Genomic DNA, 144,179 nt, shown 5'->3' with positions numbered 1-144,179 from the left:
TTGTCTGTCGACAGAATGAATTGAGATAGTCGACAAATGATTCCTTTATGCCTCAAGCCAATATTTGGAGATTATTTTGAAATTTAATTCTTTATTTTTCCAATCTCCTAAATCATGAACAACACACACACATTAATATATATATATTGGAAAATGCTTTGACTAACCTCTTGAAACTTTGAGATCCAAAATGGATTTTTATCAAAATAATTTACTCAAAAATTATACTTTGAAATTGATTTTGTTTTAGTTTTATAGAAGATCTTTAAATTTTGAAATCAAGATCTTTTCTATGTTTTGTCATTATCAAAACTATGATCACAAGAGTAAAATAAGAATCTCCCCGTTTTTGATAATGACAAAACAATGTTGTTTAAAAAAAGTCAATTTCTTATAAAAGTACTATATGTTCTCCCCTTTTTTCCATAATAAAAAAGATAACATGAATAAAGTGGATTTAAGTCATGAAGGATCTAGGGAAAGAAAAACTCCCCCTTAAACTCACAAGTCAATGAATTGGATTGAAAAATTCTTACCTTAACCCCTTTGATCATGGGACTCCCCCTTAAAAGGACTTCCAAAAGAATATTAGGAAAAAATTCATAAGACCTATTGTAAGCATTACCAGAAACTGAAATAACATATCATTCAGGGCTTTATTGAACTTGAAAAACTTACAAACATGAAGTATTCAAAATGTACCATTAAGATCACAAGAGTAAAATGAGATACCATACACCAAGATAAAGATTTATACATGCCAAACATTTAAGGTGTTCAAAAATATAAGTCAAGTACAAGTTTCAAAATGTGTGATACAATTGAGTTCAAGTGTCTTGAGAAAAGGATGATGATGGAGGAGAAGTAGCAGATGGAAGAGATGAGGATGACGTTGAAGGAGGAAATTGTGTCAACATAATCTACATGAGCCGAGACATTTGGAATGCCAACTCCTGCTGTTGGTTATGAATCTCCTCTTGACGTTAATGAATCTTCCTTAGATCCCCTTGAATTTCCTCTCTAAAGATTGAAAAATCAGACTTCATTTCAACATGACCATGAACTATCAAATCTCCACGAATAGGTGATGTAGAAGGAGGAGTAGAGGAAGATGGAATGTCAGAAGTGGGGATGATTGGACGGGGATTTTTTCAGCTTTTCTCTTCTTTCCACTTCGAACCCAAGTGCCTTCTTAACACTGAAATCATATTCTCAAAGCGTTGTTTCAATTTATGTGTTGGGATGGATTGAGGTAAACCTTTCTTGCATTCTCAAGATTTCCAACCTCTGAATCTAGAAGCTCACTCAATGCCATTCCATAGAGCAGAGTTCTATTCTTGCCACTAAATGATTTGATCATCTGATTTATCAATGATATGCATAAGTTTGGTCTCTTTCTAGCTATAATGCATTACATCAACCATAGATCTAACTTAGTCACGAAGGAATAACTTCCATTTCTTGGAACCAACATTTGGCAGCAAATCAAGTATAGAATCCTTGTGTTCAAATTCATTCTAGATGTGTCCCTAATGCGTGTCTCAATAGTGTCATCTTCAAATACTTCTTGACACACCTTAACACAATCTTGAGTCCATGAGGTGTAGCTTTTACCATGTAACGAAATTCCCTAATGGTTATGAAGTAAAATAGTGTTAACCTTAAAATAAGTTGTACCAATATTTGTCTTGAACCTTTCATTCGATTTTCGTTTGTTGAAGGAATTACTAGAATTTGAATAAAAAGCCCTAACTACATCTTCATATATGCTTCCATGTATTATTAAGAAATTCCACCAACCAAATTCTTTGAATGTTCAATGAAAGGAATATAAACTAGGGTTCTAAAATGCTGATGGTCGCTCGATATATATAAAGATCAAGCAAATCGGTTGACATATTCAATAAAATTGACACTGTCTATCGATGGATGAAAGGCATTATGTTGACAGATTAGCTTTTGTATCACTTATAAATGTTGACAATTTGATTACGATCTGTCGGTTGTTTTGATGCTTTGGCCTTTGAAAAATTATATATACCCAAAAAAATTTTCAACACATATCTCATCAATCATTCAAGTATGATGAAATAAGATTTTTCAAGCAGCATTCATCATGTCATAATCAATCCTAATTCACTTCTAAAATATTCAAATTTTTCTCTATCTAGTGGTTTTGTGAATATATCGGCTACTTGATGATGTGTATCAATGTACTCCAAGCTTATATCCCTTTTTTGAACATGATCCTGAATAAAATGATGTTTAACTTCAATATGTTTGGTTCTCGCATGAAACACTGGATTTTTGGTTAAAGCTATAGCACTAGTATTGTCACATTTGATTGGAATATTTTGAAGTTTTATATCATAGTCTTCTAGCTGGTGTTTCATCCATAAAACTTGTGCACAATAACTTCTAGCTACAACATATTCTACTTCAATGGAAGAGAGTGCAACAGTGTTTTATTTCCTACTAGACCATGACACCAAAGAATTTCCTAGAAATTGACATGATCCACTAGTTCTTTTTCTATCCATGTTGCAATCATCATAATCAGCATTAGTATATGCTATGAGATCAAAGACATTTGATTTAGGGTAAAACAATTATAGATTTGAAGATCCCTTGAGATACCTAAAGATTCTCTTAATAGCCTTAAAGTGGAATTCTTTAGGATTGGATTGCTATCTAGCACATAGACAAACACTAAACATAATGTCTGGCTTACTAGCTATCGAATAAAGCAATGATCCAATCATACTTCTATAAAACTTGTTATCCACCATTTAACCTAACCCATCCTTGTCTAGATATGATAAACCACCCATAGAAGTGGCTATAGGTTTACAAACTTGAACATTAAATTTCTTAAGAAGATCCTTTATATACTTTTGTTGAGATATGTAAATACCTTCATCTTCTTTCCTAATTTGTAATCCTAGAAAATATTTTACTTCTCTCATCATGCTCGTGTTAAATTCTCCTTGCATTAAATTTGCAAATTTATCACATAGGGATTTGTTAGTTGAACCAAAGATTATATCATCTACATAGATTTGAACTAGTAAAATATCTTTTTCATAAGATTGGATAAATAAAGTTGTATCTATTTGACCTCCTTTGAAGCCTTTTTCCAAGAGAAATTTACTAAGCCTCTCATATCATGCCCTAGGGGCTTGCTTAAGTCCAAATAATGCCTTATTAAGTTTGTAAACATGGTCTCCATACTTTCTATTTTCAAAACTGGGAGGTTGTTCCACATACACCTCCTCATTTATGTATCCATTTAAGAATGCGCTTTTAACATCCATTTGATAAATTTTAAAGTTTTTATGGCATGAAAATACCAACAACATTCTTATAGCTTCTAGCCTAGCAACTGGGGCATAAGTTTCATCATAATTTATCCCCTCTTTTTGGCTATATCCTTGAGCTACTAATCTTTCCTTATTCCTTATTACAATGCCATTTTCATCCATTTTGTTTCTAAATACCCATTTAGTTCCTATAGTTCGATAGTCATTAGTCCTTGGAACTAATTTCCATACTTCACTTCTTTCGAGTTGATTTAATTCCTCTTGCATAGCCATAATCCAATTTTTATCATCCAATACTTCTTTGATGTTTTTAGGTTCAATTTGTGACAAAAAGGCATCATATTGACATTAATTTCTAATAGATGACCTTGTTCTAATTCCCTTAGATGGATCTCCTAATATCTCATTTCCTTTGACATAATTTCTTTGTCTTGGAAAAGTTGGTTCTTTTTCTTCATGATACTCATATTCTTCCTCTAATGGGTCATTTTCTAATGTATTTGATTCCTTTTGATCTAACAAAAGTCTTTTCATGTTTGAGTAAGTTCATTTTCACAATCATCTTTGGGATTAGGAACATCAACTTTCATGTCATCAATTATAACTTGAATTGTTTCTTCTACAACTAGAGTTCTTTTATTGAATACCCTATAACTTTTACTTTGAGAAGAGTATCCTAAGAAAATACCTTCATCACTCTTAACATCAAATTTTTCTAAAGAATCTTTCCTGTTGTTTGAAATGTAGCAAATGCTACAAAAAATGTGAAAGTGACCAATGTTTGGTTTCCTACCTTTATATAGTTCATAAGGAGTTTTCTTTAGAATAGGTCTTATGGAAACTTGGTTTAGAACATGTTATGAAATGTTTACGGCTTCCGCCCAAAAGTATTTTGGAAGATTTTTATCACAAAGTATGGTCCTAATCATTTCTTGAAGAGATTTATTTTTTTCTTTTTACAACCCTATTTTGTTGAGGTGTTCTAGTGCAATAGACTGTGTGATCTATACCATTTTCCTCACTTCTAATTTTGGCAATACAAAACCCTTTTTCTTTATGAACCTTTTTGCAAAAAGTTTCAAATAACTTAAAGGTTTCATCTTTGGATGCAAGAAAGATCACCCAAGTAAACCTAGAGTAGTCGTCAACAATAACTAACACATTGTTTTCCTCCTAAGCTCAATGTTCTCATTGGTCCAAATAAATCTAAATGAAGAACCATTATAGGTTTAGATGTGAATACTTCATTTATAGGCTTAAATTATACACTAATTTGTTTTCCTTTCATACAAGTGCCACAAACATGATCTCTTTCATATTTCAATTTTGGCAAACCATTTACAAGATCATGTTTCACTAATTTGTTAATTAGATTCATACTAGCATGCCATAGTCTATTATGCCACAGCCAAGTATTTTGAGAAATATTGATTACAAAACAATTTTCTAACCTAGATGAAAAGGAGTCTAGAAATTTAAGATAGACATTGCCTACTCTATTTCCTTTTAATTTCACTTCATTAGTCCTAGAGCAACTAACTTCACAAGAATTTGCATCAAAATAAACTTTATAATTCATGTCACATAGTTAACTAATGCTAATAAAATTGTGTTTAAAACCATCAACTAGAAACACATTATCTAGCACAAGATTTTCAAATGAAATTGAACCCATACCAATAACCTTACCTTGGGAGTTATCACCATAATATACATTACCTCCTTCCTTAAGGTTAACATTGTTGAGAAGCTGTTGATCTCCCGTCATGTGCTTTGAGCACCCATTATCAAGAAACCATTTTCTTGTTGAATCATTTGACACCATAACAACCTGCCAAGAGGCCAATCATGTTGTTCCCTTTGGTGGCCAAATCTTCTTGGGTCCATTCAAGTTAGTGAAAATTTCATTCTTTGGAACCCAAGTTTGTTTAAACCTATGAGGATAATTTCTTATGAAACACTTGTTAAATAAGTGTCCAACTCTACCATAATAATGACATGAGACTCTTCCTTTTGGTTTGAAGAATGGTTTCTTTTGAATGAATTTTTGATTTGATGCCCTTATAAAAACAATTTTGTTTTAACCAGATTTACATGGATCAAATCCAATACCTTTTTTCTCTCCAAAATTCCTTTGTGCACCCAAAATCATTTCCAATTTCTTTTTTCCTTCAACTAATTTTTCTAAAGACTCTTTCCTATCTTTATTTTCCTTAAGAAGATTTTCTTTTTCGTCAAACAAAACATTTTTCTCATTTATTAAGGATTCCTTTTCAGATATCAATGTTTCAATCTCACTTTCTAATAAGCTTGTTTTCTTCCTTAAATCATTATTTGTCACATTCATTTGTTCACACTCACTCAATAATTCATTGAATGCTTCATGTAGTTCTTCAAAAGTAAAATTAGAAATTGAACTAGAAGGTTGAGAAGTTACCTCATCTTCAAGATTGGCCATGAAACAAACATTTGCAACTTCATCCTCTTGTGATTTGTCACTTGAGGATAGTTTTCCTTCACTCCATATAGCTAAGGCCTTCTTCTTCATCTTCTTTTCTTTACAACCCATCTTCTTTAATAAAGGACACTCGGTCCTTATATGACCTAACTTTTTGCACTCAAAATATTGAATCTCGTTAGAAGGGTTAGCTTCCTTATCTTTCCTAAAGTTTCTTCTTTGGTTGAATCTACCATGTTTCATGAATTTTTTAAATTTTCTAGCTAATAGAGCAAAATCATCATCTTCACTATCTTGTGAATCTTTATTCTCATTTTCCACTTTAAATACAACATTCTTATTTTTCTTTGACTCATCTTCATCATTTCTTTTCATCACGAATTCATGAGTCATTAGAGAGCCTAATAGATTTTTAAATGGAAGATTATCTAGATCCTTTGCTTTCGTTATAGTAGTAACTTTTGGATCCCAAGACCTAGGTAGACTCCTCAAAATTTTTCTTACCTTTTCACCATTGGTATAGATTTTTCCTAGAGATTCTAAGGTAGAGACTATATTATTGAATCTAGTATACATATCCTTAATAGTTTCATTTTCTTTCATATAGAATAATTCATAATCATGAATAAGTAAATTAATTCTCATTTCCTTTACTTGATTTGTACCTTCCTAAGTTACCTCTAGTTTGTCCCAAATCTCTATAGCAGTCTTTCATGTTGATATCCGATTGAACTCCTCAGGGAAAAGTGCACAAATCAAAGTGTTCATTGCCTTTGCATTTGTCTCCATATTCATTCATTCTTCAGCTGTCCACTTCTCCATGTTTTCCATATCAGCCAAAGTGACTCCTTTCTTAATTACTTACATAAGGCTTGTGTCCTGCATAAGATAGATGTGCATTCTTGCTTTCTAATAATTAAAGTTAGTACCATCAAAATAAGGTGGACGTGTAGTGCTTTGACCTTCATGTTGAGAAGAGCTAGCAAAGTGTGCCATTGTGTGGATCTTGTCCCTAGGTGATTAAACGTAAACAAAAATGGTGGGAACCTTTTTTGATACCAATTGATAGAATGGAAGTGATATGGCACACACCAAAAGGGGGGGTGAATTGGGTTATTTGTTATAATGGCTTGCAAAACTTGAGAAATATGAAATCTTATTTAATGAAAGATTAATATGTGAAACAATTGAGAAATGGATGGATGCTTGAAAATGAAAAGAAATTAAAGAGCATAAGCACACAAGAACACCAAGAATTATAGTGATTTGGCTTAACAAAGCCGAGTCCACTACCTTATCTCCCCACTAAAGATTTTAAAATGAATCCACTAAACCCTCTACTTGAACCAAGTAGGTCCTCTAGTTCAAAGACTATGTATTACAACCTCCTACACATAATGTGGGCCCTTTATCTCTTGCTAGGAAATTCAATAGAAATTTAAAAGAGAGATTCCAAGAGTTTTACCTCTTAGTTACAAGTTCTCTTAATAAAATATAGGGCTTTGAAATGATAGAACAATGAATACAACAAAAGCCTTACTAATGAAAATGAAAGAATACAAATTTAAGCACAATAAAAGCTCTTGATCACTTGGTAGTTGAACAATGAGTTCTTCTAAGAGCTTTAAATGAGCCACCAGTCCTCTATTTATAGTTGATGGAGAGTAGAGACAAAAACAGACCATTGGTGGTGGTTAAGAGTACATTTAATGCTCCAAAAACTAGCCTTTATGAGTTTCTGCAAAATAAATTGTCAACAGAAAGAATGAGTTAGTCAACAGATTCAAGCTAATATACAAAAGGTAGTCGATAGATTGCTAGTCATTTGTTAATAGATGCATGAAATACTTTTGCATGCATTCTATCTGTCGATAAAAGCCTTGGCTTAGTTGACAGATTGAGACAAAGATTGAAAAAGTTCAAGGAGAAAGCTTAATGTCTATTGACAAATGCTTGCTTATCTGTCGACAGAATGAATTGAGATAGTCGACAGATGCTTGCTTTGTGCCTCAAGCTAATATTTGGAGATTATTTTGAAATTTAATTCTTTATTTTTCCAATCTCCTAAATCTTGAACAACATATATATATATATATTGGAAAATGCTTTGACTAACCTCTTGAAACTTTGAGATCCAAAATAGATTTTTATCAAAATAATTTACTTGGAAATTATACTTTGAAATTGATTTTGTTTTAGTTGCATAGATGATCTTTGAATTTTGAAATCAAGATCTTTACTACATTTTGTCGTTATCAAAACTATGATCACAAGAGTAAAATAACAACAAGATTCTCTAGTAACGAGATTTCTTAAATGTTCATGGTCCTTAGATTATTCAGATGGGGACTCTGATTAATCGATTACAAACTAACACATACTTTACTACCTTGATTAGTATGAGATACTAATGGTTAAGGGTGATGAGTCACAAACCTCGTATCATGTGATGCTAATAGTAAACTCGTGGGTGGTTGCTAGAGAACAATGCATTGAATGTGACACCGATGACTAATCATATGGCATGGTGGATAATGATCTTGTCATCAAGTTGCAATTGTGTAATTAATCCTTTTATTTGAAGTGACACAATTGTCTTGTATATTGGTGTGTGAGATTTGCTGATGCATCGAACCATCCAATTACGAGGTGGGACGTTCATTTATGTGGTCTCATATCACTAGTGCATGGAGGTAGGTGCTCACGGATAGGATCAGTCACCTTCATTAAGTTTGGGAGAATGTCCTATGTGGTTTATCGTTAGTGTGACGAGAAAATCCTTAGTTAAGGTAGCATGATTAATTAGGAAAGAATTTTCTGAGGTGTCATCTAGTCTTACTGATGAGATCGAACACATAATTATTGAGTTTGTGAGTTTATTGTATCATAACTCTCACTCAGTTGGGATGTTTGGTGGAGGAAGAATTGTATTACACAGTAATTGACTATTAGGTAGCTAAAAGCCAATGTAAAATCTAGTCGGATCCAAAACATGAACTCTAGACAAACTATAAAAAATCATTGGGACGTAACCCTTCATAGCGACGCGCTACACTACCTGCGTGTAGTGTCAAGTGAGCTAAGGTCGCTACATCGGGGCCCGGATGTAGTGACAAATGAGCAAGGGTCCACGTATTTACTTAGACGGATGTGGGTAAAGAAGCTAGTCCAAAATCAAAACCAAAATCAAAATCAAAATCAAAAACAAATTCAAAGTCAAGGCCAAAACCAAAATCATAGATTAAGGATTGGGTCATGGAACATAAGAACATTAACAGGCAAAGCTATGGAAGTGGTAGATGTGATGATTAGGAGAAAGATTAATATTATGTGCCTTTAAGAGACGAGATGGGTAAAGAAAAAAGCAAAAATTTTATCAGAAACTAGATGTAAAATATGGTCCACAGGAAATGATTGAGCAAAAAATGGAGTGGGGATTATTATGGATAAAAGCTTAGTAGATGAGGTAGTGGATGTAAAGAGAATATTCGATAGGATTATTATGGTGAAGGTTGGTTTAGGAAGAATGACTATGAATATCTTTAGTACATATGCACCACAAACGTGGTTAGGTGAGGAGATAAAAACAATATTCTGGGAGGACCTAGAGAGACTCATACAAATGTTACCAAGATGAATGAAAATGATTATAGGAGGTGACTTAAATGGTCACGTGGGTAAAGACGAAAACGACTATAGAGAGGTACATGGAGGGTATGGATTCAAGGAAATTAATAATGAGGGTAAGTCTATTCTAGATTTTGTTATGGCATATGGGCTCATCATAACCAATACTAGGTTCAAAAAACAGGATGAACACTTAATCACATAAAAATGTCACATTAAGCACCCAAATAGATTACTTCCTCATGAGACAAGAGGATCGGTTATGTTGTAGGGATTGTAAGGTGATACCGGGGGAGTGTTTGACTACTCAACATAGACTTTTGGTACTTGACGTCTAAGTAAGAAATTGGAAGAGAAAAAATCACATAAAACAAAATCCAAGAATTAGGTGGTGGGATTTAAAACGGGAGAAACAACTAATCTTCTAAGAAAAATTAATGGGTAGAAGGGAATGAAATGGAAAAGGATAGGCAAACCAAATGTGGAGAAAAATGGCTACCGCCCTAAGAAGCCCGACAAAGGTAGTCCTTAGAGAGACAAATGGAAGAGCCCCAAACCTTAAGGACTCTTGGTGGTGGAATGAAAAGGTACAATTGAAAATTAGAAATAAAAAAACTTTCTATAAGGTTGTATATAAATGCAACAATGAAGAAAACCTAAAAAATTATAAAGAAGCAAAAAAGACAGCAAAAATAGCTATTAGTGAAGCAAAGTCAAAAGCATATGAGAATCTATATAAACGACTTGATACAAAACATGGAGAAAAAGATATATATAAATTAGCTAAAGCAAGAGAAAGAAAAACAAGGGATCTAAACCAAGTGAAATGCATAAAAGATGAAAACCAAAATGTATTAGTGAATGAGGGAGCGATTAAGGAGAGATGGAATGAGTATTTCACAAAATTATTCAATGATGGTGGGGACATAAGAGTTAGGTTGGGACATCTCAGTGACTTCAAAGGGAACGTGAGCTATACATTTTATCGACGCATATGTTCAAATGAAATAAGGTAAGCATTAAAAAAGATGAAAAATCATAAGGCGATGGGACCGGATAATATACTAATAGAAGCATGGAAACACATGGGAAAAGAGGGCATCTCCTAGCTAACGAAATCATTTAACGCGATCCTTAAATGAAAAAAAATGCCAGATGAGTGGAGAAAGAATACTTTGGTTCCTATATATAAGAACAAAGGAGATGTTCAAAACTGTGAAAATTACAGAGGAATTAAGTTAATGAGCCATACCATGAAACTCTAGGAGAGAGTAATAGAGCAAAGGCTTAGAAAAGAAACAAATGTCTCAGAAAATCAGTTTGGTTTCATACTTGGTAGGTCAACAATAGAAGCTATATACCTACTGAGGCGCCTAATGGAAAGGTATCGGGATCAGTAGAAGGACCTGCATATGGTGTTTATAGATCTAGAAAATGCCTATGATAGGGTCCCTAGAGAAGTATTATGGAGGGTTTTAGAGAAGAAATGAGTCCAAATAGCCTATATATAAGCCCTTAAGGACATTATCACGGTGCAGAGACAAGAGTCAGAACATGCGAAGAGGATACTAAACCATTTCAAATCACAATGGGACTGCATCAAGGTTCTGTACTAAGTCCATACTTATTTGCTTTAGTAATGGATGAACTCACTAAACACATTCAGATAAAGGTGCCATGGTGTATTCTATTTGCAGATGACATAGTGTTGGTAGATGAGACAAAAGAGGGAGTGAACATTAAGCTTGAGTTGTGGAGAAACAATTTAGAATCTAAGGGATTTAAATTAAGTAGAAGGAAAACAAAATATATGAAATGTAAATTTAGAAATAATGCAAGAGTGGAGAATGTTATAATAAAATTGGAAGACCAAATCTTACAAAGAAAATACCATTTTTGATATTTGGGATCAGTGATTCAAAAAGATGGAGACATTCACGACGATGTCACGTATAGAATTAAGGCAGATTAGCTAAAGTGGAGAAATGCATCAGAGATGTTATGTGATGGTAAAATCCCATTAAAACTGAAAGGAAAATTCTATAGGACAACTATAAGACCAGTCTTGTTGTATGGCTCAGAATGTTGGGCAGTCAAATACTAGCATGAGCAAAAGACGAGCGTAGTAGAGATGAGAATGCTAAGATGGATGTGCGACCATACAAGAAAAGATAAAATTAGAAATGAGGTTATTCGTAATAAGGTAGGAGTAGTGCCAATCGAGGAGAAGATGAGAGAGACTATACTAAGATGGTTTGGTCATGTGAGAAAGAGACCAAGAGACGTTCATGTGAGGAGAGTTGATGAAATGGTGGAATTAGTCAAAAAAGAGGTAGAGGCAGACTCAAGAAGACTTTGGGAGAGACATTAAAGTTTGATATGAAGTGTATGGTCCTAAATGAAGATATGACAAAAAATAAAAATACATGGAAGTCTAGAATTCATGTAGCCAACCCCACATAATGGGATGGATATGTTGTTGTTGTTTACCTTATATGTTGTGGCCATTGCTAGGCACTACCCAAGGCCTTTCAAAACATCTCGAGAACATGGAGAGGCTCTTGAGATGGGTTGAAGTGTTCAACTGACATCAAAAGGGTTTGACGATATCTAATTTCTATTAGTTAGTGAACCTAAAAAGTCACACACCATATAGTGTAGCGTTTGATATCAAAACTATGCACCTATTGTGTTCTCAACATCAGTAATAGTTAATGATGAGTTAAAATATGTCATTAAGTGTTAATGACATGGTTCATTAAATGTTAATGAACCAATTACAGCTAAATGTGGGACAACGTAACATGTAGGTCAAAATTGTCAACTGCTTTATAAACGGTCGATTGGTTTCCCTATAAGGGGGAATGGTTGATAATTTAAGGAGATAGTTGACCATTTTTCCAAAGAGTTGGGAAATAGTCAATAGCTCGAATGAAACAATTGACCTTTTTTTTTCCTCAACTCAGGTTAGTGGCTTACACATGTCGCTTTGGTGGTTATCTTTGGGTGACATGTGGAGGCCGCTTGAGGCTTCAATTTGAGGTAGAAATCGATAAATATAAGAAGGGATTGAGAAGTGAATTAGAGAGAGTGGTCTCCTTCCTCTTATCTTGCTCTATTCTTCTCTACTTCTGCTCTTTCTTTGCTTCTTGCTACAAGTAGCTCAATCATTAAGCTGGAAGATTCTAGACAGTCTGGAAGAGATAGATGAGTACAAGTGACTCAATGTCCTCAGATTAGCATGGGACCAGGACTACGAGTTGATACCGAAAATTTTGTTAGGTGTGGATGAACTACACCCCCCACAATCTAAGAAGAATTCGATCTTAGTGTAGAAATAGTTTGTACACCTTCTTGACATTAGGCTTTTAGGTACGCTCTTTGTTGTATTGCATATAATGTAATATCGTGTTGCTTAAATATCTAAGCTGCGTATGGTATGTGTAAGCTTTTGTAGTGCATCTCTAATGTAAAATTTTTAAATTTCATATATTACCATATGACTATTCCAATAGAGATGAACAAGACTTCTTTAGGAATGCTCCTAAAGACATGGATTTTGCTGAGCGACTAATAATTGAGGTATTAGTTTTATTTTTCCATTAAAGTCTTACTTTTTTATTATGAATGTTGACTTTGATTTTAATTTCTAATATTTTTGTTGTTCATTTGTAGGGCATTCAAAGGATGGTGCTTGTAAATGCAAATAATTGTGCTCATCTGGCACAAGCTCAAACTGAAGCTTCAAAGTGACTTGACGAAGTCAAGAAATGGCAACAAGAACACGAACGTCTCCAAAGCCAAATCCACATTCTTGAAACTTCCTAAGACCTAGTTCACAGCCTTGAAGTGGAAATAAGCGATTTAAAAATAAAGAATGCCTCATTGCAAGGAAAATATAAGAGAATAAGGTACATAAATGAAGAATAACAAAGGGTGATAGAGGCGATCCAAACTTCCAATGCTTCTTTGGTTTAAGAACACAACCAAATAATAGAAGAGTTAAAATTAGCTCGTGCTCAAGGCGATTATTTTCAAGGAAGAGTGCATGAGGCTAAATGTGCATTGGTGAGGATGGACATGAAAAGAATATTCTTAGAGGTCGTGAAGTAGTATTGGTTTTCTAAGAATTTCTATAAGAGGAAGAAAGCATATGCTAACATGTTCATGAAGTATGGATTCTACTAAGCCGTAGCTTGTCAGAATTGAAGTGTCACAAGGAGTCGTTCCCCAAGTTGGTTTACACTGACAAAGTCCCTATGATGAAGGTTCTAGATTGGAAACAATATGACTTGATTATAACACTTCAAATGGATCTCAATTCAGACTTCTACATCAAAAGTTATGGACAAAATAGTACAAGGTGCACAGAGATTCCGTTGTAAAGGTTTCGAAATATAAGGTGTATGTTTCGAACTAAAACTTTTTTGTTTTGGATGTTTCGAAATATAAAAGGCATGTTTCAAAATATACATGGCATGTTTCAAAATACAAAGGGTATGTTTCGAAATATAGGTTTTTGTTTGGCTATTTTGAAATTTTTAGCTCGAAGAGTTGTCTAAACTCACACGAAACCGAAAACCTATGAATGACAAACTCCCAAAACACCTACAACATTCCTTTAAATCCTACATGAGACCACCTTGTTCTCTATCCTGAAAACTCAAGTCGTTAGATGGATTATGTGGAGAATTAATGGAAACATTATATTTATTGTTATTTTGCGGAAAAGAAAATAAATTGTAAGTGAATTAGCATATGTGGATATCCAAAGTTGTGTATGTTGATAAGTTGAAGAGTTAAACCCTTTTGGCCCAATTTGGGTTGGGCTAATGGATTTGGACTTGGGCCCATGTGTATAATAATGTGGATTGATAAAAGAAAAGGGAAAAAGGAAATGAAAAAGGGGAAATTACCTAAATAGGGTAAGATATTTTAGTTTTTGTGTGTGCGTGTGTGCAAATGAGGGCAAATGTGGAAGCAAAGAAAAGAGAGTGATGGGAGCAATTGGGGGGGCAGACGTGCATGCCATGCCCCTCTCATTTCTTGCCTCCTTCTTCCTTCTTCTTCTTATCTTCTTCCTCCTCCTCCCAGCTCTCTCTGCTTTCTCGTTTCTTCATCTCTATTTTCTTCTTCTTGATTTCCTTCTTCTTCTCTTCTTGATAGTCTAGAAGCTCAAAGGAGTGGGGGGTTTTGCAGCTGGTTCCTTATTCTCTTCTTTCTTCTCATAGGCAAGCAACTCTAAGGCAAGTTCTTCTCTTTGGTTCAAGCTTCAAAGGTAAGTTCCTACCCTTCTTTTTTTTTCAAACAAGCCTTCAATATCTATCTCTTCTAAATGATGGCTAAAATGTCTCTTTTGTATTAATGACATGGGTTTGTTCTTGTTGTAACCTTAAAAAACTATTTTTGTCATTAATGGGTTTTTCTTTCAACTTCTTGAATTTTTATGAATTTTTCTTAAGATGTCATTGAGTCTCATTAAAAGTCTCCATGGGTTTATTTCATCCCATTTTCATTCAAGCAATGGAAAATTGGGGGTTAGGAAACCTCAGGAAACATACCTTGGGCTTTTGGGTGTGTTTGTCATTTTTTAGCTCCATTGTAACTTCGATCAACTGAAGTTGTTGCTTCGGTCGATCTAGGTCGTCCAACAGCTTGTGGGTATCTTCCGTCAAGGGTTCGATTGACCTAAAATCATGGGTTAGATTTCTACCCATCTTCGGTCAACCTAAGTTGGATTTCGGTTGACCGAAACTCAAGAGTCATCTTTTTACCCAACCTCCGTCGACCTAAGTTAGATTTCGGTTGATTGAAGCTTGAAAAGTCGCATTCTATCCAATTTCGGTCCACCTAAGTTAGTTGTTTCAGCCTTCGATCAGATCGGGCACCTTGTACTCTTTTGGGTATAACTTTTTGTGTAGATGTTTCTTTGGGAACCGTTTGTTGCGGTGTAAACTAAACTTGATAGGCTTCATTTTGGTATAGAAATTGGATTATTCGGACAAATATTTATCCTATATATTCCCTATGAAATACCCATTTGGAATTTGGGATTTTTGTTTCAATCCAACGACACTCCAGTTTATAGAACATAACTTCTTGTGGTGTTATCCAAATTGAGATCCTCTTTGTGTGCCATAATCCAGACTTCATAAGCTTTGTTTTGGCATAATTCTTAGCATAATTGGTTATGTTTTGGGGTCATAGTAGCCCTGCCAATCTTGGCTTAGAATATGGAATTCTTTTATTTTGGGTGGTCCGCCTTGCTTCGATTTTTGGGAGATAAATACCCTAATTTGGCTCATAATTGGGGTATGATGAGGGTCATCGATGGATTAAGTGATAATGCTTCTAAATGTAATTCATTGGGAGATTAGAAGAGTTTTCTTGAGCATTATTGACACATTTTACTTTCACCGGCTAAGTAGGGCTTGTTCTCCCTACATTTCTTTGTGGAATGATGTTATACCCTAATGGAATAGGTTCCAAATGGTTAGTATTGGGTTGGTTGTGTAACTTTGCTTGTGGCTGCATTACATTGCATTGTGTTACTATATTGCTTCGCACTTTGATGTTGGGCGATGGGTTGCATTCATTGGGGGGTCATATTTTCTATGTGTTGGGAGCATGAATAGGTGGTGGAATTTTAATATTGTGCTTGTTATTACCTAATTTTCACTATTTATTTCCAATTTAAGGAAATTGTGTACCATGAGACATATAAACAAGTTATGAATTTGTTATTCAAGTTGTAAAATTTTTGTTTGAAGTTGATTTTTTTTTTTATTTGGGTAAATAATTAACTCTATTTAAAATATTTATTCCCTAACTTTAGGTTCGATCCAAACCACTTTTTGTGCTAAAACTCTAAACACCTACCTTAACTTTATTATTTTATTTTTTTGATGTTACTATGTTAAAAGGTAAAATGTGAATTTTGGAAAGCCTTTGGTAAAACTATGGTTATTGAAAGAAAAAGAATTCTGAATTCCCAAATTATAATGCACTTGGAGAAGCAAGGTGATATAGGTAGGCATCATCTTTAGATGTGAGTTGGAGGCTTGTGATCAAAGCCTTATACTTTGTTGCATTAAACTCAAATTGCAGGTAGTAGTTATTCTCTTGATCCTCCAGTCTTATTAAAATTATTCGTACTCTTCTACCTTGAGCGTTCAAAGCTCCATCTACATATAACTTCCACTTTTTCTACTCTTGAGGGGCATTGACCTCTTCCCTCGACTCTATACCTCAGGGCCTTATAAAATCTTATATGAAGTCAACCAAGATTTGGTCATTTACTGTTAGTTGAGGTTTAAATTGAATGTTAAATTCCCCCAACTTGATGGGCTAACTAAGAAGGTGACTTTGTAGTTTGGTTTTTGCAAGATCTTTTTGGGAAGGGGAGGGGGGGTGGATGGTCACTACCATGACAATATGCTCTTGGAAATAATGTAGTAATTTCCTTATAGTAATCATTAAGTCAATGCCAACTTATCCATGATCATGTATTGGGTTTTCGCATCTTTAAAAGACAAACCCATATAATACATGACCTTTTATTCCTTTGTCTTTTCTGTTACCAGTATGACACTAGTCACATGTGGGCTAATCACCAAGTATAGCATAAGAATGCCATTTGTTGTAGTTTAGTTAGTGTTTTATTCCTTTGTCTCTTCTTTTACTAGTATGACACTAGCCGTATGTGGGTTAATCACTAAGTATAGTGTAAAACATTGTTAGCTTAAGATGGGGTGAATTAAGCTTTTTCATCCTTTTTTTTAAAAAAAAAAGGAACTTAAAGCAGTAAGTAATAATAAATTGAAAGAATGCAACACATAGGATATATAGTGGTTCAATTATGCCTACTCCACTACCTTAGCTTCTCATCAAGAATTTTATCCAACCAACTTATTTGGGTAGCTTTTAAAACAAACTCAATTACAAACCTTTACAAATAATGGATTTTTCAAGCAGGATCAGCCACAACCAATGCCTTTTACTAATATCAGGCTTAACCTTTATAAGATCACAATAAAATGTGAATGGGAGATACAAAAAAAGGTACATGTTGTACAAGATTTACAAACAGTTCTCTTGGTTTTACAAAGAGAGAAAGATTGAAAGATATAAGCTTGATTGCTCTCTCTTTTTCTTTTAGATGTTAATGGTAGAGCACTTGTTGAAGGCTTTTTGAATGCTTGAGATATCATAATTTCAACAACACTATTCTTTTTCTTCAAGCTTTAGCTCCATTTTATAGTGTTATGTTCTTTAATGCTTCTGATGAGCTATCCATCAAAGAGAGAGAATTTTTTTGTCTTAACTGCCATTTTTTCTTTTTGTCTCTACAACATCTCAAATTTTAGTTAGAACATCAAAATCTATGTGCAATTTGTTTAAGTAGCATTTAATGTTCTGAAAATTAAAGACATTTTGCATTTAATGCTCTATAAGGACTATATTTTTCAAATTTTATCAAGTATTACTCTAGTATAAAGTAGGGTTTAATCGACTAAGTTTAATCTTTACTTGAGTACAGATATTTATTAATCAATTATTTCTATGACTTGATTACAAACTACCTTTCACTCAATTAAATTTTGTATACATAAAATTTCAATACATACTCGATTAGAAAGCTATATTTACTCAAGTACACTAAGATTTTTACTCAATTAATAATTTTAGTACTCGATTAAATTAATGGTCCAAAGACTTGGGATATTTCTAATAGATATCTACTCGATTATTAAGATAAATCACTTGAGCATCCATGAATCATTACTCAATTACAAAAACTAAATATTGGATTATCTTTGCTTCTCCAAAAACTTGAACTATCTACTCGAATACAAAAGCCTATTTAGTCGAGTACATTTGATCCTTACTCAAATACACTAAGATTTGTAATCGATTATCTATTACACAACTTATGCTTGCTCGATTACAAACATGATACACTCGATTAAATTTTCATACCTTAATTGAAATTAATTCAAGGCTTATCTAGTAAAAGCATTACTCGAGTAACATAGATTTTTACTCAAATACTGAATTACTCAATTACATGAAGCATTTTACTTGATTAAAAGAAACAATATTCTGACTTAATTAGAGATATTATTTCATTGCTCAATTAATATAGAATGATATTTGATTGAAAACTTAACTTACTCGATTAATATATATTTCTTACTTGATTATTTTTACAACCATTCTTTAACATTAACACATTGTTTTGGTCATCATCACTTAAAAGAATTTCCTATTTTCTCATCAAATCAAAACTTTAATAACTTAATAGATTACTCAACATATAGCATAAGAATGTCATTGTTGTAGTTTAGTTAGTGTTGCATCCAAGAAAATGGGCCAAAGCACAAGAAAGGAAGCCCAAAAGGATGAAGCCCGAAGGGTCACTAGGAGGCCTTCCTAAGAAAGCAGTCTCCGAGAGACCTTCCAAGGGTATCTTAGGTGACTCAGGGTAACCCTCCAAGGGCCTTTTTTTCAGTTGGCCCCAAGTGTTGTTCCTTTGAAGATCTCATTCAACTCACCCTAAGGAAATCCCTTTAAAGCCCCAATGTCCCTTCTCAAAATCCTTTATTGATGCTATCAGGAAACCATTATGGGAGCTTTCCTTGGGTCACTTGGTCTCGAAAGCCATTATTGGTAGCGAGAGAACCTTTCGGGAGCCTTTTAAGACCTTTAAACATGGTCTCTAGGGGACTATTCAAGTCATGAAACTACAAGAATGTGTCAAACTTACTGTTAATGTTGTTCCTAATGCTAGATTTGGATGACATTTAGTGAGCTTGTAACTGAACACATTTATTGTGTCTTTATATATATTAATAAAAGGCAGGTTTTCAACATACATGAGCTCTCTAGTTTACAACATAAATGAATTCTTAGATATTCTATTTGAGAATCTTATTATCGAGGCATTGAGACTGTGTGATAGGATTCTCTGGTAACAGGATCTCTTAAATTATTCCTAGTCCTTAGATTCTTTGGATGGAGATTCTGATTAGTTGAGTATGGACTAGCACAGGGATTACTACCTCATTCAATATGAGTTACTGATGGGAGGGTGGTGTGTCACACGTCATATGACATGGGGATGCCGCTAGTAGACCTGTGGATGGTTGTTAGGGAACAACCAGCCAAATATGATGACGATTACTGACCACATGGCATGGTGGATAATAGTTAGGTCGTCAAGTTGCGATGGTGTGTTGATCCTTAGACTTGAACCAACATGGTTGTTTTATGTGTTGATGTACGGGATTTGCTAATAAGTCGAACTGTAACGCCCCGTCTTCCCAGAACGTGCATTACCTCGAGATTTCGGGAATATTTTTTTTTTTTTCAACATCATACACACAACATAAGTCTCTCGATATACATACCCTTATTATAATCATTTCCTGACAATCCCGATTATACTCGCTCAGCATATCAAAATTTAAAAATTAACAGACTAAGACAGGTACTATCAATCACATCAACGGAAGCAAGATCGAAACCTCAATGATATATAACCGATAAATTTCTTTTACAGATAAATAACAAAATCGATGTTTCACATGAAAATATCAAAATATTACATGACCTCTGAACATCGTAATCATAGACAAAGACCTATGAAACTAAACATATCAGCTACATCTCGACGACATCCTTTCCCTTGGCGCCACTGCTTTCACCTGGAACGTTTGAATCTTCTAGGGACATAGTCCAAATTAGATGCTGAATCATCTAAGTGAGAGTTTAAAAACATTTTTATGAATATATGTAAAATCATATATAAAATCCACAAATCCTGACATACCCCAGCCTAAGAGAAACCCCCATAGCACTTAGCCCTAACCGGGGAAAATGCAATCTCTCTAAAGGCGACACGACCACACCGACCCATTGGAAAACCAATCTTGCTTAAGAGGGACAATCTCGACATATGAACCCGGGAACCACCCCATTGTCATTGTTAGGCATTACGCTCCTACTCAAAAGCATTCTGAAACCCAACATAACCCTAGCCCCAGGAGTATCACATTAGCACTATCCTCGAAATCAACGACACCTCGGTATTAATGCTATTTCTCAAAGGAACCTGGAGTGGTGTCCACTCTCAGCCCCGCCACTTGAGCCAACAACCGGGGTGGTGTCCACTCTCAGTCCCGCCACTTGAGTACCGTATGGTGAAGTCCGTCTCAGCCCCGTCCCAAGTGGGTCACATAGCATTAATTCTCGGCACGCGTCCCAAGTGCTATCACTCAAGGGCCACGTCACAGGTTTACAACCCACGTCCCACATGGGCAACACATAACATGCTAATGCCGAAAATCATAACATGCATGACATAAAATCAACATCTCAATGTATGCAATTTACCATACAAAATTTAATGTGGATTGAACAACTCACAGTAAACCATTCACATGCCATAAACCAAACCATAGGGATGAACACTCACCTTTAAACGCAACTCAATTTTCTCGAAAAGCGTGATATGCCTCGATTTACGTGCCCACCTCGAACTCCGCACGAGTCACTTCACCTTAAGCTGCAAGGCACCCTAATCATCATATTTATCCAACAATTATCAAAATATAATTTTCTCCTTAATTTCCTCACATTTTCCTATTTTTTTCTCCCATTTTTCCTCACTAATAATCCAAAATAAATATCCACAAACCTTTTTCACCAAATATTTTTGCACAACACTTCCTAAAATAATTTTTCAGGAATAATACAAAAAAAATTGGAAAATAAATCACCTGCACGCACCCCCACGTGCCTAGGCGCGTCTCTGCAAGTGAAGATAGCGCGTGCACTACACGCGCATCGTCTTCTCCGGCGAGCAGCTCGCCGGCAAGCGCCAGAATCCTTCCCCGATCACACCTCCAAAAAGCCCTCTTCAAGTCGATCACGGGGGTACCCTTGGGTGCCCCAACCAACCACCGGAGAGCCTCCAAATCGAGCAAAATCAAACCCGCCCCGACCACTGCGCCCGACTTTCCGGCAACCCTCGAACACCCTTCAAACACACTCCAAAATGCTTCAAAATCTCTAGAAACGCTCATCTTGCCTCAAGGATCAAAAGCCCCTTATTAGGTTCCCTCGATTTTCCCTAAAACCCGAGAAATTTAATGCTTCAAAATCGGCCAAAACCCTTTGCTATTTATACGCCAAAATCGACCCCCACGTGGCCAATCACCGACCTTAGCTTCTCCCATATGCCTCCTAGACCATCCTTGGCCATGTCCTAACAAAGCTAGGCTGCCAATGTCAGGGCCCGCTCCTGGTTTACCCGCTAGTATAGGAAATCCAAGAGGAGGTCCGTTTAAAATGGATACAGATACAACATCATTTAACATTTTACCAAAAATTATTTTCATTCCCATATTTGGTCACTAACAATAGGAGCCAAAATAAACATTATACATCATTCTTTACATCATAGACTCAGGTTTACAACCCATACATTTTTAAAATTAAAGGGCATCAATGCTTTAAATTCAAAAAGAAACGCTTTAATCATGCCCTCAATCTACACCCATGGATCTTCGAGGTTAGGACATCTTTGTACATATCTAACTGGAGCTCGCCCCCAAAACTACCTTCTTCTTTTCCTAGAATGACAAAAGAAGCAAGGATGAGCCACAAGACTCAGCAGGCATATAGCAAAGGGAGACATCAATAGGATAACATATGAAGGCATGGGCAATTCAGAGCCAAGGAAAAATCACTATCCCAACAAGTAAAACTCACTTGAATCAATGCCTTCAACGCTCAACAACATCATCTCCCAAAAATTTATAATTCATTACATTTCATAAAAACACTTTTTTTTTTTTTTTTTGAAGTGAGCCCTAAGGGTCGACAAGCGAATAAACCAACGAAAACTGGATGTGACCAGACTTCCCTGAACATCATTCATATCATGCCACATATGGGCACACACCAGCCCCAAAAGCATAGATGACACACAATCAAAGCCATATGGTTATATCACATGTTATCCAATCATAACATCAATGCATGGATGCACACATAATGCACACTTATGGTCTTTGGGGCCCACATAGGAAAATACACATAATGGCGCCCAAGACCCTGTATACAAACCTGTTGTAGCCAATGACAGGCTACCAAAATAAAAATGTGAGCCCAAGGCTCTCATCTCATACCCATCAATATCATCTTCATGTACCACATCACTCATAATCTCATCAAGGTCACAAGCTGCTGTGAGCCTCCACCCACATTCTTACACATCACAAGATCCAGCTGCTGTGGGCCTCCACCCACAGTCTCACGCATCACAAGATCTAGCTGTTGTGGGCCTCCACCCACACTCTTATGCATCACAAGACCAACTATTGTGGGCCTCCACCTATAGTCTTACGCATCACAGGATCTAACTGTTGTGAGCCTCCACCCACAGTCTTACGCACCACCAACATAAGCCAATTTCCACCACCAACACCCCTACGCACAAAGGAACCATGCAATGCAACATATAAGGAATGCAATGGCTCTTATGCATATGTTCGCCTAGCATACACAAGTTAGCACTCATAGACCAATCGAGTCATGCTAAGCACAATGCCATGCAACACAATCACATACAATGCTATAATAAATGGCATTCACACATCCTCACTTTGATTTCCCATTAGAGCTCTTGGCTCTTCCACACATTTCACATTGATTAAGGGCATTTATTTATATAACGATAATCATGCATCAAGCATGAGTTACTTGGACATGCCAACCAAGAACACTTCTTATAAATTGCCTAAAGGATTATCATCATGCTTCCTCATGCAACTCAATTACATTATTATCTTATGAACCCCATGAATACACATATGGGTGTTTTCAACCATATTTTATCATTATAGGGGATTGAGGGATATCAAAGGAAGCATTTTAAAACATTTTACATTAGCTATTTTACTTGAGTTGGATTAAGAAAAGCATTAACCCATTCAAATCATAACTAAAATATATTATATTGCATATCAAATCTAAGCCCTCGAAGTCTAGTTTATGATGCTTCAAACGGATCGCAAATCCAAGTTCTACATCAAAAGTTATGACCGAAAAAGCGAAACATGTGCGGAGTAGTCAAAGCTGCGGCCGAGTTGATTCGGCGGAAATCCGAGTCGACTTGACCACCTGGCCAAGTCAACTTGGCCGAGAATGCCCGAAAAAAGGCCTAAAATCCCCCCAAAACACTCAAAATACACACCAAACACTCCAAAACTTCCATTCTAGCTTCCTAACCCATCAAAGTCATTCCTTGAAGGAAAAATGGGGTGATCAAACCCCAACGAAACCATCAACAAGACCCAACAAAGACTCGACACAACTCGAGATTTAAATGAAAAATGAAGGTAATATCTTCCCTCAATATGACAAAATCATTTTAACATCAAAGGATGCAATACCAAGATATATTTTTTACAATACAACCAAAAGCAATAAAGAACTTGCACAACATGGGAAAAATAGTGCAAGTGGAACTTGCCTTTAATGGAGAAAATCCAAGAAGAAGAGTACACCCAGCTGCAACTTCTCTTCAAGCTTCAATGGACATTAAAAAGGAAGGAGAAGAAAGAAGAAAAATGAGAAGAAGAAGAAGGAGAAAGAGAGGGCAACGAGAGAGAGATTACAAATGAAGGAAGAAAGGAAACAAAATGAAAAAAAGCAAGGAATGGGAGGGGAATGGCATGCACGCCCATTACCTAATCCCCTCAACCCCTTCTCCCTTCTCTTTCCAAGATTACCCCTCACCCTTCACTCACAACATATAAAAATCCAAGCCCATTTTTTACTTTTTCCATTTCTATTTTTCTTTCCCATTTTCTTTATTCAATCCCATTATGAAATTCCCTAATTACCCTCACCTTTTTCAATAAGGCAAGGGTCATTCGGTCAGTTTTTATTTTACATTTTCTTTCTCATTTTCTTTTAATCCACATATTACACAAAATATATATATATAATTCTATTTATTTAAAAACAACCATTATGCACATGGGTCTAAGCCCAAATCAATAGCCCAATACATTCTTAGGCCCAATGGGCATTCTTTCAACTTGGGACCCAACCCATTCCATTTTAATTCAATTAAACATATCACAATACACATGGGCTTAGGCTCAATTAAATAAAATGATCCACTTCTATTTTAGGCCCATGGGTTTTCTCTAAACCCATCACTTCCATTGGCCTTAAACACTTGTCCCAAGCCCACTTCCATTTAATTTAAACACATCATAAAACATGTGGCTTAGGCCCAATCAAATCCTTTCCATTTAATTAAAACACAACCCAATCCATTAATTTAAATACATACATTCATTTACATACATTTGCCACATAAAATACTTCTCACATTTAATTTAATAGGGATAAAATTCCCAATGTTCATAAATAAAATATTAATAATTCCTAGACCCACTAACGGGCCATTACAGCCAAATCTCTGGATTTTTCGGCCAAAAATCGCGGCCAGATCTGCCATGCTTTGGCAGATTTTTGAAAATTATATTTTGGCCCCCTTGAAACTTTCTTTTGCATTTTGGCCCTTATTCTCAAGCCCTTCAATTATCCAACTATCCCACTAAGCCCCATAAGATCTAAACTCTTCATTCCACCCTCGAAAACAACGAAAAACCATCGTTTCGACCTCCCTCGACCAAAATCAATAAATTACACTTATGCCTGAATCTTCGTTTTGACCCCAAACCTCTTTATTTCTTCCTGAAACTACTGAAGGGTTGTTCCTTGTGAAAAACCAAAGCTCCCCCAAGCTTCTGTTGACTTCTCGGAAGTTGTCTATAACAATTCGGTATTACAGCCTAATTGGCGACTACATTTTAGTTGTACCGAAAACTGTTGCCGATCTCATTTCTTTCAATGCCATAATTCTTTTCTTAGGACGCTTGTTACTGATGTACCATTTCCTGAATGTATCTAAGCCCCGGGGTACCTCCTCCAGTCGATTCGACGATTTATCTTACTATTAAACCCATTTTTCGGTATTTTAAACTTACCCAAATTACGAGGTGACCTTACATAGATATGGGGTATTACACGAACCATCTAATTGAGAGGTGGGAACGTTCATCTATGTGGTATATGGAGACAAGTGTTGGGGATAGGATTCATCACCCTCATCAGTATTTAATGGGGTGAAAGTCCTATGTGATCCACTGTTAGTGTGACAGGACAGTCTCTGGTCAAGGCAGATTGAATATCAAGAAAAGCATTTCCTGAGGTGTCATCTCCTCACATTGACGAGGTCAAACACCTAGTTATTGAGTTTGTGAGTTTATCACTCCATGGCTCTTGGTCAGTCAGGATGTTAGGTGATGGAATGATTATAGCATATGATAATCATCAACCATAATAAGTTCACTTAAAGTGAAACTTCACTGCCACCTATACTATCTTGAGTCACAGCTAGGCGCTTCTCAGGAACCCTCAGCTTGTCATCTGGATATCGAGAAATTCTGGTGATGGGTCAAGGTGTTGACCGGTACCAAAATGAGTTTTGGTTCTATCTGATTACTAGCAGGTAGTAAATTTAGAAAGTCACCACCTATAATGTTGCGTTTGGTATGGATATCGTGCATCTGATGTGTCTCAGACATCATTAATAGTTAATGATGGTTTGGACATGTCATTACGTGTTAATGACAACAGTTTATTGATAGTTAATGAGCTAGTAGTTCATAAAATCAATTGTTTGTTTAAGCTGTTGGCTACTGTGCGAGTTGACTTCCTATAACTGAAAGTTGACTCTCCTAAATCTATAGTCGACCTGAACGTCGACTCTCATAAAGCTATAGTTGAACTGAAAGTCAACTTCCCTGAAGTTAAAGTTAACTCTCACACCATCTCAGCCAATTTTAAGTGCAGGACACGTGGCACGAAATCGAGGGGCTGGTGAGGGTGACTGGGTAGAATGTTGAAGACATGAAATTAAAGAAGAAGCATAGGCAATTTTCACTACTTGTTCTGCCTCTATTATTTTCTCCTTTTGTTTTCTTTTGTTTATGCTTTTGATTAATTTCAGGTGTGTGATTATCACGTGGAGAAATTGAGACACCGAGTGCTAGTGATATAGGGAACTTCTATGTCTAGCAAGGGAAGAGGTGACTGGAACTGTACCAAACAACGTACTAGATGTGGACAAACTAGGACCTCTACAGCTTGAGCTGGATACGGTCTCAGTACAAAAACTGGTTATGTACTTCATCCTTACATCGGATTGTAGGTATGTGCTTATTTATATTCATGTGATGAATATGTGTGTTTCTTAAATGCCTCAAATGCGTATGGTTTGTGTATGATTAATTTTGCTTTGTGTATTTGTTACGTGCAATTTTTTTAATTTTACCCATACCACCATACAGGATTTCATTCACTTACCTCCAATGTCTTTTCCTGGAAATCTAGAAGAGATAATTCTGAGAGATGTGGATGCTCTTCCACCTGTCTATTTCACTCTCTATAAATAGGAAGTAATCCCTCCGATCAATGATGATTAATTAAAACTATCCATATACTATTCTTACATTTTTACTTAGTGAGACTAACTTAAGCAATGGAGGGTCAGTATAGGAGTCACCCTGCACCTTTAATTATTTTTGTTTTGCAAATCTCCTGAAGACTAAAAGCTCAAGATGGATACTTTGCTGCAATTATAAAATTATTATTGTATCTAGGAAACAATAATTGGAGGCAACAATAATTGGTGTCATTTGTGGAAAAAGATAGAAAAGTCAAAATAGAAACAATGGCTCGAACAAGAAATGTTAATAGCCTACAAATTCAAAAGGGAAAAAAAAAGTCCAATTCCCCTCGAATCGACTGAGACCCTGAGAGACCCTCACAATTAGTCTCCTGAGGACACTGTTTCTCGGGGCCTATCAAAGGCATTGGAGATTCTCACAACTAGTCTCCCATGGACCTTTGGGGTAACTCCTCCAATAGTGCCCCTTATTGATTGTAAGGCCCTATGCAAACAACACGAGGAGATGGCTAGACTATTGTAGACTATCATACCTCACATCGCTATACCTTAACCTTGAAGAACTTTGTCCCATCCCCTGTAACTTTCTCGGGGTTAAGGAAGGAAACATTCCTTTAGGAGGTCACATATTTAGAAGAACATCAAGAGACTCTCTCACCCATATGACCGGCTCACCCACGGGAGTCAAAAGAAAGGTGAACCCCCTTGCACACTACGGGCTAACAAAGAATAATTTTGAAAGGAAAAATATCTAGAAATTGTTGAAAGTGAAACTATTGATAGAGGTCAACTCCATCCAAGAATTCCACTTATGAGGGTATAAGAAATTGATAACATCTTAACATTTAGTGAAAGAGAAACAACTAATATGAAGAGATTCAAGGTTAAAAAAGGTTAATGCTTGTGCAGGAAAACTAGCTAAGAAGAAGAATTCCTTTTTCTTTGGAAATAATGGAGAAATCACTACCTAAGAAATTTAAGATGCCTCAATTAACCACATATTTAGCGAAAGGAGACCCACACAATCACATTCAAAGTTATAAATCACTTATGTTACTACATGGATGGGAGAATGCAATCATGTGTTGAGCCTTTCCTTCGACTTTAACAGATCATGCTCATGCCTGGTTCAATGCCCTTGCTAAAGGATCCATCTCCTCCTCTGATCAATTAAGGGTCGAGTTCATCAAGTCCTTTATCTTCAACTATCAAAGGAAGAAGGATACCACTTATCTCCTAAATGTTAGGAAAAGCAATAAATAGACACTTTGGTAATATATGGATTGATTTTGAAATGCAACCCTAGAGATGCATGATTTGCTAGTAGGAATGGAAGTTGTTGCTATGTTGCAATGTATGTGTTTAATCCCTCTACAAGAATCACATTCCCTTTATCAACTAATGACACTGGAAAACTTATTCCTACTAGCTAAAGTAATGCGAATGGTTAGAGGAAATGAAGAAAGAGACAAAAAGATGAGAGAAAATAAGTCGAATGAAGAGATTGACTGAAGGCACGAGAAGCTCAAAAAACCAAATGGCTCCAAACATCTGATAGGGCAAATTCTAGTGGATAGCGATAGTCCTCATATACTGGAATTGCTTTGAACAAATGAATACCTCCCATGAGTAACTGAAGAAAGTGTCTTCTCCATTACATAGTTTCATGGGGAGGTAGTACTAATGGCTAAAGCAATATAATTTTCGTATTGCTTTAGGGATAGATCCCCAAAGCATGACTCCCCAAGCCAACTTCATAGGGGTAAGAACTTCTTCAACTGCCTATAACATTACAATACCGACCACTCTTGAATGACATGAGAGTGGTTGTTTCTTCATGTTATCTCCTGATAAAGTTCCCACGCCATATGAAGTAGGACAAGTTCGTGGAGATTGAAAGAAGGCAAGAAATTGTTATATTTCCTCTACTAAGGGGGATGAGGAAGGAAGAAACGTTAACCATCATTGAGCAAGACATACATAAGCCTCAACCTATGGAGAAGTCAAAGGCTATCCAACTGAAAGAAGATGATCTAAAAAAGATTGTCTATGTGGGAACCCAACTACTAGAAGGGACTAAGAAAGAAATTATAGAATGTCTTAGAGCCAATATAGATATATTCACATAGACATCATCTAATATGCTAGGAATCATCCTAGATGTGATTTCTCACTACTTGAATGTGGACCCATGAATAAACTACTAAGCAGAAAATAAGGTATATAGCTCCTAAAAAGTAGTGGGTGCTAGAAGAGGAAATTAATAAATTGCTTGAAGTTGGCTTTATTCGAGAAGTATGTTACCTCGAGTGGTTAACAAATGTAGTGATGATTAAGAAAGCCAACAATAAGTGGAGAGTCTGTGTAGATTTCATCTATCTTAAAAAGCATACCCGAAAGATTCATATCCTCTTCCTCATATCAATAGGCTAGTGGGTGAAACATCAATATTTGATCTTATGAGCTTTCTAAACACATTCTCGGGGTACCATCAAATTATGATGCATCCACTTGACTAAGAATAAACATCCTTTATCATAGAAAAAGGTTTGCATTGCTATTGGATCATGCCATTTGGACTTAAGAAAGTAGGGGTAACATATCAGTAGATAGTAAATAAAGTTTTTAAAGACTTGCTTGGCAGTGTAATAGAGGGCTATGTAGATATGATTGTTAAGAGTCAAAAAACTAAGTCTAATATTGGTTATTCAAGTATTCAAGGTACTCAGAGAGTATAACATGAGATTATCCCTCAAACTATTTGTTTAGAGTATAATCTGGGAAATTTATGAGATTTATGATAACTCAAGGGAAATTGAGGCTAATCTGGAAAAATTCAAGCTATACTGGATATGGCACCCCCAACCACAGTAAACGAAGTTCAGCAGTTGACATGAAGGATAGCAACCTTGAGTGTTTTTTTTCTTAAAGTCAACAAAATGAAGCCTTCCATTCCTCCAAACTTTAAAGGTAGGTAAGGGTTTTGAATGAATTGATTAATGCCAAAAAGCCTTTGACGCATTAAAAAGAGTATTTAAAAAAGGTTCCACTCTTGACTAGGCTTAAGACTGGGGAGTCGTTATTCCTATACTTAGGAGTGAGTGACAAGGCTATAAGTGTTGTCCTATTGAGAAATGAAGGCCATATAGATCAACATGCATACATCAGAAAAGTCCTACATGGAGTGGAGAGCCAATATCCCCACATGGATAAGGTTGCCTTAACATTAGTAACAACCTCTAAAAAATTGAGAATTTACTTCCAAGCGCACTCCATCACAGTCTTGACCGATCAACCACTTTAACAAATATTACAAAAGTTTGAAGTTCAAGGCGGCTTACCAAGTGCTTGATAAAGCTTGGAAAATATGATGTTCAGTTCCAACCCAGGCGGGCGATTAAGGGACAAGCATTAGTATTCTTCATTGTGGAGTGTGCACATAGTAATGAACTATTAGAGTTGGAATAACCAAGGTGGACACTATTTGTTGATGGGGCCTCAAGTTCACAAGTGAATAGGGTTGGAGTAGTCCTAATCTCTTCCAAAGGAGAGGTCATAGAATATTCCCTATGGTTTGCCTTCCCAAGTTCGAATAACATTGTTGAGTATAAGGCACTTATTGCTGGAATGAACTTGGCTTTGAAACTTGAAGCAACTCGACTAATGGCCCATAGTGATTCACAATTAGTGGTTTAGCAGTTCCACTGACAATATGAAGCCAGTGAGGTAATCATGTGCCAGTATTTACAAAAGGTACAAGCATTAACCCAACTATTTCAGGACTTTCAATTGTTATAAATCAATAGGTCATTAAATAACCATGCAAACGCACTATCCAAGTTAGCATCAACAAAAGAAATAAGAGTTGCAGTTTAGCATCGATCAATGCCTAATCAGAGCTAAAATAACTACAACCTCAAACCAAAGTTGGACTTAAACTAATTACTACATGTTGCTTGTACTAAAGGCAAGTTATGATGCATGGTGGAATTTGTGGTGACCACCTATATGTTAATTAAGCCCTAGCAAGTGTTGTACTTGTCTTAACAATTTTAATCTTAGGTTGTATGCCTTAATAAATTTTTCATTTTCAAGCTTGACATCTCATATTGTTCAAAGGATAATAAATTTCATTAATTCCACGAGAGACGACAACCCTAGATCATTTGGTTACCAAATCTACATATCCATTTCTCTTAGAATCCCCTTTTGTGTATTCAATTTCTTGATAAACAAAGCACACCAAAAGAAGATTCTACAATAAGAGTATATGTCAAAAATAGCATCATACACACAAGACAAAGGATTTTACGTGGTTCCCCCAAATATGCCTATGTCCATAGTCTTGCTAAAGGGCTCTTTTTTATTATTTGCAAGGTGCTATAATTACACATAGAGGCTATAACGCCCTATTTTTCCCAAGCCTGCGTTAACATGGAATTTCATGGATATTTTTTTTTTCTCAACATACACTTAACCTAAATTAAATTCCAACAATCCCATTCTACCTTCTCAGCATATTAAACTTAAAATGAATAAATTAAGATAGGTATATCATCACATTAGCGGAAGCAAGATCGAAACCTCAAATTCACATAACCAAATTCACTTTATTCATAACGTAGAAATCGAACCATCGTTTGACATGACATCTTCAAAAAAAAAATACATAGAGACTCATCTCTCAACAACAACTACTAAACACCTCAAACATAGAAAAAATATATGTTAAAGATCACCAATGTAAATGACGACTACATCTCGATAACCCCTTTTCTTTTAGCACCATTGCTTTCACCTGGAATATTTGAATATTCCAGAGACATAGTCCAAATTAAATATTGAATCATCTAAGTGAGAGTTCAAAATATTTTCTTGAATAAATGTAAGACCATGAAACAAACCGACATATTCCAACATGTCCTAGCCCAAGAGAATCCAACACAATGCTTAACCCATACCCCAAGGAAAGAGCAATCTCTCTAAAGGCAACGCAGCCACATCGACACATTGGCATAACACAATCCTAACTTAAGAAGGCACTAAAAAAAAATCGGTATTTAGCGGCGGTTTTTTAACCGTCGCTAAGTAATTTAGCGGCGATTTTGAAAACAGCCGCCAAGTCAGCCATCGCGGAGCATTTAGCGGTGATTTTCAGCAACTGCTGGAATAACCACCACTAATTATATTTTTTGCGGCGGTTTTAAAAATCGCCGCAAAATAAGTGATTTAGCGACAGTTTCTATAATATTTAGCAGCGGTTTCGAAACCGCCGCAAAAAATTTTAAAAAAATTAAATTTTTAATTTTAGCGGCGGTTTCAAAATCGCCGCTAAAATTAAAAATTTTATTTTTTAATTACCCCCGCAGGCCAGCCCAGACCGCACCCGGCCGCCCGACTCGCGCCATGTGGCGATGCTGGAAATTAAATCCCAGCACCTTCCCCCTCCCCAAGTTTCAAACCCAACACCCTTAGTGCGCGCGCGCATGCGTGCACGCGAACCACTTGAATTGCGAAACACTCCTTAACATATATGGACATATATATATTATATACTAATCTAACAACTAATTTTCAAAATTATATTTTATATTTTTAATATATATTAAAAATATTTATTAATTGATTAATTTTTAAAAGAATAATAGAATAAATTAAAATAAATTAATTGAGTTAAATTAAATAAATTAATTGATTAAAAATAAAAAAGAAAATTTTATATATGTTTAAAAAATTATTAAAATTTTATATATTAAAATTTTGTTAAATTTATTTTTAAGATTTTATATTTATTTTTATTAATTTAATTTTTAATAATTTTGTTAAGCAAAATTTATTTTTTTAATGAAAATAATGAATTTTAATATTTAATATTTTTATTTAATTTTAATTTTAAATTATTTAATTTTTTGAATTTAGCGACGATTTTTCAAAAACTGTCGCTAAATTTAATTTTTTTTGAATTTTACAGAGGTTTTTGAAAATCGCCGCAAATCTTATTTTATTTTTAATTTTGAATTTTTTTTTAATTTAGCCGCTAAATTTAATTTTTTAATGAATTTGCGGCAGTTTTTGAAAATCGCCGCAAATATTATTTTATTTTTAATTTTTAATTATTTAATTTTTTGAATTTAGCATCGGTTTCTCAAAAATCGCCACGAAATTGAATTTAATTTTTTAATTATTTAATTATTTTTTAAATTTAGTGACGGTTTTTTGGAAATCGCCGCAAAGTTAAATGTTTTACTAAATTTTGCTGCGGTTTTATGAAACTGATGCAAAATTTTGAAAAAATCGCTGCAAAATATCATGTTTTGCAGCGATTTTTAAAATCGCCGCAAAAAAGCCGCCGCAAAAAATCAATTTTTTTGTAGTGAGGGCAACATCAACGTATCTCTCCAACATCTCAAGAACAATCGTTACCACTCCTGATACTGAAGAGTCAACATCAACGCAGGAACCCGACTCACCACAATTACGTCAGAGATTACGTTACCACTCAAAAGCATCACGGAGACACTACCCATGTCCAACACATATGCTAATGCCATAACCACAACATATAATGATGCATTACATAAAGCGACATTTCAATGCATGTTTTTCAATACACTCGAAAATAAACAATTTGGATAAACCATCCACATGAAAATAACCATTCACATCCCAAAACCATTGCATGAAACAAAATCAAGTATAGGGTCGAATCACCCAAAATAAACCAAGTTTTGATAGTAGAACCACTCACAGTAAACCAAGTTTTTAGATTAGAACACTCATCTTAATTTCGCTTTTCGAATTCCTCGAAGAACGTGCTGATCTTAAAAGTCATGCAAATCTCCAAATTCTATAGCAAAATTTCCTAATGATCAATAAATATCCAACAAAATCAATATTTCTGATTTTCCTAAATTTTTTCATAATTTTCTTAATTTTTCTCTATTTTCTCCTATTTTTCATAAACCTTATTTTATCAGAAAAATATCTCCTCAAGTTTTTTCCCAAATTTTTCTCCACAATAATTCATAAAATAATATTCCTAATTCCTTGGAATTTTTTCACATTTTTCTCATATTTTTCCTCTATTTTTCATAATTTCTTTTTTCCTCAAAAATTACAAAATAAATCATTCCTCCAAAATTTTCCTCCACCAAAATCCACAAAATAATTTTTCAATTTTTTCAGAATTTTATGGATTTTTTTCTGGAATTTTATTCTATTTTTTTCTTCTTTTCTTTTTTTTTCCTTTTCTTTTTATTTTCTTATCTTCTTTGGTTGTCTTCTCCAGCAACGCCGACTGGTGAGATCTCTAATGGCTGATCTGATGACACCCCCACGAAACTCTCATTGAATCAGTCCTAGGTCACTGTAACGACCAGATAAGGGGGTCTGGAATATTTTGACATTTTTGAATTATTTTTATATGTGGTGTATTTTGGGCGTGGATAATATAAATGTTTAGAATGTTTAATGTGTTGCAAGAGTTAAAATGAATAAATTGTGTGTGTGAAGGTTTAAGTAAATTCAAGTGAGTAGAATTGAAAATTTAAAGTAAGAGAGTTGTTAAAAAGTCAAAGGCCAAGTGGTTGAAAATTCAAATGTGAAAAAGTCCACAATTGTGGGCTTGAAATTGGAAGGAAATAGGTTGCCGATTGGGGGTCTCGTACGTGTGTATATATATATTTATTTTTCATTTATTTAAATGAGGAAAAAGAGAAGAAGGGACAAGGTGAGCATTTGTATTATGGTGGGAGGACAAAATGGAAATGAGGGGATATTATAAAAGAGAAGAGAGAGAGTAAGCCCATTCACTCTTCTTTCCCTCTCATTTCTTTCTTCTTCTTTCTCTCTTCTCTCCCAATCTCTTCTTCTTCATCTTGGAGCTTCAAGAGTGGGTTTGGTAGTCAAGATTAAGAGCTTTTGGTGGAGTTTTTGAGGCTCAACATCTCTTTCTTTAAAGGATCTTCCATTTGAGCAAGGCAAGTTCTCCCTATCTTCTTCTTAAATGGAAAGTTTCCAATTGGAACTCTTGTTGAGATGAATCTCAGTCTTTTACTTTCATTGGAATCCATGGAACATCCATCTTTGGGTAAAAATCAGAAAAAAAAAAAAAAAAAAAAAAAAAAAAAAAAAAAAAAAAACTACCTTTTGAAAGTGGGTTTGTTTGTATGTAAATCTAGTTGATCATGTCTCGTGTCGTTTTCCAAAATTTTGGGTTCACCATGCATATCATCTAAACGGGGAATTCATTCTTCCCTATTTTTTTGTAAGGAATGGTGTATTTGTTGATAGGGTGAAGTAGCATGCAAGGATTGGTGTATCTTGCATGTATTTTTGGTGTTCATATGTTAATTCATGTGTTTGGGGGTCCAATTGTTGATAAAAAGGGTTGATTTAGTTAATAGAAGGCTTTCGAGCATTCTATTATTCGACAGTTGCCCTAAACTGTTGACAAAATGGGTGAAAAATCTTTTGCTAGTCAACAATTGTTTCCCCATCTGTCGACAGTTTGGTCTTTGACAGGCCGTACACCCTCCACTATTTTGGGCATAACTTTTTGTAGAAAGATCAAAATTGTGAACCGTTTGTTTTGTTGTAAACTAGACTTGATAAGCTTTATTTTGGTATAAGTTTCAGATAATTTATCCAAGATTTGTGTTGTCTAACCTTGATTTCAAAGCAGATATAGTTATTTTCAACCAATATTTGGGAGTTTGTTGAGGTGCTTATTCATGGGGAACCTTGGGATGAAATGAATGTATCAAATCATGTTAGAGAGGGATTCTATCATGGAAATATCTTTGACTAAGATGGGGGTAACAATGTTTTGTGAATGCATTTTCCCTATGATCGGTAGTAAGGGTGCATAGTACATGGTGGCATACACGTGTGCATTCTAAACTATTTTATATGGAATTAAATGTGCATGTGAATAAAGGATATCCTTATAATACCAGCAAGTTTACGCTTGTCCGTGGGGGCTTAGGCCCATAATGCCGCCTGGTGTTAAACCAGTGTGTGGTTGGATGACAATCCACAAGAGTATGGAATGCCGTCTGGTTCAAACCAGAGCATGGGTGGACGAAGATCCACATCAGTTATGCATCTTGCATGGGCTTACATATACATTTACATAGAGTATGGCATCGGGCATGATGATTAATAAGTAGCCATGGTGAAAACTTCTCAACCTAATCTTATTTATCCTGTTTCCATTGTTAGTCCCTCGTGGTAAGGGAGTTTCTTATGTTTGCGATTGAGATTTCATGTTTTTCTTATCTTGATTCAATATTCATTATGCCTTTATTTGTTATATGAACTTGCTGAGCCTTGTGGCTCATATTGCTTCTTTGCGTCATTCCAAATAAAGGCAAGGGAAAGGCAAAGAAGGGTGGTGAGTTTAGCTATGCTTGAGCGGGTGTAGATATGTGTACAGAGTCACTCTAAGCCTGTGGTCCTTAGGGGTTGTTTTGAGGGTGAAGGGCTAAAAGTTGTATTTGATGTATTTTATTTTTGTACCCTTCTCATTATTTTGTTATGTATGGGTTGATGTGCCCGCTTAAAAGATTGTTGTAATGTTTCATTATTATGTAAACTTCTTTTGAGATGGAAATGAAGTGGGTATTTTAAGGGTTTTTGTTCTTTCGGTGCCTTCTTATGGTGACCCTTTCGCGAACCTTCTATGCTAGTGGAAGTTCCAAGAGACAGGCCGTTATAGTCACCCCTTAGATGCTCGAAAAATCAACCGAAAATTCTCTAAATTGAGCAAAATCAATTCGGCTCCAGCGAGATGCGCATTTTCCAGCAAGGCTTCAATACCCCTTCAAATGAACTCCAAACTACCTCAAAATTTAAAAAAATGCTCTCCAAGACCTCTAGAGTAAAATCCCTCTATCAAACCTCTCAAAAACTCATCAAAACTTGAGCCATATGATACTTTAAATTCGGCTGAAACCATTGCCTATTTATAGGCAAAATCCTTCCTTTAGCAAATCACAGGCCTTATCTTTACCCACACACCTCCTAAACCATGCTTAGCCATGCCTTAACAAGAGATGGTTGTCCTATTGTCGTATTTTCTGACCCATGAGCTGTCAGATCTGTCATGCCTTGTGTAGAAGTTTCAAAAATTACACTTCAACCCTTTTGAAAATTTCTTTTGTATTTTGGCCCTCTCCTTGAAGCCCTTGAGTTATCCAACAATTCCATTAAGTCCCACAAGTTCTAAAACCTTCATTTCATCCCCGAAGATTCAAAAAAACCATCATTTCGACCTCCTCGACCAAAATTAATAAATTACACCTAGGCCCAAATATACGTAAGATCGTGTTTTGACCAAAAATCATTTTGTTTCTTCCTGAAACCACTTAAGGGTTTCTCATTATGCTAAATATGATCCTTCTCATGGTTTTGTTGACTTCTCAAAAATCCCTTACGATCATTTAGTTTCTCAACCTGAATCATAGTTATACCAAAAATCGTCTTCAATCTGATTTCTTTTGGCATCATAAATCTTGTCTCAAGACACCTGTCACTGAAATACCCTTCTCTTTAGACATCTAAGCTCCAAGGTACTCCCTACAGTCAATTCGGTGACTTATTTTTACTATCAAGCTAATTTTCGATATTTTAATCTCACTTAAATTACGTGGCAACCTTATGTCGAAGCAGGGTATTACAGAGGCATTCTCATACATCTAGAGGGAAATACAATTTCAAATGATTTGTGTTCTAGGTTTTGCCAATATCATTGCCTTGAAAAGTTTGTAAGATACATGTATTTGGCCTGATCGTTTCTCGAATGCAATATAGACTTTCCTAATTTTTTCATAATTTACCTTCATCATGGAGGGCATTTGTAATAGTTGTTTTCTTGACAACTAGATCTCCATTTTTAGATGGCCTTATTTTTTATCCAGGAATAGTAGTAGCTAGCAATCCTTCTATGAAAAGCAACTAATTGGGTGACTACTTTATCTCTTTGTTCTTGAATAAGATCCAGGTTCATTCGTAGGGACTCGAAATTGGCATCGTCAACAAAGGTATTCACCCGAGGAGACCCACTCCAATTTCCACAAGTATCAAAGCTTCCTTTTTATAAACCAAATTAAATGGAGTTTCACCATTCAACACTCTGCTTGTTGTCTAGTAGGCCCATAGAATAAATGATAATTCATCTGTCTAATCTACTTTTTCATTTTCCAAATGAGTTTTCAATCCATGTAAAATCGTCAAATCACTAATCTCTACTTGGCCATTTGCCTTAGGATATGCTATTGAGATTATTTGCAACTGTAGCTCCAAATTATCACAAAAATTTTGACAAGTTTCGCAGTCAAACTACTTGTCGTGATTGGTATTAATGATCTTGAAAACTCTAAATCTGCATACAATGTCCTTCCAGACTATGGATTCCACTTTTTTCTCAATGATTATAGCTAAGGCTTCAACTTTTACCCACTTTGTGAAATAATCTATAGCCACCAAGAGTAATTTTCTTTGGCCACCAACTTGTGTAAAATGTCCCAGGATATCCAATCCCCGTTGGGCAAAATGAATAGGTTGAATGATGATTTGAAGTTTTGATCTCTAACATTTATTGCATTTTCGAACTTTTATTAGGTTATCATGTTGTAAAATTGGCTAGAAGAATCCTACTCGTAACACCATAGTTGCTAAGGCCCTTGACCTTAGGTGTTCACCACAAATTCCACCTTATATCAATTATGATGCATGAAAAGGAAATTCATCCACCTGCTTATGTGACCAGATATACTATAAAAGGTTTAAGGGTTCTCAAATCTCAAGTAACAGCCATACACAACCATACCTCATGGTGTTTAAGGAAGAGACATGGCAAGCTTATTCGAAAAGGATAAACTTTAAATGATGGAATTGTGAAAAAAGAAATATGCAAGATGGTACATTGATATTTGAGCTGCAACTCTATCAAGAACACTAGAAAACCATAACTATATTATTGGTACATCAAGGGTTACATTTTGGGTTACACACATGTGCACAAATGACAAAAATATCCCTCTCACTTCACTGCCTCACAGCCTTAGGTGATGGGTAGTTTAGTCATGTGTCTCACCGTCTTCCCTCATCGTTTTAGATGAAGAATATTTTTATTATTTTACATGTATTGTGTAACCCAAATGATACCAATAGCATTTTCCAACTTATATCTCCAACATTCTTTTCTTGTCCTACAAGTGTATCAAAATTCTAAAATTTTATATAAAATAAAAAGTACATTAAAATTTAAACAAACTACTGAAATTAGTTCAAACAAGAATTATTGTAGTAATTTTTAAAAAAATTATTAATGGTTATCAGTTTTTAAAAGACAAAACTAACCAAATACAATCGTACACACTTTCATAGAAAAATTTAAAAAAAATAGAAAAACGATGCAAAGACAGAAGGGCAACCCCGAAAAGTAAAGACAAAACCACCTGACCAGCAACCTGCAACTATTTTCCCGTGTCCTAAAACGTTTAGCCTGATGATTTGTAGGGCTTTAACCCTGGGTTAGAGGGGGCCCTTCCAGAAATTCTCGACGGCCAGGGATGAACCCAGGCCGAAGAGGGGGTTTGGAAATAGTTTTCAACCAGCAATTGACGCGCCTCGGTTAGTACCTCACAAGCTGCGTCATTGCCCCAAGCGCAAAGATGATTTGCTATTTGCCTCATCCGTATTTTTATACAAAACGCTAGCCATGGAAACTCCGCCCGAGAGATCGATGTGGGATCACTGAGATGATATTAAGCTGGTCTTTCCGTGGATCTCCCGGTGTTCTGCAGCGTTTCAGCGAGGGCATTGACGTTAATAATGTCTACTAATTAAAGCTCACCAGCTGCGAGCACATTGGGTTTTATTCCTCTCTCAAGTCTCGTCATAAAATAAATTATTGCCCAGTTTTGTATTGTGGAAAGGCTGTATACGGCCTGTTTGGCATCCAGCGCTTTTAAAACCCAACCATCACTTTTCAGTAGCACTTAGCAGCCATCACTTAAACGCAACCAGGACCTATTTCCGTTTATTGCCCCACCCAATTAAACGCTTTGCCTAAAAAGAACTCCGTTTAACCTATGAACGGAAACACACATATGCTGCATGGAAACAACAAAAGGAAAAGCGAATCAGATCTAAGTATAAGGACCATATGGTGAATTAAAACTAGTATTGCCGGGACCAAACCCCAAAAGGGAAAGCCCTTAAAAAATTGGCGTATGCCGCTATGTGCGGCGAGCACACGGTATTCTTTAGTAAAAGGCGAAAGAATAGTTCGCTCTGTGCTCACCGCGCGGCTGCATGATTAATTGCTTCTCTTCAGGATTATTTTATAGTAACACTGATTGCTTGTGTGTTCCAAAATAATCCAGTGTGGGACAAAACTAACTATATTAGATTGCCCCGTATGTTAGCACAGCTGAGTAGGAAGACCACCTCTGTGTTCACCCTGCGGCCTTTTGTGTGTTCCAAAAAAGATTTAACTCTTCCTTCTCCATTCTAAGATGAATGGCTTAGCACCCCCATTACTCAAGTGCCCTCATAATTTAGGATTTTAAAGTATTAATTTTTTGGGAGAAAAATCGTTAAATGAATAACCTGTTGGTTTATTTAGAAATTTGGATGGTAGTGTAATTACCAAATTTTGTAAAACATTTGTTGAATTAATTTTCAAAGAAAATTCCTTAAAAAAGAAATTAATTGATGATTATTCAAAATTTCAGTGTATTAGTGCGATTATTAATAAATTTTGATACTTGAGTGATTTGAGAAAATAATTCTTTTGGAAAATAAATTTTAGAATTATTTCCTAAGTAAAGATAGTAAAAATTAAGTCTAAAGATAAATTTGATTGATAATCAAATAATAGTTCCCATTACAAAATCGTGAGACTTGAAGATTTATTTGATTTAATGGTTAAATGGTAAGTTAAATTAGGATTGGATATAATAGCATATTTAACCAATGTAATAGTTAAATAAATAAACACATTGTTACGAAATTAGATTCACAATCAAATCAATCAACTACACACGAAAACAGAATTTATGTGGAAAACCTAAATCGAAAAAAATCACATATAGAAAGAACAAAATATCACTAACCAAATATTGATAATATAAAAGTGATATAGCTGCAACTAATTTCAAAATATTGGACACATATTTATAGATCTAAAATCATCTATAGGTGAACACAGGAAATCATATCTTAATCGAAAGATATGCATGAGAATATTCCTATAGATGTAATACATTTCATATAAAATCGAATTTGATAACATCATAATCATAGTGAAATTTGAAGTCATAATCACAGTCAAATTGGGCATCACAATCTCAGTCAAATTTGAATTCCAAGTCACAATTGTAACAAACTCTACCTTGACACAAAATTCAAATATAAAATTATCCAAAATTCTTTTTTTCAACAAAATCACAGATAATTAATCTTCTAATAAAAACAAAAAATGCACCATAAGAAATATCACTCAAATCCACACAAAGTTCACTGGAGTAGATATCTTTAGTCGCACTTAAAGCATAGCCAGAGATTAGTCTCAACATATCTTTGTTGATCATAATTACTCCGCATTTATCAATATAAATCCCTCTTGATAACTCCACCTTCATATAAATCCATTCGTCCAAAATTGCACTTATCTTAACTTGTCATTGCGAGAATCAAATATTCTAATCCAATAATGGAATATCATACTTCAAGGTAGCCAATATGAAGATCAAATAACCCCAAATAATATCAAGTGGTCCATAAACAAAAGTCCAATTGAAAATGAACTAAAATACCGGATCTTGGCCAAATCTGGACATAAAAATATAACTGGATCGGTTAATCTGGCTGGCTCGATCTAAAGCGAGTTGGATCCTAGTGAGTTGGGCCGACCAAGATTTGGGCTAGATCTGGGTGTGTTAAAACCTTGAAGCTTGAAGTTTCCTGCACTGGGGGAAACCCAATCGGCAATGACAGCTGTGTTAACGGACAGCAAGCAGCAAGGAAGGTCGATAGTCTACAGTAGAGGAGCAAGGCGACGAAGGCTGGCCGACGATTGATAGTGGAAGAGAGAGTAAATCAACAACAAGAAGCTTGATAGTGACTGACAATGTTCCAATTGACGAAGGCGCGAATGGCGAAGGGCAAACGACTGATAAGGTGGAGGAAGATGATTGGATCTGAAGCAACGGTGAGGGAAAGGGCGGTCGATATATGGTAAAGGCGGGGTCGTTAGTGACAGAGGAGGAGAAGAACATGAGGCGGCAGTGGGGGTTAAACGTGCTGGGTAACCTGAAACCAGCTAATGCAGATAATGATGCAAATCTAATGGCTGAGATCTACCAAATATTGATGGTTTGTCAATTGCTTTTATATCAATTTGTTACAAAATTAGATCGAAACAAACCATAATCAAATCAATCAACCACACACGAACATAGAATTTATGTGAAAAACCTAAATCAGAAAAAACTATGGGTAGAAAGAACAAAATATCACTAACCAAATATTGGTAATACAAACGTAATATAGTTGCAACTAATTCTAGAATATTGGACGCTTATTTATAGAATTAAAGTCTCTGTTAAATATTAATTTTGATATGAAAGACTTAGGATCTGCTAAGAAAATTCTAGGGATGATAGTAGAAAGAAATAGAAGTAAAAACAAACTGAAAATACACCAGAATGATTACTTGCTTAAAACTGTTCAAAAATTTGGCACGATTTGGTGTAAATCTGTTAATGTTCCCTTAGCTGGACACTTTATCTTGTCTAAAACTCAGTGTCCATCATCTGAATCAGAAACTCTTAAAATGGAAAACATACCATACGCCAATGTGATTGGAACCATAATGTACTCAATGATAAGCACTAGGTCAAACCTAGCATAATCAATATCCCTACTAAGTAGGTTTATGTCTAATCCTGGAAAAGTTCATTGGGAAGCCTTAAAATATGTGCTAAAATATATTAATGGTTCATTAAATATTGGTTTAAATTTTGAGAAAATAGGTGATACTCTTGACCTAGTGGGATATATAGACTCAGATTTTGTAGGGGATAAAGACTCCCGTAAGTCCACCACAACATTCTTTTTCACCTTGGGTGGTAACTGCATTAGTTGGAAGTCTGAGCTGTAGCCTTTTGTTGCTTTGTCTTCCACTGAGGCAGAGTATGTGGCTGTTATCGATGCTTTCAAGGAAGCCATCTGGCTTCAAGGTCTCTTACGGGAAATCAATTTACTATAAGGTAAGGTCAAGGTATATTTCTATAGCCAGAGTGCTATTCATTTATGTAAAAATTCTATTTATCATGTTTCAACGTTCAAAATTGGTCGACCCTGATTCGTCGGCCCGCACTGATAGGATAAACACGAATGCTAAGAGAAGAAACAAATAGCACAAATAACAAGTAATACGCAAGAGAGTTTTTACGTGGTTCAGCCAAAATGATGCCTACTCCATAACTGTTATCTGATAATTTTGGCAGAGTAACAGTATGCAATCAATCATGCTTGTACAATGGTTTTTTGACCCCTATTTATAGAGTGGGGTGTTCACAATTTTGATGACTCCTAAATATAAAAGGATAATATCACAGAAATAATTCGTCCTTATCAGCTCCACAAAACTGAGAATAGATTCTGCATTATCTAGGATGTGGTTTGCTCCAGCTAAGGTAGGTAAGCCTTGCCTCCGGTTATTACGAGGTTTTTTTATCCTGCGAGCTGATCAGATTGGCCAGCAAGCTAAAGGCCTTACTGGGAGCTCGCTTACTTTCGCTGTCAGAGCTCGGGTTTCAACAACCTGCGATCTTGCTCAGGTGTCCTCGGCCTTAGGCCCATTGGACTTTGGGAGGTTGGGCCAGTTTGTTTGGCAAAGTCTGGTCCATAAGAGGTAGTTCAAAAATTACCCATAACACTAGCCCCCAGCTCGTGATGTGATCTTCAGAGCGCGAGCTGATGTATGTTAATCGGTCTGGGCTACACGAACTGTCGGCCCACCTTCCAGACTTCTGCCCAATCATTTCAAATAGCGCCACTTTATGCCGCACGTCTTGTTTGAGGTGCATTTAATGCGCACGTTCCCCGTAACCGCTTAATCATTATACTCGTTAGACCCATGACTTTAGGTGTTGTTGTTAGATTTAGGGCAGTTCGCCAGTCTCTTAATCCAATGGTGGAATTACCCAACCTATATAAGTGCGAGGGAATTTTTGTCCCTCTCACTATGTCATTTTAAAATGTCTCTTGCTCCTGCAACCTTCTTCTTCTTTCTAACTCTGAGATTCCATTGCAGTCTGTTCTGAAGCTTCTTCACCTTTCACTATTGCATTTCTACCAAGTCTTGACTTTCACCTTCGGTATTCATAACCATCAATTTGAAATTGTAAGTTTTTTCTCAACTTTCTAACTTGCTTTATCATTGCTCCCATTCTTTCTGTCGACTTTCCTTCCACGCCTCATCTTTCGGTGATGGTTGTGTACTTGTTGTGTACCTTTGGGGCATTAAGTGATGCATCGTCTAGCCTTCGGGTGTTGACCTTAGGATTAGCATTTATCTATTTTAGGGGCTTAATAGGCTCTTAGACTTAGCCCCCTCTGTCTTAGGAAAAACCCTATTGCGAAGCGCGCAACCTAATAGATAGGAAGTGTTCTTAGGAACTTGGGTTCATGAGGACTGGTCTGCTCTCAGCGACTTGACTCTTCTTTTTTATTTTTTCCTTTTCATCATAGATGTCTACATCAGGTCATAAGCGATGCAACCACAAGGTAGAAGACGATGAAACCTCTAGCTCTTCGGAGCACAGCGGAGGGACATTGGCGCGGACTGCGTAGGATGTGGTCTCGTCTGATGCAAAGGTCACTAAAAAAGTTCCTCAGCGTGTCAATCCCGTAATCGCCCAACGAGCTTTCAAAGAACGAGTAACTCCTAAGGTCTTCAAGCGCTATCCTTCGAAGTTGACGATCAACGAGCTGAGGTCATGCACTTCGAAGTACCGCCTACCCTGCGGCAGCCGTGTAATGGTGCCTTTTCCTGGTGACCACGCAGCCTTTCCTCCCATAAGGTTTGTAGCCGTTAACCCCCAACACTTAGTATTCAGAGTTAGGTTTCCAATCTAACCTTATCTCATAGACATCCTCAACGACCTGAAACTTATGCCTTTCCAGTTGACCCCGAACTCTTACGCCCAACTGACCTTTCTAGCCATACTCTTCAAAAAGAATAAACTTCCTCTTCCATCACCTAAAATCCTCAGGTACCTTTATTGTTTCAAAGGTACCAAGGACAGGCTGTACTATATGGAAGCTCATTCCTCTGATTGTAAGAAGCTCTTGCCTCAAGGGAAGGCTAAGGGTAAGTCTAATGTAGGAGACTATAAGTCTCAATGGTTTTACATTTCCTGCTTCTTACTCCACAATCTTAATAATCTCAGCTTTATCCTTGTACTGAGTAAGTAGACCTTCAGCTCGCACTTGTAACAATGATTTATTTGTTATCATTTCTTATTTATGAATCTCTCTTCTATTTTGTAGACATTGCTGGTTTGAAACCTGAGCTGACCATCTTTGAGGCACAAGGACTTCAAGCTGCTTCACAAGTGAAAACAGATGCACATGACTCCGAGCTTATCGACGCGTTAGTCCACGACTTCCAGCTTGCCCCACCTCTAGGTTGCAAAGACATCAGGGAGGAGGATATCGGAGTTCGGGGTCAAAAGGAAGTGAAGTCTGCTTTTGATGTGGTCGACTTTGAAGAGAGTCCGATCAGGGAAAGTAGAGCTCGCCAAGAGACCGACGTTGGAACCTTACCGAGGTCATCAGAGATGGTGAAGCTTTAGCTCCAGAGGACCGGTCACTCCGCGAGTTCAAGCTCACCCACTATTGTTCCTTCAACCTCTTCTCCTGCTAACATCCAGAGGGTGGAACTTCTCTCCAAGGTGGCTAGTGAGAGTCACAGCCTCATCGCTCTGCCTGATCCTGACCCTATAACAACTGTCATGACTTTGTCAGAGCCTACTCCTGCTGATGCCTCTTCGCAGCATGAGGCGATTGTGGCTGCAGCAAGGCGTGGAAAGTCCATAATTTGCAAGGAGGCTTCTACTGCTAGGAGCAAAAGGAAAGCACCTCCCACCTCGCATGCCACACAACAAGCCCAGATAGACAAAAGGAATAAGGCAGTTGCTTCTACCAAGCTGAACATGTTTGAGGTTGCGACCGGGGGAACATACTTTGGCCCACTCCTTGACAACTTAGGCGGGGTCCTTGGTAACTCTACCAAGGCTCTGGATAAGAAGGAGGTGTCAGGTGATGTGCTCTCCAACTACATCGCTTGTCACAGCCTTTTGGTAAGAATCTTCGCTCGACTTTGTATATCTTGTTTATCCATTTCTCATGTGCTGACCTCTCAAGTTTTATAGGCTTCCTTGGGCGTCTTCAAACAAAAAGAGGAGAGAGCCCGAGCAGCCAAGGAAAAAGAGCAGCTCAAGGCCGTCATCGAGGTGCTCAGGACGGACAAGAAGAAGCTAGAAAGCAGCTTAGCCTTCCTAACCACCGAGTCCTAGAAAGCCCGGAACAGGGCCGATGGCTTGGAAGACCAAGTGAGGGAGGCTGAGAGAGCTAAGAAGGAGGTTGAAGACGAATTAGCTTGTGAGAAGAGAGCTTATGATTCAGCCTTCTCCCAAGCCACTTCGAAGCTTAAAAAGGCTGAAGATGATCTGGTCAACATACGAGGTGAACTAGAGCTGGCACGCTAGTGAGCTAACGCTGCATTTGGGGAAGCTGAGGCAGTGAGGTGGGAGGTCGAGCAAACAAAAGCTGACATTGAAGCTCGAATTATCAAAGAACACGAGAAGATTAAGTCCAACACTTGCAGTGCCTTTCTCTTCACTTATGGCAGAAGCATCCTGAGCTTGACTTTTCTTTCTTCGGAGAGGAAGAGTTGGAGGAGGTGAGGAAATACGTTGCTAAAGCCCCAAGTAAGGAAGTCGTCGATGCCTCGCCCGTGCTTCATCAAGCCAAGACCGACCTCCCTTTCAAGACCAAAATATCTTTTAGCTCGTCTATCGGGCCAGTAGCTCGGTCACAATCTATAACGCCCCATTTTTTCAAATACATAACAACATGAAATATAAGAAGACATCACCTATGGGCGTTATTGGAAACCCTTAATCAATAGAAGTATTGGATCGAACCTGCAAGCTTAACCAAAGCTAAATAAAGGGGTTTCCACTAGATTTCCTTTGCAAGTTCAAGAAGTGCATACGACCTTCAATACTCCATAAAACACAACACATCACAACAAGTACAACTGTAGGACACCCACACACACACCCTTTACAACCTTGAGTGTTTTAGTTGCTATTACAATACCTCACTTGGTTATAAGGGTACATAATGAAATAAAAGCTAAAGCTAATTACAAAACCCAAAGCCAGCTCAGTACCACCTCTTTGCCTTTGCTCGTACTGGAACCTAGAATACCTGGTACTTCCAATATACTTTGAACGGTGAATGTTCCAGGGGTATAAAACACCCGAGTTAGATAATGATATCTAAGTGAGTGGTACAGGGAAAGAAACTATGCATGCAAGAGCAATATATAGCTTTGCCAAGAGATATGCAGAAATAAGAACCAAATCTCCCAAGATCACGGCTCATAGCAAGAGCACGAGATCCCCTATGATATCCCAACAACTAGCCACAAATACAAATACCGAGATACATATAAAATAGGCAAAATTTGCTCAAAAGAAATATGAGATGTAACCTCTCGACCCCCTTACACAAGCACAAGATATCCTCCTTACTTGTCATGCATGAACCCCTCGGCTCCCTTACACAAGCTCGAGGTAACCCCCTTACACAGGCCCACATGGTCAGCCCCCGTGGTAGTTCACACATGACAAGCCACCAACTAGCCACAACCACCAAATGACAAAATGTATGACAAAGCAGAAGGAATATGATCACAAGCCACGCACGAAAGCTGTCATGGTTAAACTCGATGTAACAAAGTAGAAAATATATGCTCGAAACAAAGGGAACATAAGATGTAAGCAACAAACCATCCACAAATGAAACCAAGAGTGATCAAGAGGAAGCAAGAAGCATGCACAAGAACCACTCACCTTGACTAATCACCTTAGGAAGCACGGTTTACAACGAGCGGGATGGGTTTTATGACTGCTTAACACAAACTTCGAGAAAGACTCTAAAACTCCGGCAAGGCCCGTTCCCCCTCGATTCTCCACTGATTTTCTTCCTTCTTTTTGCAAGATTCTCTCCCTTTTCTCAATAACAAGACCCTTCTCTTTGTTTCCCTCAATTTGGAAGAGATTCTCCTCTAGAATGTTTGAAATGATTTGTGGTTAACTTAGGCCCCTATTTATGGACTTTTCTAACCAACCACATGTCGCCACCTCAAGGGTCATCGTGAGTCCTTAACTTAGCTTCCAAGTAGTCCAATGGTTGCTTGCCATGTGTTCTTGAAGATAAGGTTTGGAGACTTTATCAAATTTGGAGACTAGGTAGTTTTTATGGCCAATCACGCGATGCCACCTCAGGGGGTCATTATGAGCCATCATGTGATCTTATCTTTTCTTCCAAATAACCAATGGAAGCTTTCCACATGTCTCTAGCTTGGAGACTAAGCAAAAGACTTGGAGAAGACTTAGAAAAGACTTGGAAAAGACTTAGTAAAGACTTAAAGAAGACTTGGAGAAGACTTACTTTAACAAAGACTTGGAGTTGGACTTTACCCAAAACTACATTTGATTTGAGTTTGAAATCCAATATATTTTGAAGCGATATTTTAAGGTTTCAACAAACGACGCTTCAGCCTGAACTTTTCACGTAACTACACTTAGACCCTTGTAACTTGGTCCCCGGGCCATTTTTAAATTGCACTTTTTAGTCCCTGGAAAATAAATAAATTACACTTAACACCCTAAAATTTTAGATAAATTAAACTTTTACCCGACTTTAATATTTACGATTTTGCCACTGATTTAGAAATTGAACCTTTGTCTCAAGGCTTTTATAATCCCTTGAAATGACCTATTTCCTCAAGTATTAGAACCTAATAACCTTAGGTATCACCTCATATTTGAGTTCGAAAATCTGGGGTATTACACAATCCACCTCGCATGGATCCAAGTCGTGACTGACTCCATTTTCACTAATAACAGGTGGCCTCCCTCTTGAGACAACATTGACCTTCTTTCCTTTGAGCCCCATTTTCAATGCATCTTCATAGTATTGTCTCGCTGAGTATTGCCCGCCTCTTATGCACCCCGTTCCATTTGGAATTGGGAATTTGATTGCTAGAGCTCTGGTCGAGGCGATCATATTTAGATCGTTCATTGCGGGCCTCCGCATGACGACGTTATATGCCAAGGGGCAGTTGATGATCAAGAAATTCGCCATCACGGAAGATTGGCCATCTGAATCTCCAACTGTGAGTGGGAGTCTAATACACCCCATTGGAATCACCGTGTGTCCAGTAAAACCATAAAGCGGTTCTAGGGATGCTATTAGCTAATCCAACCCCAAGCCCATCTGGTCGAAACATCCCCTGTAAATCACATTCACTAACCTGCCTAAGTCTACCATAACTCGCCGCACTTCAACGTTGCCAATTTGAGCTCCAACCACAAGAGCGTTGTTATGAGGCCAATGCATGTCTCTATTATCTTCTTCCGTAAAGATGATGTTGTGAAGGACAATCTTGGCCTTTTTGGACGGTTCCTCCTATCCACTGTATGAGGTGAGCAGCAGGTGACCAGCCTCCCACATGTAACGTTCATGCGACCTGTTAGATGTTCCTACAATATGAGGCCCACCATGAATAGTGAAGATAGTTCTTACCGCAGGTGCCTACTCTTACTCGGAAGCTTGACGAGGCTTTGGTTGAGTCGGCTGTTGGGATTGCTAATCTCCTGGTCGGACCACATAATCACACAAGCAACCTCTCGTGATCAATTCCTCAATTGCGTCCTTAAATACCCAGCACTCGGAGGTGTTGTGTGTAACATCCCGTATCGAGCGATGGGAAGAACCGGAACAACTTACCCTGATGGGCCTACACGAACTTCTCAGGGGGGTCACCCATCCCTGGATTACCCCAGGTCAAGCACGCTTAACTTGGGAGTTCTTTGCCAACATTCAGCCCAAAAGGTATCCAGCTGGTGTTGTTTCCTTTCTTACACTATCCTCGATATATACTAACTTCTCTGGGCTCTCGGGGTATTACATTCTCCCCCCCTTAAGCACATGACGTCCTCGTCATGCGACCTTACAACCGGTCCCAGATCTCCCCCCTTGCATGGCCGATGTGGGATTCGCCTAAGGTGCCTACACGCACCCCCCCATAGAGGCCTACACACACCCTCCTCGAGACTCAGGCGAGGACTCAGCCTCCTCGTTGAGGTTTGTCCCACCATCGCGCTCAGAGGCTCGGGGGTCGGCTCTGATACCACCTGTAATATCCCGTATTGAGCGATGGGAAGAATCGGAACAACTTACCCTGATGAGCCTACACGAACTTCCCAGGGGGGTCACCCATCCCTGGATTACCCCAGGTCAAGCACGCTTAACTTGGGAGTTCTTTGCCAACATTCAGCCCAAAAGGTATCCAGCTGGTGTTGTTTTCTTTCTTACACTATCCTCGATATATACTAACTTCTCTAGGCTCTCAGGGTATTACATTGTGCCCCGCCTCGTTGTGGTAAATGCATAACTTATCCTTGTTCCTGAATCTGTTAGGAGTTCTTATGGGATTAGGCCTCCTAAAATCCTCCTTGTTCTTCTCAGCAGCGAAAATCCTATCCTGTGTGTCAGACAAGATACTGTAGTTCTCATAACGACCTCGGCGTGGAGGTCGCTCGCCTACTTACTCGCTTTGTGCTTTCTTAGCGACCTAATCATTAGGATTTTTTACCCCTGGCCTCCTTTATCGTTGTCACCATTGCCCTGTTTCTTGTTCTTGTTAGTGCTTCCAACTCCATCCTTTTGGTTACGGGCTTCTTCGAGCCAAAAGTTTCCTCCCATCTAATCTCCTTCGCAGCCCGTTCGTAGAACTCACCCAACTCCCTTACAGGGGACGTATATATGCTCTCATAGAGTTTCCCATCTTTTCAAAGCCCCGCAGATATCGTAGTCAGAATACTTTCGTCTGATGGGTTCTCCACATTATTGACCTCGTGCCTGAACCTCTCTATGTAATCCTTCAAGGATTCGTTGAATCACTGGAAAACTGTAGCAAGGTGACATGGTGGAGCGAGCTCCCTCCAAAGAAATCTGTATTGGTTGATGAACCTCCTTTGACACTCCTCCCAGCTACAGATACTACGAGGATAAAGACTTCTTAACCACGTCCGAGGTATGTCCCCCAAGGTCGCGGGGAATACTCGGCATTTCACTAACGAGCTAGAGGTCTGCAAGTCCATTTAGACGTTGAAAGCATCCAGATGGTCATATGGGTTGTCATCTCCATTGTACTGAGGGATGTTGGGGACCTTGAATTTGCGAAGGAGAGGCTCTAATTCAATTTTCCTGAAGAACGGGGTTCTCTCATCGCGGTCTCCCCTCCGATCATGTGCTTCATGTCGCGCCTCTAATTGTTGGACCATTTGCAGTAATTCCTCCACGGTTGAGCTTTTGATCCACAGATCGTCCGGGGGGAGATCGCCTCTCCCATCCGCTACCTCGCTATAGCGAATAGTGATGTCGTGACATATGTCATCTCCTATTCCCAGGATCTGGTAAGTTACGATTGTGGCGTGACCTGGGCTGATCCTGGCCGAGCTCTCCCCGGGATGCGAATCCCCACATCGCCAATTCCCTTCATGAACCTCTTCACAGCGATCTCCATAACATTTTGCTCTTGCCCTCAGATTTGTGGTGTGCGCATCCAATTCTTTTTCTCGAGAACGCCGCTCCTCCGATCTCTTGGACCGTGAGTTCAAGGAATGTATAGATCCAGCCCGTCATGACGTTCCTCTACCTTCTCTTTCATCTGGAATGGGTCTTTCGTCCTAAGGCTGTAGGATACCTCCAGGTGGTGTGGCCTCCACCTACTTTTGGACAACTCAGACCTGTGTTTGGGCCAACGCCCTAACTGCATCTGCAAGCTGCAAGACTGTATTCTCTAATGCCTCCTGACGTTGTTGCCAGGCCTAAATCACCTTTATCCCTGGGACAGGGGTCACAGACTGGCCAGGAACCCATGAGGGGATGCTTAAGGCAATTCCAACTAATGGGGGAGCAGAAGCAATTGCAGCGGTTATGACTTTGCCCCTAACTAGCTGAACTTCCGGTGGTTGGCTAACATAGTCTTCGGGTTGGTTGACCACCACTTCAGAACTCCTTGTGTTTCTTCCTCTTGCCATTGCTATCGATCAGAGTGGGACCTCTTTCTAGCCCCAAAATGTTGATAATCAAAATTGGTTGGTCGTGATTCGTCAGCCCGCACTGATAGGATAAACACGAATGCTAAGAGAAGAAACAAATAGCACAAATAACAAGCAATACGCTGTTAGTGTAGGTGCTCTAGACCCAATCAGATTGGGCATGTTGTATACTGAAAATTGTAATCATGTTTATTATTTGAATAAGGAGTTGTTCAAATTCACAAGAAGTCATTCTATTAGTTTCTTGTTATTATTGTAATAACCGAATGAAACTAGATAGAAGTCCATATGATGTATACTGTGATTAATCTATAAAGATGTGAGATGATGCATCACAGTTTCTAGACATCATTAAACATCCCAAGTCGTAGCAATGTCAAGAATGGACATTGACAATTGCGGTAAGACTTGTATGTGCTATGTTTTTTCTATATGATAGCAATGGGGGTCTCACACCCATAGGCATGGGGATGTCTAGACAAGTACATAGGTGACCAATGTTGGAGAACGTGTCACTGGACATGACTCGCCATGAGAATCCATTTTGGTTATATGTTGATGGAATTCTCATACAAGATGGGTGTAACTAATCCTTGGACCTGAGGTTGTCACGGTCATCTCATAAGAAGACCGGTATGCTTTGATATCGTTTCGATGGGCCTAGACAAAATCTGCACGTGGGCGATCGTTGGGTATATCGTAAGGCTTATGGAGATGAGTGTATAACCAAGATGAGAGTCGTCTATCCCTTGATAGAGGATGATGTATCTAAGGCACCTTCGGTGGATATTCACTTTAAATCCATGGCTATGGTAAAAGAGATCAATAAGGAGTTATTGATTTACTTTCTAATTAAGTGAAGATATCCGGAAGACCGAAGAAAACTCATGTGATCATAATCAAGTAACACATCGCCATACTTGAGATCACATAAGATACATTGACGAGAGGATCATATTACACGGTAACCATGTTCGTGAAAGGTTATTTGTGGATTATAAATCCTTCTGAATAATTGGGTGGGCATGATGCCTTGCTAGAGGCCAATCTTGTCTTATGTGTTCGTACCGACACATTGCCAATATATTTAGAAGCCTAATGAGTCATACGCAATAGGCACGGTCCCTGGATTAAACCAGGAGAGTGGACGTATGGTTAAGTGGGACACTTTGGCAAAAAGTTGTGCCGTCATAGGATCTCACGGAAAAAGAATAAATAGACGTAATGACGTCGATATGACGAAGAGTCGTCATAATGGAAAAAGTTTCCTAAAATGGCAATTGATTAAATTAGGAAGAAGTTTCTAATTTAATAATTTTCTATTTGTTGGAGTGGCAAATAGGAAATAAAATATATTTGGGCTTAAGTTAATATTTGGACTAAATTAGATTTGGGCCAAATATTAAATTAAATATTATATTTGGACTAAATTGGATTTGGGCCAAATATTAAATATTATATTTGGACCAAATTAGATTTGGACTAAATATTAAATATTATATTTAGGCTTGAATTAGATTTGGGCCAAAATATTTTATTTAAACCTATAAAATGATTTGGGCCATGTAATTATATTTCTAGTTGGACTAGAATAAGCCCACTTAAGATTCTAATTAAATTAAAATTAATGGGCTAGCCCAATCCATTAGGATTTTAGAAACCCTAGGATATTTCTATATAAATATCCCTTTATAGGTTGCCTATAAGATATAGAGTTTTTGGTGTCGTTTTTCAAGAGTTGAAAAACATATTGTCGTTCACTTTTCCCCATTTCTTTTTGGCATCAATTTGAAACATGGGAGTTCTTTTCCGTCCATACACAAGCCGCGAAAAGGAGAAGGAGCTAGCACTCCTATTCCGCTCTCCTTGCCAACGGACGCGTGCCGCGTATCACGAGTTAGAGGCCGGATGCTTGGACGGCTCAAATCCGCGAACGGCTCGATAATCTAAAGGTTAGATTTATTTATTTGTTTGTGAATGATTTAATTTCGACGTTGATCTAATCGCCAGGATCGGGGCAAGGTTCAAATTTTTTTGAACTACGTTGCTTGCCCCGTAACGATCTTACTTTACTTTTATACGCAAGAGAGTTTTTACGCGGTTCGGCCAAAATGATGCCTACTCCATGACTGTTATCTGATAATTTCGGTAGAATAACAGTATGCAATCGATCATCCCTATACAATGGTTTTTTTACCCCTATTTATAGAGTGGGGTGTTCACAATTTTGATGACTCCTAAATATAAAAGAATAATATCACAAAGATAATTCGTCCTTATTAGCTCCACAAAATCGGGAATAGATTCCGCATTATCTGGGATGTGGTTTGCTCCAGCTAGCAGATGGGCCTTGCCTCTGGTTAATACGTGACCTTTTTGTCCTACGAGCTAATCAGATTGGCCAGCGAGCTAAAGGCCTTGCTGGGAGCTCACTTACTTTTGTTGTCAAAGCTCGGGTTTCAACGACCTGTGATCTTGCTGAGGTGTCCTCGGCCTTAGGCCCATTAGACTTTGGGAGGTTAGGCTGACCTGTTTGGTAAAGTCTAGTCCATAAGATGTGGTTCAGAAATTACCCATAACATCATGAAAGAACTAACCAAGTGGATGTGAAGTATCATTTTGTGAGAGACCAGGTAAGTGGTGGAGCTGTTTCAATACAGAAAGTGCCAACTAAAGATAATCCAGCTGACATGGGAACTAAGGTAGTGACTGCAGTCAAGTTCAAGCATTGCTTGGGCTTACTGCATGTCAAAGTTGGTTAATCCAAACCAACCCGAGCACTAAAGATGAGGATTGAAGTTTGCTGCACTTATTGGGGTATGTCCACTTGAATCGTTAATGCTTCAAGGTGGAGATTGTTGATTGTGAAGCATGTAACAACACCGTTTAAATTAAGGAGCCGGACAAGAAGGTCAGCTGCAACCGCTGCCACATGACAGCGAAAGGCAGCTTGGCAACCGCCCGGTTGTCCTTCTATCGATCGTGCCAAACGCCTTGTCCTTGTGCGCGATCTGGACCGTCGATGCTGCCTTTTATCTGTTGTAATCCCAGCCATTCTTTTATGTCATGCGATCCTTATTTATTCGCTATGCATCGGGATTTGTAAAATCAAAGATTAAGAGAGAGTGAAAGGAGACAATAAGGGGTTTGAGGGTTTTCTCATTTTCTATTGTTTCATACTCTCTGACTCCTTTCGTGTTCTTCTCTCTGGTTTAATAGGGTAAGTCTCTGATCTTCTTCTTTTATATGGTTTTGAGTCGATTTTATTAGTGAACCAGTCTGTGTAAATAGAGTGGTTATAAGGTTTGTATGCTGTAAATATTGTAAACCCTATTTTTACTCCGATAGTGCAGTGAGCTCTCATTTGCTGGAGCTCAACTTGGACGTAACCCTTTCGAGTGAACCACGATAAATCTCTCGTATTATTTTTCTTTTTCATCGTTTGTGTGCTTACTGTTTGTGCTTTTCTATTTCTGATTTTGTCTCTGTTATTGGGTCTAAAGGCTTATAGTGGTATCAGTGTGTGTGTGTGATTTTTGATTCTGATTGCGCAACACATGGATTTCGGTTTTGCAGAGTTTTGCCGCTTGCAGCCTTCACTTTTTAGGAACAGTGGAATAGTGGCGTTTCTGACTTCTGAGGCGTCCATCTACTTGGATCTGTGAGTTGGAAACCTTTCAATGAAATATCTAATGGAAAGCACACCAGGTCATCGTAACATTAATGAACATACCGAAGAAAACCATAACATCAACACCCACCCAGTTTTCTATTGTAATTTATATGAGAGGGCAGGGCCTGTTTGGCATTGGTACTCTTAAACAGCAAATTGCCCCCCCTTGTACTTTCAACTCTTTACTTTTCTATAGGCGGAAACGCAAGATATGAGTAACCACAAGCAAATGCAAGGCATAACTGGGCATTAACTGGCAGATTATAAATTGAAACTGGCATTTTTGGGAGCTCACCCAGAAAGGGAAAGCCCCTCCAAAAATAGGCGTATGCCGCTATCTGCAGCGAGCACACAGTATTCTTTAGTAAAAGGCAGTTCGCTCTGTGCTCACCTTGCGGCTGCATGCCTTACCATCTCTCTTTAGCTTCACTTTAGAGGAGCTCCTTTGGCGTGGCAGTTCTCAAATTGCTTGATGTGGGAGTGAACATCCTGCAATGCATGAACTATATTAGATTGTCTCTGTATGCTCAACTGAGCAGGGAGACACCTGTTCCTTCATCTTTTGTTTTTAAAAATAAAATTTAAGTAGAAAGTAAATTTAAGCGCAGCTTGTCAAGGAATATGGAGAAAAATTTATGCCTAATCAGAGCCGAAGTAATTACAACTTCAAACCAAAGCTGGACTTAAACTAACTGCTGCATGTTGCTTGTACTAAAGGTAAATTATATCAATTATGATGCATGAAAAATAAATTCATCCCCCTGCTCGTGTGACTAGATATACCGAATAAAGTTCAATGGTTCTCAAATCTCAAGTAATAGCCAGACCTCATGTTGCTGTTTACGGGAGAAACTTGGTAAGCTTATTAGGAAAGGATAAACTTTAACCGGGGGAATTGTGAAAAAAGAAATATGTGAGATGGATGGTACACATGCCAGCATAAACGTCGCTGATCTTTGAGCTGCAGCTCTGTCAAGAGCACCAGAAAACCATGACTTAACATAAGTCTCCGACGTCCTTCCTTTGTCCTGCAAAATTACTGAAACCTCCAATGTCATGCTTCGATACAGTGAGATATGTATTGCCTTAGATGTCCAACTAACAAGGACCCATCATTTGCATTCACACCTTGCACTTTGAAACAAAAGGAAAAGACAAGTAGAAATTGATTACTTGTTTTTCTTTTTTATGCATTTCAATAATAAAACAAGAGATTGAAACTTTCTCATGGTTTGGCAGAGAAAAGACTCAATTGCACTCGGCAGTCACTGGATCTTGAAAATAAATCCAATGAACTCCACCACAGGAGTCATTTGCATATTGCAAAGGCAGTGCATTCCCATTGAGAGTAAACATTTGGGCTGTGGTCTATTAAGATACTGCCTGACAATTTAATTTTATTTATGGGTACTGAGATCCAAGGTAATAACAAATAAAAAAATAAACCAATCAAGAAAATAGAAAGGAGGGTAATAGCTGATTTTTTTTTTTTAATTTTGAACCAAACTTGAAATGCACTGCTATATCGTCAATATTTGAAAAGGAAGTGAAACTATTGGGATTTGAACCCACGCTTCGTCAATTCTTACATATTTTCATGGCTATAAAATGAATTACTCTGCTGAATGAATAAGTTATGTTTATTTCATAATAGCATTTACCTGATGAACCTTGAATTGGTACCTCCATAGGGCTTAATTTTATATACATTTTTATTTAATTTTCATCTTAACTTTGTATTATTTTTCCTACTTAAAATGTGTGTTTGCATGGATTTTACATAATTTGAATATTTAACTGATGAACCTCGAATTGGTTCCTTCAACAGTTTGACATATGCTCCACACCTGATAACTATATATGATGTTGAAAAATACTGTGGACAGGTGACAGGAGCAAATTACCAAACAGCCATCAGGAAATTCTTTTGAATTGTAATAGCAACAAAAGTTTGTAGCATTGCCTGAACAGGTTCAAGGTACCCTTCATAGTTGGAAAAACAATTTGCTAAAGGCGGCAAAAGTTGAAGAACACAGGCATTAGATAACGCATTCCAAGCTGCAAGTCAGGCATTAGATAAATTGCAACTTGTCTGCCATAAACCAAATCGCCATAAGATACCCAGCAAACTGCTTGAAGAGATTTTCTATAAGAGTAGATAAAATCTCGTATATCTCTGATTGAAACCTCAGGAAATCAATGCTGTATTTTTCTCCAGTTTCTGCTGAGAATTGCCATCTAAAATGAGTTCTTTGCTTTTACTTAACCATAATTCATCAAGAAGCTTCCCATAAACCTCCTTGCAAAGTCTCATACATATCCCTACTCTTCTCCTCTTCAAGCACATCCATACCAACAAGTAAGTTTACAGATAAAAAATGCAATCTCCAAGTTAATCTGTTGTACACTCCAAATAGGGATTGGATCCAAGTTAATACAGATGAAGTCATTAATTCAATACCTAAAACAACGAAAAGCCCATCTTTAACAACCATAAGATCTGTGATGTCAACCCCCATGATTTATTATGTCAGAAGCACTTGAAATTAGCATGTTTGCTTGCATTGATAGTTGAGATTGGAGTGAGAAAGCAATGCTGGCCAGCCCATTCCACTGCCAAATAAGTGCACTAATCCGTGACAGCAAAGACCAGAAGCCATTGATGTGTCATGTTCGCCTTGCTCTCTCAAAACATACAGGCACTCAACAAAAGAACCAGCTTGTGTAGGATCATTTCCATGTTCTGTAGCATTTGCCCTTGAGAAGCTTAAAAATCCATTCATAACAATTTCAAGGCCAATCTTAGGGACAAACTCTGGCAGCCAATGCACATGCCCACCTCCCCCGTGGCAGGATAATCTGTAGGCAAAGTCTTTTTTGACAAGTTCCTAACAAAATATAACTATACTGGAATGTATCTGTCTCCATGTTCGCCTGCAAATTCAAATGATTTCCACAAGCAGAATAGGATTACGAAATGTTTCCCATGCAATAAAATTTTTATCAACAAAGCTGCTACTTCAGCTACAATGTATACTTTATTGCATGTCTAATAAACAAATGCCAAGCAGAATAGGATTACCAAATTCACAGATTTGTATGCACCACATCTACAAACTTTAAAAGGAAAAATCAAATTGCAAATTTAGTCCCCGAAAGGATCTCAAGACAATAAAAGCTCACAGGTTGATAATAGTTCTTAAAAGACTAGCTCTTTTTGTCTGGTAAGTACTAGCTTTTGTCTTGATCCTTTTCTTTCTTACCTGTACCCCATCGTACAGGTAAGAAAGAAAAAAAAAAATACCATCTGTAGCATTCAGTCAATCAAAAGAGAATTTGGCTTCCATTCTCACTAATAAATATTAACTTGTCTCCAAAATTCAAGCATCTGGAAGACTACATTTTTTCACAATGCATGTAAACACCCAAAATTAATAAGATTGATTATTTAAAAAAAGAAAGGGAAAAAGAGAAACTAAGAACAGAAAGTAGTTGGTTTGTTGCTTTCAACCCAAAGTCCAAAATAGTCTAGTTTAAGCTTTTAGGGCTCTATTTAATCCTTATTTTTAACAAATAGTTGGTTTGTCATCACTGGCAACAAGGTCTCACCACGTACTGAAATCGAACCTTATTCAATTTTGAGAATAGTTTCCCACGCAACAGATACTGCTACATTCTTACAGACAAATTGACAAAGAAAAGTACATATACCCTTGAAAACACAACAACGCAACGCATTTTGAAATCGAACCTCCTCTGACTCGACTCGGCACAGCAACACAGCGGTGATCTTTGGCTTTCATCTCTACTGGTTGGTGGCGCATAATTAATTAATATAAACAATTTGACGATATAAGCATGGACGAATTCAAAAGGGTCCGTTCTACTGCAATTGAAGGGCGACGGATGGAAGAATTCACAGACAGGGAGAGAGTTAGTTGAGTTCGTCCCACATCGGTATAGGAGGGAGCTTGGGTGGGATGGAACACGTATATAAACCCAGGAAACCCAAAGGAGCAACATACTTACCTGGACGGGGTCGATGGGCGATCAAGAAGGCTCATGGCCTAGGGTGACGACCTCCATTGCACTGAGGAGGGGCGTCCGCCTAAGGTCGGCCCAAGTGGTCGAGCCTACGTCATAATTTGTGGTAGTGGGGGCCTGCGTTCGCGCGGCCCCCACCTATTTCACAGTTGTAACAGTTTCGTTGAAGCTAGCAGGATTTGGTCTGAATGATTTGTGTAATGTTAAACTTCAGGAGTCAAGTGAGTGATAGATTTTCCCCACCTAGATAGAATACCTGCTCCAATTTGATTTTGTGTTTATTCTTTATTTTCTATATAGATATTCAAATTTTTTAAAAACGCAAAATTGTGTTTGGTGTTTTCATGCTCAATTCCTGTTATGTATTAATATATTGTAGTATTAATGTGGGTGAACCTGCACTCAATGAGATTTGGGCACTTAAATGTTGCGATCAAACCTGTCCCTCAAAACAATAGTTGATCATACCCTTACCAACATGACACTTGCTCCCTGAAAACAATCTTTAGGTCTCCTCGAAAGCATTTCTGGAAGGGCAATTCAATTCTTAAGTTAGAAATTTTGGTGAATGAACTAGCTAGAAAGATAGCTGATAGAGTTGAATAGTTGAAATGTCAATTGAGTTTTTGTTACCTCCATAGCTAGGGTATTTATATCGAGTTGCCACTAGAATGTGGGGTGACGTGCATCTATATAGATGCCTCCTTTAGATATGAATTCCCTTAGAAGGGACTGAGCTAGTTGTTACAACCTTGGATGATCATTATTTCAAACTTGTTTGAATTGTATCCCAAGATGAGCATTCCTCACGATCAAAGATAGGACATTAAATGTGATCTCTCAATTATCTCGAGTAGATTGGTGATTAGATTTGTTATTATCTGAATACAATAATTAAAATTTGTTTGCCCTAGAAAACTCACGAAATCGATTAGGCCTGGTGGAGAATAAGGTTGTCAGGAGAGTGCCTAGAGAGTTGACTGAGGGGAGTTTAATTCGTTGTTTGGGAGAATTTGCAAGAGAACAATAGTTGTCCGGGAGAAGACTTTGTAGTTGTCTGAGAGAAGATGGTCTAGTAGAGTCTCCGTTGTCTAAGAAAGTTGATGTGTTCTCGAGAGAGAAGCTTCTACAAGACAAAAGGCAATCAGAGGGCACGCAAGAATTTGTCTCGCACAAGCCTTCTGCCACTTACGAGTTTTCTCCTTTTACTCTACTCTGACGTCGTTGCAACTTTATTTACTTACTCAACACTATCGCTTTATCTTCTCTATTCTGACGCCATTGTTATTTCATTTGCTTCAACCCCACTATCTCTATAGGTTGTCGATGCTTCTTTTGTCTCTTACTTTTACCTCCATCATTGAACCTTCCCTCACTGATCTAGTCTTCGCAATCGTCGTCGTCATTGCCTTCACCATCATCGTTGGAACTTTCTATAGTTGCTTATGTTCGCAATCACCTTCTGTCGATGCTTAACTGTAGTTGTGAATTTATCACAATTTTTGGGTTTGCTTATATGATTTCTCTAGTTTGAATTTCTTGTGCTTTTGGTTTTGGGTTGTGATTTTGGTTTTTGCTTATGCTAATTTTTTGCTCAGTTGGGCTCTTCTGATTGTTGTTGAAACTGTTAAAATCTTAGCTTTTTGATTTTAGCAATAACAACTTTGAAATACGATATTTCATCATTAAACAAGGGTAATAGGTTTTCGTTATGGTAAGTTAAGATGCGGGTAATTCCTGCACAAATGGGTTTGGATGATGCACTATTAGGATTTAGTATAATGCCTCAATCATGGAGTGATGAAGAAAAACAATGTAAGGATCGTAAAGCTTTGTCCCATATTCATTTGCATTTATGAAATCAAATTTTGTAAGATGTTTTCAAGGAGAAAACTAATGATGCATTATGGTGAAAACTATAACAATTATGCATAACTAAAAGTCTAACCAATAAATTGCATCTAAAGCAACGTTTATATTCTTATCATATGGCAGAAGGTAGGTCTATCGATAAACATTTAACAGATCTTAAGGAAATTGTTGTTGATTTAGAGAGTAAAGAGGTTAAGTATGATGAAGAGGATTTAGGTTTAATTATGTTGTGTTCTCTACCTGCTTTATATGCAACTTTTTGTGATACGCTTACCTTAGATGAAGTTTATGATGCTTTGATTTCAAAGGAGAAAATTGATAGGTAGCTAACAGGTTGTTTAGGGGCTCAAGCAAAGTTTAGTGGTAAAGGAAAAGGTAGGCTAAAGTTTAGAAGTAGAGATAAAACCTATAACTATTGTTGAAGATACTCTAACATATAAAACTCTGTCTATAGGTGATGTGTTGGTGGGAAATAATGCCTATTGTAAAATAGTTGGGATTGGAACAATTAAGATTAAAATGTGTGAGGGTATCATCAAAACATTAGTTGATGTTAGATATGTGTTCGATCTTAAGAGAAACTTGATTTCATTGAGTACCTTTGACTCAAATGGGTTTAAGTACATTGGTGAATGTGGAGTTGTTAAGATTGGTAAATGTGCTCTTCTTGTGATAAAATGTAAGAAACAATTTGGAAGACTATATGTACTAGAGAGTTCCATAGTTACAGGTGATGTTGTTGCTACTACTTCTTTGTCAAATAGTGATATATCTAAATTATGGCATATGCACCTTGGCCATATGAGTGAGAAAGACATGGTTGAATTAAGCAAACGAGGAATTCTTGAAGGGTAGAGTACTGAAAAACTTGAGTTTTGTGAACATTGAGTCTTTGGGAAACAAAAGCAAGTCAGTTTTATTAAGGGCATTCACAACACGAAGAAGACACTGGATTATGTTCATTTTGATCTTTGAGGGTCGTTTAATGTGCATTTTAAGGGTGGTGTTAGATATATGCTAGCTTTAATTGATGACTTTTCTTGGAAATTTAGGTGTTTTTCTTAAAACAAAAGAGTGACGTTTTTGCCACATTCAAATAGTGGAAGATTATGATAAAAAAAAATAGATAGAAAGGCAGATAAAGTATCTATCCATTGACAATGGCTTAGGGTTTTTTTTTCTCATGAATTTAATGATTTCTATAAGAAAAAAAAGGAATTATGGAATATTTAATAGTTCCAGGTTCCCCACACTAGAATTGTGTAGTCGAGCAAATGAATAGAACATTGATAGAGAAAATATGTTGCATACTCTCCAATTCTAGTTTATCTAAGTCATTTTCGGGTGAAGCTAACAATAATGCATGTTTTTTAGTCAATCGTTCTCCTTCTACTACTATTGACAAGAAAACTCTGTAAGAGGTACGGTTTGGTACTCCTACAATTATTCTGATTTAAGCATTTTTAGTTGTCCTACATATGCACATGCTGATAATGCAAAATTCAAACCAAGATCTAGAAAAAGTGTTTTCCTTAGTTATAAATCTATTGTGAAGGTTATACGTTATTGGATCCAAAAGCATCTAAAGTTATAATCAGTAGAAATGTTATATTTGATAAAATTATTATGCTTCATGATTTGTCTCGGAAAAGTCCTAGTGACATAGGCCAACACAAATTAGACTTCCAGGTAGAGTTTGAAATTAAGGCAAGACCTACATCAAAGCCCTCATCATAGACTAATTTAGGTTCTGATTCAAGCTCAAAATTGGGTGTTGTTTCTTTATAGTATTCTATTACAAAAGATGAACTCAAGAGAAACATTAGACCTCCTTAGAGATATGTTAAGGAAGATCTTATTACTTATGCTCTTAAGTGTGGCTGAAGGTATTGCTTGCAATGATGAACCTTCTTCTTATTCAAAAGTAGAAATCAATGATTGTCACACAAGAAAAGATGGAATCCTTTGTACAAAGATGGTACTTGAAATTTAGTGAAATAACCTAATGGTAAGAAAGTTGTTCAATGCAAATGGACATTTAAGAAAAAAAAATAAGGCACATCAAGAGTTAAAAAAACAAGGTATAACGCAAGGTTGGTTGCAAAAGGTTACAGTCAGATTCCATGTGTTAACTTCACAAACGTATTTTCTCTAGTTATGAAGCATAACTTAATTTAAGTATTACTTGGTGTAATGGTCGTTTAGAATCTTGAGTTTGAGAAATTGGTCGTGAAAACAACTTTTCTACATGGGAAACTTGACGATAATATCTATATGAAACAAGCAAATGGCTTTGTAGTTATAAGCAAGGAAGACTGTATGTTTTCTAAAGAAGTCTTTCTATGTCCTGAAATAATTGCCTAGAAAATGTTATAACAGATTTGATACTTTTATGATCACTCAAGATTTTAATAAAAACAGTTATGACAATTGCCTTTATTTTAAGAAGACTGAGAATGGGTCATTTATATATATGCTTTTATACGTTGATGATATGCTGGTAGCTTTTAAAGATAAGGATGAGATAAGACAAGTTAAAGCTCAGCTCAACATGGGATTTAAGATGAAAGATTTGAGAGTAACAAAGAAAATATTGAAAAAGTTCTTAATAGATTCAGAAAAAGTTCTTAACAAATTCAATATGCAATCTACCAAATCTGTTAGTATTGCATTAGCTACCCATTTTAGACTCTCATATATTGTCTTCACAATCAAATAATGAAATTAATTACAAGTCCTATGTTCCATACTCTAATGTAGTGGGAAGTCTCATGTATGTTATAAACACCTAGATTTGTCATATGTAATTACTATAGTCAGTAGATATATGACAAATCTTGATAAAGAGCATTGGAAAACAGTTCAATGGATTTTAAAATAAAGATAGAGTCATGGGTTTTGTATATTTTGATTTTGTAGGAGATCCTAATAAGAAAATATCTTTTACTAAATATATTTCCACCACTAGTAGTTGTGCTATTAGTTGGAAGACTACTTTACAGTCTTCTGTTGCATTATCTACTATTGAAGCTAAGTATACGGCTATTACTAAGGCTATAAAGGAAATTATTTGGTTGAAAGGGTTGTTAAGTAAAATTAGTGAGGATTTCCAAGTCAGTTCAGTTTAATGTGATAGTCAAAAGTGTTATCTTTTTTACAAAGGATTAGATGTTTCACAAGAGGATGAACAACATTGATGTGAGATACCACTTTATTCATGATATTATCACTTATGGTGATGTTATGTTGAGAAAAATTAGTACTAATGATAATCTTATTGATATGATGACCAAGCTATTTCCTATTGCCAAGTTTTAAGCATTGCTTGGGCTTGATTGGTGTTTATTGTTGAGATTAGCCCTTTGTGGCTTTGTTGGAAGAGGGGAAGAGTTATTGATGATCAGGAGATCTATTCCTTATTCAGAATTTGTGTCAATGTGGAGATTAGTTATGTTTTAGGTGACCTAAATTCAAGAAAAAGCGGGATGATTGAGGGCAATTGTGTGCCCCACTTCCACTTCCACCACTTTTTCCATGTTTGTATATATATACTTACATGTATATCTGTAAAGGAGATTGAGAGAAAAGAACTATATTTTTCAAACTACTAAAATCTACTTTGTAACCTCCATTTTCCTAGTGAAATCCTTTTCCTTTTTGCCCATGGTTTTTTACCTAAATTTGGGGTTTTCCACATTAAAATCCTTGTCTTGGTTCCATGTTGTGTGTATATATTGTTGCTTGATATGCATGGGGTTTTATCACATGAAGATCACCAATGAGCATCGTGAGTCATCAATTCACCAACACATCATTGCCCTCTTTTTGTTTTTCAACCTTTCTCTTCCACCATTTTCCCTCTTGTTTTTGTTTTTAATGCCTCAATGCAACTTCATTGATCACTAATGCCTCTCTACCATCTTAACCACCAGCCATCACTTCACCGCCAACTCTTTTGGTGTCATTAGGCATACCTTAAGCTTTATTGTTCCATTTGTTACTCTCAAATCACTTCTTCTGGTAGATTTCTCCTGGTAGTCATGTTGGGATTAAGCGATGCCTCACATCACGACGGCCTATTATTCTTTCATTTTCTCTACTTCTAGATTTGTAGGCTTACCTTTTTCTCCCTTTCATTTTCCTTTCTCTCTCTCCAACCAACACTAGAGATTTGTTAACAATTGGTTGACAGTTGAGCACCGCAAGTGTTCTTATTTTTTTTTTTTTTAAATCAAGTCGAAATCATCTAGAAGAGAGAGACAATGGTGAGGAGAGAAGAAAGATACTTTAGTATTAACAACATGAAAGGTTATTTGCCTTTTCTAAAACATGAAAAATGTGTTTTTTTAAAAAGTGTATTTACAATAAAAACAAGCCCCAGGATGAATTTTGCAATTTACTCAAAACAAAATAAAGTATTTTTTAATTCCTCTAAATTTTAGACAAGGTAAAATTTTTTATTTAACTTTATCATTTGTCTCCCACAAAAAAGAAAGAAAAAAGAACTAGCTCAAATGGACAACTGGTGATTAAATAACAACTAACTATTTCTTAAAGCATTTGACCTTGGTAATTTTCTGCACAAGGAAGAGAGAGAGAGAGAGTTTTACATGAAAAGGTCCACAAGTCCCTTGGGTTCAAAGATCAACCATGTCAATGTAAAAAAGCAAAAAGCGTGAGTCTCAGGCTCACCACCATTTCTCCACAGCCAAGAATCATCAAATAAACATTACTTTTTCCCATTCGAAAACCTTTGATTAAGTTATGTATTCAAGCTTATATAATACCACGACAAAAACCGGTGTCATATACAAGTGTTCAGCTTAAAGGCTTCATGTTCTTTTCTGGAATGACAATCTCAGTTTCTCTACGACGCTCAAAAGTGAGGAATTTCCCTCGCAAACATCTCCTAATAACTTGAATCTTCTGTCAACTTCGGACATCTGCAACGATGAATCATCAATTACTCCAGGTTTCTGGTATCGAATAAGCTCTAACATCATGGCCTGTCATTCAAATCCAAAAAACAGGGTAAGTTCCAACAAAAAAAAAAAAAAAAAAGGAAAAGAAAACTCAACAAAATCAGTTTTTACAAGGGAAGGAGGAGAACATCAAGATGATGCTACCATATAACGGAACTTGCTTTTCCCCTCTTTTGAGTATATATTGCCTATTCACTTGATCTACCATTTTTCCTAGCTTGGTTTATGGAGAACGACTAGTGATAGGATGGAGGACTTCTGCCTAGTCGAAGCCAAAGTAATATGGATGGCCCAAGTAACTACAACTTCAAATTAAACATGGACTTAACTAACTCCATGTTGCTTGTACTAAATGCAAATATATCTGATTATCAGGCGCGGGAAAAATATTCGTCCTCCCGCTCAAGTGACCAACTATACATGAAGTTCAACGGTTCTCAAATAACATCCATACCTCACGTTGCCGTTTATGGGAGCAGTCTCGTAGGAGAGACTTGGCAAGCTTATTACGCGAGGATAAACTTTCACCAGGGGAATGGTGAAAAATGAAATGTGTGAGATGGTGCAAAACCAGTGTAAAAGTCATTGATCTTCGAGCCACAGATTTGTCGAGGGCACCAGAAACCCATGACTTCACGTAAGCCTCCAGCATCCTTTCATTGTCCTGCACAATTACCGAACATTAGACTTCATGCTTCTATATACTAAAATTTATTGCCTTGGATGTCCAACTAACAAGCACCCCATAGTTTGCTTTACAACTTGCCCTTCAAAACAAAAAGCAAAGAAAAATAGGATATGTTGTTCTGTTATGTAGGTGCAATTTTTTTTTTACATATATCAATAAGAAAACGATGGATTGAAACCTTCTCATGTTTGAGATGACACCATGATGTAGTAGTAACTTGCACTCTCAAGCCAATGCAGCATGAAAATAAATCCCATATACTCCAGATATGGCAAAGGCATTGCATTCCCCTTCACAGTTCAGAATTTAACATTTGCTCTTTCTGCTTTTTTAAGATATAGCCAGACAATATAGTTTTATGGGTGTTGAGATCCAAGGTACCAAAGCTAATTCCATAGTGCTCGATCTATAAATTTCAGTGTAGGATACTTGCACAGTATAACAATTCGATAGCCTATTTGACAGGTTTATCCAGGAAGTGAACGTGGTGCTGTTTGATTCAAGCCAACATACCAATTGAGGAAAAAAACTGGAAGGGAATAGCTGAACTATTTAATTTTGAACTAACAATAGGAATGCATTGCTATATCATCGATCTTTCAAAATGAATTTATTGGGATTTGAACCCATGCCTCTTGTGGAAAAGGCACTGGCACCACTGCTCAACACTTACATATATTCACGGCTATAAAGGAATTCTTCTTATGAATGAATAAATTAAATTATTTAGCAAAAAATAAATAAATAAATTATATTACAAGAACGTTAAACTGGTTGAAACAATGAACCTTGAACCAGCCTTCGCCAGTTTTACATAAGCTCCAATCTGATAACTATGATGTTGATAAATAATGTGGACAGGTGACACAAGCAAATTACCACAAACAGTCATCAGGAAATTCTTTTGAATTATAATAGCAATTAAAGTTTGTAGCCTTACCTCAACAGGTTCAAGGTACCCTTCAGAGTTCGCAAAACAATTTGCTAAAGATGGCAAAAGTTCAAGAACACGGGCATTAGATAATGTATTCCAAGCCGCAAGACGCACAGATGTTTCAACAGAACGGTGTAGATAAATTGCAACTTGTCTGCCAAAAACCACATCACCATATGATACGCCAGCAAACTGCTCCACAAGAGCTTCTATAAAAGTAGAGTAGCTCTCATGTATATCTGATTGAAATCTCAGAAAATCAATGCTGTAATTTTCTCCAGTTTCTGCTGAGAATTTCGCATGGTCATCCAAAATGAATTCTTTCCTTTCACTTAACCATAATTCATCAAGAAACTTTCCGTAAACCTCTTGCAAAGTCTCATACACATCCCTACTCTTCTCCTCTTCAAGCACGTCCATACCAACAAGTAGGCTTACAGATAAAGAATGTAATTTCCATGTCAATGGAACACTCCAAATAGGGGACTGGATCTTAGTCGAAACAAATGAAGTCATTACTTCAATACCTAGAAGAAAGAAAACTCCACCTTTAACAACCTCAAGAAGATCGGATACATCATGCCCTTGATTTATTATGTCAGAAACACCTGGAACATTAGCATATTTGCTGCCATTGATAGTTGAGATTGGACTGAGAAACCAATGCATGGGAAGAGGCAGCCTCTGGTGAGCCCATTCTGCCACCAAAGAGGTGCAGTAGTGATCTTGAATAGCCACATTTGACACATCCAAATCCTCATGAATGGTATCCAAAAGTCTACCTTCAGATATTTTCTGCCCAACAGAGTTGCTTCCATCCACTGGTTTCACCTTCTTCTTCACAGTCAACCATCTGTTTCGTAAATGAGATGACAAAATCTTGGCAAAAAGCCGGTACTCATCTTCTTTATACTCCCACGTAAATGGTTTGAAACCCTTGTTAAGGCTAATGAAATGGCGAATACAGAGATCAAGATACTTCAGAACAGGGACTTGCAGTAAGGTATCCCATGCCTTTTCCATTATAAGTCCATCTCTTGGTCCTAAAATTAAACATGCACAAAAGACAGAGTTTATCTTTTGCATGGTAAAGGTCATCTCTTCACCTGTAAGCAGATCTTCAGCAGACACAATTTGGAAGATTTCAAGCAAGGCAATAAGAAATTCGGCATCAGTTTGTGCCAGCAAAACATTTTTAGACCAAAACCCTCCACCAACAGCTCCCCAACCCACTCCAACACCAGGAGCAGGGCCACCTCTGCCAAATCTCTCAATTGACTGGACCAATTGCCACTCAGAAGCAATTAACTTCATGAAAACAGTCAATACACTTCTAAACTCAAGAACAGACATATTAACCATCCCCTCTGCAAGTATCAGGCTTTCTCCTGATGAAATCTTGCCTTGGTAGGATGGAATATGAATCTCGGAACTAGCCAGGTGGATCAACTTATCAACAGAAACAACCACCTTCACTAATCCACAAAGACAAAAAACAGAAGCTATTGATGTTTCATGTTCACCTTGCTCTCTCAAATCATACAGATACTCAACAAAAGAGACAGCTTGTGTAGGATCATTTCCATGTTCCATAGCATTTGCCCTTGAAAAGCTCAAAAAACCATTCTTAACAATTTCAAGGCCAATCTTAGGGACAAACTGTGGCAGCCAAGGGACATGACCCACAGGCAGACTAGTTGTATCCTCTGGGATCACTCTATCTAGCACACAAGAAAGCATGTGTAGGACAGCAGACACCACCCATATACACCCAACAAGGTTCCTACAATTATTTCTTTCTTTCTCCTCAAATAATTTAGACATGCATGGGTCACTCCTCAATGCTATCCACTTTATGGCTAAATCAACAATTGGAGCAACTTGCACCCAGCACCAAGTCTCTATGTCTTCTGCAGCAACCTTGGACATTTGATTGTTCATGTCCATATCCGAGTAAAAATTAGGAAGTGCTCTCGTCAGAGCCCCCAAAACAAGAAAGACCTCCTCAGTAATTGCAGAAAATTCACACAGAACATGATTTCCAATGAGTTTTTCAAATGTTGGCAAGTTCAACCACATGCAGAGAGCAGGGAAGAAATCTGAGAAGTCAGATACACAGTAACCATACTGAATACAGACTTTCCAAAAGCGTAACTGTTCAACCATCAAAGCAGAAGAGAGTTTACAGTTCTCCCTTCCCAATTTTACCCACTGGTCAAGCGAGAATGCATGATGGTATAAATGCCATGTTGCTCTTCGGAATATTCCATTTTTCACAAAATCAGTACAATTCTTCTTGTCAGATTGAGCCAACACCTTTTGTGATACCCATGAGTCAAAAACAAAGAACACACAAAGTTACTAACTGGAATATTTATACAAAATAAAGAGGAAGGTGTACAGTCCAGAAGAAAAAAAAAAGCTTACCTTCAAAAGGGTAACAGATTTTATCTTAGAAGGGCTAACATCCATTGGATCTTTCATTGTAAATCTGTTAACAACTGTTTGAACAAGCCTTTGACACATCATGATTGCATTTGCACAAGTAGGGGAATGCCTTGCTATTGCGACAAGTATAGAAATTATGCACTCTTCCAAAGCTGCTGAAGGGTCTTTCTGGACCACAAAAATCAGTATATTATGTAAAACTAGAGAATTGGAGACCACATAGATGTTGCCAGAATCATATGAGCAAGAATCAGAAGGCCAAAAGAAAATTGTTAAACTATGAAAATCCACTAGTAACCAAACCATACCTTAACAAAACGTTCAACTACCTTACAACTTTTGCATTCTCAAACAATAACATATATCAAGAAGACAATATATAAGTTAATCACTGTTATTAGAATCGTACAATTCACGATTCGAATCGTACGAGTTGACTCGATTCATGTAGGAAACGAGTCGACTCTATATAGTGAATCGAAATTGTAGAAGAATCGACATAGAATCGCAAGAATTGACACCGAATCACATGAATTGCACGAATCAGAAGTGGATTTGTCTATGTTTGAAGACAAAGAAGATGTAGAGGGTGGAGAGCAAGTGGATTTGGCTACGTTTGAAGACAAAGAAGATGATGAAGATGATGATGCTTTTGAACTTGAAGATGATTGATAGCTAGTGAAGATTATGGACAATGGAGTTTATTAGTAGCCTAATAGTTATAGTTTTTTTATTTTTTTCTAGCTTGTTATTTTGAAAGTGGTTTGGTTTAGTGCAATTTGAATTTAAAGGGAACATGAATATACTTTTGGTATAATTTTAAACTTAGGAAATATATTTAGAAGTATTATTTATCTATTTATATTTAAATGAATTAATCATGGTGGGCACATTTCTTACCTTGTAGACAAGCGTATTTCCCATTGGCCACATGATCCATCATATTTATTCAAATATATTATATTTTAATATATTTTATTTATTTTCTATAGATATATATTAAATATAGTTGAAATTGAAAATGTGTACTAATTCTTACGATTCGATTCGATTCTCGATTCACGATTCATAAAATAAGGATTGCGATTCTCGATTCAACAACTATGAAGTTAATATATTAAGTTATATAAGAGAGTTGATATAAACTTATAATTGTTAGCATGCAAGCTTGATGCAAGTTTGAACAAACAACTTCTATGGCTACCCTACAATTTAAGAAACTAAAAGAATTCACCTCACCCACAAAAGTGAAGCATAAAAGGACTAATCGTATTATGCATTTTGTGTGACAAAAACTGTTACATTCTTCTATTTATTTCCTTTGAAAGATTATTCCAAGCAAAAAATGAAATCAAATGAAGAAAGCTATATCCCGATTACTCGTATTTTGCACATGTTAATACTTAATTACATAACATTTTGAGCCATATTTATATGGTCTTATAACCATTTGGTAAAACAATCAACAAAATATTGGATGCACTTATTCAATTTAACCATCTCGTCTAGATTTCAACAAAAAGTTTTCTCAATAATCTCCCATTCTTTTTGAACAATTAATCTAAGATACCTAAATTGATCTTTTTCAGGAATAACTTGATCCACACTTCTACATTTACTAAACTTTTTATTGGATACATTCAATTTCCAGTTCACTCAACTTGAAACCTTTTAGATTCTAAGATATTCCTTCATAATTCAAGCTTAATATTCATACTTCCTATTTTGTCTCTCCACCAAAACAATACCGTCTGCAAATAGCATACATCAAGGCCTCTATTTGGATGTGCTTTGTTAGTTTGTTTATCACAAGAACAAAGAGGTAAGGGTTTAGGGTCAATCCTGGATCCAATCCAATTATAATTAAAAAAAATCTTACTATCTTCTTTACAAGTCTTAAGACTCTCAACAAACATTTCTACTCAATGATACATATGTTTAATAACATGTATATAAGCAATCTCAACTCTTCTCTTTTCTAAAACCCTCATCAAGAGTTTTTAGAAGATTCTGCCACATACATTTTCCAAGTCTATAAAGATCATATAAAAATTCTTCTATTTATCTCTTAGACCTTTCGATTAGACACTTCAATAAGTAGACAGCATCCATCCTACCAGTCATATAATTAAATTAGTTTTTTTAGAGACCTTAATCTCTCTCAGCATTTGCTCAATCACTCATAAGTTTCATAATATAGCTCATTAGCTTGATCCCTTTATAATTTTTGCAACTTTGAACATCTTTATTCTTTTAATGGGCACTAGAGTGCTCTTACTCCATTCATTAGGCATCCTCTCCAATTTAAGGATCATATCAAATAATTTTGTTAACCATAAAATGCCATCTTCTTCCATGCATTTCCATGCTTCAGTTACATATTATTCAGTCCAACAATTCTTTTACTTTTTCATAGTTCACTTAAATTCGTTCAGACAAACATATCTGTAGAACATATAATTCTTAACTTCTTTAGAGTTATTAAGATGTCCCAAAATAACATTTGTTTTTCCACATTCTAATCAAATCCACCACTAATTACAATTTAAAAAACATGAATAATATCCAATACTCAAAATTTGTGATTATATCATACAAAAACAGAAAAAGAGCATTGTCAATTTTTAACTTTCAAATAGATCCATTTCAACCCTGTCATCACCCTCATGCAGCGTGTCTAACACATGTTTTGACTTGTTCCATGAGTTGTTACCATTTGACCTGTCACGTGGAATGTTTAGCAGATATTTTGACATGTCCAACATGTTGGTGAGCTGGATATGCATTTAAGATGGAAATTCTGATTATCTGGATATGGCCCAAACTCATATGGACACTAGGAATGATATAGCTGTTTATCAGGAGCACAAGATGAAGTAGGCATCATGAAACTAAACATTAAAGTAAAATATATTCTTCAACTATACCTCATTATTTTGGTTTATGAATTTGAATTTGAAACGTAAACAACACAAACCATCCTCTTACTATTATAACAAAGGCATGATATGGGGAAAAAAAAATTATATTATCCTTCTTGCTACCATTCCTCCAATTACTGCAATCCCTTTAAGTTATTGTGGAACTACAATATTCAAAATGTCTAACAAGCATCAAATAAAGCAGTTAGATTTTCATCATTGAAATTTCAAGGCTCCCACCCCCTGCCAAAAATATATAGCAAATATGTATGCATGAATATTTAAAAAACTGTTGTCACTTTCAGCACAACGAAAAAAAGAAAGAACGGGTTTTTTGGGGGGGTTCTCAAAACTCAGCTAAATGAGAGAGAGAGCGAGAGAGATGCAAAATGTGCAGAATGTTCCCTACTTTTAAATAATGTTGGCTTCAGTGGTAAATAAAAAAAAATCAAATTCCTGGAAGCTTCAAGTTTTTCAGAAAAGAAAAAAAAGGAAAATAAATAAGCAACTCCATGAAAATCATGATTACCTCCAAGAGATAGCGAAGCCTTGGAATAATACCCATCCTAACCAAACCTGCTACAAAATCTTGTCCCGCTACAACCACATCATCCTGAATAGTGTGTTCACCTTCAGTCTTGTTATCAACAAGATCCTCAGCAAAAGGCAAAACACCGGAAGGTTTAGCATTGTACTTCCAAAAGCCACCTTGAAGGAAACCAACATCGATCTCCGGTCTGCTTCTGAATACCGGAGCGGTATACACGTCTTTCGGGTAAGTTGCTATTTTCTGAAAGCATAATATATTAAACTTGAATTTCTTATACTGCTGGTAAGACCAAGCCAACAGAATCCCAAGGAAATGCATGGTACCTCTGAGATGTCAAAGAAGCTCTCATTCACATCATAGCTCACTATGCATTCAATAACTTTTGCACAGGCCAAAACTACTGAATTGTGGTTATCGTCAAGGCACATCCTACAGGATAACCAGGTTTGCGGTAAAAAATACAACAGCAACTGTCATTAGAATCTAGAGTATAGGCAGTGAGGATAACATAAGCGCATTACGAATTGTGAATATTTGATTTTAAGAACCATACTATCATATATACACATCTGCACTTACTAGAATCAAATTATAAGCAAAACATTTAGGACCTAAATTGCAAATGTTGAATTGTTAATCATTATCTCATCTAAAACCTTAAACTGTTAAATAGAAGATTAACATTATCCTTTGTATTGTCATTTTTACTTTGAACACATCCCCTCATATGTGGTCAAACTTCATTGCATAACTAGAACAAACATGTACAATAATATAAATATTGGGTTAGTAGTGAGGTTTGAACCTGGACATTTGCTTGCTTTGATATTATATTGAATGGTTAACCATTAGCTTTATAGCGTTGTAAATAGTTATTTGTTTTCCTTAGTTGTACCTTGTAGAATTGTGTAAGTATATACCTAGCTATGAATAAAATATTCAACACTTTCTCTATTCCTAAAAATATGGTATCAAAGCAAGGTTACCTTCATGTTACAAAGTCCTAACCCCAATCCTTGGTCAGCTGCCGCCGCCGCCATCCACCTCTAGTTGCACATCTCTCTCTATGGTGCCTCTCTCTTCACCATCGAGTGTGCATCTCTCTATCATGCCTCTCTCTTCACCATCGAGTGTGCATCTCTCTGTCATGCCTCTCTCTCCATCATCGTCACCGTTAGTTAGGAAACCCATCATCCAGTGACTTTTTTTCTCCATCATCTGACAATAGACTAGATTTGTAACCAACAACCTTCACTTTCCTCCCTTTTTCATTTGCGACCTTTAGGTTTGCCTTTGCTCAGTCAATCATGGTCTCAAGTCAACAATTTTCCTTCAGATCTAGTTTGGGTTTTGTTATTGTTATTACTTCAACTTTAATTCGTGATTCAGTTTGTGAGATACGGCACTGTCCAATCCTAGAGTGTCAAATCTTGGAATGATGAACTCCTTGTCATGAACCTAGGGTTCATGACAGACTGAAATGGACAATCGAAAAGATTCGATTGAATTAAGGTTAAGAGCAGAATGTATTAGAGGGAAAATTGAAGAAAAATGGGGGAGAAATTAGAGAGAAAATGAGGGAGAGCAGAATAGAGAAATGAGAGGGAGATTGTAGAGAGAGAATCAGATTTCAATTATCAATTCAAGCATATCCCCTTCCTACAGCTGAGGCAATATATATAGCCTCACTTAGCTACCAAACAAAACTCTCTAACCAACTAAGCTACAAGATAAAAAGGGAAATAATAGAATAACACCCATGTGTTGTAACCAAATTACAAAGATACCCCCTAACTATAATTGTAACTCAATTACAGCTTTGCCCCTATAATACCCAAGATCATGACAATTTCCCCCCCTTGAAATGTTTCTTGTCCCCAAGAAACTTATTACCACCTAGCCGTTGCTTCTTTATCCAATGCCCATCTTCACCCAGCGGTTTCTTCTTCGCTTTTCCTTCTTCTTATCTTGTTTTTTCCTTTTCTTTTGCCTTCTCTTTTCTTTCTCCTCATCAGCAACAACATTATGTCTTGTTGCCACACCAATTTCAGCCATCCGCCTCTTCCTTAGTGCTGTCAAAAATGGTTCCAAATGCGCCGTCAGTCCTACAACCCCATCCTCCAACTCTTCTTACTGCAATGTTACCTTTGCTTTGTCTTGTGTGCTCGTGCCAATGACATACATGTGAGATGTTCCAAGCAAGGTGTCCAGTGCAATCCTTTGTTCCTTCTCTTTAGGCTCCTTATTCTATTGTTTCAAGAGATCAATGGCATCAGGAGTCTCAGCTCTAGTGGCAGTGCTTGAGAAGTTGCCAACTAATTGAGTGCCATCCTCCACTTTCTCCTCCCCAATCTCTTCTTCCATGCACTCCTCAGCCCTCTCCATAGCCAAGACCAAGGGAGCAGTACGTTTAGACTCCTCCATATCTTCAATAGGGGCCTCCTCAAGTGGAAATACTTTTACTTGTTGGTAGCTGGAGTACACCAAGGATTTACTTTCAGCAATGTTGTTCTTCTTCAGCTTCTCCATTTTAAGAAACTCCTCCTTATTAAAACTTCCATGATAGTCACCAAAGTATTCGGTGGGAAAACTGTAATGATACTCCTAATGATACTCCTTAGATAGTATCATTGCAAACTCTTGCAACTTCTCGCGAAACATTCGACCGAATTCCTTGCACTTTTCATGTATTACACTTCTTGTTTCCTTGTCAACTTGGCTGATCCCGTTCTTCTTTTCCTTGTTGCTGCCCACTGAAAATGCAGCCTTCTTTGGCTGCCATTGAGACTCCATTCCAGCTGAAAAGGAAGCTTTCTTCTGCTGCAATTGAAGGCTCATCTGCTCCATGTATGCACTGCCTCCCCTAGCTTCACGAGTAGGACACCCTACTGAATGCAGCATCATTCAACTGCAATTGAGACCCCATTTCAACTGAAAATGAAGAATTTTTCTGCTGCAATTGAGGCTCCTAGGGTCTCCTACATGCACTGCGCCCCTTAGCTGATTTTTCACAATCAGCATACTTTGAAGACCAAGGAGCTAAATACATACTGCTCTTCTTCAAACAAGTTATCCCAAAATTCAAAGCCAAAATTAACCTTTGTTTACCTTACTAGCAGCCTAGGATTTGATTGGAATTACCACCTGAAATTACTGCTTCGTTAATGAAGTCGGACCGCAAAAGAGCGTTGGAATTCATAGCCAAGAATCACCCATCCAAATTCGCCTTCCACAATCCACTCCCAGCTGCTCCAAACTTTACTGGAATCAGATACCAAAATTGCTGGGCTTCTTAGTCAAGATCCAACACCTATTCCGCCACCTTCAGAACCATCAAGAACTGGTCGGAGGATTTGCCTAACCTACTTCACCTCCCAACGACAAACAAGAATTTTCAAACTTCCGCTGAGCCGACTTTGATCACTCTCGAAGCCAATCGAACAGTGCCACTGTGGGTTCTCTATCGCTGAATCACTCCTGGGAGCGGCCGAGAATCACCGACTCTAAATCTTCAACCAAGATTGCTTAATCTTGGACAATTGCGATCGCTTTGGGTCTGCCCGCATCGTCTCGGACTTGGTCCACTTCACGCCTGTCACTTCTGGTTAGCTTCATCCTCAATTCCGACCCAAAATTGTCGGAAATTTGTTTAGATGTTAAACGCAACTAACACCCAAGAGTGCTGGAATTCAATTGCAACCAAAAACCCGTCGTCTCAGCTATCAGCAGAGAAACAGCCTCTGGGTATTGCTGCTATCTATTTTGACAGCCGAAATTCCAACTTTGAAGCTACCACCTGCTTCCTCTTCGTATAATAATTACCGAAATTATTGGCCGAGGGTCACTCACCTGCTGTGCCTTCCAATTCCGAACTGAGGGTGCTCGCTTGCTTGGAGATTAACACCTCCCAACGCCAGCTATCGCCCAATCACCAACCAACACCAACGTCTCTGCTGTCACTGGCCAGAATCGATTCTGCTTGTGATTGCTACGGATTCAACAATCTTCTATGGTCGATTCCTTCTCACCCAATCACCGACCAATTCAGAATCGCCCAGCAGAATCCGCACCCACTGTCAAGTTTGTTTTCCGTTCCGAGCTGATTCGATCGTGATTGCTAGGATCCTGATCACTTGAATCTGTCTTCTAAATTCCTCAATCCTTCCTCGTTTGACAAGGGCTATTCACCGAATCGATTTGAACTGGTTGCGATAGCCTTCCTCACCCTTGTCGTCAACTCCAACGGAGCTCCTGCAACCTGTATTCTGCTTCAGTCGCACACGCCTAGGCTGTCTGCTTCACAATCGACGGACTCACGCTCGCCTTGGACAGTTGCCACACGGCTGGGTTGCTCGCCTTCCTTAATCGGTTCCGTTACTCAGTCAGCGCCACTCTAAAACGTTAATCGACTCTAGCGCAACTCACGCTTCCTGAATTCACAACCGAGAGTCATGGCGGACTCGTCTTCAATATTCCAACTCAAATCTACTACAATCACGAAGGCCGAGAATTAATCCTCCCCTAAGATACCCTCCAAGCGCACTGGAATACTTGAACTCACCTATTCCGTTTAATCACTGAAATTGATTTCAACAGCCTTCAAAATGAATCGAAACCACAGACAATAACTGTTGCTCTGCTTCGACTCTAGCTGGATTACCTCCAAATCGATTGGACACTATTGAATTTCCGAACTTACAGCCGAGGACGACTGCTCTGATACCAATTTGTCATGAACCTAGGGTTCATGACGGATTGAAATGGACAATCGGAAAGATCCAATTGAATTAAGGTTAAGAGCAGAATGTATTAGAGGGAAAATTGAAGAAAAATAAGGGAGAAATTAGAGAAAAAATGAGGGAGAGCAGAATAGAGAAATGAGAGGGAGATTGTAGAGAGAGAATCAGATTTCAATTATCAATTCAAGCATATCCCCTTCCTACAACTGAGGCAATATATATAGCCTCACTTAGCTACCAAACAAAACTCTCTAACCAACTAAGCTACAAGACAAAAAGGGAAATAACAGAATAACAACACCCATGTGCTGTAACCAAATTACAAAGATACCCCCTAACTATAATTGTAACTCAATTACAGCTTTGCCCCTATAATACCCAAGATCGTGACACTTCTCTTCTCTTGTGACTATACTGAAGACTGTGCCATCAGTTTCTAGTATTCCTATCGTTACAACAAGAAAATTGAATGGCAATAACTATTTATCATGGTCAACCTTTGTTTACATGTAGTTTCAAGCGAGGACATGATGTGAGTGACCATTTGACCACGAAGCTCTCTTCCATCACTAAATTTGATAGGACTATATGGGATAGTGTGGATGTATAGTTGGTTATTGTTGTTGCCTAATTATAAAAATTAAATGTATTTGTCTTAGAGAACAACCAATGCAAAGTCCCACGCAAAGCCCCAAGGTCCAGGGTACTAGGCTCAATCCGCTGTATGGGAGAGTTAAGGCTTCAAGGGTCTCCAGATGAGTCTTTGGGACATAGGCAGTGTTTGCAGCACAAAGATAGTTAAAAAGCACGCAGGGATCTTCCCCACGGGAGCCCTCTGATGCCTAAGTTAGACGATGATGTCTTGAAGCAAGAATGCAGATGTATGTCACAATGATATCATCCACATAAACCAATAATGCAATCACTTTTTCCTCCCCTGAGTGCTTGAAAAAAAGAGTATGATCTCCTCTACTCTATTGATACCCCATACACTTCATTGCTTTAGAGAACCTATCAAACCAAACTCTTGGTGACTGCTTGAGACCATATAAGGCATTTTTAAGTCTACACACCTCATTTCCTTAAATCCTAGTGGCTGCTCCATGAAGACCTCTTCTTCTAAATCACCATGAAGAAATGCATTCTTCGCGTCTAGTTGGTGTAGCTGCCATCCAAGGTGAGTTGCTAAGGATAAAAGAATTCTTATCGTGGTCATCTTGGCCACTGGAGAAAAAGTCTCCAAGTAATCAATCTCATATGTCTAGGTGTGGCCTTTTGTCACCAATCGAGCCTTATACCTCTCCAATGAACCATCTGCATTGTATTTTAGGTTAAAAACCCACCTGTAGCCCACTGGAACCACTCCCTTTGGCTTAGGAACCAAGTCCCATGTGTTATTTTTCTCTAATGCCCTCATCTCCTCTTGCATGGCTAGCTCCCATTTTTTATCCTTTTATGCCTCTTCCATTGAATTAGGAATAACAATGGTGTCTAGAGTAGTCAAAAAACTTCTATGTCTTGGGGACAACCTGTGGTAAGAGAGATAATTGGCTAGGGAATGCTGAGTGCATTGCCTAACATCTTTTCTAATGGCAATAGGAATATCCAAATCAATAGAAAAGATATGGACAGGCTTAAGGGAACAAACCTTCTATGGATCTGGCTAGGATTCAAATATTGTTTCATGTTGAGAATGAGGCATGAACTATTGTTTCTTGTGGTACACAAAATGAGAGCCCTTGAACCTTACCGGAGATGTTGATGATGATGATCCAGGTTGATTGACTTGCTTAGGGTTCTAATAAGGCCGAGGTCAAGATCTAAGCTAGATCAAGATCTAGGCTAGGAAGATTAGGGTCAGCAACTTGGTCTTCAGTCCTGTGATGCTCCCCCTGAAGACCAAGATTATAATAACCAAAGAAGGGTTGTGACTCAACAAAAGTCACATCTTTTGAAACAATGATTTTTCGAGTTGAGGGATGATAGCATTTATAGCCTTTTATAACCAAGAAAGAGACACCTAAGTGCCCTAGGGTCCAACTTGTCTCGAGTATGTGGAGGAATATGAACAAAGGCTACACAACCGAAAACCCTAAGAGGAAGAAAAGTATGCAGACTAAGAGAAGGAAAAAACGTGGAAAGACACTAAAAATGACTACTATGCCCAAAAACCCGAGATGGCACCCGATTAATTAGGTAGGTTGCTATCAAGACAACCTCTCCCCAGAAACTTTTTGGAACATTATGATGATGGAGAAGAGTTCTAGTGACATTTAGGAGGTGTCTCATCTTCCGCTCAGCCACTCCATTTTGTTGTGGAGTGTTGATGCAAGAAGACTCATGAATAACTCCTTTGTCTTGGAAGAACTTATGTAAGTACTCATTAAAATAGTCACTTGCATTATCAGTTCGAAATTTCTAAATAGGAGAATCAAATTGAGTCAAAATCATGGAATAGAAGTGAGGTAACACAGTACTAACAGCAGTCTTATCTTTTAGAAGAAAAACCCAAGTCATCCTAGTACAATCATCTATGAAAATAACAAACCATCTAGCCCCAAACCAATTGAGACTCTTAGATGGTCCCCAAACATCCGAATGAATAAAAGCAAAAGGATGAGAGGATCTTTTATTACTAATAGGATAGGAAACACGATGATGTTTTGAAAGTTCACACACATCACAATGAAAAACACTAAGATCTACTTGCTTAAATAAAACAGGGAACATAGCTTTAAGTAAATGGAAAGGTGGGTGCCCTAAACGGTAGTGATGGAGCCAAATATCATTGTGAGAAGACTAAGAAGTATAGGCCAGTTGGGGCTGGATTTGATGAGGCTGCAAGGTCTCCTTTCTCAAAACATACAATCCATGTTTCTCCTCAGCAGCTCCAATTATCCTCCCTATAGCCATTTCCTAAAACTCACAAGAATGAGAGAAAATGACTCGACAATTTAGATCCTTAGTGAGTTGATGAACTAAATTCAAGTTGGTTGAGAAGTTAGGGACATGCAAGACTCTTTTAAAAGCGAGTTTAGGGTTAAGTGTAACTCGTCCCTGACCTTTGATTAGAATAGATGTCCCATTAGCAATAACAATCTGTTTAGGCGTCACATGGGGCTGATAGGTATTAAAAACATTTGGATTAGAGGACGTATGATCTGTAGTTCCTGAGTCTAGAATCTATATATTATTCCAATTGGATTTAGAAACTGTTAAAGAACTCAAATGGAGACTATTACCTGGCTGATTACCTTGCTGGGCAATGGAGCATAATCCATCTTGAATAGTTTTCAGGAACATCTTGAGCTTGTTAACCTCATCAGCAAGCTTGCTGATCTCATCAGTTTTCAGCTGATTCTGCTCCAATTCGGGTACTGCCTCTACCTTTTCCACCATTTCTTCTTGCTTAGTTGAAAAATAAGCCTGATTTCTAGAAATTATATTCTTGAATCCTCCCATTTCCTGCAATATTGCCTCCTTCCCATGCAACTAGAAGCATGTTTCTCGAGTATGCCTCGATTTTTTACAATGTGAGCACCACAATCCTTCTTTTCCATACATCTTGTTCTGTCCATCAGACCATACACCCTTTTTTCCATGCGGCATGCCCTGTCTATCTACTCGCCCTTACAGCGATTTAAACCTTGACCTTGCTCCTTTGTAAACATGGTTGATCCTTCAGAACTCATGTCTTCCAGCATTGCTATTCTCCTATTTTCTTCACTTCGAACAACTGAAAAAACTTCATTAAGAGATGGAAGTTTTTCGCTTCCAAGGATCTGAATCCTTACCTGGTTATACTCATTGTTGAGTCCAGCCAAAAACTCCACCACTCTATCCCTTTCAAAAATCAAATGAAGAGTGACCGCATCTTTCCCACATTCCATTTTAATGTTTTGGTAGTGGTCAAGTTCCAACCAAAGACCATTCATTTTGTTATAATATTCAATGATTGATGAGGCTCCTTGTTTAATACTATGCAATTTCATCTTAATCTCATAAATAACCGAAGCATCTTGAATCTTAGAATACATACACCTAACTGTCTCCCATATGTCCTTAACAGAAGACAAGAACATGTAGTTTTTACTAACCTCTAGTTGCATGGCATTCCACAACCATGACATGATCATGGAATCCTCTATATACCAAGCATGAAACCCTGGATCTGATTCCTTTGGGCTTGAATCTATCAAGTGGCGTATCTTCCCTTTCCCCTTTAGGAATGTCCAAACCAACTGCGCCCACTGCAAGTAGTTGCGTCCATTCAATCGATATGATTGGTGCACCCCTGGTAGATTGCTGGAGCATCAACTGCATTAGCCTCATCAGTTACTACTGCTGGAACTACCTCAAATATTTATGACATGATCAGAGGGAAGAAAGTTTGTTGCAATGAAGGCAAAGACAGAAAGGTATTTTGAAACCTAAGTGACTGGAAGTATGGCAATAACAGCCAGAACCAATCAAGGAGAAAGGGTGAAGAATGGCACTGAAGGCCGGAGGGTAGGTTGAAACTGAACACGGAAAGATTGAGGCCGGAAATCAAAGGGCAATCGGAAGTGGCTCTAATACAATGAAGATTTGAATGGAAAAGTTAATTAATTCATTTACAAGCAGCCCTAGTTATAGGGTTAAAATATACAATTATAGGAAGTTTACAATGGGAAAGATTACAACACATCTAGGGAAGATTATAACAATGTTCTAAAACGTGCTAGGCGCTAGTCGGGCGCCAGACTGGGGCCTAACGCCTAGGATGCCTAGGCGGGGCCTAGGCAGATTGCTGTTTTTTTTTTTAATTTTTAATGTAATTTTATGTTATTTTTAAATAAATCAAAGTTAAAAAAAATAATAAATAAAATTTATATATATATAAATCAGAAATTTATATATGTTTATATATATTTATAAACGGATTTATAAATATATTGTTTATATATATATAAACAGATAAATATATACAACAACAACATATTCAGCCTTTATCCCAATAAACAGATAAATATATACACTTCATATAAAAACTTTTATATATATATAAACTGCTATGGCTAGGGCGGAGAATCACTTCCTGGTTCGAGTCCAAACTGAGCAAATCGGACTCAACTCAAGGGTTGTAAACCCAGATGCTGCCGATCCGGTTGTAGCGCTCGAAGACCACCACCTGGTGCCCCCCCCACCCCCCCGCTTGAGCTCGCGAGCTACCAGCATGTAAGGATGGCTAGGGCGGAGAAAGAGTAGCGGAGATGGAGCTTGAGTTAGCGAGGACACGCTGGCGAGGATGGAGCTTGACGGCGACGATGGCATAGAGATGGTGAGGAGGTCGCAATGGAGTTAGAGGTAGCGATGAGGTACCAGCAGCGTTGAGGCAGCAGTGGCCTTGGGCTAGAGAAGGGGGAGACGGCTAAGAGGCAAGTAAAAAATTAGGCATCCCAGGCGGCTACGCGCCGCCTAGGTGCCGCTACCAGCCGATTAATCAATTCGGCGCCTAGGGGGCAAACTAGGCCAAATTCGCGGCGGCCGCCTAGGCCAATTTTTAGAACACTGGATTATAACACAAAGAATTAGGAAAGATTTTTAATCTACTTTAAGAAACTAATCTAATCAAGACCAAAAATAAAATATTCTAAAGACTATACTGTTGCCTCCTCTCCTTTCCTTTCCCGAGGGATTTTCACGCCAACAATATACTTGGCTATGAATAAAATATTCAACACTTTTTCTTTTCCTCAAAACATTAACCACCATCTCATCTAAAAGGTTAAATTGTTAAATAGAGGGTTAACTTTATCTTTTGTATTATTTTTTTTACTCTCATCAGCAAACAACATAGATTGCTTTATCATTGATTTTTTAATGATTTCTTTCCCTTTTCTGTGCAGGAAAAAATCATAGATCATTTATGTTTTAAGCTTCACCAGATGGGTTGCAGATTCTGATTGGTTGTCATATTCTAGAAACTGTTATGTTTTAAACTGCTACTGTTCAAAAATAATGATACTCAAATGTCAGCTCAGAAAAAGAGATATCAAATGAAGACATTAGAACTCATTTCCATGCAATTATTGGTGAATAATTGTTAAATAGTTAGTATATGACCTATAGATGAAACCAATAATTAGCATGTCTAACTATTAGATGCCAAGCTTATGAAAAGAATGCCTGAACAGTGGAGGCAGCAAGGCAATTAAGATTATATAATGGATCAGCAGAAATTACCAGTAGACACAATAGAAAATTCACCTCAATGATAAAGCAATCTCAGGTTCAGGGCCAAGTGCATATGCCCAGATAGCACTGCAGTCAGTAGACCTCTTGATTTTTGCCTTTTCCCTGTCGCATCCAACTTGATTCTGACAAATGTCATGTAATGCCTTATCGAGCACAGAACCAATCAAATGCAATGCAAGAGCCCGCTGACCAGGAACCTAAAATTTTTATTTAAATGGATCAGTCCCCATATAAAGTAGCATAAACATATAGTCACTTCAGAAAAGCTCCTGGAAAAAAAAACAGATCTAGCTCTAACAAAATGATAACTAACCACACTCCTTGTAAGAGCTACTGCTTCTTTAATAGTGTAACCTGCAGCAGCAGGGTCTCCCTCCGTTCGAAGGAAGTCACGTTCAGAAACATTGTTAGCAGTGTACCCACTTTGAGTAGATACATTTCCTAAACATGACAAGGGAGACAAATAACTCAGCAGATACATTAACAACAGGACGGCTAAAATGGAAAAGTGCATCCAATATATTATATAATAGTAAATCCCATTAAAGCTAAGAGGGAAATTTTGTAAGACAATTACAAGACCAACTTCGTTCTATGGCACAAATGCTGGGCAATAAAGCACCAACATATACAAAATATAAGCGTAATATAGATGATCTTACAATGGATGTGCAGCCACGCAATAAATGATAGAATTAAAAAATGAGGCTATTCATAATGAGGTTGGACTAACTCCTATTAGAGATAAAATTTGTGAGAAATGAGTAACGTTAATTGGTCACGTGAGAAAAAAGACCAATAGGGGCTCCTCTTAAGAGAATGGATGGAATGGAATAAGTTTTAAGCAAAAGAGGTAAAGGAAGACCAAGAAAAACTTGGCAAGAAACTGTTAGGTATGATATAAGTTATAAGAGAGTTAAAGATTACATGACTAGAGAGCTAGGGTTCTTAAGGTGGCAGCCAACCCCACCTAGATTTTCCACATCTTACAGAATTGTTTGGTGCATATCATGGTTCCCTCTAATTACATTCTATATCCTAACTTCCTAAGATGTAATCTATTGATAATGGTTTACGTTGTTTGCTTTGAAATATAACATAGTTGTGGGAGATAGAAATGAAAGAACTAGGTCAGTATGTCAGCCTATGGGTCAAGAGAATACTGACGATAAGATCTGTTTCAACGATCCAGCCCTCATGGCTTATCAATATTTCACCTCCTTAGATACCTTTCACATACTGAGCTTTCTCCAAGTATTTATGATCTATCAAAGTGCCCCTACCATTTTATGACTTTTGGCAAAATTCCAAACATATGCAAGCATCAAACTTCAGACAATTCCTAATTTTTATCATTGGAATGATAGAAAAGTGATGGTCTTCAAGTGTGACAGTTGGATATAAGGTTTCATTTGAGGAACGCACACTTTTACATGTATTCACCACTACTTGGCTAGAAAGCTCCTTCAAAATAAGGGCATTGTTCTAATATTTGACAGCTAAAACGATTCTATATTCAATGGGAACACAAGGAAGCCAAATTAATTATGGAGAAAAAAACAGCATATCAAGCATTAATCCTGTTGGATGAGATTAGAAGCTTCAAAGTTAAAAAGGGATCCTTGCTACTGCAGTGGTATGGGTATCCTAATTGGATCAGCTTAGGGACAACTTAGGTGCCATCTTGAGGTGACTCAAAAGTACAATATTGATCTACTAGGCCTACTACTGCCTAATGAGAAAACATTTGGCCTTAAGGAATTAAAAAAAAAAAAAAAAGGTCAACAGATCTGATTGATTCCCTGAGTTTTTTAAATTATTAAGAAAGATGTTATAAAGATTAGTTAGTACTTGTTGCATCATTAATTGAGAAGTATGAAATGTACATGCATGCATTAAGAAATGGGCTTAGAATGAACATATGCTGTATTATTACTAAGAACATTCTTATGTTATTACAGCAAGGCTTACTGTTCACGACAACGTAACTCATTTCGTAACTTATCATTTCAGGTCAACAGTGCAAGCGTTTGTGCTTACTCTAGAGATAGGGGGTCCACTGTCACAACATCCTAGGAAAGTCTCAAGGGTGAAATATGTTTATTCAGAAACAGTAACTGGAACTATTGAAATTTTACACTTTGATAAAAATATCCTAACTATGCCAGTGTTGATTCAAAATTTTAATCCATGTATTGAGAAAGGCTTAAATGTTTCGTAGTGCTATGCCTATGTTCATAGCCAGTCCCACTCTTAAATGATCGTGACAACATAATCCAAAAGCGACTCCCTGGAACATAAAACAAGACCCCCCATAAAAGCAAAAAGCTTTATTTTTTTCAATGAATCCTAGTATTTCTTAATCTCAATAAACAGCAGCATACCAAGCCTTTATCCCACTATGTAGAGTTAGCTACATGAATTCTAAATTCCAGTTCATTTCTATCTATTGCCTTACCAGTAGACCCATATACTATATCAAATCTAGGTGTCCCCCACCAAGTTTTTTTTTTTTTTTTTTTTTTTTTTTTTTTTTTGGGGGGGGGGGGTGTCTTCCTCTTACCCTCTTTGCTAACTACTTGTCCCATTCCATCAACTCTCCTCATAAGGGCCTCCATTGGTTTTCTTTTCATACGACCAAACCATCCTAATCATGTCTCCTCATTTATCTTTAATAAAAGCCACTCCAATCATAACCTCATCTCTAATTTTATCTTCTCTTGTATGGTTGCACATCCATCTTAGCATCCTCATCTCAATTATATACATATTTTTCATATGTTGGTACTTTATTGATAATATTCTATTCTATACAATAAAACTAGTGTTAAAGCGGTTTTATAAAATTTGTAGCTTTAATGGAACCTTACTATCATATAAAATGCCAGATACACTTTTTCATATTAACGATCCAACCTTAATTCTACAAGTAACACCCTATCTTTTTGAATGATTAATTCAAGAAACCAAAATTGGTCTTTTCTTGGTATGATTTATCTTCAATTTTACCATAACATCATCCTGTCATGAACCTAGGGTTTAAGAGATATGTGGATGGAATTGGGGGAGATAGATCAAAAGAAATGGGAGGGAACTAAGGACGAACATAAACAGAGAGAGAGATTAGGGAAAACCCAGAGAAAGAGAGGAAAATTGAGAGAGATTAAAATCAGATTTCATTCAATAATATTCTAGTATGTCTTGAATTAGATGGAATCAATCTTATATATTGATCTAGTAGCTAAGGTCCAGCGCCAATAGGATTACCAAATATTTAAATCAGTACAGTTGAAGGCAATTGTCCTTTAGGTACAAATCACTATAACTACCATGCAACTAAAAGGAAATTCGTTAATACACCTAAAAGAAAATTCATCTATTTTCTAATTACTACTATGTCCTTGGGTCATGACAATTTCCCCCCACTTAGAGAGAGTTATTGTCCCCAAGAACTTGTTGCAATTGGTCTCGTTTCTTCACCCAATCCCAACTTGCTCTTCTTCTCTTGCTTTTCCATCCTCCAGTCCTTCTGTATATAGTAGTTGTTTCTTGCACTTGTGACCTAGGCAAAACTATTCTCCACACCGATAACACAGCCCTACCTGTCTCCTTTGTTCCATCAAAAGGGACTTGGTTGAATTAGAGTTAGTATAAACCCCATCATTTGAATTTCCTTCCAGCTGCGAACTATTTGCAGGATGAATTTTGGTTAGGGGCTAGTGTTTCTTCATAAGGGCTTCCACAGTCTTTTCCTGTAACTTAGCACACTCAACTGCCTGTCTAATCGTCTTTGACTGGAACATCTTAACCCTCGGGCGAAGTTCTTTGCTCAAGCCGCTGATAAAACTTGAAACGAAGTATCCCTATGTAAGTGTGGGATTTAGGATCAGTATAAGAGACTTAAGCTCTTCAAATCTCAGTTGATACATCTCCACCGATCCCTTCTTAAGCTTGTTAAACTCTTCTACAACATCCAGCATACTCTCATCCCCAAAGCATTCACATAAGGTCTCTACAAACTCTGGCCATGAACAATTCTCTTTCACCCCACTCCACCCTTGAAACCAAGCATCCCAGCATCATTAAGGTAGGCAGTGGCCAAAGTGACCTTCATCATTAAGGTAGGCAATGGCCGAAGTGACCTTCTATTGTTCGGGCACATTAAACACACTAAACATTCATTCACAATGCATCACCCACCATCTTGGGTTCTGCCCATCAAACAATGGAATCTCTAGTTTTAGCATGGGGAAACTGGGCTAATTAGGGACAGTTGGAGCTCCCTACCTCCTCTCCAAAGTATTTGTCACGTAGCTAAAAAATCATAGGGGTAGAAAGGTCCATCCATATTTTGTAACGCCTTGGGTGAGCTTCGGCAGGGTAGGAAATGTTGAGTCACGGCTACCTTCTAGAGGGGCCCTCTAACAGCATATATATTCAGTTGTACTGGAGCCATGCTCCTTATGATTAGTAAGAATCTTCTTGGTTTTCTCTCTCTTCTGTTATCTTTTCTCTCTCTGCTCATTCTCTCTCCCTGCTCTCTTTCCGAATAGCCGAAATTCCCTTGAATTCCGCCCTTAACCTTGTCAAACCAAGCGGTGCTGACGATTGGTATCAAAGCCGACGGTCTAGAACCGACGAGCTGCAACCGACAAACGTGGCAGAGGGTACCAGCATGAAACAAATGGAAGCTCGCTTGGACGCCATAAAAAAGGGCGTGCGACAAGGCCATGAGCTGGTTGAGGAAAGGTTGGAAACTGTAGAAGCGAGTATCAGAAACACCCACGAACACATAAGCAGGATGTGGTCGGATGTTATGGAAATGGAGCGAAATTTGAGAGATGACTTCGCTCATCTTTGAGTGGAATTTACAGGACTGAGCCAGCAGCTAAACGCCGCACTGGCCATTTTTTCCCGACAACCGAAAGCGACACTACCAGTGGATTTTCCACCGAGAATGGCTACTGCTCCTATCCTTCAAGGAGCAAGGGGCCGTCAAGAGGGAGACGAAAGGATGGAGCCAGCAGAAGAGGCGACCATGAGAGGAGGCTTAGGTGTTCCAACTAACATTCTCGTCCCAAAGATGGAGATACCAGTGTTTGAAGGGGTGAAGCCTTGTTGGTGGATAAGAAGGTGCAAATGCTTCTTCTATCACTACCGAGTGGTGGAAGAAAACAAAGTTAACATGGTTGTTGCATACTTGAACAATGTAACAGACTCATGGTTTCAAAGTTGGAGTGTTAGGCGATAGGAATGGAGATGGCCAGAGTTTGTAGAGGAATTTTGTGCTCGGTTCGGTGAAAGTAACTTGACGGATGTGGTGGAACAGTTTAATAAGCTACGATAAGAAGGGACAATAGAAGAATACCAGGCCCGATTTAAGGAGTTGAAATCCATGCTAGGACACGCCTACCCCATGCTAGACGAGCAGTATTTTGTGTCCAGCTTCCTTAGCGGACTAAATGACGAACTAAGACCGATGGTGAAGATGTTACAGTCGGCGACCGTTAGGCAAGTGGCAGAGAAAGCTCGCTTACATGAGTTATCCTTGGACGCCTTTGCTAAGAAGCACAGACACTCACAGAAAGGGTCTAGAGTGGAGTGGCAAGGCTCTACAGGGGGGAGTCAGAAGGCTGACCACTCTCAAATGTATAAGGGGAGTTACCCACCCAAGGCACCGATTGCAGCCAATCCCCTACAATCCCTTACATTAGATCAAAAACGACAGATGGGATTGTGTTTTAAATGTGGGGAGAAATACATAGTGGGGCACCAATGCAATAATGGAAGGGGAAGATGATGAAGATGAAGAAGAAATGTCTGACACGGAAACAAGGAAGCAATTGGAAGAGAAGGAGGAAGGAGGGAAGATTTCACTTCATGCCCTGGAAGGCCACCCTTCGGAGAAGATGATCAAAATTAAAGGTAACGTTGGGAAGAGGAAACTTTTGATACTGATAGATAGTGGGAGCTTGCATAGTTTCTTGGACGAAAGCACAGCCAAGGAACTATTGTGTGTACTCCAACCCACTATTCCCCTATATGTCACAGTCGCTAATGGTCACAAAATGATCAACCGAAACAAGTGCCAAGGTTTTACATGGAGGATGCAAGGGCATGAGTTTTCTGCCGATTTGAGAATTTTACAGTTAGGTGGATGTCAAGTGATGTTGGGAGTGGACTGGATGAAAACAGTCAGCCCCCTCATATTTAACTTCCAACACCTTAGAGGTGACTTTTGATAAAAGAGGAAGAAGGGTAACGTTAACAGGATGTGGGGATGGAGGAGAGTGCAAAGCAATCTCAGGAAGCCACCTGAAGAAACTCTTTGAGCAAGAAGAAGGAACCATTGCTCAGCTTCATTCGGTCTATACCATTGAGATGTGGGAAAGGAGAAAGGAAGCAGAAACAGTGGATAGTTAATGGTTCAGATTATAGGCCTCAGCCCATTCCCCGAGCAAGGTACATTTTACTAACTCCTTACATTCTCCATTGGTTGAATTTGAGAAATTATTCTTGGAACCAACTTCCTTACCCCCAGACCATTTTTTAGAACATACCATCCATCTCAAGCCAAATACTGAACCCATAAATGTTCGTTCCTATTGTTATTCCCCATTTCAAAAGGCTGAGATTGAACACCTAGTGAAAGAAATGTTGTCCAAAAAAGTCATCCGACCAAGTCAAAGCCCGTTTGCCTCCCTGGTTCTCTTGGTTAAGAAAAAGGATGGAAGTTGGAGGTTTTGTGTCGATTATAGACAGTTAAACACCCACACCATCAAAAACAAATTCCCCATTCCTATCATAGATGACCTTTTTGACAAATTACCAGGTGCTACGATTTTTTCTAAGCTTGATCTCAGATCTGGTTATCACCAGATCCGAATGAGTGCCTCGGATATTCCCAAAACCACCTTTCACACCCATAAAGGGCTTTATAAAGTCCTAATAATGCCTTTCGGCCTAACCAATGCTCCCACAACATTTCAAGCCCTCATGAATCACATTTTCTGCCCATACCTCATAAAGTTTATCCTTGTTTTTTTCGATGATATCTTAGTTTACAGTCCAACCATGGAGCAAGACCTAACCCACCTCAAAACCACATTCCAAGTCCTCAAATCTAACCATTTGTATGTCAAGAAGTCTAAATGTATCTTCGTAGAGGGAAAGGTGGAGTACCTTGGGCATATCATCACTGGAGAAGGCGTGCTCACTGATAAAAAAAAAATAACCGCTATGAGTTGCCTGCTCCTAAGACTATCAAGGAATTGAGGGGCTTTCTAGGGCTAATCGGCTATTACAGGAAGTTCATTAAGGGGTATGGAATAATCAATAAGCCGCTGACTGAACTACTCAAGAAGAATGGATTTGAATAGGGGGAGAGAGCAGCAGCAGCCTTCAATTCCTTAAAGGAGGCTATGATCGAAGGTCCAATTCTGGCTTTACCAAATTTTTCCAAACCTTTCACATTGGAAACAAATGCATGTGACACAGGAGTGGGAGCAGTGTTGGCACAAGAAGGTAGGCCGATAGCTTTCCTTAGTCAGGCTTTAGCTCCCAAACACCTGGGGTTAAGTATCTATGATAAGGAATTAATACCGTAAGGGAAAAGAGAATACAAGCCTTGCATGCATCTCCCATTGGAGGGAGATGTTATCTAGAAGGAAACTCGTTTGTCATCAAGACCAACCATGAAAGCCTCAAGTTCTTAGGAGAGCAAAGATTACACACACAGTTACAAAGAAAATGAGTAACCAAGCTGCTAGGATTGGACTACAACATCCAATACCGTAAGGGAAAAGAGAATACAGTGGCCGATACACTATCAAGGAGGGGAGAAAAGGGGGAATGCCAAGCAGTCTCTATAGTTGTTCCCGATTGGATCAAAGAGGTGTCAAGTAGCTATGGGGGGACACCATGGGCTCAAGAACTTAGGACCAGTTTAGCAACTGGAGGCGACGAACAGAAAGGGTACACATTAAAGGTGGGGTTATTGAGGTATAGAGGGTGGATGGTGATTGGGGAAGACCCTCAACTCAGGGCCCGAATCCTACAAGCCTTGCATGCATCTCCCATTGGAGGGCACTCCGGCTTGAATGTTACTAACAAAAAGGTGACAGTTGTTCTATTGGCTGAGAATGAAGGAGGTGACAGCTTATGCATTAGCATGCTCCATTTGCCAAAAATGCAAACACGAGCAAGTTCCATACCCTAGTTTACTTCAGCCATTGGAGATACCAGACCAGGCTTGGCAAAAAGTTTCCATGGATTTTGTGGAGGGACTACCTAGGTCCGAAGGGAAGAACACTATCCTAGTAGTGGTGGATAGGTTGACTAAATTTGGGTATTTCCTCAGTCTAGCTCATCCATTTATAGCTTCGAATGTGGCTAGAATACTACTGGACTCGGTGGTGAAGATACATGACTTGCCCTTATCTATCACTTCAGACAGGGACAAGATATTTACCAGCAACTTTTGGAGAGAATTGTTCAAACAATTAGGAGTGAACACTAAGCTTGAGTTATGGAGAAACAATTTAGAATCTAAGGGATTTAAATTAAGTAGAAAGAAAATAGAATATATGGAATGTAAATTTAGTAAGAATGCAAGAGTGGAGGATGTTATAATAAAATTGGAAGACCAAATCTTATAAAAAAAAGACCATTTTTGATATTTGGGATCAGTGATTTAAAAAGATGGAGAAATTCACGAGGATGTCACACATAGAATTAAGGCAGGTTGGCTAAAATGCTAAAAGGAAAATTCTACAAGACAGCTATAAGACCAGTCTTGTTGTATGACTCAGAATGTTGGGCAGTCAAATACCAGCATAAGCAAAAGACGAGCGTAGCAGAGATGAGGATGTTAAGATGGATGTGCGACCATACAAAAAATGATAAAATTAGAAATGAAATTATTCGTAATAAGGTAGGAGTAGTGCCAATCGAGGAGAAAATGAGAAAGACTAGACTAAGATGGTTTGGTCATGTGAGAAAGAGACCAAGAGACGCTCATGTGATGAGAGTTGATAAAATTGAACAATTAGTCAAAAAAAGAGATAGAGTCAGACCCAAGAAGACTTTGGGAGAGACATTAAAGTTTGATATGAAGTGTATGGATCTAAATGAAGATATGATAAAAGACAAAAATACATGGAAGTCTAGAATTCATGTAGCCGACCCCACATAGTGGGATAAAGGCTGGATATGTTGTTGTTGTTGTAATTAGGAGTTGGCTTGCATATGTCTACAGCCTATCATCCAGAGACAGATGAACAAATGGAAAGGGCGAATCAGTGCTTAGAAGCTTATCTGAGGTGTGTATGTTTCACTAAGCCTAAAAGCTGGAATCAATGGTTGCCCTTAGCTCAATGGTGCTACAACTCAAACTTCCACAGCTCACTTAAGAGATCACCTTTTGAGGCACTTTTTGGCTACAAACCGCCACTCATCCCAGCAATGATGCATTACTCCAATGTGGAACTGGATCGATACTTGAGGCAGAGACAAGAAGCCCTTCAATTAATAAAACAAGAATTAATGGTAGCATAAAACCAAATGAAGCAAATGGCCGACAGGAGGATAACTGAAAGGAAGTTTGAAGGAGGAGATTTCGTTTACTTGAAGGTCAAAAGATTTCAGCAGCAAATGTTTATCAGCTAACCTCCCTCTAAGCTAGGGCCTAAGTACTTCGGCCCTTTCCAAATAACGGCTAAGGTAGGGAGCTCCGCATATAGACTACAATTACCAGAGGGAGTAAGCATCCATCCAGTCTTCCATGTATCACTACTCAAGAAATTAGTAGGGCCACATGAAGTTGTAAGTGTCGAACCGCCAACCTTGGAGGAGGATTACTAGGGAGAATTTGAACCTATGGCAATTATCGACAGAAGGGTCATCTACCGAGGGTCCTTACCACTGATTCAAGCGCAGGTACAATGGAACAATTGGCCTCCAGATGACATAACTTGGGAGTACCTCCCTGAGTTGCTCAAAGAGTTTCCTCGGGTAGCCGGACTCTTGTGATTTCTTGAGAACAAGAAATATTTAAAGAAGGGGGAAATTGTCACGTAGCTAATATATCATAGGGGTAGAAAGGTCCATCCATATTTTGTAACACCTTGGGTGAGCCTCGACAGGGTAGGAAATGCTGAGTTACGGCTACCTTCTAAAAGGGGCCCTCTAACAGCATATGTATTCAGTTGTACTGGAGCCATGCTCCTCATGATTAATCTTCTTGGCCTTCTCTCTCTTTTCTATTATCTTTTCTCTTTCTTCTCATTCTCTCTCCCTGCTCTCTCCGAATAGCCGGAATTCCCTTGAATTTCGACCTTAACCTTGTCAGACCAAGCGATGCTGACAATATTTTCTCATACCAATGGTGGATCCACATCAAATTCAGACAATCCCTCTGATCGATGGGTCGTTCCATGCCCGAGAAGGATTAGCTTTGATCTCTCTCTAGGAGGAGATTCGGGGGAGAGCCTTACCAGATTTTGGCTGATGAACATCATCATGAATTGTTGCATTTGTTCGCACATTTGATCACGCAGCAGATTGTGCTGATTGCGACTCTCCTCACGCCATTGTTCCATTGCTCCTTCTATCCTCCTTTCCACCACCAATTCTATTGATGCCTCCAACGTTCCCATCCGGACTTGTATGTCCGCAACTGCAACCGTGACTTCTTGTAACGACAACTCTAATTGTTTCATCCTAGTGTCGTATGCCATTGTGAAAAGGTCGCTGATGAGATTGCTCGCCAAGGACTTTGCTTTGGTCAATTCTCCTGAAGATCGAACAGGAAGAGCCTAGGGTGATAGAGTCAATTCTCTGAAACACCTCCTAAATCGGCTCCGTCTTCCTTGTTCGACTGCAACAATGCCTAGAGTTACAGTTGAAATCCGCCTTCAAAGTCGAAGTAGAATCAGGAGCAGGAGAGGTCAAAGATCATAAAACAAGACTGGATCGGCCTTCAAAAGTTGCCTGGATCTCTTGACTCAAGACCGAGAACTGTTGTTGATTTGCAGCTTGGATTTATCGCCTCACAATGAATGGCTTGCAGCATTCACCTAGGTCTTCAGGAGCTTAATCCACCTCAAGAACTGAATCTGCCTAGATCCTGGTGGATAATAGATAGCCTCAAGGTCAGATAGCCGAGAATTCCTCCGTCAAAATCATTGAAACTAAATTCGCATGAATTCAATTCACTCCACCTAAAACTCACACCACCTATAATTAACCTACTCAGTTGTTCAATCAATTTTATGGTTGCTTCCGAGAATGCCTACTACGACTCGATCAGTTCCACAATCTACCGTCGATTCGTGTCGTCACCTGCTGTGTATTGGCAATCCACAATTCCAAGTTGATCGTTGTGGATAGCTACAATTTGTCGAACTCTGCTTCAATGGATCAATTAATAGGATTTAACATAATCGCAACCAAGAATCGTTAGCTCTGATACCAATTGTCATGAATCTAGGGTTCAACCTAGGGTTTAAGAGATAATTTGATGGAATTGGGGATAGATCAGAAGAAATGGGAGGGAATTAGGGAAGAACATAAACAGAGAGAGAGATTAGGGAGAACACAGAAAAAGAGAGGGAAATTGAGAGAGATTGAAATTAGATTTCATTCAATAATATTCTTGTATGTCTTGAATTAGATGGGATCAGTCTTGTATACTAATCCGGTAGCTAAGGTTTGGCGCCAATAGGGCTGCTAAATATTCAAATCAATACAGTTGAAGGCAATTGTCCTTTAGGTACAAACCACTACAACTACCATGCAACTAAAAGGAAATTCGTCAATACAACTAAAAGGAAATTCATCTATTTTCTAATTACTACTATGCCCTTGGGTCATGACACGTCCGCACTCATATTTTACTAAACTTACGTTCCATATAGTTTTCACTCTACGTAATGATCTGTTCAAATGAAAATTCTTCTTCAATGCTACTCTATGTGAGGTATTCTATTGCATCTGTGATATACACTATTGTCTTTTATCTGAAGCATGCTACTCAAATTGCAAGCATTGCCCACTCATTTTGAACATTAGCACATCAACATTTGAAATGCAAAAACATTTTATCTGAATTTTGGAATAAAAGGCAACAAAGCATTTTGAGGCTGAAAGCTTCAATGACACAACAGTTAACATTAAATGAAATGACTGAGGCAAATACTATAGTAAATTCCCATCATAACAAAGAATATTATTGTATCGCACATATAGATTGCCTGAATGGTTGTAGCTCAGAACTCTTACAAAAACAGGGAGATAAATAAACAAATTTCATCTGAGTGCCTAAAGGTACACAGACTTTCCACCAAACATAGAATTCAACAAATAAACAATAGACCAGTATTGAGAGAGAGAGAGAGAGAGAGATGCAGGGCAATTCTGGTGTGACCTAGTTAGTGCCAAAGAGGGCATGTGTGGAGCAGGGATCCTAGTCCATTGCATAGCTGTAATGTTCTGCGAGTTGTTGATGGAGGAGTTGTGGCTGCAACTGGCAGTGAAGATTTAAGGAAAGGTGAATGGGATTTGTGCTGGCAGTAGTTACTTAGTTAGTAAGACGACAGCTACAAAAGTTAGTGACAGCTGGAATAGTTAGTTGCTGCAACTAAGAACTAACTGTTTGTTAGTTGTTGTAATAGACTGCTACAAATAAGGAGATTGATGGCAGAGATGAATAAGAAAAGTTGTGAAATTCTCTCATTTCCATCTCAAGATTGTTCTGCTCCTCTCTATTCTCTCTTACTCTCTATTCTTTGTAATCTTGAAGCTGACCAATGGCTTGCAGTGACTTCGATTCATGTCAGAGAGAGAGAGGGGGAGAGGGAGAGTGTGTGTGTGTGTGTGTTTTCACGAGTATTAATCAAAACACAGCAATGGAGACTATATTATCACAATAAAAATCAGAACACCAGTAGCCTTACCGATCTCTGGCACACCCACAAAATCATTATGGACAATATTTCCATCCAATGAAAACCTCAATTCCCTGACAGCCTCAACTCTTTCACTCCAAGTATTCCACAAAGTGCTACTGCTGGGGCTAAAATTCTGCATAGCTTTATGAAGCTGCCCTCTCTTTGTACCTGTTGAAGATACAGTCCTCGCCTTATGGGAGACATCTACATCCTGAACTGAAAAATCTATTGCATCTCTGATCTTTTTCTCATCCTGCAAATTAACATCTACTTTGGCAGCAATTTCTGATTTTTTTAATTTATCCTGCCCACGTTTTCTTAAAGCCTCTATTACTGCAGGATTCATCTTCTCCAGTATCTCAGCCCGTGCTTCCGCAATCTCATCATTTGACATCCCCTGTAACCAGGCACGATTCTCAGCATCAATTTGACTCTCAAGACTTGAGGACTCTTGTTCGTTTCTCATGTTGTTGGAAGTATAACTGGAACTGATATGCAAAGTTGACATCGTTTGCCTCTGTGTGACCACTTGTCTTTGCCTACTCTTTGATATTTTTAAAGGTTCAGGCTCCATCTCCTCCATAATCTCGTCCCTTTTTCCTTCAATCACATTTTGTGACAGTTCGCTGAATGCTGCAGGACTCACCTCATCCACAATCATGTCATCTGCATTTCCATTAATGTTAAGTGACATCTTCTGTGGCTGTGCATCATCATCAGTGCTCATTCTATCTGAAATTTCCGATACTTTAGTAGCCATTTTCTGCTCTTTAGATCGCATAACTAAATGATTATCTTCATCCTTTTTTTGAGAAATAGACGAATCATCTCTTGCAACAATCTCTCTCCACCTACTAAAATTCAGACCTTTCTTCTCTTTTCTTTGAACTGGGTTGGCAAAAGCTGCAGCTGGCTCAAAGCCTGCTAAATCATCATCTTTGGTGTTGTTCTCATCATCATCACTCCCGCATCTAGTTTGTCCACCAACAGGGGTCCAATGCTGCAAAACAACATCTTTATCAATTGATGAGGCATCCAAAAATCTAAGAAATAAGAATAAAATAAATAAGCAAAAAATAGATGGTAAAGCTTGTGTGAGACTGAAAGTACCTAGCTGAATACAAAAAACTGGCATCTAATAAAATAACCATCAATTTCCATCCTGGTATATAAATCTAATATTCTGGTTTGTTGTAACCTCTAGCAACCTTTCACTTATGTTTTTCTTTTTTCTTTTGTTTTCCTTTTCCTTTTTGGTTTGTTCCTCAACAACAAAATATAATTAATAGGAGGAGTGCCAGTGGCACGGGGTGTTGTAGGTACTCATCCTATCCGTGACCATGACGCCCTGTGCCCTGCCTCATCAGGGTAAAGAATTCAAATCCCATCCCCACCCCCAATGGGAAACCTGCAAATTGCTTTGAATTTGTTCCCAAATTTGAGTTAATAAGATTTTATAAACAAAAATTCAAAAAATAAAAATAAATACTTACTAAAAATATGGGTGCAACATAAATCAGCATAAAGATCATAGATTCCAATTTTGGTAAGAAAAAATGGAGAAGTGTAGAGTATCCATCTAAGAGTTGATAATCAGCAGGAAGGCTAAGAAGGAAAAGGAGATGAAGTTCAGAAGGTGGCCTACTGCTTGTGAAGAAAAAGAGTCATGCACTGATATAAAGACGATTCATGACCTCAGTTAATATATTATGAATGGAAAAAGAAAAAGAATAATAGAAATCTGAGATAGATGAAAAGGAGATAGAACTCAACAAGCGGTTGGAGGAAGAAGAAAAAGGAAAAGAAAAAAAAAAAGATCCAAAGAGGAGAGGATCAAGTGAGACTCAAATCAATGACTAGGGTGTCATGATCCTAGGGCTTAACCTAGGATCAGTTTGGGAATCGGAAAAATCCGATTCACCTACGCCAAGAACATAAGGAAATTAAGGAGGAATTTGAAAGAATGAGGGAGAGATTAGAAGAAGAACAGGGAAGAATAGAATGAACAGAGGGAGGAGAATTGAGTGAGACGAGAGAGTGAGAATAGGATAATGTTGTATTCAATTTTTACATGCCTTCTCCCATGGAATGGGATGAATACATATAGGTGCTGCTTGGCATGGGTGTGGATGCAGCAGATCATCCCCTCCTTTCTAGCAGTTACAACAAACTATTTTGCCATTTTCCTAAGGCCTCACATGTGGCATTTCTAATTCTAACAAAATTGATAACTGGAATATAGGCGCAATAATTAAAGTAAAAAAAATACAACATGGCCATTCTAATTAACCCTTGGGTCGTGACAATTCCCTCTCCTTGAAAAGTTTCTTGTCTCCAATAAACTTTTTACGTTGAGTCGTTCTTATTCATCCAATTCTAGCTTTCTCTATCAGTTTAATTGTTGAAGTTTGCCTAGAGTTTGTGCGGTAGAAGATCAGTAAAGTATGGAAGATTATTGGCTGGAAGTTATTAAACAGTTAGGGTTTTTTAAGCCAAAATGTAATTAATGTAAACTTTGGGGGTCTAACTGTAATTTCCCTATAGTCATTAGTTATATGGGAGTTCTGCCTCCTCTATAAATAAGAGGGCAAGGCGGCAGTCTAACATCTTCCTCTCTCTTGCCAAGTTCTCTTCTTTTATTGTGAGTATTCTTTGTTCTAGAGAAAGTGAGGCATATGTATTGTGTTCTTGAGTTTTCTTGGAGTGAACAAGGGCTGTACTTGAGCGATAGGATTGAGAGAGAGGTTGGGTTTTGTACTGATCAGTTTCATCCTAATAAAAGGCTGCTCTTGGTGGGTGTTTGAAGGCTGGATGTAGGATTGCCAAAGGCATTCCGAACCAGGATAAAATCTGCGCCTAATGCTGTTTGGTTTGATCTTTTTATTCTGTTATTTCCTTTTCTGTTGTCCATATATTCTGTTTCTATTCTTTCATTGCATCTGAGGGTGTTTGAGAGGGTTTATGTGAGGGTTTTCTCGCCTAAGGTTGTAACCTAAGAGTCCTAAGGTTAACATTAATGCTTCTTTCCTTCTTTATCCTTCTAGGCTTTTTCCTCTTTTCTTTTCTCTCAACCATAACAACATCATGACTTGCTGCCACATTGTCTTTAATCATTTGTTCATCAGTCAATGCAATAGACCAGCATTCGAATTTTCCCACTGGAGGAGGAACCAATACAACAGTGGAAATTTTGTTCCCTTCGGCAAAATCTTCAACTTCTTCAGCTATCTCCCCTAGCCTTCCTGCCAAAACCCGCACTGGGGGCTGTTTGATGCCTATTTTAACCCCAACCAAGAATGATTCAGCCTTCTTTGGATCCAAAGACAAAGGAGCAGTATACTTAGGGCCTTCTTTAACTGCATGTGGTCCATCAACTTCCGGTAGGTCCAAAATCAGAGGAAGAAATCCCAACACCAATATCTGTATAGATTGCTGGTCCTTCAATCAAATTTTCCTAACCCAATGCTATTCCATTTCCCACAAACTTCTGATCTGGAACACCACCAAATCCTTTCACCCCTGCACTAGCCACCTGGGGTAACGAGTTGGTTTTGGCTTCCTCTTATCACTTCATCAATTGCTTCCCTATTATTTCCTTGCAACCTTTCAGTAGATGCATCTTGGGGTATTATTTCTTCTTCTAACTTCTCAATCACTACAGTTGAATCCCCTTCCTGCCATCTTGACTTCTCCTTCGACTGGTCCATTTTGAGAAATTCCTCCTTGTTAAAACTTCCATGATAGTCATCAAAATATTCGGCGGGAAAACTGTAATGATACTCCTTAGATAGTATCATTGCAAACTCTTGCAACTTCTCGCGAAACATTCGACCAAATTCCTTGCACTCTTCATATATTACACTTCTTGTTTCCTTGTCCCGTGGCCGATCTCCTTCTCAAAATCCTTTCCCCATTGATGCTTCTAGCCAACTAAAAATGCAGCCTTCTTTGGCTGCCATAGAGGCTGCATTCCAACTGAAAATGAAGCATTCTGCTTCATGTATGTATTATCGCCCCTAGCTTCACGAGTAGGATACCTCACTGAAAATGTAGCATTGGTCCGCTGCAATTGAGGCTGCTCTCTTGCTTGAAAATTAACCACTGAAAATGCAGCATCATTCGGCTGCAATTGAGACCCCATTTCAACTGAAAATGAAGAATTTTTCTGCTGCAATTGAGATTCCATTGGACTCCTTCGTGCACTACTCCTCCTGGCCGAAATCCCACTAGCTGGAAAAGCAATAGGCCAAGAAACAGCAGCTCTTTCCATCCTAATTCCCTTCTGTAACTGCCTCACCCAATCACCTCTAAAATTGATCCAATAAGTGGCAAATTGCAGCCACTGTTATGCTTCAAGACCAAGTATTGTAACAGCAGAAAAAATTGCGCACTTACAGCGACTTGATTGGCCTTCAAGAGTCCTCTAGACTGTCTTAACTGTCAGCCAAGAATCACAATCAAAATCGCAACAATTGAGAATCACCAGAACTGCTCTAGGAGTCTCCTTCAAATTTTGAATAGAGATCACAGCCAATAATCAATGTGAATGCACCCTAGACAGCCTAGACTGCTTGCTGTTAATTTCCGATCAACCTTTTTTCCTTCCAACTTAAATCTCAAACACGGAAAATCCACTGCTCGGTTTTTCAACAAGGTTCACCACACTTCCGCTGCTTTGTCTGCTTCTGTCACTCAATGGTTGAGGCTCACCAACTTAGGAATGCCTTCAAAACTACACTCCCAGCTGCTACAAGCCTTGCTGGAATTAGATACCAGAATTGCCTCACTTCGTAGCCGAGACCCCACAAAATTTAGCGGCAGTAAGAGGAATTGGAAGCTGGGCAGTGGTCGAGATCCGTTGCTAAGGAGCAACAGCCAAGATCGCCTGGGTTTGCTTGCCTCAATCACACACAACTTGGATCCAGCTACTAGGACAACTGTAATTTACACTGCTGGAATTGAAGGCTAAGGATGTTCACGGAATTGGCCGAGGGTCACTCACCTGTGGCCCCTTCCAAGTTCGACTGAGGGTGCTCGCTTGCTTGGAGATTAACACCTCCCAACGCCTACCCACCTTCCAGATGTCCAGAGTCGTTGGAACACCCCTTGAATCTATTTCACCTTCCTTGTTCATCTTCAAAATCCGATCGGAGCCGTTTAGTCTTGCTTGCCCACAACACCAAGTCGCATGCACCCCCAGCTCCGTTTGTGGACCTCATTTAATGCCAAGAACACTACTGGCCTTGCTCGTCTCACTGTGCTGGACCCAATTGCGATTGCCCAGTTCTTGGTTGGAGGAATTTGGCCAGAATTCTCTGGGTCTGCCTCGTTTTCTTACTCTGGAAAGAATCGCTCGCCACAATTCTACCTGGAGTCCTGTGGAATTTGGGTTGGGTTCTGATCGCTTCAAGCTCGCCCTTAAAAGTCGTCAAAAGCATTGTCGGAACACTAGACCAAGTTGTTTCCCAAGGTCGGACAACAATTTCTGGTCGCTGCTCCACTTAGCCTTCAAGACTCAAGCCAAGAATTACTTTCTCGTTCAAGTTTGTCGGAATCACCGCAATTCATCGACTGACCTTTAATTGTTAGTACTTCGCTTGGCCTATCTTGCTACCGATATCGCTAAAGAACTTTCAGGAATCACAACTAAGGAATGTGGCTCCACGTTAGATCTTAACAGCATCGGAAAATGAAACCGAATCGTCTGAATTACTACTCGATTAAGTCCACCGATAATCGAATCAAAATCACAGCCAAGGATTGACTACTCTGATACCAATTTGTCATGATCCTAGGGCTTAACCTAGGATCAGTTTGGGAATCGGAAAAATCCGATTCACCTACGCCAAGAACAAAAGGAAATTAAGGAGGAATTTGAAAGAATGAGGGAGAGATTAGAAGAAGAATAGGGAAGAATAGAATGAACAGAGGGAGAAGAGAATTGAGTGAGACGAGAGAGTGAGAATAGGATAATGTTGTATTCAATTTTTGCATGCCTTCTCCCATGGAATGGGATGAATACATATAGATGCTGCTTAGCGTGGGTGTGGATGCAGCAGATCATCCCCCCCCCCCCCCAGCAGTTACAACAAACTATTTTATCCTTTTCCTAAAGGCTCACATGTGGTCTTTCTAATTCTAACAGAATTGATAGCTGGAATATAGGCGCAACAATTAAAGTAAAAGAAATACAGCATAGCCATTCTAATTAACCCTTGGGTCGTGACATAGGGTATGAATATATTAAGCAATATCAAGTTCTCAGATTTGTATAGAATGGAAAGGAATGATCAAGTGGACGACGAACCAAATGAGAGATCATATCTGAATAAAGCCCTAACAATATAATAAAGGACACACTCATAACTTTACCTACTAGTCAAGGCATGAGAGAATGGGTTTCAGCCTTTCAGGGCTAGGTGTGCACATATATACCAATCCCATCACATGGCGACCAAAAAGATTTTAGGAATTCCTGTATGCTTTGGATAAAATTGACATCTCTAACAACAACATATATTGTTCCCTCACTTGCTAACAAAATGTGCATGTATTTTGGGATGGGTTCAACCATTGAAAAGCTACTTTATAGCTTAGTTGTAGTCCATTCCACTTGTTTACCACAACAACATCTTCTTCCACTTTCTTTTTGCTATGCATGGAAAATAGAAATTGGGATTAAGCTAAAGTACGTTTGATTTTGCTGCTGTTTTCAGTTTTCTATTTTCATTTTTACTTTTTTGGAAAGAAAAACAAAAAAAAAAATATTTAGGATGTTATTTTTTTTCCAAAAAATTGAACATGTTTCCATTAAAAAACTGAAAACACCAAAATGATGATGTTTCTGTGTTCATACTTTTGTTATATTTGATTAACTAGCCATTCCCTTCATTACCTAAACCCCTGGCAACCAACCAACCACTCCCCCTCGTCAGCCTAACATCCAAGGACCAAGTGCCCATTTTTTGTAAGAAATGAATATACTTTTGTCTATATAAACAATTTTGTAAACATATTTAATCATGGAATGGGCACACGACAATTTTTTACCAAATATCATTTTCAGTTTTTATTTTTAAAATTTTGAAAAATGATAATACTATCAAATGCAATGTTAAATTTCTTACTTCACAAAAAATGAAAATGAACATAAAACAATAAAAAAGAGTACTGAAAGCAAAAACATAAAAAATTAATAGCAAAATAAAACAGACTTATTGTTTGGTTAGGATGGGAAACTAGAAGAAGAGCAGAAAATCAGTTTTTAGTATGATCATTCCTAAATAATTGTTCTGTCACAAGCGTATATTATCATTTTTGGAATGATAGTTGTGAATGAACCAAGATAGATGTTCAAATTTTTATTCTTTCTTTTCTTCTTTTCTTTTTGGGCGACTGATGTAACAGTATGACAGCTTATATCAACTGAGGTGCAAGGGAATGAGCCATGGCTATTCATTAAGTAGGTTTCAAACTCGCAACTATGAGGCCTTATCTTTTGCCAGGCTAAAACATGTGTTCAAACTTAAGAATAATGCTCACGTTTAATTCTTTAATTTGGACACATCTCGCATCAGTTGTCATATCGTTTTCTATATGTTTCTGAGTTCAATTAAAGACCTCTACGAAAAGGAAGATAACAAACCAAACTTGTACGAGACCAGTCTTGATTCTATCTAGCAAACAAAAGGTCAACAAACTACAGAAACCTAACCCTAAATTTGAAAAGTTGGATACAGCATTCAAAGCTAATTAGGAAACGTGGTCTTACAGGGCCGTGAGAGCGATGGCGAGCCACCGGAAAAGGAAGGACGGTGAGGCGAGGAGCCGAGGTCGGAGCAAGAGGCTTGTTCTGTGGGTTGTCGGATATACCTTTCTCGACTATGCTTCCGACCAAGCGGGAGGACACATCCTCGTCTTCCGGTAATTGAAGCGAATTGGCCCCGAAAATCTTCCCGGCCGAGTGCTTTGTAGGTATGCTTTTGCCGCGGCTCTCTTTCTTCATCGAAGCTGTCTCCTTGATAGATTACAGGGACGAGAGAGAGAGAAGTTGAACTGTGTTTCCTCCTCAGTTCCGACCGATGATCGAAGCGGTACGAAATGGTGGTTTATCAATGGGTTTGGATTTTTTTTTTTTTTTTTTCACATTTTCCCATTTAGCTAGTTTTTAAGCTATATACAACTTTTAAGTCCAAAAAAATTGAAACGTCCTGTTCTGATTTAATTCTCCATTGGACATTAGGCCGCGGGGTCGGTTGGTGGGGGAGTCAATGATAACACATTATTTAAAAAAAAATATCTGCAATGTCCGTCGCAGGGTATAGCCCGACGATCAAGGATAATTTCAATAGATGGGTATTTCGTCATCACGTTAATAGGTGTGCTTGAGATCAAAACCTGTCGCTAGATTCCTGATTTAATCCTCCACTAGACTATGGGACTGGTTGTTGGGGTGACAATGATAGGGTGTTATCTAAAAAAAAAAAAATCTAAAACGTCCATGTTTGCTTCAATAAATGGGTGTTCTGCCCTAAATTAGCGGGTGTACTTGAAATCGAAACTTGCCGCTAGGTTCCTGATTTAATCCTCCACCAAATTGTGGGGCAGGTTGGGGGGCGCCAATGATAGGGCGTTATCTAAAAAAAAAAAAATTTGAAACGTCCATGTTTGTGGGTGTGTTTGGGATCGAAACTTGGCCATTGGATTCCTAATTTACTCCTCCATCATACTATGGAGCTAGTTGGTGGGGGCGCCATTGATAAGGCGTAATCTAAAAAAAAAAAAAAAATCTGAAATGCCATTTTTTTTTACTACATATCATCACAAACGTCTCCTAGTATTTGACCGCATAATGTAAATCGGGGAACCAGCAACTAGTTTCGATCTCTGGCACACCCGCTGATATGAGGGCGGAGTCTTTTTTTCATTCCTAGGATCACCCCTGAATCTGTTTTCAATTGTTAATTATTTATATTTAATAAAATAAAATTTTAAAGTGATTAAAATTATAAGAATATGTCGACGTTCAGAATTGGTCGATCGAGATTTGTCGACCAGTACTGATCAAATAAACAGAAATATGAGGGGAAGAAAACAATAACACCATCAGCAAACAATACGTAAGAGTTTTTTACGTGATTCAGCCAGAATGATACCTAATCCACGACTATCCTCTGATCATTTTAGCAGACTAACAGTATGTATTTTTTCATCTCTGTCAATAGCTTTTGACCCCCCATTTATAATGTGAGGTATTGACAATTTACACAAAGTTCAAAGTGGTGGGGCTACATTGTGAGGGACAATGTTCCCTAATTATCTCCATAAAACAGGGAGTAAAAGCTCTGCACCATGTGGGGGCTGGCTGTCTACGGATAAGGACAGTTGGACATCAAATCCGAATATTCTGCTTCGTGGTTTTCTTTGCGAGCTAATCAGGTTGACCAGCGAGCTAGAGCCATCGCCAGGAGCTCGCTTGCTATCGTAATCAGAGCTCGCGCTTTAGCAATCATGCGACCTATCAGAGATAGCTTCGGCCTTGGGCCCATTGGACTTCGAGAGGTTGGACCTTATCATTGAACCATTCCCAGCCCACAACAGTCCATACAATAGCCCAAGGTGGTTCGAAAAATGCCTGTAACAAAATATGTTTTAATTTTTTAAATAAATAACTTTATAAAAATTATTTCGTTAAACAATTTTATTAACAAATTCATATCTAAATAAATAATTTTGGAAAATTAAATTCTTAATTAATAATTTTGATATTTACTTAATAAATAAATTCCTCAACTTTATGTTTGAAAAATAAATTTGATTCTTAATTAATACATTTAAAAAGTAAAATCTACAATTATGATAAATATATATCTATATAATAAATTTGAGAAATTATAATAAAATAAGATAAATTTAAATTTATATTTATATTTATATTTATATTTAAACAAGGGGTTAAAGATTTGGGGACATGAATGGAATTCTTTAATGTTTTAACTTTTTACTTGGTCAGAAACGTCAGCTTCTTACTTTAGGTTTAGAAGTTGTTTGGTTTGGCTTTTTTTTTTTAAAAAAAAATAGGGATATAAGTTAGTTTTAGTTTTAACTCTTTTAAAACTTTAAGTTATATTGTGTTTTAAGTTAATGAAATGTTTGGATAAAATGTATTTTAAATTAGGATAAATAGTAGGAGTGTGCAATCGATTATAACTGAACCGAACTGTCCAAAAATTACTAGTCGAACCAAACCGACCAGCATATAATAATCAAACCAAACCGACCGACTAACCCCACTAACCGAACTAACCGAAACCTAAATCATAGTAATCGAACCGAATCGAAAATCGAACTAACCTAGAATACTAAAGAGACCAAACATCTGTTGTCGCCAGCCACCTAGCCAGCCGGTGATTTCAATGATCGGAACAGATCATTGCATTCCCCCAACCACAATGATTCATATATCCAAAAATGAGTTTGATCGGACGACTGATTTTTTATAGATCTAAAAATTAATTATATAGTTAAAAAACTTAACACGTTTCTAGAAAAGTAGAAGTTGCCAAAAACTTATCGAAGGACGAGCACGGTGGTGCAAATCAGAGGAGAGAGAGATGCACTCGTCGTAGGCGTTGAAGTTGGTGTTGTTGTATCGAAGGTCCAAGTCGATGTCGGTGTTAAAGCGGAAGCGTCGGAGGCGGTTGCTTTGACAGAAACAACAGTCGGCGTCCGGAGGTAAAGAGGAAGCATTGGAAGGGGCGATGGTCCCACCATGTAAGAGAGTCGGAGACAATGGGGGTCGAGCAAACGGAAGGACCAAGGAGAGTCCGTTCGATTTTGGGTCTTCTCTTTGATCTACGTCTTTGTCTTCGACATCGACGATGGCGAGGGATGGTGGTTGTCTACAAGTTGTTGCGCAAAATCACCAGGTGGAGGGAGATTTGGGATGAAAATGAAATGGTGAAAGAGAAAGAGAGAGAGAAGGACGAAGAGGGAAGAGAAAATGAAATGGCATTGGCAGTACAGACATTGGGTGTCGCACCTGTGTGAGAGGGGTTCACGATTCGATTCGGGGGAGGAGGGCTTGGTTTATTCCTACACGGTACCGAAATCAAACCAATCATTATGGTTAACCGATCGGTTGATTCTGTTAAATTGGTTTATCCAATTTTTTGCACACCCCTAGTAAATAGGTTGGTTTATCTTATACTTATGGCAATTTTACAATTTTATTAATTTGGTTCTCGTACTTTAAAATTGATGTCAATTTTATTCTTAATCGAGCTAGCATGTGACCTAACTTACATTGTGTCTAAAGTGGCACGTTGATATGTCTAATAATAGACACACCAACAAAATGATGTCGTTTTGCTATGTTGTTACTACAAAGCACAAGGCAAACTGAGGATTTGCCTTAGGCATAAAACACCCCAAGTACATGTAAACTTAAGGTTTCAAAAGAGAAGGAGGAGGAGAAAGTCGACCCACATCAATAGTGAGGGAATCAACGCATAACGACTATAGCCAAATCGACGGATTAGACGCATGGCAATGAAGATGAAACCGGCGCATTACAATGGAGACGGAACTAACAGAAGAGATTCACGACAACTGATCCACATTTGCTTCTCTCTCTCGAGTGCTAAAATGTGTTAATGTGTTGATGTGGGAAGTGACGCATGGCATCGGTTCCGTCTCCATTGCCATGCTTTTGTTCTATCAATTTGGCTATCGTCGCCGTGTGCAGATTCCCTCATCGTTGGTGTTGGTCACTTCCGTGGTTGTCACACGCATTGCCTGCCATCACCCTCGTGTTGCTCCTCCTCTCTTGAAACCCTAAGTTCTCATGTACTTGGGGTCTTTTATGCATAAGGCAAAAGGACATCATTTTGCCTTATGCTTTGCAACAACAACACAATAGAACGACATCGTTTTACTGATGTGTTCATTATTGGGCATACCAGGGCTTTACGTAAGATGGGCCACATGTTAGACTAATTGAGAATAAAATTGACATTAATCTTAAAGTATGGAAACTAAATTAAATCAATTCTTAAAACGGAATAAAATTATAAAATGGCCTTAAATTCAGGATAAACAAGCCTATTTACTCTTTAAACTATTGGTTAAAAAGTTATGTATTTGGTAAAATAACATGTTATAAGTTGTGATAAGTTGTAAAATAATCAAAAAGGACATGTCACTTATTTTGTATAAAAAAATTCATTAAAAAAATTATAATGAAATAGACTTTTATATATCCAATAATATTTTTATATTATGTATATTTTGTATAAACCATATATATTTTGTTATAAATAAATCATTTATAGACTATTGTATTTATATAAATATATATAATAATAAATAAAATTAGAAAGTTAAAGAAAACAAAAAACCCTAGGGGCCTGTTTATATTTGAAAAATTAGAGTAATTTTTCAAAAAATGTCTCTATAGAGATAGAGAATTAAAAACTATGTTGAAAATATTTTTTTTTTAAATTGAAGAATAAAAAATAAATTTTCTATTACAGTTTAACTAGGGGAAACATGTTTTTTTTTCCAATTTATGCCATATTTCAAATCATGTTTACAATAATTGTTTCCTTTTTATTTCTTTTTTTTTTTCCTAGTGTTCCATTCCACCTACCCACTCACCACATTTTCCTCTCTTCTCTTCTTTCTCATTGCCCTCTGTTATTGCAATGAAGAGCAAAACTAGCATTTTCTATTGGAACCCTCATCTTTACCACTACAACAACACTATGTGCCACTGCAACAACAAGCATTATTGTAAGGGCTCACTCTAGGATATCCCGCTAACATAGGAATTCGAATGAGGTCCTCACAAAATTAATACAGATATAACTAAAAATGATTAAAATTTCAATATTGCTCATCAATAATAGGAGCCAAATAAATAATTACATCATCTTATATTAAATAACCTATTTAGGGCTCAACTGCCCATACATTTTAAAATGAAAGGGCAACAAAACTATCTAATCAAAAAATAAATTATTTCTATTATGCCCTCAAAACAAACCCTCAAGGATCTTTTAGTTGGGATGTCTCTGTATACGCATAAAAACCACCAACTTAAGCGCCACTTGCCTCACCCTCAATTACAGCCTTACCTTTACCTTGAATGATGGAAAAGCGAGGGTAAATCACAAAGCTCAACAAGTATAATATAAGTAATTAAAGCATTATAAATCAAGGTATGAATAATAAGAAATTAGTAGAGAATAATCACTTATAGCATTTCATAAACTGTATCATGTTGTACCCTATCATATTTCAACACATGCATGCAATTATAAGCATACTATCACATTTTTGAATATCAATAAATGTTAACACATACATAAGTGCACACAAACCATATGATCCTTGGGGCCCATTCAAACTTAGCTCCACCCAAGGGCTATGCACTAAACAAAGCTCCTGATGGTACTTGGGGCCCATTTTGCACTTAGCTCAACCCAAGACCAACACAACCCTTAGGGCCATTCAATAGCTTAACACAAGGCTATGTACTCATTTACTCACCATGTGGTCCTTAGGGCCCATTCACGATTAGCTCAACCCAAGAGCAACACGGTCCTTAGGGCCCATTCAATAGTTTAACCCAAGAATTTAAAACACATACATTGTAAACACCACATCTTTCCAGGCATGTTATAACTTAAGAATTTTCGGCTAAACAAACATAACACAAAAAGTTTCCAAAAAACTTCTAGCTACCATTCAGTTATCACAAATGAAAATCTATATAAATATCAAATGCAGAAGCCAAGAATTAAACCTCAAAATAACATTGAACCATAACATTAATTGTAATACATAACATTGCCTTATTTTACAAGACTATTTATTAAGAAAAACATAAGTTTCTCAACATGACTATTACATATTCGATTCTTAGAAGTAAAATAAAGGGACAACCTACCGAAACTTCATCGGACATGACATGTCATGCCGTTAGATCTCTTCCACCATGCTCCAAACCCTATCTGGAACGTTCGAATGTTCCAGGGGCATAGCCCAAATTAGATGCTAAATCATCTAAGTGATGTCTCATTTAATAAAATCTCATGCATGACATGCCAAGTGCAAAATGCTTCATCTTTCCTTTCATGTTAATTATCATTTTACGACCCTACTTGCAAAGGCGGGATATGTTTACAACATCCGTGATAGATTAGCGATATCATCATTCCACTTGCAATACATGCCAAAGAAATGTACATATGCATCACAACGCATCATATGAATGCATTTCTAAATGTATTATGCATCTCAACACATGACAATATTTTCGTATTATTTTGGAAAATAACTCTTTAAGTAGGAACACTCACTTTAAAACTTGTGTCGGGTTTTCCTACAATTGCTTCTTATGTCCCAGTTCTCCCTGGACATTAAATTTAGCCAATAGATTTAGCATCGTATTTTTCTTATAATTTTTTCCTATTTTTCCTTATTTTCCCTAACAAAGAACTTCAAATAAAATTCCTTCTTAATTAATTTTTTCCAAATTTTCTTCGATCAAAATCCCTAAAATATTCTTTTGGATTTTCTAGAATTTTTTTCCAACTTTTCTTTTCTTTTTTTCTTTTTCTTTTCCTTTCTTTTTCCTTCCCCAGCTGCAAGCCAGGAGCGTGTTTGCCACGCGTCTTCCCCTGCTAGCCCTATTGCCGTCAGCCACCTTTTCGGCTTCCAAAACTGATTTCGATTGCCCCCGTACCCTAAATCCAACCCCTTGACTCCAAATATGGTACTTAAAATTAAAAAGAAGTTTGATTCATACCACAAATCGGCACTTCAAGACTCAGCTTCAACGACCCCTTTGTGACTCCAATGACCACTTGAAACCAGCCTTCCGTTGTTTCTTTGCCTTCCAAACTTTCCATATCTTCCCCCCTCCTCACCTAGAGCAGAATCCCTTTGATAATTTGATGCAACGAGCTCCCGAACACCCGATTTTGAATGCCTTTCTTCTCGATCGAAATTTCGACTATTTATAGTCGAAACCACCACCCTTCAAGCCAATCCATGGCTGAACCTTGATCCCCAAGCTCTCCCTCGGCCACTAGGAACCCTAAAACCCCTTGAAAATTGATCAAAAATAGCCATGATACCCCTAGTTTTTTGATGATGCTTCGGCCAAATGACACGCCATCCTCGGTCGATTTCTTGGCCATTCTGGTCATGCTTCATGCCAATCTACCTCCTGAGGCCTTGTGAATAGACCTTCACGTGGCCAGCTTTGGCCCTAGTCAACGGCCACAGAGGTTATCGTCCTCTACCATGCCTCATCAGCTACTTTTTTCCTTTTTTTTAATAATAAAAATATACATATATATATAATAAGATATATACAATAAGATATATCCCAAAAAATATATTAATACACAATAATATATTTTTTATTAATATATAATAGGGTATAAATAGACTCCTATTTCCCAAAATGTTGATTATACTTTGGCCTGAGAATTTCGAAGAATCAAGCACCTTTATTTATAAAATTCTGGGGCATTACATACATTGCCATACAAAGATAACCATGCGCATAAAAGAATCCCCTACCACTACTCACAGATAGTAATACATTTGAAAGTAAAGCAAGATCGCTACGGGGCAAGCAGCGTAGTTCAAAATTTTTGAACCTTACCTCGATCCCAGCGATTGGATCAATGTCGAAATCAAATCATTCACAAACAAATAAATAAATCTAACATTTACATTATCGAGTCATTCACGGATTCGAGCCGTCCAAGCGTCCGGCCTCTAACTCGTGATACGCTGCACGCATCCGTTGGCAATGAGAGCGGAATAAGAGTGCTAGCTCCTTCTCCTTTACGCGGCTTGTGTATGGACGGAAAAAGAACGCCCTCGTTTCGTATTGATGCCAAAAGAAACTGGGAAGGGTGAACGGCAATACGTTTTTCAACTCTTGAAAAACGACACCAAAAATCACTACTATTTTGGGCAACCCATAAAGGGATATTTATAGTGAAATATCCTAGAGTTTCTAAAACCCTAATGGATTGGGCTACCCCATTAATTCTAATTTAATTAGAATCTTAAATGGGCTTATTCTAGTCCAATTAGAAATATAATTAAATGGCCCAATTCTTTTATAGGTTAAATAAAATATTATAGCCCAAAACTAATTCAAGCCCAAATATATTTTATTTAATATTTGGCCCAAATCTAATTTAGTCCAAATATAATATTTATTTTAATATTTGGCCCAAATCCAATTTAGTCCAAATATAATATTTAATTTAATATTTGGCCCAAATCTAATTTAGTCCAAATATTAACTTAAGCCCAAATATATTTTATTTCCTATTTGCCACTCCAACAAATAGAAAATTATTAAATTAGAAACTCCTTCCTAATTTAATCAATTGCCATTCTAGGAAACTCTTTCCATTATGACAACCCCACGCCATATCGACGTCATTACGTCTATTTGTTCTTTTTTCGTGAGAACCTACGACGGCACAACTTCTTGCTGAAGTGTCCTACTTAACCATATGTCCACTCTCCTGGTTTAAGCCAGAGACCGTGCCTATTACGTATGACTCATTAGGCTTCCAAATATGTTGGCAATGTGTCGGTACAAACACATAAGACAAGATTGGCCTCTAGCAAGACATCATGCCTACCCAATTATTCAGAAGGATTCATAATCCACAAATAACCTTTCATGAGCATGGTTATCGTGTAATTCGATCCTCTCATCAATGTGATCTCAAGTATGGCGATGTGTTGCTTGATAATGATCATATAAGTTTTCTTCGGTCTTCTGGATATCTTCACTTAATAGAAAGTACCTACACTAACAACATTAACTCTATCTTAACATGAAACACATTCATTACACACATATAAGATCATGAACGCTCACACATAATTCGATTAATAATTTCCACATAATATTCTCATAAGCCATTCCAACACATTCATATAATCATGAATCATTATAAAATTTACCCAATTTACCCTCACGAATGAAGTTTTCCCTTTTCGGGCTAAAATCAAAGCTCTAATCATCAATTAGGCTTAACAATAATCCATTTGAGAAGTGGGGCGAAGACAACAATTGATTTAGAAAGAAAGAGTAGGAAACAGGGTAGAACCAATCGATAGTTACTAAGAAACATGTGACTATTTCTGTGTTTTGGAAGGAAACAGTGATAACCAACGAGGGTCGATCGACAATTTCGTTCCCCACAGACCACAAACGGTCGAAAGCCTCAGGTGAGCGGTCGACAACCAAGATATCAGCCTCTTGCTTTCTAATGGTCAATAGCCACTGCGCTAGAAACAGTCGACCGTTGGAAACTGAGACTCACCCCACCAAACGATCAATAGGCTAAACATGCAGTCAACAACCTATGACATTTCTCCCACGAACAGTCAATACGGATCAAAAAACTGTTGACTTCCAGACACATTTCTAAAAAACGATCAACAACCTCTGCATATTATTGACCGCTCGATACCGGGAAGCAACACGAAGGCCACTACCAAGAACAAAAAATGCAAGCAAAAACACCAAATCTTGTCTTGCCCTAAATCTAATCAAATAGTGTATCATTCCATGAAGAAAAGAAGGGTGAAACAAAACCCTACTAAGACTTTGAAAGAAAACCATCAACCATACAAAGAGACCCACCAAGTTTAAAAATAGCTTTCAAGAACCCAACCCCAAAGAGGAAATGAATGAACACCAATGTAACCCGAGGGGAATTTAAGTTTTTGGATAATAATAATAGTAAGAGTTTTCTCTTTGGTTCTTTAGGGAATTATCCAGAACTTATCAAAATTTCATCTTGTGGCGTTCATCCTTGACTTATCACTCACAATCCTTATCTTCTATCTTCATTGTGGTGTCAACCCTAACCTTCTTATACCTTAGGTTATTATCTCTTTATAGATAATAGGCCAAGGTCCTTTGTTTTGTTTATTACGAATCTATTTTAAAATGATCATTGGCAAAGGAACCATTTTTGATCGTTGGGTCTCACCTTCCTTCGTAGGGTTTTCTTCAAAAATGCCTTTTATTATGGTAAGGCTTAACCTTTACAATATCACAATGAGAATGTGAATAAAGGATGTAAGAGAAGGTATAGAATGAATAGGATTACAAACTTTTTTCTTGGGTTTACAAAGAGATGAAAGAATGAAAAAGTGTAAGCTCAATCTCTCTTTTTCTTTTTAATGGATGTGAATAGTGGAGCACTTCTTGAAAACTTTTGAATACTCAAGATTTCAGATTTTCTGCATTCTTCTTTCTTTTCAGACTTAAGCTCCTTATATAGTGTTATGTTCTTTCATACTTCTGATGAGCTGTCTATCAAAGTGAGAGAATGTTCTTTGTATCTTAACTGTCATTTTTTGTCTTTACATCATCTCAAAATTTAGTTAGAATCCTCAAAATTCATGTACAAATTGTCTAAAAAGCATTTAATGTTCTTAAAATTAGAGACATAATACATTTAATGTGTTGTAATGGCTATATTTTTCAAATTCAATCAAACATTACTCGAGTACAAAGTGTTCCCTAATCGATTAAGTTTAATCGTTACTTAGGTGGAGATGTTTTGTAATTGACTATTTTTCTAACTTACTTGATTAAAAATTTTCTTTTACTCAATTAAATTTTTGAGATAGAAAATTGCAATACATACTTGATTAAAAAACTATATTTACTCGAGTACAAATAAAAGTTTACTCAATTAACATTTCAAGTATTCAATTACATAAAGGGTCCAGAGACTTAACACATTTCTAGAAGTTATATACTCGATTACAAAATAAGTTTACTCAAGTACACTTAAATCATTATTGGATTACTAAAACTAAATACTCAATTAATTTTTGTATAGCCAAAAACTTATATGATCTACTCGAGTACAAATCCTATTTCGTCCAGTACACTTGATCTTTATTCGAATATACTGAGACTTATAATCAATTATCTATTATATAACTTATGCTTACTCGATTACAAACAACATATACTCAATTTTCATAACATACCTTAATTGATTTGTGCGACATCCCACTCTCAAAAATCCCACTAGCATAGGAATCCGAAATGAGGTCCCCATAATTGGTATAGATATAATCCAACATAATTACATTTCCCAACTTACTCACTGAACAACATGAGTCAAAATAAATGTTCACATCATCATTCATTTAGCATGCTTAGTAGCGCTTAACTGCCCAAACACTTCAAAATAAAAAGGCAACAAAATTAAAATACAAATTAAACTCTTTTCCATCAACCCTCAAAACACACTCTCTGGATCTTTTGATTGGGACTGCTCTGTACACATAACTAACCCCGAGAGGCTCAAGCATTACTAGGCTCGCCCTCTTCCCTAGCCTTACCATTACTAGGATTCACCACTAGCTCTTGCCACAAGGTTCTGCCATTAGCTCTCACCACAAGATTCTGCCACAACGCTTCGCCACTAGTTCTTGCCACAAGATTCTGCCATTAGCTATCGCCACAAGGCTTCCATCACAAATCTTCACCACTAGCTCTTGCCACTACCTCCCGTCACAAGGCTTTGGTTTCGTCGCTAGCTTCCCGCAAGGATTTGGGTTTGCCGCTAGTTTCGCCGTAAGGATTTGGCCCTATTAATGCTCAGAAAATGGGTTAAAAGGTTCACGGGCATCTTCCCCTGCGAAGACCCTCCGATACCAAAGTCAGTCTTGAATCCCAATGTTTATTCACGAAAACAATAAAGATGCATTCAAAATGTCTAAATTTTACCGAAGTTGGAAGTCGCCATTAATGTCTTGTAGCTGGGTATTTATAGGACACGATTCTCAAGGATACCGAGTGCTAACACGCATCGATTACTGAATGGGTCAGATTTAACAAAAATAGGGGGAAAATAGTCACAAAGCCACCATGAGGCCGCTTGCGGCTGCCTGCCATAAGGCAGCTGGGCCTCGTGACAAGCCTTTATCGCGAGGCAGTTGTGCCTTACGGCCTGAGCTTCTCACGAGGCAGCTGTGCCTCGCGGCAAGGCTGCCTACTGCGAAGCAGTTGGGCCTCGAGGCAAAGGCTTGCCGCAAGGCAGCTGTGCCTCGCGACAAGGCTGCCTGCCGCGAGGCAGCCTGGCCTAGCGGTAAAGGCTGCTGCGAGGCAGTCCAACGGCTGGCTGTCGTTACGACTATTATCTAGTCGTCTTGCTGGTATCGACTCACGACGAAGCAAATTCTTGGCAAATCGAAAATTTTCTCATCTCTCATTTTTTTTCCTTTGATTTTTCGATGGCACAACAAAAACACAACTTTGAATATACTCATCCATGGTCAAGCACACATAAACAACCCCACGTAATCATAGATTATTTAAGGCAATAGGAAAATCCCAACTTATACTCTTAGATGTAATTTTCCCCATTGAAAAGTGACCTATTCCAGGCTCATAACTTAGTTAAATCTCAAGAAAAATGTGGCTAAATTTGTAATATCCCATATTTTCAAAAGGGATCAAGAGTAATTTTAACTTGGGCCATAAGTGAAATTATAAAAAAAATTAAGGATTTAAGCATAATTTCTTACAATTATCAATACCGAATCGACTGTAAGGAATGCCCTAGAACATAGATGTCTAAGGAAATTGATATGGTACTGACGAGCAACCATAGATAGGATTTTTGGTATAAAAGAAATCAAAATTGAAACAGTTTTCGATACAGCTTAAATTCAACCTGAAAAACTAAATTGTTGAAGGGGACATCCGGGAAGTCAAAAGGGACCCTAAGGGTGGTCCGGTTTTGCGAATGAGGCAACCCTAAAGCATTTTTTAGTGGAATAAAGGTCTTGTGCAAGAATTAGGACAAAATCAGTCTTTATTGAGTAAATGCAAATTATTAATTTTAATAAATCAAGATTTTGAGTGGTTTGAGGATAATTAATTTAAGGCATTGGAGGGTCTCAGTGCAATTAATAAATCCCTAAGTGCAATTAAGGAGAAATTAGAAATGGAAAATGTGTAATATATATATATATATATATATATTTGTGGCTTGAGGCCCAAGTGTGCCACAGTAAATAGCAAAAAAAATTAAATCTGATTTTGTCTCTCATTTGAAGCCATAGCCGAGAGAACCAGAAGGAAGGCAGAGATTTGATGCGTGAGATAGAGAGCTTGGTGCTAGTGGCTGGCCAGAGACGGTAGCCTGAAGCAACGACCGACAACAGTAGGGGCGGCCTAAGGAAAAAGCGACCATGGCAATTGTGGTGATGGGCAGAGCCGGACTAGTAAGCGCACGAGCTAGCCCGCGCGATGGTGCCAGTGGTGGCCAGCAATGTGGTCACAACGGAAGGCGAACAGCTAGAGGCGGCGAATGTGGCTGGAGGCAGCCTGAAGCTATAGCGGTGGTTGCCCCCAGGCGGGCTTAAAGGAGGTTGATGCGGCAAAGGTTGTCCGCGATGGCGGAGATCACGGGGTCGACGGTGGCAACGCGGGAAGCAGCGGCACGTGGCTGGTGGGTGTCGCAGGCGGCATGCGCACAGTGGCCGTGCGCTAGAGAAGATGAAATGGGGAAAAAGAAGGAAGAAGAAGAGATAAAAAAAATAAAAATAAAAAGAGAGAAAGAAAAAGGAAAAAAAAAAGAAGAAGAAAGGAAAAGAAAATAGAAAAAGGAAAAGGAAAAATGTGAAAAAGTAGAAAAAAATCTCCAAAAATTCTAGGCACTAATTTGGAGTTATAAGAGCATACCTAGAGCTAGGAAATTGATCGGGCACGCGTTTCGAGATTAGGGCATACATACCGAGGGAGGTTGAGAAGTTATGTTAAGGTAAGTAAAATTTCCTAAAAAATTCTAGAAAATTAGGAAAGTTAATTTATGAATTGTTATAGAGAAATATTTGAGAAATATTTAGTTTGGATTTCTTAAGAAAAAATAGGAAGAAATAGAGGAAAATTATGAGAAATTTAGGAAAAATAAGATATTGATATTCTTGAATAAATATGATAGCCGTGGTATGTTGAGGTTCCGAATTGAGTTCATTAGAAGTCTGGCACGAAAATCAAGATATTTTTAGATAAATTTGAGGTAAGTGGTTCGACCCAAAACCCGATTTTATGTAAATAATTTTATCATGTTGTCATGCTTATTGTGAATATGTCATGTAAATTGTATTTACATGCTATGATGAAATATGCATATGTACACGATGATATTATTGATCATGTATTAGCATGAGGGTTTGAGAATATGGGGCGGGACTGTTGCTCTTCAAAGGGTGCACTCATACACCTCAGCATATAACAGGAAACCGTAAAAATGAGGAGTAGCATTAAGGTACGGTCGGCTCAAACTGAAATGAAAAGGAAAATGACATTTTGCATCCATGCATGAAATATGTTTATACTCCCTTACTTAAATGATTCATCATCTAATTTGGGCTTTACCGTTGAAATATTCAAACGTTCCAGATAGAGATTATAGTAGAAACGAGGATAAATAAGGGATGAAATAGCACTTAGTAAAGTGAATGATGAATTGAATGTATTTAAGTTTTGTTATTTTGAATTCTGAATGTTTTGAGGAATGATGATATATAACCTTATTTATGGTTAATGTTAAAGTTAAGGTTCGATTTTAACTTTCACATTTGATGTTTATGATGATTCTCTTTCGAGATAGATGTATGAAAATTTTGGGATGGAAATGATGAATTATATGGTTTAACATTAGTTTTGAAGAAAAAAATTTATTATCCCAGAATTGTCCCAAGTTATAACACGCCCGAGAAAGTGGGTTGTTACAAAATTGAATCTCAAGATCTCTAGTTTCAGTAACAACAAACGGATTCAAAATCAAAAATAACCACAAGAAGTTATCCCCCAAAGACTGAAACAAGGCAGACTACCCGAAACATAAAATTTCATATTTTAGGTAGAGATTAGCAGGGTTGTTATAGGCTCAAAGCATAACCAAATAATTCAAGTAATACATCAAAACGAAGATTATGATGTCCAGTTTACGAAACAAAAAGAAGATTTAAAATTGGTTATAACCACATAAAGTTATACCCCAAAGAATACAACATGCTCAATTTGATCGAAAATTAATAGATTATTATGTCGAAAAAAATGGAGTATGTTGAAATGGCTAAGTATCTTAAGTCGACCGAAGTTTAAGTTAGATTGACCAAAGTTTGGAAGAATGCTAGTGCATAATCTTAGGTCGATCGAACTTTGGTAGAATGCTAGTGCATAATCTTAGGTCGATCGATCCTTCAACCAAAGTTGCATAAAAGCTTGTTGGACAACTTAGGTCAACCAAAGTTGCATAAAAGCTTGTTGGACAACTTAGGTAAACCAAAGTGGCAACCTCAGTCAATCGAAGTTCAATGGAGAACACGAACGAAACTGAATAGAACGCATACAAGAAACACCAACTCTTGCATTGCTCTAACCCTAACCAAGAAAAAGCCATTCCCTTGAAGAATATAGGGTGACCCAAAACCCTGTTGAAGCTTCCAACTAAACTTATCAAGAATCAAAGAAAACCCACAAGATTTACAAACCAAGAAAAGAAACCCAGTGAAATATGAAAATGGGCAGTTCGAGCAACGAAACTCCAAAGAAAATGAAAGAACCTTTTCCTTCCTAACCAAAGGTAGTAGTCGGAGACAGGATCACAACAGCAGGGAGCGGGCTCCAACCACGGGTCTGACCGAGGGGCGACTGGCACCTGCAAGCACTCCGACACTCGAGTGAGTATGGAGTAAAGAAATAGCGGTGTATCAGTAGGTCTGAGGGCAGAACATACCTTGGCTTTGAAAAGAGCTGGCTGATATAAGAGGGGGAGACGTCCTCCTGTATGCATGCGTCGTGAATTTGCAGGTGATAGGACTGAGTATCCAGTGCCGGTGGAGGTTCTCAGGCGGTCTCAAGGTGTCGATGGGACCCTCATTAATGTGGATGGGATCTGTCGTTAGGGTGAGCGCACGGATACCCAGTAGAAGCTGTAATGATGTTGTTGCAGGCTAGCGTAGGGCCAAAATGGGGCTAAGATTGAGCCATGAAGGATGGGCCAGATTAGGCCGAGAGATGGGCCGAGAGCAAAGGGCCAGATTGGGGTCGGACAGTCTAAAACCAATAACTACAATTGAAGAAAATGATTAGGGCTTGATTTTGAAAGAAAATAGAAGAACTTGCTTATGAAAAAAAGAACTTGCATCCAAAAAGAAACCAGAGAAAAGGAACTTGCATGAGAAATAAAGAGAAAAAAAGTAGGAAAAATCTCATTGAAATCCAAAAAGGCACCCGTTGAAATCCAAAAATCTCGCCTTTTTGAAGCTCCAAAAATCAAGGGAAGAATAAGGAAAAATGAGAGAACAAGAGGGAGCAAGAAAGAGAAGAAGAAGATGAATAATGGAGGAGGAGTGGCTTGCACACCACTTAGCCAACTACTCCCATCTTTTTTATTTTTCTTTTCTTTTCCTTATTCCTCTTATTTAACCCATAATTAAACATATACACACAAATACATATAATACTCCATTTAAATATTATATCCATATACATATATGCATACCCTACGGCCTATTCCAATTTCCCCCCAATCAATTTTGACTTTTCCGTACATTTTCCTTTTTATTAACTTGGACTTTTCAACTCACCTAGATTTTCATTTCATTTTGACTTATCACACTCATATCTTTTTAATCCCATTAATCAAATATAACACACATAAAATTAATGACAATCATCCTAGACCCGTTAGCGTGTAGTTAGAATTTGTGTTGTTTCCTGAATACAACAATTAAATTTATATGTCCTAGAAAATAGCTTGGTAGAGCCAGATGAGGAGAAGGGGAGTGAGGTATGTGCTAACAAGGGGGGTTAATGGACGTCTAGCTGGAACGCGGCTTGATTCGCTGTCCGAGAGAATGGGTTCCTTAGGGTGAGTCTTGATCTATTGTTTGGGAGAACAAAGAGGATGACTTGAGACTTCAGATAGCTTAGTGGTCTTCGAATAGGTCTGCAGCACAAGCACAATCAAAAGGCACATGGGGAGCTCTCCCATGCAGGCCCTTTGATGCCTAAGTCAGATGATGCAATGGTAAAGAGTGAAGTATGTATGTATGTATGTATGTATGTATGTATGTATGTATGTATGTATGTATGTATGTACGTATGTTGTGTGAAGCTTCTAGTGAGTATCTCCGGATGGATTTAGTATTTAACTTGGGCCTAAGTCTTCAGGTCCTAGATCCGGGTCCTCTCTCTCATGATATGTTTTGGTGCATACCCAGGGGTATTTATAGGTGTTGATGGTGAGGGCCACGTGACACGTGGCATGCATGTGTGACCCGAATCTTTAGGAAAAAATGCAACGGATGAGGCTGGAGGGCCTAAAGGTACATTCGAGGATGAAATTCCTCGAAAAAGAATCCTTCAAATAAGGTCTCTCTAAAGACCTTGAGTCATCAGGGAACTTAGGCACAAAAGACTCTTTAGATGAGTCTTGGGCTTAAGAGTAAGGGTTTGGATGGTTTGAAGACTCTTGCCCAAAATACTCCTTAGGGTCATTTGGGTCCTGGACCTTGTTTGGATACTTCTAGGATTTTTGGATTTTTGACTTTGATTTTTCGAGAACACCCCACAGCAATTTGGATTCAAGGCTTAAATGATAAGAACATTACTTGAGTATATAAGATTTTTAATCACATACAAGAATTAGATCACAATATTATTCGATTATATGAAACTTTTTACTTGATTACAGGAACCAATCTTTTTAACTTAATATGAAATATCACTATATTACTTGAGTAAAACAAATTTGTACTCGATTAAGAGACTGATTTTACTTGATTGATCTATATATCTTACTCGATTATTTTTATACTTATATATTAATTTTAACACACTATTTTGATCATCATTACTTAAAAGAAATTTTCATATTTCCTCATCAAATCAAAATTTTAACAAACTAATAAATTACTCAATAAAGAGGTCATGGGATATATGCTTATAGCTAAGAGTGATGAATCCTATTAATCACCCACCTACCTCTATATGCTTCATGTTATAACCTAGTATTACCTTATATGTGACCTGTGGCTAAGGCAACATTAAATAGCATCAATGTATACCAATTCACATACAAGATACTATGGTAATCTCAAATTTAAGAATCATTTACACCACCATTATGAGAGACATTCCATAGACACATAAGCTATACCCCATATAGAATTACCTCGGTAACTCATCCGATGAACTTGTTCTTTAATAAGCATCCATATGTTTATGCAAGTTTCCCCACACTTTAACTTGTAAGTACAATTATTATCCTCACAAGAAAGGAACATAACATGTGATAGTCTTTCTACACTATCAATGTGTCATCTTGATAGTACTACAAGTAGAATTCACTCTAGGACTTTATCAAACAAGTATACAAGTATGTATTGAAAGAAACCTAATTGATAAAGAATGTTAAACTAGGTATGCATAAATAAAATAGTGTTTTCATAGATTCCTTTGAAATTCTAAAGCATAACACTAAAAATCTCTCATTTTCACTAAAGCCAATCATTTAGGTGTCTAATACCAAATAATTGAATATGATGATCATATTTCTTTTGGAACAATGCCCTGGTAGATGGATCTACAAGATTTTTATCTATGGGTACACGCTCAACTTTTATCTCATTCCTTTAAATGATCTCTTTAATCAAATGATACCACCATAATATGTGTTTGGATAGTTGATGAGACCTTAGTTCCTTGACTTGTGCAATAGCTCCATTGTTGTCTAAAGAGAAATTACTTTAAGAATGGGAGATGAATTAAGCACCCCAAAAACTTTGGTATTTTAATGTCATAAGAAATAAATGCAATAATGAAATAGAGAGAGAGAGATATTAGACATTAGTTATAGTGATTTGATAATTAATACATGATATAAATGTAGTAATGGCACCAAAAACCCAAGAGAGGGGGTGAATTGGGTTATTTAAAAATTTAACTTAAGTTTAAAAAAATTCTTGATCGAAAATGATGTAATATAAATTGAAAATGAATATCGATATGTAATGCTAGTTGAAGTCATAATAAGAAGCAATACCAAGAGACAATAATTTATAGTGGTTCAACTCTCAAGCCTAGCCCACTACCTTAGTTTCTTACTAAGAATTTTACAAACAATTCTATTAAATCCCCCTACTTAACCAAGTAGGTCCTCTAGTCCAAAACTAGGAAAAGTTATAAATTGCCTAATCACATAGGCCCTATAGCTCACGCTAGGTAAAATACCATACAAAGATATAAGAGAGTCTAAGAGCGAAAACTCTTAGTTACAGGTTCTCTCTATAGAAAATAAGAGGCTTGAAAATGAATATTAGATATTTGGTACAAAGCCTCAATAAGAAAATAATATAGAGAATAAAATTTTAAGGCGCGACGACAACTTGAATGCGTGGTAGTTGGGCAATAAATGTTCTCAGCAACTTTCAATGTTCTTTCAACCACCTATTTATAGTTGATGGTGGAAAATCCAAAAATTGGACCTTTGGGGTGGTTGGGTGAGCATTTAATACGTCAAAAAACTAGCCGTTGTGGCTTTCTAAGAAACAAACTGTCGACAGACAAATTAATTAGTCAACAGATATGAAATACAATTTTGAGACATAGTCGATAGATAATAACCATTTGTTGACAGATTTGATCTAAGCAATCTATTAGTTGACAAAGCAACAGGCTTAGTTGACAAAGCAATAATCTTAGTTGATATCAACAAATGTTAGTCGACAGAGCCAAAGGCTTAGTTGACAGAACAAGGCAAGAAATCAATTTAAGCATACTAATATTCGACAACAATATGAGATATGTAGCACCTGAGAATTTTATAAGGTTATAAGTGTAATTTATTTGGGGTGTAAGTAGAATTTCCCAAAAGATTCAGGGGCAACAATGTAATTTTATAGTATTGAGTGACCGAATAAACTGAAAGGAGTGCCCTGGAACCCAGATGTCTAAGGAAAATGATATGTTGTTGACGAGCATTTTGAGACGTGATTTATAGCATCGAAAAAAAATGAATCAGAAATAATTTTTGAGACAACTGTGACTTAGGCTGAAAAATCGAATCGTCATAGGAGACTTTCGAGAATTCAATGGAACCCTTAAGAGACTTTGATTTTGTAAGTAGAACAACCTTAAAAAGGTTTGGGGTTAAACGAAAGGATTTATGTTCAAATCGTTCATTTGGGCCTAAGTGTAATTTCTTAAAATTGTTTAAAGAAGGTCAAAAAAGTAATTTTTCTAAGTTTGGGGGAGTGAAATAATGAGCCTAGAACTTGTGGGGTCCTAGTGACATTGTTGGATAAATCAGGGACTTCAAGGAGAGGGCCAAAATGCATAAAGAAATTGAGATGAGGATGAAAGTGTAATAAACGAAACTTGCAATGTGAACATTGCCATGGGTGGTGGCTGTCCCTTAGCCGATTTAGCCGTAAGGTGGGCGATTTTTTACTATAAATAGGAGCTGAGGGTTTCGTGTTTTAAAGCATCAAATTGGCTGTGTTTGTGAGTGTTTTTGAGGGATTGATAGAGGACTTTTGTTCCTCGTGTCTTGGAGAGCATTTCTAGAGATTTTGGTGAGGTTTCATCAAGCTTTAAGTGGGTTTCAAGCATTGACAGAAAAATCGGATATCTCACCGGAGCCGAACCTATAACCAGCCACTTGAAGGCCTTCCAGTAGTGTTTTCAGGTCAAGGAGGGTACCTATAAGATCGACTTGAGGAAGGCTTCAAGGGAGTGTGATCAGATTAGGCATCAGAGCAATCGCAGGTGGCCAGAGCTAGATAAGACAACCGGCGCGTGTAATATACGCATTGGTTATTACACGCAGGCGCGTAAGGAACGCGTGCCAAGGTATTTTCTTTTGAAATTTATTTTATAATTTTTAAAAATTATTTTATGGATTATGGTGGAGAAAAAATTGGAAAAATATTTGATGAGGTATTTATTTTGGAATTTTTTAGGGAAAAATAGGGAGAAAATAGGTGAAAATTATGAAGAAATTAAGAAAAATAGATTTTGATATTTATTTGAATGAATATGATATCTTGGGTACATTGAGGCTCAAGATTGAGCAATAGTACTATTGTTTGAGACTTGGCACGACATTCGAGGTCGACACGTATATCGAGACATTCTGTGTTCTCACTTAAAAACTTAGTTTATTGTGAGTGGTTCTATCCTAAATACTTGGTTTGATTCTACCTAAACTTGATTTAATTACATGCAAAGGGTTTTGTTGCATGTGAATGATTTTAACCTATGATGGTTGTTTTTATGTGGGAAGTTGGTCCCAAAGTGTTTTGTGCATGTGTATTGAATTCTGTATGATAAATTATGTACATGAAATGTTGTTTTATATTATGCATCGAATCATGGCATGTGGCATTGACTTATTTTTGTGCTATCCATGTGGGACGTGGGATGTTAACTTGTGGTGTGGCACTTGAGTGATAGTACTAGGGAATTGTTGTATCATATTTTTTGGTATATGAGAAATGTGTTTGATGAAGAACCATATGAAAATCTCATATTTCGAAATAAGTTTTGCATATTTTGAAACATGTATGATTAGTGTTTTGGCGCTAAAGGTCAAATGTTTTTAAAATCCATTTTTTATCTCATCATGTTTCGAAACTGTGTTTCTATGTTTCAAAACATAGTTCTGTAATGTTGATTCGAAATGCTCTTCAATACGATGTATTTCGAAATATAGTTTCCATGTTTCGAAACATTAGTCTGCTATGTTTCTAAACTTGATTCAAGATGTATATTAAAAAGGGTTCAAGTTTTGCTTAATCTATATGATGTATTTCGAAATCTATTTGAAATCTAAGCCTATGTTTTGAAACGTGTTTAGTATATTTCAAAACCTTTGTCTGCAGTGTATCCTTGTTCAACATGTTTTGAAACATGTTTGTGAAGTATGTTTCGAAACCTACTTTTCATATTTCGAAACATCTGTCTTTGTCAGAAGAATTTCAAAAATCTGTCATGTCTTTGCACTTTATTTGAAAAGCTATTTTAATAATCTATTTTTGAAATTATACCCATACTCTGATGTTCAAAATACAGGTATGTTTTAAGTGGAGAATAAAACCTAATCATTTTTTTTTTAAAGATAAGTCTTCCACTCATTTTGTCTCTTGGTGCATATCTAGCGGAAAATGCTATATGTTTCGAAACATATTATGTGTGTTTCGAAACCTATGTGTAAAAATAAGTTCTTTCGAAACCTGATAAGTATATTTTGAAACCTACTTTCTTATCTTGTCCCTAACGGTTATAATTAGCCAAAATTCTATCCATTTAATATATATAACAGCTCTTTGAAGACAAGAAAACCTCTATCTCCCAAGTATACCCAATTTCTTACACATCTACGAGAGATCTTTGCCACAAGCACAAGTGAACAAAGCTCTTTTAACGAACTCTCAAAGAAGTTCCTCTCAATCATTCCTTGGTGTGCATTGTGGTATTAACAGGAGAAGCAAGTTTAATCCAAAGCTTTCATTCCTTCATGCTGTCCTCATTCCATACCAATAGGTTTGTTATAACTATTTGGTAAGGTGTTTTAATTACATTCAAAATGTTGGGTTGTATAAGATAAGTGTTATTTATCTTGTTGTAAGGTTTGAGTTGAACTCGTAAAAACTCGGTGTGTAAGGTTTTAGGGTGAACCATGGTAAAACCCTTAGTGTCATTGATCGCTAGTAAAAGTGATTGTGGTTTGTAAATCCTTCAAGTGGGTAAGCTTGAAGGTAATGGAGTAGGCAAGTGCCGAACCACTATAAATCTTGTGTGTACTTGATTTCTCGTTCCTACTTGTTATTCTTGTTTATGTTCTTAAAAGAATCATTTTTGAAAATCTAAAGGAGTTTTGTTATTTGCAAATCAGTGAGTAATATTTCGAAACATACCTTGGTAGGTTTCGAAACATACCTGCCAGTAAGTTTGATTTCGAAATATACTCATCTATATTTCGAAACATACTTAACAGAAATGTTAGTCTCGAAACATACCTCCTCAAGTTTCGAAACATAGTATCTTGCAAGCCAAAGTTTTCAAGTTATTTAAAAATTTACCTATATCCAATTCACCCCCCCTCTTGGGATATACATGCCATTATATAGAACTAACAGGAACAGGGTCGACCCAACCCTTAAGTCGTGTATACCATGGCATTAGGCCCCCAAAATTACAAGGCCCCAAACTTGAAAAAAGGGGTAATATTTATGTATATATATATATATTTTTAATAATTAATATTTTATTAAAAAATTAAATATAAAACATTATAAATTTTTTTTAACATCCCTTCACCATCTTTCAATTTTTAGTCGTTGTTGTGATGTTCCCAAATCCCAATATCCTATAAAACCCACTTTCCCTTTCTAATTTTTCCCTCTTCCTCCCCCTCTATCTCTCTTTTTCTCTCTCATTATTGGTGAATTTTATCTTTTTAATGCTATCAGTTTAATGTTTTGTTTTGTTTCTTTCTATAAAAGAATCATAAATGTATAGTTTTTCGCTAACACTGACTTTCTTAGAATTTAAAAAAAAAATAGTTTTGTTCTTTTTTTTGTTTTGTTTATTGTTGTAAGTTGTTTGGATTTTTTTTCTTATCTCTAAGACATTATATTTTAGTTGAAAATTTATTATCATTAAGAGATTATTATATTTTATAGTTGATTGAATTTTAACTTTTTATCTTTTTTATTTAATAAAATAATAAAATATTTGTGTAAAAAAGTATATTTTTTTTTTTTATAAAAAAATTAATATTTGAAGGCCTTCACAAATCCTTTCGCCTAAGACCCCCAACCCTGTTGGCCCGGCTCTACTAGGGAAACGTGCAAAGGGAAAATGTCCACTTGTGATGAAGGCTGAGAGTGGACACCACCTCGACGATCGACAAACGGTGGGGTTGAGAGTGAACACCACCCTAGATCAGCTTAGTGGCAGGGTTGCAAGTGGACACCACCTCACGTGCCTTTGAGCAATAACATTGTTTCCGAGGTGGAAGTGGATTCCCAAGAATAGTGTTGATCATCTTGTGGCTAGAATTTGAGTTGATATGATCCGATATGCTTTTGAGTGGAAACGTAATCCCTGACATGATTGTGGGGTGATTCCCCGAGTTCTTGAATTGATGTTAACCTTTCCATGTCGAAAGTGGTAACGATGATTTTTCATTGTGTCAGGGAAAGGCGTTGATGTTGCTATCTTAAGGTAGGATTGTGTTATGCCAATGTGTCGATGTGGTTGTGTTGCCTTTAGAAAGATTGCATTTTTCCCGGTTAGGGTTAAGTGTTGTGTGAGATTCTCTTGGGCTGGAACATGTCAGGGATGTCAGTTTTTGTTTCATGTCTTACATACATTCATGAAATTATTTTGAACTCTCACTTAGATGATTCAACATCTTATTTGAACTTTATCCCTCGAATATTCAAACGTTCCAAGTGAAGACAGCAGCACCGAAAGAAAAGAAATTGTCGAGGGGTGATGGCTATTTGTAGATGGTTCGTAGCATGATTTTTGGTTTATAATGTATTATATTTTGATGATGTCATGTTAAAACAATGGTATGGCTTTCATGTTATGAATAAAGTGATCTCGGTTATATTCTATTTGAGATTTCAATCTAGTTTCTGCATTTGTAATGGAATTATTTGTCTTAGTTTAATGAATCTAAGTTTGATATGCTGAGAAGGTTTATCGGGATTGTTGGCGAACGATTTATGTTGAGTTTATGTTAAAAAAAATATATCCCCAAAATCCTAAGTCATTTAATGCCCGAAAAACTTTCTTTACTGCTTTAAAAGTAGCAATGTATGCAAATTTAGTTGTTAAGTATGTTGTTGTCTTATGTTTGAAACTTTTCAACTCACAGCACCACCGTTTAACAGGAACACATACCCTAATTGTGACTTCTTGTCATTTTTGTCTGTTTAGAAGTTAGCATCAATGATGGCTTGAACTCTCAAATTTGCCATATCATAAACCAAGAATCCATCCTGATGTAGTGACAAGCAAAAAACCCAGGCTATTCTTACCTAGGTCTAAGAAACACAAAGGAAAGAAATTTGATCTAATTTATTAACTGTTATATCCTCATCTAACTATAAAGAAGATTATATATAAAGTGGTTAGACTCCAACCCTAATGCAAAAACAAAAGAAACTATCATTCTAGCAAGATTGAAATTCTTAAATTCAAATTCAAATTATTAAAATTTAGGCCCACTCTTTGCTACTGAGAATCACTTCCTACCTTTCCTCTTGGTTTCTGTCATGTCAACTTTGTCTATAAATTCAATAGTTAGGGCTTTTGCGTCAATCTCCCCTATTAGTAAGAACTTGTCCTCGAGTTGCTAGGTACATTAGGATATAATGGCGAGAAATTCTATTGGCAACCCGACTCTTCACAGCCCAGTCAGCTATTGCCTCAACTACCCCTCTTTAAAAAACCTTTATTACCCTTACCTAACAACCTTCTTTCTCCCAACTACTTTTTCTTTTTATTTACTCTTCGCACAGCCGATCACTTTCACTAAAGATTTCTTCAGAGCGATTATCTTCTTGTTTTGATATGTTTATGTTAGTTTTAATTCTGTTCTTCAACTTTTCTATAATGGATGATTATATCAAAAAATTGATGAGATGGGAAGCATTTTATGGAGAAGATTATGGAGAAGATGATGAGCAGCAGGTCGTGCACAATGAACAGCACGTGAACTACAATGAACCGCAAACCGTAAATCAACAGCAGGTAAATATTTTTGTCACTCATTTTATTTCTAATTTTAGATTGATGCATGAAAATGCTGAGAATGATTAGGAAATGCAATCAAAAAGTTAGATTAATGGCCGAATATCGAATAACCCGAGCTTTGCAGTCGAGTTTCCCCGCCTGTTAGTCGTCGGTAGGATTTCCCGACCACTGCGAGTCGGGGGACCCTTCGATTCTCGACTACTACCAGTCGGGAACCCAATGGTCCCCTGACTTGTAGCAGTCGAGGAAGGGTTCCCGACTGCTACGAGTCGGGGGACCCTTGGGTTCCCGACTCGCAGCAGTCGGGAACCCGAGGGTCCCCCTACTGCTGCGAGTCAGGAAGCCGAGGGTTCACCGACTCGCAGCAATTGGGGAACCCTCGAATTCTCGACCCGTACAGGTCGGGAACCCTCGGGCTCCCCGACCCGTAGCGGTCGAGGAACCCTCGGGTTCCCCGATCGTTGCTGGTCGGGAGACCCTCAGGTTCCCGACCCGCAATATTAAAATTAATATAATATAATTTTTAATATCTTCTGTTTATATAAATCTTATTATTTTTAATTTATATATTTTATTTTGTTTAAAGTGAATTTTTAATTTATGTATCTTATTTTTTTTTGATAATAGGGATTTGATGATCAAAATATAGAGAATTTTCAGAATGAGAATGCCGTTTCGTTTGATGCTAGTCAAACTTTTGTTAGTAATGAGATTTTTAGTAATAGAGAAACACTCATTGAATGGGTTAAGACGGTTGGAAAAGAAAATGATATGGTTATTGTTATAAAGAGTTCTGAATCTGGGGGTATAGGAAGAAAACCTAGAGTTCGTCTTGCTTGTGAATGGAGTGGAAAGTATAAATCATCAAAAAAAGGAGATGAGACAATAGGAGAAACAAACCGTAGGACGACAGGTTCTAAAAAGTGTGGTTATCCATTTGAGTTACTTGGTGTTAAATTATCAAATGAACACTGGATGTTGAAAGTTGTATGTGGATTGCACAACCATTTACCAGCAGCTCAACTTGAGGGTCATTCATATGCTGGCCGACTTACAGAGAAAGAGAAACAAATTTTGATAACAATGTCTAACAATCTTGTGAAGTCTAGAAATATTTTGATGACGTTAAAGGCAGAAGATGAAAAAAATGTGAGTACCATCAAAACTATATATAATGCACGACAAAGATATAGAGTCCTAGATAAAGGTGGTCGATCACAAATACAACACTTGATGAAAAAATTGAAAGATTGAAATTATGTAGAGTGGCATAGAAGTGATAGATTATCAGATTGTATCACAGACTTATTTTGGGCTCATCCGATGGCTATAGAGTTATTTAAAACATTTCCTCATGTGTTAATAATGGATTGTACATACAAAACTAATAGATATAAGTATCCACTGCTAGAGATCATTGGTGTGACGTTAACTGAGGTAACTTTTTATATTGCTTTCGCATTTATGGATCATGAATATGAGGATAATTACACATGGGCAATGGAGAAATTAAAGAGTCTAATGACTCATACGTATCCAGGAGTAATTGTAACCGATAGAGAATTGGGATTGATGAATGCAATACAGAAAGTGTTTCCAACCACAAGCACCTTGTTATGTAGGTGGCATATATCAAAAAATGTGCTCGCCAAATGTAAGAAATTATTTGATAGAAATGAGACATGGGAGAAATTTATGTTAAGTTGGAACCTGGTTGTTTTTGCTTCGACTGAGGATGAGTATGAACATCGTCTGTATGAGTTAACACTTGAGTATCATGCATATGAGGGTGCACTTAATTATGTGAGAAAGACATGGTTGAATGATTATAAGGAGAAATTTGTTGCAGCATGGACAAATAGAATAATGCATTTTGGCAACGTTACTATGAACAGGGCTGAGAGTGCACATGCAAAGTTGAAAAGACATCTTGGATCTTCTCAAGGTGACTTAGAGTCATCATGGACAATTATCAATAGTCCTATTGAGTTGCAACATGTAGAGATTAAGGGGTCATTTGAAAAAAGTTTAACGTTAGTGCAACATAACTTCAAGCCAGTAATTTTTAGAGAATTGGGAGGTGTTATATCGAAAAGTGCATTGAATATGGTGCTAATGCAATCGCAACTTGCTCATAAAATTGGGATAGACAAAGTTTCGTGTGGATGTGTTATTAGAACCACATATGGTTTACCTTGTGCATGTGAAATTGCAGAGTTCATGGTACAAGGACGACCAATTCCTTTGTCAACTGTGCATATTCATTAGACAAGGTTGCAAGTAGTACAGTCAGCTTATGACAGTGTGCCATCGCAGGTAACGATTGAGCCAGAGATGGAGAGTATATATAAAATGTTTTATTCAGAACCAGAGCCAGTGAAGCTAGTATTAAAGCAAAAGTTGAGAGAAATAGTTAATCCAGACACGACTTCACTACAGCCACCAACCATGAAAGTTAGGACGAAGGGTAAGCCAGCATCAAAGTAGAAAATTCAGGTTGATACATCCACCAAACGTGATCCATCCTTGTTTGAAATAGTTTAATCTAATCAAGATAGTACATGCACGATAACATGGATATCAAAGAGAAATACCAACCGACTCAAGGGGTATGATGATTGTTTCCCACCACAAATACAATCGTTTGTGCATAGTATTGTTAATGTAGAATCAGATGGACATTGTGGATTTCGCGCGATAGCAAGGTTACTTGGTATAAGTGAGCACAGTTGGAAAGATATTCGTTTTAGTCTGATATGAGAGTTGCAATCTTTTCGTGCGATGTATACGAAATTATATGGATCAAACATGCGTGTGGATGAGTTACTACATATATTGTATTGCTTTGATGACATTGCGTCGTACGAGCATTGGATGACTTTACCTAATATGGGCCATTTAATTGCTTCAAAATACAATGTCGTATTGGTGCATTTGTCACGGATCCAGTGTCTTACATATCTTCCACTCAGATCGATCCTTCCTCCAACATTACAACACAGGATGATTACTATAGGATTTGTGAATGACTGTCATTTTGTGCAAGTATTCTTACTTATTTTATTATTTATTTGTTTATATAGTTATTTATTCATATATTTATTTTAACAACAATTTTTGTTGTATATGTCATTTATCAGGTATTCCTTAAGCCAAACTCACCAATCCTCCCGTCGCACTGAATTGGTACAGATTTCGATGTGATAATGCACGTGATTGGGAAATGCCATACATATCTAGAATTCAAGCATTTTTATCTCTAGTTGGTCAAGATGTCGCAACACAAGAAGTTTTTGATTTATCTGACATATGATTCTTAGGTTGTATTTCTGAATAAGGCCCAAGGCGATGATGATTTTTCAGGCAAGTTTAATCTTCATAGGCTTCAGCCCGTGATTGAAATATTAACCCATATCACCACTTATTGGCAGCTCAATTTGAAGTCCATAACCCATTTACTATCTCTTTAGAGGAGAAATGGGCATAAGCCCATTTGCTCAAGAGATGGAGAAGCCCAGCCCATTACGTATGTTAGCCATGCTTTCCGCTGAGAGAGGAGGACAGTTGGGTGATTCAGGCCTGGGTTTCGTTGGGACTTGGTGGTCTTATTTTTGGAGTTACCTAAGTGGTGATTTGTTGCCCATATCTGAGCCTTCCTATACTTTGTATATATTTTCGTATTTTATTTTGTAGATTATATTGCACTAATATTTTATCTGCCACAAGATGTATTTGATTAATTGATCCATAATTAAAGTTTATGATATAAAGGAGTCTAATATAAAGGAGTCTCAATTTTAGAAACACATGGTAATTAAACTATATACAATTAAATGAATTAAGGGAATAGTCAATCTACACAATTAACCATTACCTTATTAGCTGTAAAATAAGTAGAATAATATTTTGCACAGTTACAGTAAGTCCAGGGATATGATAAGTGTAATTTATTCTAATATATATATTTCCTGTTTTGTATATAGGATAGACCTTTAATTATTTAATTTCATGGCGTGAGCTTTAAATTTATATAAAATGTTTTCATATATTATAATCTAGTTGGAAAATCTTAATGATTCTATATTTGACATGGTGAACAAACTATTCTTTTCACACACCACCATAAGTATAAATTAAGCCTTTCAAATAACAAATATAGTAATTAATTAAATAAATTAATAATTTTCATAAGCAAGGTATAGTAATACCTTGACAACTACTAAGTCAATTACTTAAAATAAAAAAAAATTATACGTTCTTTTAATCCCAAGGTATTGTCATGAACGCTTTTGTATTAATTATGATATACGTTTTCAATAAAAGGAAAAGGTTGTCATACATACCAATATAACTGTGCAAAATACAAAATACATAAATAATAACAAACACATGATAACTAAACTATATAAAGTATAATATCCTGAAAAAGTAATTACTGACATTGCACTAAATACAGATAGTCTCATACTACAATAAAAATCTAATCTCTATAAGTCCTTTTTCTTGTCCCTGGAGGCGGGTTTGGGATTGAATGATGTGGATCTGAACTCGTAGGTGGTGGATTTATAATCGATGCTGGAGATGATGTAACCACCGTCGGTGTTCGTACTACACTAGAAGACGCTCCACGGGATACTGTATATGCATGAGACCCAGTAGAAGAAGACCCAGTAGGAATAGTTAAAATTTCATATACCTGAAGACATGTTCGTCTCCATGCATCTACATCCTGAGTGGATCCACCTGATATGATGCAGCTAAGAGGAGACAATGATGCCATGATGCACTACAAGACACAATTATTTTAAAAATAAAAAATTAAACATAATATCTTCAAAAAAATTACAATTACAAAATTAATCTTACCACATCAGCAATGGTCACTCTATCTTCATCACCTCTATCAAACCTAGATCTATGTGCAGGGTTTTGTATGACTCGATGCGTAATACGATGATACCACGTCAAGTAGTATTTACTGCACTCCCACGGCACTCAGGCAAGTCCACCCCGTCGGTGTGCTGGCAATAAGTGAAAATCCCAGCGAGTCCAACTATCATTAATAAAATCATAAATTACCTTATATGTTGTCGTAGTTGTACCCCGCTTGGCTTCAACAGGGGATAATAGAGGTGGATGTATATTTTGCATATGCCCAAATTGCCGCAGAACCCTCTCTGGATGATATGGCTCAATCACGCCTCCACACTTAAGACATCCAGAAAAGAACGCAATCTCATGCAGTGGGTGCTGTGCACGATGCCTCTTATATGGTGTCCATATGATCTACACGTATTTCAGAATTTCAATGACGAGCTATATTAAGTTGTAAAATATAATGTGTGAACAAAATACCTGATCTTCAATTAAGTCATCAAGTCGCTCTCGCAAAGATTGCAAGGAATCGTACTCACGAACAGGAAGCCAACGGTGAGCCCTAGGCAACTCGTCAGTATATGCCAAGTTATATTTACTTCTAGTTAATGGAAAATGTTCATATATCCAAGCATGTATACAGTTAATATAAATAATTGTTAATATATATGAAAAGATGTCAAATATATGCACATAATAATAAAATTTAACTGATTTCCTCAAGTAATGTCAAATATCCACAGATTCCCTTGACATCTTTTTTACTCGCGATACCCAGCTGCCTATATAGATATGCCAAAGAAGCAGCCCCCCATGCATACGTACCAGATAAACTTAAGTCTTTCAACAATGCAAGATATGAAACCGAAATCATGGTACCACTCTTATCCACAAATAATGTACAACCTAATAAAAATAATAAATATGCCCTACTGGCATTGTAGATCTCTTCATCCGGAGCTGAATCTAGCACGTTCATAAACGTTTTTCTCAACCAATCTAATTTCACATATGGTCCTCGAGTCTTCGCTATCTGGCCTGCTGCTTCTACTACTGAGACCCCAAGTAAACGACATAGTAAGTTCTGAGCCTCATTACCGGTCAAATGAGGGATTGATACAGGCCTGCCAGCAACTGGTATATTCAGAATGGTAGCGACGTCATCTAGTGTGATTGTCATCTCACCAAATGGTAGATGAAATGTGTTAGTCTTTGGCTGCCATCTCTCTGAAAAGGCTGACACAACTGTAGGATTTGCAAATCGATACGTGCATTCTATCAAAGGTGCCAACCGAGATCTAATGACAACATCATGAATACGTTGCTGATTTGCTAATGACCAATTAGGAATTCTTTGTCCATGACTACTACACTTCAATACACCTCTTTCCTATTACACAAAAATAATAAAATAATTAATACAATTATAATAAATAATTTAAATGTAAAATTATTTTTATAATCGCTTACCTCTCCAACCCATATGCTAACAGCAACATGATTTTTAAAACTCTTTAAAATAGATGGATCTTCAGGGCCTCCTAAAAATGGTCCAACAATATCATCTGGAGCAATAGTAGAGGCTACTCTGGAGCACTAGTAGATGGCTACTCCGGAGCACTAGTAGATGGCTGCTTTGGAACACTAGAAGATGGGTGTTCTAGAGCACTAGAAGATGGGTGTTCTGGAGCATTAGAAGATGGCTGCTCTAGACCCTCTACCCTTCTCCTCTTCATGGAAGCTGTCAAGCGTTGACGAGATGAAGATGGGTGAGCTCTCCCTCGAGTACGTGTCATACCTGTAAATGAATGTACTATATCAGTCATTTTTAAAATAATAATAATCCATTATAAAATTAATTTAATTCATATAAGAATGTTATATTAAATGTCTAAATACATTATCACAAATAAAATTATTTATAATAAGATTAACAACAATTGAATTTATTAAATTCAATCATATTTTAAAATGAAAAATATCAGTCATTTTTGTTAATTAATATGAAATCAATCATATTTTAAAAAAATTAAAAAAGCACAAAAATAAAAAAATAACAAAAAATTCCAGTTCAGGTTTCTCCAACCCGGGTTCGAGAAACCCGAACCGGGTTGGACCCCCGCACCGCGAGGTGCGGGGGTTTCAGCCCATCGCGGCTGATGATGGCGGCCATGGTGGCTGCCATCGTCGTTTTCGGCGTGGGGGGTTTTGGGGGGGGGTTGGGGCGGGGTTTCGGGTGTTTCAGAAACCCCCGCACCGCGAGGTGCGAGGGTTTCTGAAACCCCCGAAACCTCGCCCCCCACCCCGAAACCGACGATGGCAGCCGCCATCGTCGGCTGCGATGCCGCCACCATCGCGGCTGACAATGGCGGCGATGGTGGCTGCCATCGTCGCCGATGCCGCCATGTGCTTATTAAAGAAAGAAATAGAAAGAAGAGAAGAGAAGGCGTACCTATTGCAGTCTCTAGATTTCTTCTTTCTCGCAAAAACAATGGCCGACAATTGTCAGGGTTTGTGTGAGGAAGGTGAGAAATGGTGTGGCTGTGGCTGTGAGGGCATATTTGAAAATTTGTGGGTTGTAAAGAGTAATTATTGTGACTGTATAGAGTAAAATTGAAATTTTAGTTGATCGGGCTGTGAAGAGTAATTTATAGGGCTGCCAATAGAATTTCCCTATAATGGCTCATCTGACAAGTGTAAAGGATAAATATCAGCAACAATGAAGGTCTTTGAGATTCCCATATAAGTAGGTAGGTCCACAACATAGGCATTATTGTTAATCTTCTTTAAAACCTTATAAAGTGCATACTTGGTAGGTTATAGCTTATTATATGTGCCAATTGGAAAACATTCCTTCCGCAAAAACACTAAAACATAATCCCCAACGTCAAAAACCTATTTTTTGAGATGTTGGTCAGTTGCGTTCTTATACTTTGCTTTAGCCATTGCATGAGTCATTTAGTGTCCTGTCATTAAAGAAAGGGAGAGAGAAAGAGAGAGAGAGAACCGTTGTGGAAGGAGTAATTTAAGAACATGCGAAGAGGAAGGGCTTACATTCAAAGGAAGTGAAAGAAGAAATTAAAGAATAGAGAAGCCATTTGAATCTAATCCAAGCTTTGAGGAATCATTATCTGCAATATTCCTATAGGGTTTCAAATATCGGAAACTATTATTTGGACATACAACACTACACTCTATGTGACACTTAGCAGTAATGTGTTGTACAATGTATAGCACTTTATCGTTGAACGTCACATGAGGTGTCACTCAACAGTGCCCAAAGAGTAAAATTGAGAACACTGGTGAAATAGCAAGAGAAAAAGATGCTGTAACATTGTGTGAGAAAGAGGATAAATCAGTGATGTCCGTCAGTGCATTGATGCTTCAATTGTTATTTGTGTATGCAGATCGAAATACACGATAGTGGTAGATTTTTGTCTAAATCAAAACTGGTTTATTAATTTGTCGTCAAGCTCTCAAGATTCTTTTGAAATTTGGGAAGCAATGGATGTTGCAAAGGAGAAGAACCTAGTGGAATAGGTGGCTCACATTGTGCACACCACGGACGATCCATTGCTGACCTTCTCGTCAGCCACTAATTTATTCTTTTAATTTATGTATAATGTGTGTATATATAGTTTAATTTATGTATGTGTATATATAATTATAATTTTTCTATTTTTAATTTGATATATATTGCTTGCCACATCAACCTTTTTAATTTGAGGCCACATCTGCATTTTACAGTTTTATTAATAGGTGACTAACGATAATCCAAAATTGAAATAAAATCAAAATTAGATACTACTATTAATAAAATTAGGAAAAATTCTATTGGCAGCCCGACAAATTACTCTTCACAGTCCACTCCATGCAAAATTATGCATTAATTTTCTACTTCTCATTTTAACCCCAACCCATTACCTCCTCCCACCACCACCTCAGCTCTATATTTTTCTCCCGCATCATATACACGTATACACACACAAACACATACACCATATATATATATATACACACACACACTCATGCACACACATATATACACACACATGATTTCATGGCCGTGGCCATGGTGGCCGCAGCCATGGAAGCCGACTCACCTCGCGGAGAGAGAGGGGGTCGGTCATGACCGACCCACACACACACATTTATATATATATACACATACACACGCATGGCCGCGGCTATGGCAGCCGCGGCCATGGAACCTCCACACCGCGAAGTGCGGGGGTTTCTCAAACCTCTACACCTCGCGATGCGGAGGATTCTCAAACCTTCGCACCTTGCGGTGTGGAGGTTGCAGAATCCTCCGCACCACGAGGTGCGGGGGTTTCTGTGGGGCTTTTTCGCACCGCGAGGTGCGGGGATTTGAGAAACCCCGCACCTCACGGTGCAGAGATTCCATGGTCGCGGCCATACATGTGTGTGTGTATATATATATGTGTGTGTGTGTGTGTGTATATATATATAAATGTGTGTGTGTGGGTTGGCCATGGCCGACCCACTCTCTCTCTTTCTCTTTCCGCGAGGTAGGTCGGCTTCCATGGTCGCGGCTGCCATGGCCACGGCCATGAAATCGTGTGTGTGTGTGTATATGTGTGTGTGTGAGTGTGTATACATATATATATATAGTGTATGTGTTTGTGTGTGTATATGTGTATATGGTGTGGGAGAAAAAAAGAGAGCTGAGGCGGTGGTCGAAGGAGGTAATGGGTTGGGGTTAAAATGAAATTTGAAAATTAATACATAATTTTGCATGGAATGGGCTGTGAAGAGTAATTTGTCGGGCTGCCAATAGAATTTCCCGAAAATTAGAAGTTGGATCCAAAGTTGAAAAGGGGCAAAAATTCAAGTCCTATTCTCTTTACTATTTTCATTTTTAGTTATCACTTTTCCAAAACAATGAAAGCATGTTTATTTATCCATTTTCAAAAATGCCTTTTCCAAAACACAAAAAAAAAAAAAAAAAATTTGTACACAAAACTAAAAACAAGGAAATCTCGTTTTTGCTGTTTTTATCACAAGCACGCTCATTTGCAATTGTTCTTCATTATTTTGGCCAGGATTCCTAGCAGTCGTCGCGGCCATCACCATTGCTAGTCGTTGCGACCGTCGATCCAACCACCTCATTTTCCATCAGCCACCTTCTTTGCCATCGGCCACCTCCTGACCAACGACCACCACTTCCTTCACCGTCGTTCGTCGATCCCCTCTGTCTGTTCATCTTTCATTGCCTATTCATCTTGCATGATCGTCGACCGACCTTTCTTCCTTCACCGACCACTATGACCGTTCATCTATTTCTTCCAACTGCCTCCCCTCACTATCTATTGCTGCAAGCTATCGTCGATTGGTGCTCTTCCATTGTTGGTTGGTTCAAGCTTCACCCAGATCTGGTTTAGATCCGACCCAACCCCATTGACTCTCTTCTCCCTTCTCTCTCTTAAGGCTTGGTAATGAATTGCAAGCTCTTCTTTTCAGGCTCTTCTTTTAACGGTTCTTCTTCCTGTCATTCTTCTTTCTACGATTTTTTTCTCTTCAGGTTTGAGCCTTTGTATCTGGATCTATGATGACCCGAAATAGGGTTCAGATTTGGGATTTCTAATTAGGGTTTTTAGGGTTTAATTTGAGATAGATGATATGTTGAGCCAAATTGCTCCAATCAACATATTGTGTGTTTTGATGATTAACAAAATATAATTTTAGTAAAACTATTTTTGGTATATTTAAAACCCCTAATGTATTTTTGATATGTCTTAAGTATTATATTATTTTGTGTATCAAAATGAATCAAGAAATGTTATTTCTCTAAGTCTGGAATATTAGTGCATTATAAGGGGACATATAAGAAAATGTTTTCTTTTTGAAAAATTAACTCCCGGTATTTTCATAGCTAATATTCATTAGTGTTAAAATGATTTTTAATGAATTTTTCAAGAAATGGAAAGTATGTATTTTGGAAGTGCTAAAATGGCCAAATCTAGAATTTGTTCTAAAACCAAAAATCTACTTTCTTATTGATTTGAATTTTGATTTTTTAGATATTTTTATTGAATCCAAATGGGTGGTACTTTGTTATTTACATTTATATATTAAAGTAAATGGAAGGTAAAATATAAATAAAATAAAATGAGAACATTTACTTATAAATATCTTGTAATGTATACATGCTATATGGTTTATATCTTCAACATATTGCTATATGTATAAAATCTGTTTTCTGTAATCTGGCCTCAAAAGTCGACTCTTGTATATCTAGAGTCGACTCCCCTCAAGCTGGAGTCGACACTTTCAAAGCTAGAGGCGACCCAGCTGAGAGTAGTTGATGCAGAATCTACCTAGCAGCATTGGTGTTTTTCGAAGAGTCAACTCCCACTTAAAATAGGAGTTAACTCCTGTTTTAGAGAAGTCGACTCTCGGGTCCAACGGTCAAATTTTTTCTAGCCGTTACGGATCCGTTGGAAGCTCCATTATAAATATCAAGAAGGGATTTTTGAAGAAGGTTAATGCTATACCATTTCCTATCTTCCTAAAGCACACTCAAGCTCTAAAGCAACTCAAGAATAGCAATCCAAGGCTCAAGCTTAAAGTTTAATCCATTGGAGCCCAATGCAAAGGAGAAGACATTCTCTCCATTTGTGGTAACTTGTATTATTTCATTTTCCTTGTATATTGTTCTTGTATTGATATCCATTTTAGTCCAAATGTGTTGGTCATAGGATTGATTTATTTGTATTGGATTGTGGTGTAGCATCCTAGAGCCTATTGTAATCTAGGTTTTGTTGTTGTATTGTTGTATTAGTTTCTAGGGTGAGCTAAGAGGAAAACCTCGGTGTGTACAAGTTTGCTAGGTGATCTTGTGAGGAAACCTAGTGTTGTGATTTTAGTGGAACCTCAAGTATCGGGTTGACTTTGAGATAGTGGAGTAAGTGTTGGAGACACCGAACGACTATATATCTTGTGTTTATATTGTGGTTGTTTGTATATTTATATT

At 37.5% G+C, this 144,179-nt stretch overlaps 2 protein-coding genes and 4 non-coding genes across 6 annotated transcripts; 2 read left to right on the top strand and 4 right to left on the bottom strand.

Annotated features, from left to right (window-relative positions):
• Window positions 1-39,481: 39,481 nt before the first annotated feature.
• LOC127802945 (U4 spliceosomal RNA) lies at window positions 39,482-39,638 on the bottom strand. Its single transcript, XR_008023394.1, has one exon. It is a non-coding gene; the product is annotated as a U4 spliceosomal RNA (small nuclear RNA).
• Window positions 39,639-40,161: 523 nt separating this feature from the next.
• Window positions 40,162-40,277, bottom strand: LOC127802952 (U5 spliceosomal RNA). The gene has a single exon (XR_008023400.1). It is a non-coding gene; the product is annotated as a U5 spliceosomal RNA (small nuclear RNA).
• Window positions 40,278-56,363: 16,086 nt separating this feature from the next.
• Window positions 56,364-56,474, bottom strand: LOC127802962 (U5 spliceosomal RNA). The gene has a single exon (XR_008023409.1). It is a non-coding gene; the product is annotated as a U5 spliceosomal RNA (small nuclear RNA).
• Window positions 56,475-60,095: 3,621 nt separating this feature from the next.
• LOC127802932 (U1 spliceosomal RNA) lies at window positions 60,096-60,256 on the top strand. Its single transcript, XR_008023382.1, has one exon. It is a non-coding gene; the product is annotated as a U1 spliceosomal RNA (small nuclear RNA).
• Window positions 60,257-66,708: 6,452 nt separating this feature from the next.
• LOC127801554 (transcriptional elongation regulator MINIYO) lies at window positions 66,709-106,567 on the bottom strand. The gene is made up of 10 exons (XM_052336792.1): window positions 106,208-106,567; window positions 98,443-99,436; window positions 85,803-85,930; window positions 85,502-85,686; window positions 74,837-74,942; window positions 74,493-74,753; window positions 71,022-71,210; window positions 68,601-70,910; window positions 67,427-67,636; window positions 66,709-66,996 (listed from the first exon to the last, which is right to left on the bottom strand). The coding sequence occupies exons 1-10, from the start codon at window positions 106,439-106,441 to the stop codon at window positions 66,823-66,825; spliced, it is 4,791 nt and encodes a 1,596-aa protein (XP_052192752.1). The 5' UTR covers window positions 106,442-106,567; the 3' UTR covers window positions 66,709-66,822.
• Window positions 106,568-132,166: 25,599 nt separating this feature from the next.
• Window positions 132,167-134,575, top strand: LOC127802218 (uncharacterized). Its single transcript, XM_052337929.1, has 3 exons — window positions 132,167-132,304; window positions 132,935-133,456; window positions 134,042-134,575. The coding sequence occupies exons 1-3, from the start codon at window positions 132,167-132,169 to the stop codon at window positions 134,573-134,575; spliced, it is 1,194 nt and encodes a 397-aa protein (XP_052193889.1).
• The last annotated feature ends 9,604 nt before the right edge of the window (window positions 134,576-144,179 follow it).

Source organism: Diospyros lotus, chromosome 5 (assembly GCF_014633365.1).
Source record: "Diospyros lotus cultivar Yz01 chromosome 5, ASM1463336v1, whole genome shotgun sequence".
NCBI lineage: Eukaryota > Viridiplantae > Streptophyta > Magnoliopsida > Ericales > Ebenaceae > Diospyros > Diospyros lotus.
This window is presented reverse-complemented; position numbering and strand designations above follow the sequence as displayed.

Coding starts and splice junctions, on each gene's coding strand:
- LOC127802218 (XM_052337929.1), top strand. CDS start 132,167: ATGGATGATTATATCAAAAAATTGATGAGATGGGAAGCATTTTATGGA. Junction 132,305..132,934: donor AAACCGTAAATCAACAGCAG/GTAAATATTTTT, acceptor TTTTGATAATAG/GGATTTGATGATCAAAATAT. Junction 133,457..134,041: donor AGGCAGAAGATGAAAAAAAT/GTGAGTACCATC, acceptor GCTTCGACTGAG/GATGAGTATGAACATCGTCT.
- LOC127801554 (XM_052336792.1), bottom strand. CDS start 106,441: ATGAAGAAAGAGAGCCGCGGCAAAAGCATACCTACAAAGCACTCGGCC. Junction 85,931..98,442: donor TGTGGGTGTGCCAGAGATCG/GTAAGGCTACTG, acceptor TGTCATGTTTAG/GAAATGTATCTACTCAAAGT. Junction 67,637..68,600: donor GGTACCTTGAACCTGTTGAG/GTAAGGCTACAA, acceptor GTAATTGTGCAG/GACAATGAAAGGATGCTGGA.